General features: G+C 37.1%; 8 protein-coding genes, 3 non-coding genes and 1 pseudogene across 32 annotated transcripts; 5 read left to right on the forward strand and 7 right to left on the reverse strand.

Moving 5' to 3' along the window:
* Positions 1-1,202: 1,202 nt before the first annotated feature.
* On the forward strand, positions 1,203-7,412 carry LOC147564681 (protein argonaute MEL1-like). The gene is made up of 22 exons (XM_086649096.1): positions 1,203-2,184; positions 2,276-2,484; positions 2,850-2,999; positions 3,142-3,275; positions 3,372-3,481; positions 3,595-3,698; positions 3,829-3,967; positions 4,071-4,187; positions 4,290-4,400; positions 4,484-4,555; positions 4,803-4,922; positions 5,003-5,159; positions 5,257-5,378; positions 5,490-5,624; positions 5,713-5,855; positions 5,950-6,012; positions 6,094-6,157; positions 6,241-6,376; positions 6,503-6,576; positions 6,660-6,754; positions 6,840-6,871; positions 6,991-7,412. The coding sequence occupies exons 1-22, from the start codon at positions 1,639-1,641 to the stop codon at positions 7,167-7,169; spliced, it is 3,012 nt and encodes a 1,003-aa protein (XP_086505222.1). The 5' UTR covers positions 1,203-1,638; the 3' UTR covers positions 7,170-7,412.
* A 624-nt stretch (positions 7,413-8,036) lies between these two features.
* On the reverse strand, positions 8,037-13,077 carry LOC147564682 (splicing factor Cactin-like). 2 transcript variants are annotated; one of them, XR_015227911.1, is made up of 13 exons: positions 12,617-13,061; positions 12,424-12,515; positions 11,957-12,128; positions 11,758-11,820; positions 11,459-11,599; positions 10,849-10,944; positions 10,066-10,350; positions 9,804-9,942; positions 9,579-9,721; positions 8,906-9,082; positions 8,551-8,817; positions 8,239-8,460; positions 8,037-8,187 (listed from the first exon to the last, which is right to left on the reverse strand). XR_015227911.1 is itself a non-coding variant. In XM_086649105.1 (12 exons), exons 1-12 carry the CDS (start codon positions 12,719-12,721, stop codon positions 8,341-8,343), a joined length of 1,800 nt encoding a protein of 599 aa, XP_086505231.1. In that variant the 5' UTR covers positions 12,722-13,077; the 3' UTR covers positions 8,037-8,340. The 2 variants fall into 2 exon arrangements, 1 of the variants encoding a protein (XP_086505231.1); XM_086649105.1 differs by having other exon boundaries at positions 8,037-8,460; positions 12,617-13,077.
* A 15,726-nt stretch (positions 13,078-28,803) lies between these two features.
* TRNAL-CAA (transfer RNA leucine (anticodon CAA)) lies at positions 28,804-28,887 on the forward strand. The gene has a single exon. It is a non-coding gene; the product is annotated as a tRNA-Leu (tRNA).
* A 4,291-nt stretch (positions 28,888-33,178) lies between these two features.
* Positions 33,179-40,228, forward strand: LOC147564684 (uncharacterized). The gene is made up of 16 exons (XM_086648810.1): positions 33,179-34,860; positions 34,939-35,044; positions 36,297-36,389; positions 36,493-36,574; positions 36,666-36,725; positions 36,856-36,908; positions 37,004-37,170; positions 37,567-37,780; positions 37,916-37,973; positions 38,094-38,150; positions 38,271-38,516; positions 39,006-39,070; positions 39,188-39,244; positions 39,329-39,422; positions 39,584-39,724; positions 39,827-40,228. Exons 1-16 carry the CDS (start codon positions 33,519-33,521, stop codon positions 39,938-39,940), a joined length of 2,949 nt encoding a protein of 982 aa, XP_086504936.1. The 5' UTR covers positions 33,179-33,518; the 3' UTR covers positions 39,941-40,228.
* Positions 40,229-40,661: 433 nt separating this feature from the next.
* Positions 40,662-40,743, reverse strand: TRNAS-AGA (transfer RNA serine (anticodon AGA)). The gene has a single exon. It is a non-coding gene; the product is annotated as a tRNA-Ser (tRNA).
* Positions 40,744-41,716: 973 nt separating this feature from the next.
* Positions 41,717-42,911, reverse strand: LOC147564686 (putative transcription factor At1g11510). The gene has a single exon (XM_086648821.1). It carries the CDS (start codon positions 42,704-42,706, stop codon positions 41,948-41,950), a length of 759 nt encoding a protein of 252 aa, XP_086504947.1. The 5' UTR covers positions 42,707-42,911; the 3' UTR covers positions 41,717-41,947.
* A 12,981-nt stretch (positions 42,912-55,892) lies between these two features.
* Positions 55,893-57,690, forward strand: LOC147564687 (uncharacterized). Its single transcript, XM_086648831.1, has 3 exons — positions 55,893-56,360; positions 56,754-57,188; positions 57,393-57,690. The coding sequence occupies exons 1-3, from the start codon at positions 56,184-56,186 to the stop codon at positions 57,468-57,470; spliced, it is 690 nt and encodes a 229-aa protein (XP_086504957.1). The 5' UTR covers positions 55,893-56,183; the 3' UTR covers positions 57,471-57,690.
* Positions 57,691-61,560: 3,870 nt separating this feature from the next.
* CSD2 (copper/zinc superoxide dismutase 2) lies at positions 61,561-64,746 on the reverse strand. Its single transcript, XM_086648952.1, has 8 exons — positions 64,488-64,746; positions 64,336-64,397; positions 64,196-64,235; positions 63,976-64,071; positions 63,854-63,885; positions 63,447-63,522; positions 63,245-63,298; positions 61,561-61,831 (listed from the first exon to the last, which is right to left on the reverse strand). Exons 1-8 carry the CDS (start codon positions 64,735-64,737, stop codon positions 61,806-61,808), a joined length of 636 nt encoding a protein of 211 aa, XP_086505078.1. The 5' UTR covers positions 64,738-64,746; the 3' UTR covers positions 61,561-61,805.
* A 474-nt stretch (positions 64,747-65,220) lies between these two features.
* LOC147564689 (protein SOSEKI 3-like) lies at positions 65,221-68,828 on the reverse strand. Of its 14 annotated transcripts, none has more exons than XM_086648859.1 (7): positions 68,239-68,828; positions 67,721-67,917; positions 67,572-67,641; positions 67,359-67,474; positions 66,396-67,260; positions 65,684-65,953; positions 65,221-65,542 (listed from the first exon to the last, which is right to left on the reverse strand). In XM_086648859.1, exons 2-7 carry the CDS (start codon positions 67,908-67,910, stop codon positions 65,473-65,475), a joined length of 1,581 nt encoding a protein of 526 aa, XP_086504985.1. In that variant the 5' UTR covers positions 67,911-67,917; positions 68,239-68,828; the 3' UTR covers positions 65,221-65,472. The 14 variants fall into 14 exon arrangements, with proteins under 14 accessions (XP_086504985.1, XP_086505024.1, XP_086504969.1 ...); XM_086648898.1 differs by having other exon boundaries at positions 65,664-65,953; XM_086648843.1 differs by having other exon boundaries at positions 67,721-67,997.
* Positions 68,829-85,576: 16,748 nt separating this feature from the next.
* LOC147564690 (diacylglycerol kinase 7-like) lies at positions 85,577-95,139 on the reverse strand. Of its 8 annotated transcripts, none has more exons than XR_015227923.1 (6): positions 91,686-95,139; positions 90,402-90,465; positions 89,324-90,329; positions 88,264-88,424; positions 87,677-87,977; positions 85,577-86,325 (listed from the first exon to the last, which is right to left on the reverse strand). XR_015227923.1 is itself a non-coding variant. In XM_086649141.1 (5 exons), exons 1-4 carry the CDS (start codon positions 89,405-89,407, stop codon positions 87,710-87,712), a joined length of 399 nt encoding a protein of 132 aa, XP_086505267.1. In that variant the 5' UTR covers positions 89,408-95,139; the 3' UTR covers positions 85,577-86,325; positions 87,677-87,709. The 8 variants fall into 8 exon arrangements, 1 of the variants encoding a protein (XP_086505267.1); XR_015227925.1 differs by having other exon boundaries at positions 89,324-90,190; positions 90,264-90,329; positions 90,402-95,139; XR_015227919.1 differs by having other exon boundaries at positions 89,324-90,465.
* A 2,784-nt stretch (positions 95,140-97,923) lies between these two features.
* Positions 97,924-97,996, forward strand: TRNAK-UUU (transfer RNA lysine (anticodon UUU)). Its single transcript has one exon. It is a non-coding gene; the product is annotated as a tRNA-Lys (tRNA).
* Positions 97,997-98,239: 243 nt separating this feature from the next.
* Positions 98,240-100,270, reverse strand: LOC147564692 (protein NUCLEAR FUSION DEFECTIVE 4-like; annotated as a pseudogene).
* Between the last annotated feature and the right edge of the window lie 1,398 nt (positions 100,271-101,668).

A 101,668-nucleotide genomic window follows, 5' to 3' on the forward strand; every position in this document is an offset into this window, starting at 1 on the left:
AAGATGATGATGAAATTCATTACAAAGAAAGATTAAACTTGTTATTTTAACCTCATAAGCAACGGTAGATCTTAACAAAGGTACGAACCTGAATATTTGATTATGGAAATCGAAATAAACAATGGAGTTTTCAACTGGTCTAATGAAGATGAAGCAGATTTCGAGACTCAATAATTGATGTTGAAAAGAGGATTCGGTTTTAGTGAGAGAATATTAATGGTTTCCGTTTTGGAGAAGAATGAAGATAATGGTTGCTTTTAATAGAATCGTGATTGGAAAGATAAGGTGTTAGATAAAAATGGAAACGAATATTTGAAAATTTTGAAGGAAAATCAATTTTTATAGATAAAGAAGGTTAGTTTAGGTATTATGATTTAATATGTATTATAGGGTTTGTGTTTTCTCTCGAGATGAATACAAATTGACTAGATATCTATTTACATTAAGATTTTGGTTTACAAACCCATTGTAAGATTAGAGAGGACTAAATGGGCGTTTAAGGGTAGGTTTTTGGATCATTAGCCCAAAAATTATACTTCATTTAAGATTCTAATTATTGTTACTAAAACGCACTCCTTTAGTAAGACATAAATGATCAAATTATTAAAATTTACAATCTTTTTTATTATTAAATGCTTGAAAGTTCCTCTAAAATTTCCCAATATATTTTGATCATCAATTAAGAATTTTGTATTCAGTGGGACATTCAAATGACGATATTAGTACCCCCTCCGTCCCATTTTGTTTATAGTTTGGGGAATCCAACTTATTAAGGAATGGTATTTATTGTTGAAAAATATAAGAACTTTTCCACAACTATCTTAATTTAATACAGAGTATTTCATTAAATATAATATTGGTAGAAGTGTTGAACCAATTAGAACCTTTTAATGATGTTCAAATTAAAAAGTAGTTTTGGAAGTTTCATCATGCTAAATAATTAAATGATTGTTATTAAAGGAACGTTAACAAACCTTTTGAGATATCTATAAAAGGAATAACACCTAAACAAAATGAGACAGCGAGAGAGTATATAATTATCAAATAATAAGTATTTCAGACCTTAAACCTTTCAAAAACAACATTTAATCACATATTAATGTCGGGTATCGAGTGTCCATTGAGTCCGTGTCAAATATACCGTCAGGTTCAGTCGGTAATATCCATCGGGTATAAAATCATTACCTGAGTATGAAAATGAAGATCCAAAACTGACATCAGTAATTCCAGTTCCACTTGGGTTTTGGGTCAATGGGTCGAGAGCCATTCCCCCATAAATGTTATCTCCTCCTAGGGGTAATCTTCCTTCACCTACTACACCCGTTTGGAAACCGCAATCATCACCCGCCACCTTCGAAAACCCAACTGACCTGTCTTCATTAAATTTCATCCCCCACGTCGTCCGTATCAATTAGGCACGGTTCCCCTCCTCCTCCTATCTAATCCAGTAAGGGCTACTATCGTCTTTTAATCCTAAAACTGTTCCCGCTCCTTTTCTCTTCCGTACTCACACCACTATAAAAATCTCCTCATCCTCTTCTCATTCGCTTATCTTCTCTTCTGTCTTTTTCTCTCTCTCTCTACTATCTCCCTTCTTTTTTGTTTCTCTCTCTCTCTCTAAGTCTTCTCATTCCAATAATGTCTCATCGTGGTGGTCGCGGTGGTGGTCCCGGTGGTGGTCCCGGTGGCAGGGGAAGAGGTAGAGTTTCAGCAGACACTGATCCTTCACCTCGAGGAGGAAGAGGTACTCGCGGTCGCGGCGGCCGTTCTGGTGGTGGTGGTGGTGGTAGTGGCCGTGGAAACATTTCGACTATTGCTCCACCTCCGGCTGCTTCAGGTCACGCGATCGGAGTCCCTACTGCTCAACCTCCGGCTTCTTCAGGTCACGTGATCGGAGTCCCTACTGCTCAACCTCCTCTTTCTTCTCCCTCCGTACATGAGATCGGAGCTTCTTCTTCATCTACTGCAACCGATTTAGGCAAAAAGATGGAACAGTCTCTCACATTACAACAACCGGCTATTTCCTCTCAGATATCTTCTGGATCGGCTCTTCCTCCACCAGTTTCTTCAAAATCTCAGAACTTTCCGAGGCGTCCTGGACCTGGTACTGTCGGAAAAGTTTGCGTAGTGAGAGCAAATCACTTTCTTGTTAGCGTTGCTGATAAAAATATTCATCACTACGATGTGAGTAGTTTAATCTTCATTCTCCCCCTTCCTTAGTTTTGTTTTTTGAATTTGTTTCAAATATATTCATCTTCTTCACTTGATTATTTAGGTTTTAATCAAGCCTGAGGTGACATCAAGAGGAGTAAACAGGGTGATTATGAGTCAACTAATAGAGCTGTATAGTAAGTCACATTTGGGGAATCGACAACCTGTTTATGATGGAAGGAAAAGCTTAATCACTGCCGGCCCTTTGCCATTTATCTCAAAAGAGTTTGTTATTGATTTAAATGAAAAGGAAGATCAGAGCAAATCAAAAAGGTTTTGTTTCTCATCTACTCATTTACCCATTTCACTTTATTTTTTCTCTATTATTTGATATTGATTTTTTGTATTTCATCAAAAAAAATGATCTTTTGTAGTGGTTGTTTTGACTCATGTTAACTAGAACACAATCAAACAGGTGAAATTTGAGTGGGGTCAAGTCAGACCTCTGAGTCAGATCTGACTCAGAGTTCTGAACTGACTGGAACCATATGATTGTTGATCTTTCAGACACTATGATGCATGACTTATGCATGACACTATGATGCATGACACTATCAAAATCATAAATATCTTTACAGATGATTCAGACAAGGGAGAAACAGATACGGCCTTATTAATAATTTGTTTCTGGAGTGTAGGAGGGAACGAAAATTTCATGTGGTGATTAAGCTCGTTTCGCAACCCGATCTTCATCAACTGCGTCAGTTTTTAAGTGGAAGGCAAAATGATGCACCATATGAAACTATTCAAGCTCTTGATATTGTTTTGAGAGAATCACCAACAAGAATGTAAGTTATATGTATATATGTCGCGCTTAAGGATTATATATATATTGGTGAGAATGACTGTTATGAATGTAAAGAACATTCAAGTGATATTGTATAATATGGTGCATGAATTAAATACTAATTGGCTTACTAATGGCTTCAGGTATACTGTGGTGGGCCGATCGTTTTTCTCACCTAATCTTGGTCCGACAGGCAGGATAGGTGATGGGTTAGAATGTTGGACCGGATACTATCAGAGTATTCGAGCAACTCAGATGGGATTGTCCTTGAATATAGGTTTTTGCTCGACATGATTTAAACTTAAATATTTACATGGTATTTTAGATTAGAATTTTTATTCTTATATCGTATTATCATGCTTAACTTTTGCAGATGTGTCCGTTACGTCGTTCTACGAACCGCTGATTGTAACTGAATATGTCTGTAGTTTTTTGAATATTAGAGATTTGTCCAGGCCTCTATCTGACACTGACCGTGTGAAGGTTATCCATTATTTTTCTGTTTTGATTCTTGTAATTGTTTTCGCATATGTTGTTTTTGTCTAGAATTGGTGTATCTTTGCTTTTCTCATTTGCTTATTTTTCTATCATATCAGATAAAGAGGGCTTTGAAAGGAGTTAAGGTTCAGTTGACACACAGGGAGAATATAGTGCGCAAAAGAATTTCTGGAATAACTTCTCAGCCTGTTAGCCAATTGATGTGAGTTTATAGAATCAAGATGTGCATAATCAGAATAATTACTCGGAATTGGAAGACGTTATAATTTCCTAGACAAATTACCTTCTCCATAACAATTATGACAACGTTATTGTTTTATATGCATAAATAGGTTTCCTATTGATGACACGGGGGCGACTGAGTCCGTGTTGCGTTACTTTAACCAGAAGTATGGGGTTGTGCTGAAATATCCTCATTTGCCATGCCTTCAATCCGGCAGTGATTCAAAACCTGTGTATTTACCAATGGAGGTAATCTCTTCTCTATTGATCCTAATATCAATTGCTCTTATTTTTTTAGCTTAACAGTAGTTGCTTTTACCTTGTTCTGGATTTTGAACCGTTTTAAGTGCAGGTCTGCCGAATAGTTGAAGGACAAAGATATTCACAGAAATTGAGTGAAAAGCAAGTTACTGGACTCTTAAAAGCTGCTTGCAAACGCCCCCCTGACAGGGAAGCAAGTATTAGAGAGGTGTTGTACTATTGTTCGTCTATTATGTTACATAAGTTGCTGCCTCTGTATGGTAATTGAAAGTCTGTGATTGAAAGTCTGTATAATCTAATGTGGCTGCAGATGGTTGCATACAATAATTACAAACAAGATAATTTTGCAGCTGAATTTGGGATCAGTATAACTGACCGGCTTACAACTATACCCAATGCTCGTGTTTTGCCCGCGCCTATGGTAAGTACCTCTATTGGATCGAAGTGTTTGTACTTCTAATTATGGACTTCTGTTATTGTAATTCTTCTTGTTTCTTACTTCAGCTGAAGTACCATGATTCTGGTCGGGAGGTAAAAGTTCAACCTCGAGTTGGACAATGGAACATGATTAATGCAGTAAGTTAACTCCCCAAGGCTCGTTATAGATGTTTGTGGTGTAAATCCTCCTTGTCGGATTTATTATAGTTTGTGGTGTGGTTCAATTTCATTTTGCTTCGATTGAAAAACATAATGACAATAAAGAATTGCGTGGTGGTTAACTAGGAAACTTAAGATCGTTATACTAGTACATTGGTTTGCTTTCGGTTAGTTTGGTAGTCTATGTGCATAACATCAAAATGATGGCTTTCATTTATGTGTGCAGAAAATGGTGAACGGTGGGAAGGTTGAAACTTGGGCATGCATAAACTTTTCCAACTTAAAGCAGGACGGCGCCATACGTTTTTTCGAAGAACTCGTTGGCATGTGTTGTAGTAAAGGAATGGTAAAGTTGCTGTTTACACTTTCTCTTTTTTGCTTACTCCCTTGTTTAGGTTTTAACTTGAAAATAGTCTATGTTATCAGGTTTTCAGTCCAAACCCTATAATTCCAATTCGCTCGGTCCGGCCAAACCAAATTGAATCTTCTCTTCGAGCTCTTCACAAGGAAGCTGCAGTGAATTCAAAACGGAAGCAACTTCAGCTTCTCATTATTATTTTACCTGATTACTCTGGATCGTATGGTGAGTTGAAATCTTAAAATGTAGATATAGCTTTAATTCTTTTGTAGCTAATTAGCTTAAATTCTTGTGATATTTCACTCAGATTTTCCTTCTACAGGAATAATTAAGCGGGTCTGCGAGACTGAGCTTGGCATCGTTTCACAGTGCTGTCAACCCAAGCAGGCTTACAAGCTTAATAAGCAGTATCTAGAAAATGTCTCTCTGAAAATCAATGTTAAGGTTTGTCTACTAACTTTTGGTATAATATCAATGTATCTATATACATAAAGATATGTTTTGTTTGGGAGTTGGTGCTGAATGGTGCCTTGTATGGTGATCGGAAACAAACAGGTCGGTGGAAGAAACACTGTTTTAGAAGATGCTTTGTTGAGAAAAATTCCTCTCGTCTCTGATCGACCTACTATTATATTTGGGGCTGATGTAACACACCCTCATCGTGGGGAAGAGTCTCCTTCCATCGCAGCGGTTTGTTATACTTCTACTCTATTATATCATGTTAAATATTAACAATTCATAACCGTATATCATGTATAAAATTGAAATCACGTAACAGGTTGTTGCATCAATGGACTGGCCTGAAGTTACGAGATACCGTTGCCTAGTTTCTGCGCAACCATCAAGGAGAGAAATGATCGATGATCTTTATAAAGTTGAGAACGATCCTCAAAGGGGTCCAGTCCATGGGGGCATGATCCGGTAATCAGAAATCTATATAGTAAATTAATACCATAATCTTGTTTAATTTTTGTTTTCATTGACTTATGGTATGATTATTTGATATGTGATTCAGTGAGCACCTTATAGCATTTAGAAAATCAACAGGGTACAAGCCTCACAGGATCATATTCTACAGGTGAACTACATTCTCTGAACTTTAAGTTTGACGAGTTTCGTAATTGTTATTATCTTGATGCTTATATCTAAAATATTGCAGAGACGGCGTGAGTGAAGGTCAATTTTCTGAGGTTTTACTATATGAAATCGATGCAATCCGAAAGGTAAAAATCAATTTAAAGTTGCTAAAAGTAACTTTTTAAACAGGTTTTCACGAGCTTACCTCACCACTATTTTTTTTACTCAGGCATGTGCTTCTTTGGAGGAAGGATATCTACCTCCCATTACCTTTGTTGTTGTGCAAAAGAGACACCATACTCGTCTCTTCCCTAATAACCACAATGACAGAAACTCTACTGATAGAAGCGGAAACATTTTACCAGGTTATACATTAAACCTCCTACTTTTATACTTTTTTTACCCGAATTCCCGTTCTTGTTTTCCTCCGATGTGTTGTGGGTGTTTTATGTTTTCTCTGTAGTTAATTTTATTTCTCGGTTTGTTCGTAGGGACGGTAGTGGATACAATGATATGCCATCCAACTGAGTTTGACTTCTATCTATGCAGCCATGCTGGCATTCAGGTAATTCACATTATGAACCCTAAACCCGCTCTAAAACATATAATTTTTTACGTTCTTATTTTGTTTTTTAACTTGCAATGTAGGGTACTAGTAGGCCAACTCACTATCATGTTCTTTGGGATGAAAACAAGTTCTCTTCAGATGCCTTGCAAACTCTTACGAACAATCTAACCTATACGTAAGCAATCGATTCTGTTCTTGTTTTTTGTTTGTGACTTTTGTTAGATTTTGATTGATAACAAATGCTTTGATTTTGAAATCAGATATGCAAGATGCACGAGATCTGTCTCAATAGGTAAATCCTTATACTTTGCTACTCTAGTTCAAAACCTTCTTTTGAGTGCCAAAATTTAGGTTGTAAGCTACTTATTGGCGTGTTCAAGTTGGTAATTGGGATAATTTCTACATTTGCAGTTCCTCCAGCATATTATGCACATTTAGGTGCATTCAGAGCTCGACATTATATCGAGGGTGATATATCGGACAGTGGATCATCTGTAGGAGGTAGTAAGAGCAAGGGGGAGAGAAGTTCAGTTGTACGACCTCTACCCAAGATCCTGGACTCGGTTAAAGATGTTATGTTTTACTGTTGATGTTATGTTTTACTGTGGTATGTTTTTGTTAAATGGAGTTGGGGATTTTGGCCTAGTTAGGTGGTACTTTTTGTGGCTTAAAAAGCTTGAGCCTATTTTGATGTTCGTTCTTTATTGATGTTCGTATAAGAGTAGTGTTTTAGGCTTTGGGCTCGAACTATATGTGATGTTGCTTCTGTAATTACTATGTCAGGATGACATGTTTTTTGTAAATCTGGTTTGAAGTAACTTTATTTTTGGTAAGTCTTTCTATATCTGGCTGCTTTTTCATCTTCTTATTGTTGAAAGTGAGAAGTTCAGTTGTAGGATCAGCAATAGGGAAATCGTAAGGGTTCCCTTGGCTGGGCTTTTGCCCAAATTATATTCGAAACTTTTGCTATGTGTGGCTGCTGGAATTTATCTGCAATCCATCTAAATCTTGCCGGAAATTTGTGGTTTTCTATACGGAATGACTAGTGACTGTCTAACTCAGAAGCGAATGGACTGAACTGTCTCGAATAAGCCATTGCCCATCAGGTTGACTAGGACATCTCAAATCACCCATTGGGTATATTAGAACATTCCTAATCAGCCATTTGGTCGATTAGAACATTGCAAGTGCCACAAAACCTGCAGTATGGGATCGCACTAATTAACCAATACCTTGAAGGAGATCTAATTTAGAGAACTCCTTTTGAGGAAACGTCTTGGGCATTATTTGAATTTTTCAACTCATGGACCACTATGAGGGACAAGTTCTTCAAGTAATTTTTTTCTCAAGAAGTGAGATTTAGGGTGAGCAAAACAACTGGAGATAGAGATCGAATATTTCCTTGGCCGTAGCTTAACCACCACAAAGCCTGATTAAAGTATTTGCTTACTTCGAGATTCACGCACAGAAACTGAGTATTTGCTTACTTTAAGATTCACATCACGACCAAAAAATAAGTTGGCGCAAAAACAGGGTTGAGTTATAATTAGAAAATAACAGTAGTATATTAAAAACACAATAATCAAAATACAGCACTAAAATGATTATCTAATAGAATTTCATCCCATGTTCCTCTGATTTCTGCATCCTATTCTCCACGTACAAATTTAACAGCAGTGAATCCCTCAGTTTTAACAGTAGTGAACCACTGGTAATTTTCTGACCTCTAGGACCCAAATCAGGTCGACAAGGCACCTTGAACTATCTACGGTAACGGTACCGCTTGAAGTTGAAGTAAACGTGCAAGATTCCTCGTTCAAAGGTACATTTGAAACCCTTCTTGTGCGAGTATTCCCACTCTTTGTTCACAATCTTAAATGCCTGCATTTCCAGCACAAGAAAAGATTTTAGTATTTCAAGATCCATTGTTTTAAAACTCATTCGGATGGGTAAGAAAAATGACAGACTTACGATGTCCTCGTAAGGAGGTCCAGCGTGGAACCGTATAAGACATGTCTCGCCACTGCTGCCATCTTTTTCTATGGTGTAAGTAGGAGCCTTGATTTTGTCTACGAGATCTGGATAAAAGATGTTAAATTTGTAACCTTGAACGACTTTAGGGGGTGGATTGTCATGGTCGTAGTGGGTCTGGTTATACTTGTTCCACTCGTACCCAGTATGAACACGATTGAAGTATTTAGGTTTTCTTGGACGATATTTGTCGTGCCACCAGTAAACCTGTAACCACCATAAAGTATTTAGAAAGACAGAAGATTTATTAACAAGAACGCAAATAATGAGAAGTGAACGCAGAGTTATAAAGCACCTGTGAATCTAGGTTTACTTCAGCACCAGAGCCAAATACTGCATCTCCGTCTTCCATAGCCCCCATGGATTTCATGGCCTTAAACTCCAAATTATCTTCCGGAGGAGCCGGTTTTGATGCCATTGCTTCCTTCAGACGCCTTTGATGTTCTTCTTTGACAGCGATACGCTTAAGTTCCTGTTTGGTAAGAGTACAGCGATTAGTCTGACAACAGTTTAGCAATGGTAAGTGCTACAAGACGAGATTGGAGGTCATTCTCCGACTAGCTCAGGAACCAGGATTCAGGAATTCGCAAAGGGAAACAACCCTCATTTGTTTCCATTCTTCCCAGGTCCAAACTCGCCAGACCGAATATGAGGAGAAACAAAAGCTACTTTTCACCCGTAATCTGTACTTCTAGATGGATTACCAGACACTTTAGCCACATGATTTAGAAATAATTCTAGACCTTAGAGAATTTGGACATAGATTCATAGCAGTTCATTTAATAATCTTTACGAGTCTTTTATCATAATAAAAGATGGGTCACCTAATGGAGAAATGGGAAACAATAAGCATATGTTGATTTTAAATATGTCCTTCTAGGTAGTAATTAAAATACACATGCTAAGACCAAAGTTTCATTGTGATTGGTTGCTATGAGGAACAACACCACAGCAACAAGATAGCTTACCAGTTCAGCCCTGTCGTCTTCAGGGTCGATTGCTTCTTCATTGTCATCACCATGTAGCAATTCTGGAGAAAATGAACCAGGCTCGTCTTCTAGCTCCTCAACTTCCTCTTGTTTAACAGGTTCAGGAGAGTAAGGTTGGAGATCTAATTTGAGGATATAAATGTTAGCAAAAGGAAGCAAATATCCAACATGATAGCATAAAAGTGAACGCGAGATCACCCATACCTTCCACACCATAGTTGCTTTCCTCCAGTAGAGGCTCCAAGTCATGGTCTGCTTCTGATTTCTCTTCACTCTCGGCCCGGTTTTCCAAACGCTGAAGATGCTTACGTAAGAGGCTGGCATGAATTTCCTTCAAGCAGGCCTGTGATTAGACAATTCACCATAGGGTTCCGGCCGGTAGAAGCAAATTAGCAACAAAAAACTAACTTTTGACAAATTTATGAAGGGACTTGTACAGGATAGTTTTAAGAATTGCATTTGTTACCTTAGCCTTGAATATGTGCAGTCGTTTTAAGACAGCTTCCCAGTACTCAACGACCTTCGCTGTGCCAGAACGCATCTCTGACTCAATCTGCGTTTGTAGTACTTCTAACTGACTGTAAGTTTTCCCGTGCAGGAGATTCTTCACATCTGCTTCAATGCTCGAGTGCAAGCCCCTGTCATCTGCAAGCAACTCAGGAGGTGGTTGCTCCCCGCGTACCCTTGCTCGATCTAGAGCATCCTTCTTTCGAGATTCTGCTAGCTCCCAATCACAAACTACCATTAATGCCTACAAGAACAAGGATTGCTGTATCAGTACCATAATCTTGGGGATACGCTATGGGAGACAAGATTTCTTGATTTAGACACTAAAAACTATATAACTAGAATGGTAAGAAAAGAACCAACTAATGCAAAACTCTTACTTCGCTCTTTTTAAAGCTAAGTGGTCTGTTATGTGCTTCTTACATAAAGGAAATTGTAATTATGTCACGCAGAAGATTACTATAAATTGCGATAAGACTTGAAAAATCTAGGTACCGTGATATTCGTTTTTACCAAGCCTGGTCTAAAAATGCTTCAATTCTCCCCCCATTTGCATATTGTCTTCACATTGTCAAAGTTATCGCACAACAACAAACCTTGGTTTCTAGTTGTGGACATTCCTCAAACAACACATTAAATAAGAAACTCCAGAACTAATTTAGGCATTTACACTATTATTTCTCCACTAAACCAATGATTCAACTGAAATAGGAGGCAGATGAGGTAAGAGAAAGGGTAATACCTCCCAAAACTCTATATGCGTTGGTGTTGCCCGGTCCAGATCAAGATGCATCTTTATGTCCTCGCGGAGCTCTTCCATTTCTTTCACGGTCAAACCCTGTCATATGAATCCCAAATGTCAATGGATATTTTGATTTTCTTTCCTACACGAGGAAGAAGAAATCAACGGATACTGTTAAACCCCTTACAAGTTAAGGATGGTAATGACAAAAATTTACAGCCAACTTCAAACTTACAGAGAACAAAAAAAATCAAGACCTACGGTATAATTTAGTTGAACAGTTACAAGGTACATGAAATGCAAGCGAAAGCAATTAAATTTGTATTACACAAATAATTAGGTATACCCGTAAAATGAGAGTGTAAGTGATCTTATTTTAGGCCGAAGATTTTGCTCCATATCCTCTACAACAAGAGTTCAAAACGACAAAGAAAATAAAGCTAAAGAATTCCATGGTCTCCCTAACCATTAAAAGACAAAATTTTATGCCTAAAACAAAGTATCATGGTCGACGTGAAATCAAGTATAAACAAAAAAACGCATGCTGGTTACCATAAGCATTTATTGTAGCACGCGACGAATAAAATTTGTGAAATGTGACAATACATACCTTGAAAACCATGTATGGTTCATCAATTTCAATATCGAAGTCTTCCGAACCATTAAGTTGCTTGGAGAGAACATCGATGGGCTTAATACGCCCTTCACGAAGTCTAATCTCTGATCTAATCTTGCTTTGATCGAAGTGAAACTGCAGATGGAGAATTTTAGCAAAGTAAACATATAATTTTGCAAATTTACGACAGGGTGATGAATGACCTCTTTGGTGATCCTTTTTTGAAAACTGAATCAGAGAGGGCATCCAAAACCTAGTAGAAATAAAAGCTTAAAAACAAAGCTCTCAAATACCTCTTCTTCCTTCTTCTCCCAGTCCTGGAATTCAGCTTTTGCCCGTTCTCTAGCCAACAATGCCTAGGGAGAAAAAAAAATATACGGTAAAACTTGCACAAAGCCAAATCCTTGTTCAACCATATAGAAACTTAAGTGCAACCTGCAATATTTCTTTAACCAACAAAAAACACAACAATCTGATGTAAATTGTACGAACCATTTCCTCTTCGTGTTGTGCTTTTTCAATAGCCCTTTCCTCCCTTCTCTTTTTAACTTTTTCAATCTCAGCCATCCTTTCTTTCTGTCGTTTCTTCTCAGATTTGATGGACAGTGAGTCAAGTGGCACACCATTAGAAACGTCACGCTCGATCTTCTTTCGCCACACAAACCTGTGATGACAAGTCATAATTGTTATTGAAGTCAGTAAGAATTTCAAGTTTGACTCGAGTTGGCTTCCATATTCGAGTTTCAATGTTTAAGTACATAGTTGAACTAACTTCCTAATATTGGCAAAAATTTCTAACGAATTTGCGATAAGGGTGTGTGTGGATTATTTGTTCTAATGTAATAAGCATTGCATTAGAACCAAATTAGGTCAAAGACTAAATGGAATTAAGAATTTCCTAGGTCAATTTTGAACCTACAGAAAACAATACAGAATTAGAGAAAAAAAAAAAGACCTACTTTTCATTGAGGTTAGAATCACCAAAAGGATTCGACTCGTTGGCATAACCAGAAACAGTATCTGATTTTAGTTTCTTCGCAACTTTCAGTGCCTGACATAAATCAAATCGAATTCATAAATAAACAAGAATAATTTCATGATTCTAAACATAAACAAAATTAGGGAATCGAGTTTAGGGTTTAGAAAAAATACTTTTTTTTGAGCTTTCTTGGCTAAGTATTCATTAACTTCTTCATCTGTGATTGTCCTGGAATGTTTTCGCTTTCGTCGTCTATCATCATCATCACTTCGCCCCATCAGTAAAGCCGGACCTCCTTTCTCTCTCTCTAGATTTCACTTTCTCTAATAAGATACGAGCAAAACGAAGAAGAAGATGCAAAAATGAAGAAGGGAGAAGATGAAACCCCTAACCCTAAGCTATGTAATATGAGAAGATTTCGACTTCAAAATCATAAATCTGAACCGACAGATAGATAGGTTGTGTTCGTTTTTTATTTTTTTTCACATCTCAAATTTGGGTCAGAATGGCCACCGGGGGCATCAAAAAAGATTAAGGTCCAAACTTCTCACAAAATAGGATTTTAGTCACTTTTTTTTTTTGGGAAGAAAGATTGTTGATACATAATGTGTTATGTATAACGCAAATAAAAAAATGAAGTAAAGTATGAAACTTTAACAATAAATAACACTATTTATGAAACAAAACAAGAATCAATAAACAGAAAAACACTGTAACTTTGACATACTTTAACTATACTAAATGTGTTTTGTTGTAGAAATATACGTAATTAATACTAAATAATGTGTATATTGCGAAACACATAGTAAGTTTGAAATCAATCGAAAAAATAGGAGGAAAAAAAAGAAAGAAAATTTTGGAGATTGATTTTCAAAAGTGGGGTTTTCTTATATAAAAGGTTATAATGGGTTTTATTTTTATTTTTATTTTTTTTTTGACGGAAAAGCTAGTTTCATTAATAACATCCAGAGGATGAACATAGTACAAGCTTACATATCCATAAAAGGATCAAACCGAAGATACAGACAAAGTTAAGGGTTTAAAATAGAATTCGCCAATTCATGTGGGGCGGAGTTAGCTTCCCTAAAACAGTGATTTATTGCCACTTCTCTATCTTCAATGTAACCACGTAATCTATCCAAGTCGTTGATTAATCGCCACGGTGAAGCATCACGACCGTCCAAAATTAGGTTAACCAGGACTAATGAATCTGTTTCCATTTCGAAACTGTGCAGCCCCAATCTCTCAGCTAACAGAAACCCTAGTTCGATTCCTCTTAGTTCACTGTGAAGAGATGATACTGGTGGGAACCTTTGTGCTTCTGTATCTATCGTCTCCCCTCTCTAATTTTTCGCAACTGCTGCTGCTGCCGCTCTATCCCTCCTGTAGGCTCCATCAACATTGATCTTGATTTGTCCATATGGAGGAGGTTTCCAAGCTCTATCCTGTAAAATATTCGAAAAGGAAGAAAACACAGATAATGAAGGAAATCTTTTGAGATCTAAAGAAATGTTATGCCAAGTGCGATTCAAATTGAAATCTAGGTTTTGGAAGTGTTTTTCGTTCCTAGCTTTCCACCAATGCCACAACAGATAAGTGTACTTGTACCATAGATCATTCGAATTCTTTCCTTTATTTAGAATTTCTTTGAGATTTTGAGTAGGATTATCTTTTAGATCTGTAAAGTCAGTATCCTGCAAAGAGAGAATGAATGATTTAAAAGTCTTGCATGTCCCAAATAGATGATTAATCGATTCGATTTCATCATCAGGACACATCTTGCAAGTATGGTTCGTCTGTTGGATTCTGTTCTTTATGTTTGATAAAGTTGCAATCCCATTATGTAACACCCTCCATATAAACATCTGGACTTTGGGATCCATCTCTTTCTTGTTCCAAAATTTCGACCAAGGGAAATCACCAATTTCAGGTGGTAATATTGGTCTGATTTTTATGGTTGAGTAGAATGATTTTGTTGTGAATCTTCCTTGTTCCGTATTCTTCCAAATGAGTTTGTCCCTTTCACATGTTGGTGATATTGTGATGTTTGTTATAGCCGTGATTGATTCTGTAGTGAAATATTGCTGTAGCAAATTTGTTTTCCAAGTCTTGGAATTTGAATCAATTAAATCTGCAACCCATTTTATGTTTTGTGGTAGACTCTGAATCAATGTTGGAATATGGTCTATCATTTCAGGAATCCATCTATCTTCCATAATTGTAGTGTCAGTACCATCCCCAATCATCCAAATGGTATTATTTTGTAAAGTTGTTCGAACTTGAAGCAATGATTTCCAAAAAGGTGATGAAGGTGAGTTCTTGTTTACATTCCAGTAGTCTTCATTCTGTAAGTACTTGGCACTTAATAATTTGACCCATATAGCCTGTTTGTTAGTGAGGAATCTCCAAGCCATTTTTGCTATGAGGGATTCATTGACCTCCTTTAAAGATCTAATGCCTAGGCCTCCATGCTTCTTTGAACTTGTTATTATATCCCAATTGATAAAATGTATTTTCCTGTCTTGTGACCCATGACCCCACCAGAAAGACCTTTCTTCCCTCTCTAATTGACAGAGTACACCCTGTGGTAATAGTTGATAGCTGAATGGATACACACATAATGGGCTTAATACTGATTTTATTAGAACTGTCCTTCCTGCCTGTGAAACAAGTTTTTGTTTCCAACCTGCTAGTGTTTTCTTAAATTTGTCCTGCAGCCAATCAAAACTCTTTATTCTATTACCTGACTTTAGAATTAGTGCTCCAAGGTACTTTGCTTGGTCTGTCATGATGGGAGCTTTCAATGTATTAACAAATTGTTGTTTGAGATCAGGAGTAACTCCAGAGCTAAAGTAGATGGATGATTTTTCATAATTCACTGCCTGTCCTGAAAAGCTGGAATATAATTTCATAAAGTCTATGATAGAAGTTAGATTTGCAGATGTAGCCTTACCAAAAATTATCAAATCATCTGCAAACAGAAGGTGTGAGATTGAGGGACTAGATGGATTAATTTTGTATCCTGTAAACAAACATTTTGATTCATAGTAATAAATAAGAAGAGAGAGGGGCTGAGAGGTGAGGATAAAAAGGTATGGGGATAAGGGGCATCCTTGACGAAGGCCCCTTGTGCCCCTAAAATTACCATATAACCGACCATTTAGCTGAATGCTAAATTTGGGTGTTGTGATACACTGCAAGATTAGATTGAGAAATGGACCCGATAGGCCCATAGCTTTAAGCACCAATTCCAAAAACTCCCAACTTACTCGATCATATGCTTTGGCCATGTCCATTTTTAAACAAAAACCACCATTTTTGGCTCGAGAACCATTCATGGAGTGTAGGACCTCCTGTGTGATTACTATGTTATCTAAAATCTGCCTATTGGGGACAAATGCATTCTGTGTCCACATGATATTATCTTCTAGGGAAGGTTTCAACCTGTTTGCAATTATCTTCATGATGAATTTGTAAATGGAAGTGCAAAGTGAAATAGGTCTGAACTCTGATGCGCAACTCGGAATCTTGACCTTAGGAATTAATGCTAATGTGGTATGATTAAGTGTTGGATCTATCATACCCGTGAGGAAAATGTTCTGAATATACCCGATAAGATCGTTGCCTATTATGTCCCAGTTGACTTGGAAATATTCGCAGGGAAGTCCGTCCGGACCAGGACTCTTGTTAGTCTCCATTTTCATGACCACATCTTTAATTTCCTCTGCTGTTGGGATTCCTGAGATGGCGCTTAAGTGATCAGTCGGTATTACTTTATATGCACTAAGAATTTCCATTGGCGGTTGAATGACCTGTTCGGCTGTGAACAAATTCTGAAAGAAATTAATTAATTCATTAGCTATTTCATTCTCATTAGAAGTAATATTACCGGACTGTGTTGTTATCTGATTGATCTTGTTCTTTTGTTTTCTGATAGACATAGCTGTATGGAATGCTCTTGTATTTCTGTCTCCGTTGGCAGCCCATTTGAGTCTTGATCGTTGTTCACATTTTGTCCTTTCTACCTCTTCTAGATGAATAATTTCTTCTTGAATTTGACTTTCTACTTCTAATGTTAAAGTAGACAGTTGTAGTGCCTGAATGTCTAAGAGTCGTTTTCTGAGTGCCTTTAGTCTATCTTTTATTATCCCAAACGATCTTTTACTCCAGATTAAAAGTGATGATTTCACCGATTTTGCCTTATCATAAAATGTTCCTGTTGCCGATTCCCAATTCGATGAAAAAGTGTCCCTGTATTCTCGGTGATGTGTCCAAAATTTCTCAAACTTTTCAATTGTGGGGACTGTTTGACCTTGCACTTTCAATTTTAGAAGGATTGGGGCATGGTCACTTGCGTATCTTGGAAGGTGAAAAACTCCTGAGTTCGGAAAATTTAGTAACCAGTCTGATGATACCATGGCTCTATCGAGTCTCTCTTGGGTCAGATGATGACGATCTCTATTATTAGACCACGTGAATGCAGGTCCGTTGAATCCCAAATCAATTAGTCCACTCTGTCGGATGAACGATTGAAAATGGTTCATGAAATAATTTGTTTGAGTGCCCCCTCTTTTTTCCGATGATTGACCAATGGCATTCATGTCTCCGATACAGCAATAAGGATTTGTAACTGATGAAAGAATTAGCAAGAAATTAGTCCAAAAAGAAATCCTATTTTGCATATGAGGAGGGCCATAAATAGCGAATAAATCTCAATCCGTATTTAAATTATAATCATGTATAGTGGCATGTATTAGATTGACATCAGTGGAATTAATACTAATGTTTATATTATCGGTCCAAGCTAAATAAAGGCCACCACTTCTGCCTTGAGATAGAACTTGGCGATAATTATTGTAACCCAAATTAAGTAAAAAAGGAAAATTACAAGAATAAGAAAGTTTAGTTTCAGAAAGAAATATAATATCCGGCCTAGTGGCCTTCAGGAACTGATAAAGAGCATTCCTTGTCGGGGTGTTCCCTATTCCCCGGCAATTCCACGCAAAAATGCTCATTCCTCCATCGGCTTTAAGGTAGCCGTGACCTGTTCTGCATTGTTTCTATTTGCATTCTGTCTAGCCAATCGTTTATATGGCCTGGTTCCCTCCGTCTTATCACTTGAGTTATTCTCACTTAATACCTGCACTTCATAGAGAATATTATTATTCAAAGCATTAGAAGAAGAGGCCTGATTTATGGGTCTGGATCTTTTAGTAGTATTGATATGATCTAGTATGTCTCCAAAACATTCATTTAGAGACACCCGTCGCTCTTTATCTGTTTCATCTATGTTTCCTAAAGGACTCGATCCTAATATTCCTTTTGAATATGTGTTGCTAGTGATACCAAAAGATTCCATTTCTTTGTTATTTCCAACTTTGGACATATTCACTTTGAATTTATCAGAATATTTTGGAATCATGCTAGATTGAAGTTTGGATCTCTGACTCTCTGATAAATTCATCTTTAGGATGTCTCCCATAAGAAGAATTATAGGGCAAAAAGTGAATGTGTGTCCTATTCGGCCACAAGAATGACAAAACCGAGGCAATCTTTCGAAACGTAATTCAACTGATATTAGTTGGTGATTTGATATAGTGAGATTGATTCTGTTTGGCAAAGGCTCGGCTATAGTGATTTCCACTCTGACTCTCCCGAATACTGTCCATTTGGAAACATCTTCCGGAGTTGTTGGTTGATATCGTCCTATAGTAGAAGCGAGTCTGTTGAAGTTCGTACTATTAAGATGTTTCATCGGAATTCCGTGCATTTGAACCCAAAACCACACTTTGTCGAAAGTGTGATTAATTGGTGCCACCTGAGGATTGCATTCCTGTAATACAATTAGTTCATCCATAATCACCCAAGGGGAACGAGCAATAGCCAATTCCAATTCTGTTCCTGTAGCAAACCGAATTAAGAACTGGTTTTCTTTGATTTCTGTAAGCGTGAACTTATTTGGCCCGTAAAGGACTCTAGAGAGTCTGATCATGGCCTGGTTGGTGTCAATTCTCTTATCGCTACAAAATTTGAGAACCCCATGCTTTATGATCGTCTGTTCCAGACTTAAGGATTCAAATCCCTCGACTGTTTGAACCGATGGTTCGTCTGTTGTTAATTCTTCAAGTTGTTGCAATAGGTCAGAATTGGTCGCATCCATGATGAAATCGAAGTAGAAAGATAATGAAAGGAGATAAAATAATGAAAAGAGACTAAATCTCAACCAAAATATAATGGGTTTTATGATTAAATGGAAATGATAGAGATCTGTTTTTTCTATAGAGATGGGTTTATTTCGAATAAATATCCATTATAATTATTATTTTGGCTTAAAATTCTATATTAATATTAGGGTAGACTAAATGTGTGGTTACGTGTAGATTTTTTGACTAGGAAGCCAAAAATTAACACTATTGGTCCCTTAAGATATAATAAACGCGACAACCGCCGAAGTTAAACTACAAATGAAATAAACATAAAACCCAACAATATAATAAAGAGGCCCAAAGGCCAACAAACTTTTTTTTTGATAATGATAAGCGGGAGAAGCCCGAACCGCATACAAATAAATAAATATAAAACAACAAAGAAATCAAGTTACATCACATCATTAGCCCCACCCTTTCCTCATTCTCACTGTTCCTCTAGTATCCGCATTAACAATATTGACTAGTTCCACCGGAAGTTGATTAATATTCAAATGAGTTACCCCCTGTCCGAGCTTCATCTTCGACAAGAAATCAGCAGCCTGATTGGCTTCTCTATAGACATGAAAAATCTGAAAACTCCGAAATTGGCTTCGAAGCCTCTGAACTCTCTTCCACAAACGTCTCGCCCTCCATGGTAGTTTCTGATGTGATTTTGCAAGAAGTAACTTGATATTCATCGAATCAAGACCAAGTTCAACTTCCTGCAATCCGGCGCTCAGTGCTAGCTCCAATCCCAACTCAACACCCTGTAGCTCATGTAAGAAGATAGTCTGTCCATCAACCTGACCTGTAGCTGCTCTCACAACCGTCCCCTCCGGATCTCGAATAATGGCTCCATACCCCGCGTCCACCTCGTTCAGTGCACCATCTGTGTTAATCATATATCTTCCTGCTAGGGATGTCAACGGGACGGGTTTGGGACGGTTCATCCCCTTCCCAACTCCGTCCCGTTAGTAAACGTGTTTTACCATTACCGTCCCAATAATTAATCGGGGTGGATATTCAATTACCATAACCGTCCCAATTAAAAATTGTTAAACCATTACCGTCCCGCCCCGCCCCGTTTAATATAAAACGAGTTGGGTCGGGTCGGGTTCAAAGTATTTTATTTCACAAAAGTTATTTTAGTTTGAAGTAACATAACAATTGTTAACAAAATTTTGTAATACTTTGAGTTTTTGCATAAACACTACAACTACTTAAATAATATAAAACATAAAATAATTAAATTGATAATATAAGATTAAAGTTTTAGAAACATAACCTTAAATAAAACATATATTTAATATATAACATACTAATCGGTTCGGGGCGGAGTTTACTATCAAATACCAAACCCGCCCCGAACCCGATTAGTTTTTCTTAACTTCATACCAAACCCGAACCGTTTAATTAGCGGGGCGGTAAAACCCGTCCCATTAGGGGCGGGTTTGGGAAAAAAACCGTCGGTTCGGACCAAATTGCCACCCCTACTTCCTGCCGTCGGCCGAGTCCATTTACATGGAGTGTAAACCGGCTTTTGGAGAGAAATGGGAAGATTCCAACGATCGATGGTTCTCTGATTCTCCTCCGCATCTTCAAACCGTTTGGTAACGGTATTCAACTTGATCCTCACTTCATCACAAATAGTATGTATAATGAGCCCCAGTGACATGACATAACTTCTAAATACCATGTTATTCCTCTCCTTCCAAATATGATAGACATAGGCATTTAGAAGCAAACGGCCCACTCTGGCAGCAAGAGAAAGCCCACCAAAGTGATTAATACACCACTATAGCTCCCCTTCCCAATCAGCAGCACATACTCTCTGAAATCCCATCTTAAGTAATAGTGATTCCCATATAATCTTTGTGACCGAACAACCAAAGAGTAAGTGGAAATCCGTTTCTTCATCACCCCCACAGAATACACATGTAGTATCTATAACCATACCCCAACTGGCCAAGAGCGATCTAGTTTTGAGGCGTCTTCGAAAAGCAAGCCACGTAATGAAGCAATGTTTGGGTATACCTCCCGGTGACCATATTAAGGAAGTCCAACTCAATCGAGTTCCTCTAGGTCGAATTGCTTCATACGTCTCTTTGAGAGTAAACTCTCCATTCTGGCTTGGCATCCAGACCACCTCATCTCTGAGGGTACTATCTACCACCACATCTCTTGCCTCGACCGCGATATTCCCTAAAATAGCTGTAGTACGAGTTGGGAAAACCCAACCTGACGGCCCAATAAACTAAGAGACCCGTGCATCTAAATGTAAGTGAGAATTATATATGTTCCCCTCTTTAAATGCATCATAGAGAAACCCGCGAGGATGCCACAAATCAGTCCAGAATTTGGTATCACGACCGTCCCCTAGAGAAGTACCAATAAGTCGCCGAGCCGTTGGCCTGCTGCCTAGAATCTTACGCCAACACCATGAACTAGTACTCGGAGCTGAAAGAGTCCAGAAGTGTTGATCTTTGATGAGATTACTTCTCACCCAATCAGCCCATAGGGTTGGCTTTTCACTAACCAAATCCCATATATGACGAAGATTTGACGCCTCGAAAAGCTTCTCGATATTGCGAAATCCAAGCCCTCCTTCGTCAGTTGGGTAACATAAGTTTTCCCAGCCAAATAGGAGCTTTCTTACGTCCCATATCAGCACCAGACCAAATGAACTTACTAAAGATGGAGTTGATGTCGTTCAAGACTCTTTTGGGAATAACAAACACCGCTGCCCAGTATAATAACATGTTGTTCAAAACCACCTTTATAAGCAGGACACGCCCTGCAAACGATAAAAAGCGACTCTTCCAAGATTGGATTCGTCCCTTGATTTTATCAATCAGCGGAATACAGTCACTATAGGAAAGACGATAAGATATAAGAGGCAATCCCAGGTATCGAATAGGCAGAGAACCAATACCAAATTCCAAGATGGTTGTAATATCACTTTGACCTTGAGCCGAAAGACCAGCGAAGAAAATAGTACTCTGAAGCACGTTTGCCTGCAATCCCGTCGCCCGATGAAAACCAGTTAACACACCTTTTAGAGATTGAGCCGATCTCGTGTCTCCTCGAAAGAAGACCATGAGGTCGTCTGCAAAACAAAGGTGAGTGACCTTCGGTACTAGACACTGAGGGTGTAGCAAAAACCGACCTACCCTTTCCTCTCGATCAATAAGAACCGCAAATACCTCCATCATTAAAACAAACAGATATGGAGATATCGGGCAACCTTGCCGTAAACCCCGTTTTCCATCAAAATAACCATGGGCTTCACTATTGACCAAAATAGAGAACTTAGACGTAGTAACACAAGCCCGTATCCATTCTATAAATATCCTTGGAAAATGGAACTTACCAAGGACTGAGAATAGTGAAGACCAACGGACTGTGTCATACGCCTTCTTAAGGTCAATCTTAACCGTACACCGAGCTTGACCAGTAGGTCGATGGTAATTCCGGACAATCTCATAGGCTAGCATGATATTGTCCTGGATAGTACGGCCCGAAATGAAAGCTGACTGGTTCGGACTAATCATCGAATAAATGACTCCTTTCAGACTTATAGTGAGTATCTTGGTAATGCATTTATACAACACATTACAACAAGATATCGGTCTGAAATCTGAAACTGAAGAAGCATTATCGATTTTAGGAATAAGGGTTACAAAAGTAGAGTTTACCTCTTTGAGTAGTTTTCCAGAGCTGAAGAAGTTCTGAATAGCCTCCACAAAGTCATCTCCCACGATCGACCAACACGCCTTAAAGATGTGAGAAGAAAACCCATCCGGCCCCGGCGAACGATCGACCAACACGCCTTAAAGAAGTGAGAAGAAGTTCTGAGTTTACCTTTAATAATGCAGGTTTAATAACTATGATTTCCACTTTCTGAAACTTTCAGGTATTTAGAGTTTATGTCAACACTTTAAGTGTTTGCAGTTTATGTCAACATTTTCAACCACTTGGGCGACCAAGTGTCGACTCCAGAATTATTGATCTGTGCTCTTAATAGGCTTTCTCAAATTCGAAAATTCGTGTGATTTTTTTTAATTTACCCCTGTCACTAATTAGTAATTGGGTTTACCTGCCTCACTAATTAATAATTGAGTTTACTAATGAGCTGGAATAGGAGAAGATGCAAAAAAGTGTAAAGAAATTGGTCATAACTCATAACTACATAAGAGAATCAACCAACACTTTCAATACCACCCTCAGTCGGACCACCAATGCCACCCTCCATATCCATAGTATCACAAATGCCACCAACTTAGGTCATGTTTTTTTGGACATGTTACTTTCTGGATAGGTCGTATAGGGGTAAATCATCACCTCTATAGCCAATTGAGAACCTGAGACACAAATAATTTATGAAAAAAAGACCACACATGAAACTAAAAACCAAATAAAGACCTAAACATGAAACTAGAAAATAAAGACGACTAAACAAAAATATATGGTGTTATTCTGTGTTGGTGGAGTTGCTCTAAGAGTTTGAATACAATATCTCCTCTTGAGTGGGTAAGAGCATGTTAAGTAAGAAATATTGTTTCGTTTTACGGCTATCCATTTACGTTGAAAAGATAAAATTAGTTGAAAACAAGAATTAGGAAGAAAGAAAATCCAAGAAGAATAATACCATTAGTCAAGTTATCATGAGATGATTGATTAGCTAATCGATAGAGCCAAAAAATAAATACTTAACCCAAACAACATTGTAAGAGGCAGTTTCTAAAATTGAAGAGGCGGTTTTGTGGATGCATATGGTCGGTGGATGCATCCAATTTGAGTTTCTAATTTATTGGCACCAAATTTAGAAACCAAAGTTTCTAAATTTCCAAGTTAAAGGTCGGCTTATAGTATTATAAAAGGGGGGTCTTGAGTCTTTGTAATACACACCAACACAAGCAACAACAACTCTTCTTTAGAGAGCTAGAGAGAGAGCAAGAGTGAGAGAAATTTTTCATAGTTTTTTGAGCGGTGTTAAATTTCTCGGTCGTCGAAGATTTAGTATAGAAGGTTATTACTATACGGTACCATCTTGGGACGAACTTGCGGATTGTGTTAGTCGTCTTCATCTATCCTTCAATAAAGATTTCTTGTTCGCCCGAGGACGTAGGCTTTAAAGCCGAACCTCGTTAAATTCTGTTCGCATATTTAGATTTTGGCTTAGCTTTTCGATTAATCTTCATAATCGGATCAATTTCTAGGATAGGTTCGATAGCTTCCGCGACTTTCAGTTCTAACAATTGGTACCAGAGCCTTGTTGAGATTGAACGAAGAGAAGATGGGATCGAGAAGTGGTACGGTCAAAGCAGGGAAATATGAGATAGAGAAGTTCAATGGGAAAAACGATTTTTCTTATTGGCGGATGCAGATGAAGAATCTGTTAATCTCGCAGAAATTACACAAGACGTTGACAGGAAAGAAATCAGGAGATATGTCAGATGAGGATTGGGAAGAGTTAGACCTCGAAGCACGGGCTACCATTATGTTGTGTCTTGAGAGGGACGTGGCGTTCCTAGTAGACGAAGAAACAACGGCGGCGGGTGTATGGTTAAAACTAGAAAGCAGTTTCATGACGAAAACTTTAACGAATCGGGTCTACTTAAAATCCAAATTATTCACATGTAGAATGGAAGAGGGTTCTTCTATTCAGGAATATGTGAATAGGTTTGACAGGATTATCTCAGATTTGAAGGATATTGATGTTAAGGTTGAGGATGAGGACCAAGCCCTCATATTGTTACTTTCATTACCTAAATCCTATGAGAACCTTGTTCAAACTTTGATGCTTGTTGGTGATAGTCTAACCATGGAAGAGACGAGAAATTCGCTATTAGCGGATGACCTTCGTAAGGTTGCTACTAGCAGTATGGCGTCGGGTGGAGTAGACAAAGAACAAGCACAAGGGTTGTTTGTAACGAGGGGGAGGAGTAATGAAAGGGGAAAGGGAAAGGGCGGGAAATCTAGATCCAAATCTAGAGGCTCTTTCAAGAAAACGTGCTTTAGTTGTGGTGAGCTTGGCCACTTTAAAGCGACTTGTCCAAAGAGAAAGTTGAAGCAAAAGAACGAATGCTACAAGGAGAAACAAGAGATGCAAGAGGCGGGATATGTGTCAGAAGAGGCGGACGAATGTTTCTCGGTGACAGAGGTGTCTGAGAAGATCTTCGATAAGTGGATGCTTGATTCAGGGGCGTCACACCATATGTGCCCAAATAGGGAGATGTTTACTACCTATAGGAGTATAGATGGTGGTACAGTTATACTGGGTGATGATAGTATATGTAAAACTGTGGGACTCGGAACAATACGGATCAAGATGCACGATGGAGTGGTGAGAACATTGACGGACGTAAGACACATACCCGATTTGCGGAAAAATCTAATTTCCCTTGGTGTGTTGGAGCGGAACGGCTGTAAGATAATTATAGAGAATGGCTCCATAAGAGTCGTTAAGGGTTCTTTGGTGGTAATGAGAGGTACTCGTTACGGTAATTTATACAAACTTTTGGGGACAACAATTACGGGAGATGTAGCAGTAGGAATCAGTGGAAGGGATCCAACGGCTAGTACGAGGCTTTGGCATATGCGCCTTGGGCATATGTCAGAAAAGGGTCTATCTTTGATGTGCGGGAAAGACTTGTTGAAGGACATGAAGAAGCCTTGCATGGAGTTTTGTGAGCATTGTGTGTTCGGGAAGGCACACAGGGTGACGTTCTCTACAAGCAAGCACAGGAGCAAAGAGGTGTTAGACTACGTACACACCGATGTCTGGGGACCGGCAAAGTTACCTTCCAAGGGTGGTTCCAGGTATTTTGTTACATTCGTTGATGATCATTCGAGATTTGTCTGGCTTTATTTTCTGAAGCATAAGAATGAGGTATTCAACACATTCCTGGTGTGGAAAGCAATGGTTGAGAACAAAACTGGTCGAAAGCTGAAGACGTTAAGGTCGGATAATGGGACCGAGTACACGGATGGGGCATTCAAGGAGTTTTGTAATCAGGAAGGCATTGTGAGGCACTGGACAGTAGTAAACACACCTCAGCAGAATGGAGTCGCAGAGAGATTGAACCGTACACTACTTGAGAAGGCTAGATGTATGCGCTCCAATTCGGGACTAGGCGTAGAATGGTGGGCAGAATCTGTTGCTACAGCTTGTTATATTGTGAACAGGTCTCCACATTCTTCTTTAGATGGCGGCATACCTTACGAGGTGTGGTCAGGTGAACATGCAGATTACGGGAGACTAAAGGTTTTCGGTTGTACGGCCTATTACCATGTTAAAGGTAACAAACTTGACAATAGAGCAAAGAAGGCAATTTTCTTAGGATATGCTACAGGAGTCAAGGGTTATCGGTTATGGTGTACGGAAGACAAGAAGTTTGTAATCAGTAGAGATGTGGTGTTTGATGAGTCATCTATTGTAGCTATGGCGAAAGCTACGGTGCCTAGTTGTGGTGATGTTGGGTCTACTAAAGCTCAAGTAGTGGAAGTAGAAGCCGAAGACCAACGGGTTTCTAGGAATCATGATCAGGTGGAGCATCAGGATAATACTCAGGATGAGAAAATTGATGAACCCGATCATGAGGAGGTTCAAGGGGAAGGTACACAAGTTTTACAACAACAACAGCAGGATGTTTCGGTACACACTAGGCCGAAACGGTTATATAAGCCGGTACAGAGGTTAGGGTCAGACAAAACTCTTAGGCATTATGGGCAGGCAAATCTTGTTGAATATGCACTCTCGGTGGAAGACGACGAGCCGGTCACCTTCAAACAAGCTATTACCGCGGAGGAAAGAGAGAGTTGGTTGGTTGCTATGCAAGAAGAGATGGAGTCTCTTCACAAGAACCAGACATGGGAGGTTGTCCCATTGCCCGAAGGTAAGTCTGTTATTGGTTGTAAATGGGTGTACAAGAAGAAAGAGGATTCTTCCAAAATCAAGGGTACAAGGTATAAGGCAAGACTAGTGGCCAAGGGTTATGCACAGAAAGAAGGGGTCGACTACAATGAGATTTTCTCACCGGTCGTGAAACATACTTCTATTCGGGTGCTATTGAGTATTGTTGCTCACAGGGATCTTGAGCTGGAACAACTCGATGTTAAAACCGCCTTCTTGCACGGAGATTTGGAAGAAGAAATTTATATGGCTCAACCAGAGGGATACAAGGTTGAGGGCAAAGAAAATCAAGTATGTCGTTTGAGTAAATCTCTTTACGGATTGAAACAATCCCCTCGCCAATGGTACAAACGATTTGATTTTTTCATGCTAAAGCATGGTTTTCGCAGAAGTGACTATGATTGTTGTGTATACATCAAGAAGCTTCGCGAAGGTGACTTTATTTATCTCCTTTTGTATGTGGATGACATGCTTATTGCTTCTCGAAGCATGGTGGAGATAAATAAGTTGAAATCTCAACTCAGTCAAGAGTTTGAGATGAAAGACATGGGCGCTGCAAAGAAGATACTGGGAATGGAGATTAAGAGAGAGCGGTCAAGTAAGAAACTGTACTTGAATCAGAAAGGTTACATCGAACGAGTAGTTTCTCGGTTCGGGATGCAGAATGCGAAGGCGGTGTCAACACCTTTGGCACCACACTTCAGGCTCTCGGGAAAACAATCTCCCACTACTACGGTGGAGAAGGATCATATGGATCGTGTACCGTATGCTAGTGCAGTTGGCAGTTTGATGTACGCTATGGTGTGTACTCGTCCGGATATTTCACAGGCGGTCAGTGTGGTTAGTAGGTTTATGGCAAACCCGGGAAAGACACATTGGGAAGCTGTGAAGTGGGTCTTGAGGTACTTGAAGGGTACTGTTGATACGGGTTTGTGCTTTGGTGGAGACACATGTCAGGTAAGCGGTTATGTTGACTCGGATTATGCTGGCGATCTAGATAGAAGACGATCTACTACTGGTTATGTATTTAAGGTACATGGTGCTCCAGTTAGTTGGCGATCGATGTTACAATCTACAGTTGCGTTATCTACTACGGAGGCCGAGTATATGGCTATGGCCGAGGGTGTGAAGGAAGCATTGTGGTTGTGGGGTCTTCTGGATGATCTAGGGATTAAGCAGGAGTGCGTAGAGGTATGGTGTGATAGTCAAAGTGCGATTCATTTGGCGAAGAATCAGGTTCATCATGCTCGTACTAAGCATATCGATGTCAGGTATCACTTTGTACGAGATGTCATAGAGGAAGGTGATGTTTCTCTCATGAAGGTACACACAGATGAGAATCCCGCGGACATGTTGACTAAAGTGGTGACGTGTAGCAAGTTTCAGCATTGTCTGGAATTGCTACAAATCGACTCGTGTTAAGTTGCCCGAAAGGGCGTAATGGCGACAAGGTAATCTTTATGTGAAGGGTTGGTAGAACTACGATAGGCTTGATCCTGTAAAAGGGTACGTAGGCAACCATGGTCATATGGTGCAGTCGGATGAAGTTACAAGAAGCAGATATATCTTACAAGGAGTATTCTGGTGTTCGTCCAAAATTTGAAGTATATCAAATTGTGTACGAGGTGGAGAATTGTAAGAGGCAGTTTCTAAAATTGAAGAGGCGGTTTTGTGGATGCATATGGTCGGTGGATGCATCCAATTTGAGTTTCTAATTGATTGGCACCAAATTTAGAAACCAAAGTTTCTAAATTTCCAAGTTAAAGGTCGGCTTATAGTATTATAAAAGGGGGGTCTTGAGTCTTTGTAATACACACCAACACAAGCAACAACAACTCTTCTTTAGAGAGCTAGAGAGAGAGCAAGAGTGAGAGAAATTTTTCATAGTTTTTTGAGCGGTGTTAAATTTCTCGGTCGTCGAAGATTTAGTATAGAAGGTTATTACTATACGGTACCATCTTGGGACGAACTTGCGGATTGTGTTAGTCGTCTTCATCTATCCTTCAATAAAGATTTCTTGTTCGCCCGAGGACGTAGGCTTTAAAGCCGAACCTCGTTAAATTCTGTTCGCATATTTAGATTTTGGCTTAGCTTTTCGATTAATCTTCATAATCGGATCAATTTCTAGGATAGGTTCGATAGCTTCCGCGACTTTCAGTTCTAACAAACATAAATACTTAACCCAAACAACACCATAATGACGAGAGCTTGTGTTACATCTGATATTAGACTTGAAACGTGATCATATCTCAAGAAAGTCAGGATGGCCGAGTGGTCTAAGGCGCCAGACTCAAGTTCTGGTCTTCGAGAGAGGGCGTGGGTTCAAATCCCACTTCTGACACTTCCATTTTTTACCCTATTATTCTGCTTATGAAGCACTTCACAAAAAAAAAGTTGTGTTCTCAGTCCAGAAAGTACACCTTTCATGCAGGTTTAGTCCAACTTTATGTGGAAATGATCTTTTAGTCCGGGTCCTGTTTGGTCTAAAAGTACACCATAATTTGTTTTTAGTCCACAAGGTATATTACATAGTATATTTTTTTTCTTATTACTCGTTCTTATAAACAATTTTATTTTTCAAAGTGTTCTCATCTTATTCTTAGTAGTTTTATTCATTTTTTAACCTACTGGTTTTGTCATTTGTCAGAGTTTTCTACTTACATTTTCCGAACATTGATTTCTTTAAACATACCTACGTTGACAACATTTTCACAATGCAAAAACATTTTAAATTATTTTAATACAAAAGTAAATGTAGGAAATTAACGTCTTTTCACTATTTTCACTGTTGTCAATTTTACAACATTAGTTTCACTTACAACATAATACAAAATGTTGTCAAAATAACCCAATTTTTGTCAATATTGTGCAAAATATATTGTCAGATAAAAATGCGAGAATGACGTGAAAATGAGGATACACATCGGAAATTACACAAAAAGTTTAAGTAATATTAAGATCTATTTGCATCATGGCCTTGGTTGGAAGCATAAATGGGTTGAGGGATCGCGGTGTAGATTGGAGAGAGTAGGTCTGACCGAGTGAAAGCATATGCTATACTATACGACGACCATGGCCATTTTCGTTGTTATCGATTATACAACATTAGTTTCACTTGCAACATAATACAAAATGTTGTTAAAATAACCCAATTTTGTCAATATTGTGCAAAATATTAAGATGTATTTGCATCCAGGATATTACTTTTTTTTTTTGATGAAGATCTAGGATATTACTTGTTTCAAGCTTTCCAAACCTATGTTTTGATTCAAACTTCTTCACTAAAAATTAGATAGATTTTTCAATTTTTTACCTCGCTCTTTTCCGTTCATCAAATTAATTGGGCCTCCCTAGTATTTCTCTAGTGTGATAGTTCTTCATCGACATCTTCTATTTCTTTTCATATTCTTTGTCTTCGGCTTCTCTCTTATTCTTTATCTTATGTTTGCCTCTCTTCTTGATCATCTACTTTTTCTTTCTCCTGGTTCAAATTTCTGGTGGATAAAAAATCAAAAAAAGGGGGCAAGGGGCGCCGATAGAATCTGACGTTGACTAAGATTGGCTATAGTGCAGATTAGGGGTGAGCAACGATCGGTTTTTTCCAGTTTTGGCTCGAACAAAAGTTGAATCAATAAGTGACGGTTTGACTAAATCGTCGGTCGAAGTCGAGCCGATCATTCGACCAACAGACATGGTTCAACTCAGTTTGGTTCGACTCGGTTGAGTTCGGTTGATCGGTTTAACCGAGCACAACTTAAAGAAAATGGTAAAAACTAATGTTACTCATTTCATTGCATATATCGAAAATAAAAATTAAGAATCCATCGTACTTTTCCACCATTACATATACCGAAAATAAAAATTAAAAATCCATCTTACTTTGCCACCATAACACAAAAAAGAAAGAAGTGCAAATGCAAAATCTAAAATTTGAAGTTAAAAATAGGTTGTGGTACATAGATAATCAGTGAAGACTTACCTCTAAAACCTTTCAATCAAGTTGAATAAGTTGTGGTTGATGAAGCCGACAACACCAACTAGGAAGGAGGACGGACAATAGACTTGGAAGGCTTGATAAGGATTTTCTAAAATTTTTTCTTTTTAGTTTAACACTTTCTAACTATACAATTATTGTAACTTTACACAATTATTGTTTCCTTTTTCTTAGGAGGACGGACAGTAGAGTTGGAAGACTTAATTAGGATTTTTCTAATTTTTTTCCCTTTTTAGTTTAACAATTTCTAAATTTACAATTGTTATTGACTTTACAAAATATAATTTCTTTTTTCCTTAAAATTTTGGTGGTTCGATTTGGGCGGTTTCTAGAAACCTAAACCGAGGTCAAACTAAACCGATTTGGATTGTTCAGTTTTTCGACTAAACCGAGTCGAACGGTGATCGGTTCGGCTCAACAACCGATCGATGCGGTTCGACTTGGTTTGGTTTGGGCGATTGGTTCGGTTTTTGCTCACCCCTATTGAAGATATTCTGGGGACTTTAGGCGCCTATAGCTTCCATCAGGTGACCACTTAGCTGGTTTTACCTTTGTTTGAGGCTCACCTATTGATGGGAGAGAAACTCTAGGAAATGTTATATACACTTACCATTCTACTTGTCACACTTCTATCTGATTTGACTCGAATAAAAAATACCTTAGATATGAGTGCATATAACAAAAAAGGTGAGTGCATTTAGCATTTCTTGAAACTCTATAGCGCCCACATCACGGGTAGAGGCGCCTATTTTTCACATAAAGCACCCACAAATTCTGTGTGTGAAGTTGCACTTAGTAGTAGTTGGGCGCCTATAGAAATTTCCATAAGAATGTAGAAGTAGCCCTTAAGTTTCTAATTAAGGGTGTTCTTTGTTTTCTCTTTAGTGTCTAAATCTGAGTTGGTTGTCGTTGAATCAGAACTAGCTGAATTGTTTTACAAGTTAGAACTTTTTTTTTTTCGGTCTAAATAATTCCCTCAATGTTTATTTTGACACTTGTACTCTAATAACAAGTAAATTGAATCTTTTAGTCCTCTTTATTTTCTCGTTCTTTTGCTCTTTATTTCTTCAAAACGAAAGTAGAATCCTTCACCTTCTTCTTGGTTGTCAACCTCGAGAGCCGATCTCCAACTTTCAGTTTGTAACTGCGAAGTTGTTTTCACATAGTAGCCAAAATGAACAGAAAATATTTGCAGAAAATTGAAGATGAAGAAAGGTAATTTATAAAAAAAATACCAACATGGACCTAATTCAAAACTTTCGATGGTTTAGCTTCGAAAGGTATGTTCTAAAAAATACAAAACTTTGATTTATACTAGGAACCTGATTGGAGTGGGTTATACAACAAGGAGACTCCTTATCCCACCACCGGCTGGCAATAATTGATCCAGCTTCGGTCGACCAACCTTTATTAAATGGAGACAAATAATGGTTGTTATTGTAAGTAGTAATATCCAACATCATAATCTCTTTCATTATTTCATTGCTTCATATCTGTTCGATCCATATATAAATCTATTTATCTTTCGTTCTTTCTTTCACACCCTCCCTCTCTTTCTTACTATGTCGACAAAGAAATTTGAAAGAGAGATATGAACAACGTAATATTTTTATAGAGAACTCTAAAACTAGCTGTTTCCCAACAGCTGATCAACCACATCCTGAATAGCAAACACCAGGTGCACTGGCAGTCGAGAAAGCACATATATGAAATCATAAATCTCAAAAGCTCGTCCGTTGGCATCAAATTCTCCTTCACGCCTAGACAAACCAACAAACAGGCTGATACGATTGCCAAATGGAGTAGAAAGAACAACCGTAGACGTATTTGGACTGATGTTTTAGAATTCCAGAGCATTGTTTAGCTCTTTCTGTTCCTCTCAAAAAAAAAAAAAAAAAAAAAAATTGATCAAGGGTTATGCTACGAGTGAAGGTTTTCTAAGGGAGCCAAGCCTGCCCACCAAATATTAACGGTCCGAGCAGATACTATCCATGCCGAGATTCGGATTGAACGTTTTCGTATCAGACTCGAGCGTTCCAGGTCGACTTTCAGGCTTCTCGTAGAACTGCCGCCCCTATGTGTGATGTAGGATCTCAGTTCTGCATATTTCTTTCCTTTATGATCTACGTGTACAACTTTTTTTTTTTTTTGAGAAATACCTGTACATTTTTCTTATATATTAAAAGAGGGTATATTTGTCTAACCGAACAAGTTTACCACCAAAGATTTTAAAACTTCAAAAATCCAAACGGCTATATTTGATAAATTTACGTGCCCATCCAAATTTGTGAACTCCCGCGAGTATTTTTAATCCTATTATATAGCACGACCCACAATAAAATGATGAGCCAGACCTTTCACCAATTAACACGTCATTATATTTTTCATTCTTTACGTTCATTGGTTCGATTTCGGATTTAGAGATTTGCGCCTTAAAATAAGATTCATCCCTCACTAAGCACTATCCAAATTACCAAAAATAACCTTAATAAGATGTAATATTACTAAAATAGCCTAAGGTCTCTCAATTACGGAATGGCCTTCAGAGAGTTGTTTGTGTGAAAATGGTTCGAGGGTAGTTACGAGAATTCGTAATTTATTGAAGTTTCTAAAAATTTGAGTAGATACTTATATTTACTGTATTTACGATATTGCCCTTGGCGCATCGTTTTACCTTCCCCTCTTTCATATTTGTAGAAAAACTCGGTTTTCTTTTTCGTTCTGTTTAATTTTCTTGAAAACTCCGATCAGTTTCAGACGACCTTTTGAACCTTTCATCGTAGTTGATATGTGAACGGAGACGGAAAATATACAAGATTCTAGGTTTTGCTGGTTTGAATCGTAACTTAACTCGTAAGATTTAGGGTTTGTTTTTTGATTCTTCGTATTTTTTGAGTGATTTTGGGGGGAGGAATTAGGGTTTTCGGTTTTCTAGTTGATCTGGCGGTCGATTTGATCTGCCGGTTGATTTTCTTGTAATGGCAAAAGGTACTGAATTTGATGAGTTTGCGTTGTTATCGGTGCCACAAGTTGGTTTGAAACGCGAAATTGTTTGTGGGTTGGAGGCTCGATCTGTGGTTTCTGGTTCAACTAATCGAACTAGAGCCAGAAAGGTTTTCAATAGTAGTAGCCCTAAAGGGGATGAAGAGTTTGGGGTTTTGAGTAATAAGAGATTGAAGCAAGAGAAAATTACTGTAGAAGAGGAAAGTATTAATGATGTAGAAAGACTTTCTATGGAGGTGGAAACCCTAAAAGATGTGGTGAAGGACAAAGTTCAAGTCAATGAGAAAACCCTAGATGAGTCTGTTGAGACTTTAAAAGAAGATGAAACTAAGATTGATCAGTTGAACTCTCGAGGAGAAGAGGAGGGTAAGAGTAATAGAGCAAATGTGGGAACCTCCATAGTCAATGGTGATAAAAGTGATGTCAAGAATGCTGTATCGGAGAAACCTCCAAGAAGATTTACTCGTTCGGCTTTTAAAGGCAAGGAAGATCAATTGAAAATTTGTGGCAATAGGGAGTTAGATACTACTTTCCAAGATGATAGACCTAAGAGACGTTTTACCCGTTCAGCTTTGGAGCCTAACGGAGAGTTGACGATAATAGATGCCAATAAGGAAGTAAACAATGCTTTAACGGAGAACCACACAAAGCTAGTTACAACTGTTTTAGATGTGGAGGAGGTGGTAATGGATGATAGTAGGCAGATGGAAAATGGTTTAATGGAGAAGGTGAATGCTGCAAGTGAGACACCCATGAAAGGGGTTGCTTGTTCCAAAACGGAACAAGCGGAAGAGTTAATATTGAACGTTGTAAGTGATGAACAGAATGTTTTGTGCGAGATTGCGGAAACTGCGAAAGAGTTGGCAGTGACAAGTGGAAATTCCAAAGGACAGAATGTTATACCAGTGAAAATGACAAATCATTTTTGTTCTAATTTGGAAACTAAGACAGAGTCTTTAGTGAACATCAAAAACTTGGATAAACAGATTGTGTCGTTGGAGAAACCTACGACACAGTCCATTCTATCCCTTTCAAAACCTAAGGTGGAGCCTGTAGTTATCAATGAAAACGGTCATCACATTTCTTTGGAGAAACCCATGAGGCGGTTTACCCGTTCACTTTTGGAAAGGAAGGTGGAACCAATAGTTATGGAATGCAATAGTGAACAACAGAATGCCATGCAAGGGGAGGAACCACCAAGGCGTTTCACGCGTTCAGCTTTGATTCCTAAGGAAGAAGGAATGGAGACTCTGGAAGCAACTCAAGATGCAAGTTCTTCACATATGAAGAATTTCGCCATCTGTCTGAACTGTAAAAGTGAGTTTTTACCTGTGACTATTGATTCCTTTATGTTTTTTGTTTGTTTGATCTTATGCGGACTTCAATTGTGTCCAGAGCCTCTTCCTCCGAACACCAAGAGGTCAGTGCCAGTGTGCAACTCGTGTCTGGAAACAAAGAAATCCTATGCAAGCCCATCTAGTAAAACTGGTACCGAGAGGAGGTATGTTATTTGATTCTAGCGAAGGTTGAATATACAATAGTTTTTTGATGTTTGATGAGTTGGACTTTTAGATCACTATGCCAAGAGAAACACATTCTTACAAGTATGTTAATTATGGAATACAATAGTTATTGTGCCACTGACATGCGCATTAATTCCTGCGCGACAACGAGAAGTTTCTATTAATTGATTGCTAGTATAGTAACTGAAGAGTCTCTTGATTCGATAGATGTAATAAGTAATCTATATTAATCGGACTTGTATATCTATTTTATTTGGAATCACTTGTTACTTTCATGCTGGCTTCTAAATTGGGCCTAGATCCTAAAATCTTATGTTTGAGCTACTCTTTGTAGAGTGACTCCACGGTTATTAACTTAGTTGCTAACTTAGGCATCAAGTTTTCATGTTTTAAAAATAAGGACGGGACCTTTCAAGGAATCTTTTGTGTAAACATTTCCATGTACATTAGTTAATTATGATAAGCATCTGCCAAAAATTCCCATGCGTTAAAAACATAAGCAAGGACAAAATATTTCAGTATGAGTTGAATAGCTTAAAAGAAAAAGCATAAATGCAGAAGTGTCTCTTCTACTCTGTGGTTGGAAGATCTATAAAAACAATACGAGTATCGACATGAAAAGTAATAATGGGTTTTTTTTTGCCTTTTTGGAGATGAAATTTGGAAAGATGAAGCTTAAAAAGCGTAACTGTTTTATTATCCGAGACAAAAATTAGAATGTTTTCAGAAGCTGATCGGAAGTCCCTAAATATGTGCGGTGAGGTTAGCTTGTTATTTAGTAATTTGAAGTTTGTTCTTACAATCCAAAGTATTAACTGAGTCTAAAAAGGAGTTCATCGTTTGCGCTCTAAGGCTCGCGTCAATTCTATTTGTCACTTCATGTATTTGGTGTTACTGCTTCCGTACCGCCTTCCCGCTTTCTTGTTTCTTTTCCTTATTATCATGTCGGTTATTGCTTATTTTGCTATGTGTTCATAATGTTTTGTCATCATAAAGTTATTGAAAGCAATAAAAAATACACAAGGAACCTTTAAGGTGTTAAGTATTGATTAGGTTTGAGTGATAAATGAGGCTCCTTGTTACTCTTCCTTGAGGCAACGTTTTGCATTACTAAAGCAAACCACCTCAAGGTTGAAAATCGTTCTTTGGAAACATTGTTGTTTGTCAACTTCTACATGCCCCAGACATGATAAATCATATCATTCAATATTTCAATGTGTGTGTCTTCAGGTCAAAGCGAGGTTTAACTCCTAAGTCCTCGGACAGTGCTTTAAAGTGTGTCTCAGCACAAACTAAGAGCTCTCGAGGGAAGATAACTAGAAAGTTGGTATCCCGCTGCTTGTCGACTTAGGTCCATTTTTCTGAAATTTGTGGTCTCAGTTATTCTCTTTAGCAACTGCTAAGTTTTGGGATGCTTTTACTGCAGGGATTTGACATTGCATAGGTTGGTCTTTGAGGAAGATGGCTTACCTGATGGAACAGAATTGGCATATTTTCACAATGGACAGGTAGCATGTGCAAGTGGTTTTCCTGGTTTTCATTGCAATCCCGTTGCTATATTTTTTCAATAATTTGAAAGTTTGCTTTTTTACTGGACAGAAACTGCTGGAAGGGTACAAAAAGGGTTTTGGAATATTCTGTCGTTGTTGCAACTCTGAGGTGTGCTTTGATTATTTCAAAACACACTTGTATTTTAGAATTGAACGCAAAGAACAAACATAGAGTGTCATTTATAATATTCTACCAAATATTCTGATTTTTTATATGTTTTATTGCTTACAATGAGCAGATCAGTGCTTCATCGTTCGAAGCTCATGCAGGTTTCGCTTCGCGTCGTAAACCGTGAGTTCTTATGTGAATTATTTGGTAGATAACATGTTTCTCTTGATCTTTAACTGTCTGACCTGTCACTTTTGTCTGTGTGTGTATCGTACCAGGTACCTTAGCATATACACATCAAACGGGGTATCACTACACGAGTTGTCGTTATCTTTATCTAAAAATCGAAAATTTTCCGCCAGTTACAATGATGACCTATGTGGCATTTGCGCAGACCCTGGGGATCTTCTACTTTGTGATGGATGCCCTAGGGCTTTTCACATAGGTGCGATTTTGTACTTTTAATCACCCCAACTCTTTATGTGCATCAAGTCATATATTGATTCAGATTTGGTTAAGAAACTCTGGAGTGGAAACAATCTACTACTTCCCCGTGCCCAGGAGCGCGCTGGTTATATGTATATGATGTGTTTGTAGTGATTCGAGGAGTGCTCTTGACATTGCATTTTCTTACTTACCGGATCATCATTTTTCATCTTGTCCTTGTTCCTAATGATATGTTTTTACATTATTGTTATTTATATTATAGTTATTTAGTGATATCAGCTGATACTTGGTTTATTCAGTTGTTATCTCGTCTCCAACTTGACTTTCTGGATGTGATTTTCTAAGATGAAATAACTTTCGGTTATTTTGATTCATATGAACCTCATTATCACAGATTGTGTGGGGGAATCAAGCATCCCAGAGGGAGATTGGTATTGTCCTTATTGCCAGAGTATGTTTCAGAGAGAGGGATTTTGTGCATCTAATGCTAATGCAGTAGCAGCTGGGAGAGTTGACGGTGTTGATCCTATAGAACAAATATCAAAACGATGCATAAGGATTGTTGAAGTAATAGAAGCTGAAGTTAGTGGTGGGTGCACATTATGCAAGTAAGTCCTGTACCGTAATATCCTGCTATCTATAGAGCGAATCTACTCTAATCCCTTGGCTCTTACATCTTATCTCTTTTTTTGCTGTCTCTATCTAGTATCGCTTACCTTTTTCTTTTTATGATGAAAATGCAGGTCTCAGAACTTCAGCAAATCAGGGTTTGGTCCTCTTACCGTTATAATTTGTGATCAGGTATTTGTTCTTTTTCTTCAAGTCATATTCAGAGTTTTGGATACAAGGTTTTTTCGCATGGATGTAGAGTTCAAAATGCTTTTGCTGAACTTTCGCTTAATTGATGTTTTCTTGCATCAGTGTGAAAAGGAGTACCATGTCGGATGTTTGAAGGATCACAAAATAGCAGATCTAGAGGTGTGTAAAAAGCGACTTAAAGATTTTTACCATTCATAATTCATTCCCATAATCAAACTTCTAGTTGTCTAGCGGTGCTATTGTTTTTGATTAAAATGATGATACTATATATTAATACAGGAATTACCGCAAGGAAAGTGGTTTTGCTGCACGGATTGCCGTAGGATTAATACTGCTTTGCAAAAGTTAATTATTCGTGGATCAGAGAAACTCCCTGTCTCTCTCTTAAGCGTTGTTAAGAAGAAGCGTAAAGAGAAATGTTTGAATAGTGAGACCAATCTTGATGTGAGATGGGTGGTTCTTAGTGGCCAAACAGCTTCTCCTGAGAGTAGATCACTTCTTTCAAAGGCTGTAGCCATCTTTCATGTAAGTAACTACGAGTTATGTAAAGCTGTATCAGGATTCTTGGGTGATTGTGGTTCAGCCACTGTATATTAGAATTCCACATGGGTTCTTTGAACTGCATTGTTGCTGCTTCTCTGTTCTGTTGACCCGCGGTATTGTTTTTTAATGACAAACTTCAGTTGCGGGAGAAACAACCCCGTGAGCCAACAACTCAATAACACGTTGATTACTATCTTCCTCCAATAACAACTAGCTTCACAAAGTATGGACCATAGGCATCACGCGATCCATCTTATTCACATTAAAAATAATATTCTCAAAGCCCTTGTTTAAGGTTGAGCATTTTTTGATATCTCGTCAAAAAACATTGTTGGAATTCTTTCAAGCATAGCCTTTCTTATTTCCATTTCCATTCTATATGGATTTTTCTCGAGTAGAAGTCCTTAATTTTGTTAGTAGGTAAATGCTTTATTAAGTTGATGCTCATATTTCATTTTACATCTTTATCAGAGCTGTTTTGACCCAATAGTTGACTCAAGGACAGGCCGTGACCTTATCCCAGCCATGATTTATGGGTGAGCAAGGATCTTTACTCTCATATCTTGTTCAGCTAATCTGTTGGTTGCTTTCTTTATATGCCTATTGATATGAGCTGAGCTAACTTTCTTATGCTTCTATTATGTGCCCTAAAGACGGAACATCAAGGATCAAGACTTCGGAGGGATGTATTGTGCAGTATTAACTGTAAAGTAAGGATTACACCTACTGAGTGTTATTCTACTAATACTTCACTCGAAGTTGTCTAATCCTTGAGTGTCTTATTATTTTTGCAGCTCATCTGTAGTATCAGCAGGAATTCTTAGAATATTTGGTGTTGATGTGGCAGAGCTTCCTTTAGTTGCTACGAGCAATGATTACCAAGGGCAGGCAAGTTTTTTGTTCTTTTTTCGAACCCAATTGTGCCACTGATTTCCTCCCCACCCCCTGTTTAGTCTTAATTCACATTTTTAATATAGCCGAGTGAAAAATGAACACTTTTCTGTTAAAAGGTTTTGATGACAGAGAGTGTTTTTTTTTTCTTTTGACAGGGCTACTTCCAGTCATTATTCTCTTGCATAGAGAGGTTACTGGGATTCTTGAATGTAAAAACACTCGTACTCCCAGCTGCCGGGGAAGCCGAAGTGATATGGACGGATAAATTTGGTTTTGAGAAGATGAGCGATGATCAGGTGCGTTATCGACTAGACCCTCATTTATTCCTAATATCGGCTTGTCCATCACTATGGTGCTGAGACTAAGTTCAACCTGGATTTTCAATCATGTATCGACAGGTAAGTGAATATAGAAAACAACATTACCAAATGACCACATTTCAAGGGACTTCCATGCTACAGAAGGCGGTTCCGAAGTGTCGAAGCACTTGTAAAGCATCAACTAAAAAATAATCTTCAATTTCTCTATCATATACATTTTTTGTTACAACGGAGAAGGCGATTCTGCAGCAGCTTGCACTTGAAATGTACAGGGAAGGATCTGTTTTTTTGGTGCTGTATAGGAAACAACAAATTCATACTTCAGCTGATTTTTTTTTTTCGTAGTTTTATAAGTAAACAGGCTCCGTTTAGGTAGATAAGATATGAATTTAATGATAGATTATTGGAAAGAAAATACATGCAATGTAATCATCCTTTATGAGTATGGTAAAAATCAGTGATAGAATCGTATTTTTGAAAGTTTTATTTGCCTTATTGTTTCATTGTCTTCTTCATTTATTTAGTTCTTGTCTTGTTGGTTTCACTGTCTAGTTACCTTTCCTAGTTTATATTGCCCTAAATGTTCAAAGAACAAGATATGGGAGTTCTTTGAAGAATTGTTGAATGGAAAAGTCAATAAATCTCATCACGTTTCGACCTCAAAGTACAAGTGAGCAAGAGCTATAAAAGTTGACTGTTTTCTTGTGAAAGTAACTTAAATAACACACCTTTCGAGCGAGGGGCTTGTACAGGCAGTCTGGTGCGTCCATGTTGGACATGGTGCACGGGAACTGTAACCTAGGACAAGGGGGAAGGGGGAGCTTCCAAGCAATATATACTGAAATCCAAAGGCACGATATGAGCCTGCTTGCTGCCTGCCACGGTCACAAAACAAAAAAGAAGAGCAATAAAGCGTGGACGGCAGGATTCGAACCTGCGCGGGCAGAGCCCACATGATTTCTAGTCATGCCCGATAACCACTCCGGCACGTCCACCTGTTGATGTTAAATATCAAAATAGAAATTAGACTACAAATGACCATGGAAACTAATCACCATCTACCATATTGCACATTTATTAAATCAATCAATTTCGCACCATTGCGATTAGCTAGTCTAATCTAACATGTGGATTTCTTCTTTTTCTTTGTTGGAATATCTAACGTGTAGATCTTTTTTTTGTTGAAGAAACATGTAGATTGATATGGTCTAATTAGTAATCAAATTGCATATTCCTTGAATTTATCAAGCAGAAAAATGTAATTAGCTAATCTAGTCTAACTAATAGACTGATGAAGAATTTAACCTAGTAGTAATTCCCATTCTATGTGATAGTAATCTTCAAAGCTCTCCTTTCAACAGAAAAAATAAGTAGTTCAAAAAAAAAAAAGAATATGTTTTGAAGTATGAGACGATCATTTTAGAAAGTTCTTATTTTATTTTAGTTTGGAGTTTTGGAGAAATAAAGATATTTTTTCAATCTTAAAAAGTAAAAGAAATTTGGAGTATAAAATCTTGAGTGAAACATTTTCTTTTTTGTAATTTCTCTCTTCTTCATCTTCTCTCCATCCTCTTTCCCTCTCTCCCTCTCTCTCTCTCTCTCTCTGATTCTCTCTCTCTCTCTCTCTCTCTCTTCGGCGAGTGACTTTCCGCCGACGACTTGGACCCCGCTCTTTGAAAATTTTCAAATATTTTTCTTCTTTCTCCAAAAGACTTTAATTTTATTCATGATTTATTCATGAAAGAGTATGGTTCAAACCTTCAACTGTGTTATGGTACCATCCAACCAAAGTGAATTACCCAAAAAGATCGATGGTTATTTAGAAAGAGAAAATGTGAAGGAGATTAGGGTTAACTTGGGTCTGGCCTCAAGATTTAAAACTAAATCTAGTGTTAGGGTTTCACTTAGAAGTTTTTTTTTTTGCATAAACTTTCACTTTGAAGTTAGTAAAATACTCTCATCTAAATATGAGAAATCACAGAAAAATAATTCCTTAACAAGAAGAGGAGACTCAAATGTTCTGAGTTCAAACCAGACATTCATACAGCAGAAGAAAAAGGAGAACCCAAATGGAGAAAATTAAAGTTTCCTAAACAGAGAACTAAGATTCTTACAAATTAACTACAACCCTTTCAATCAATCTTTTTATAGAACAAAACCCATTTTGCAATTTACCTAACTCAATTAGATCAAAACCATTTAATTTGGGGATTGAGAAACAACAGATTGAAGAATCAACTTGGTTTCTTCTTGGATCAATTCAGCTCGCTGAGCTAAAATCTTTGCTTCATCAATTTGCTGTAATCTCCAACTATCATTAAATCTCTCCAATCTTGACTTACCCAAACACTTCAAACCCTCTTTGAGAACCAAATTCCCAGGAAATTTAGTCATCTCTTCCATTAAAAACGAGTAATCCTTCTCCAGATCTACAACTTCTTCATCTTTATAGGTGACATTTTCTTCAACAATAGGAACTTCTTTGGGCTCCAATTTCTTCTTCTCAGTTCGTGGTGGGGTTTTCTGAGAACCCATGGAGGAGGAGGAATTCTTCTCACCCCCCCAGATCTTATGAGAAATTTCGAAAATTTCTCTTTCATGGGGGTTTTTAATCCATAACTTATCAACAACTTGTTTGGTATATTTGAGGCGTAATTTACGAAGCTTATCGATTAATTGGGTTTGATTAATTTCACCACTGAGTGATTTACCGACGCGTTGGAAGAGAAGAGGAGCAGCTGTGGCTGGATTTGAAGAGTCTTTGGTGATATCAAGGAATGATTTAAGGAGATGGATTTCATCTTCTTCTGAGAATACTCGTTGGAAAGGAGGTTTGGATGGGGAAGATTTCTTTTCCGGCGAAGTGGGTAGATCTTCTTCATGGTACTTTTCTTTAGAGGAGGAAGATGATGAGGGCTTCTTGCGTTTAGATGATGGGACTTGGGAATCGGTTGACATGATGAGAGAGAAAGTGGGTAAGAAAGAAAGAGAGAGAGAGCGAGGAAGAAGAAGAAGAGCCGTCTGCTAGGGCTAGGAGGAAGAGAGATTCAACTCACAGGAATCTAGAGAGAGGAAGGGGCTGGGACATGATGGGTAGGAATCATGCCGGCCTCGAGTGCTCGTGAATACGCGGATTTAGCCCATTCAGAGCTCAGGATCCGGAGTTAAGACTCCCCGACTAACTTGCCACCCTATCTATGTGTTACTGGTTAGGGTTGTGAAAAGAAATAATCCAAGAACCCGAAACCGGTCGTGGACATGCGTGTCTGTTAGAGCCCACTAGTACTTGAAATCCGAAGGCGGGTTCAACCCACCATCTCCATGAAATAAACTGTTGGGCCCAGGTTTTGACGTGCTACTCGGCATCGACCATCGCGCCTGAGTCCAATCCATTGGTATTTGCTCGACATACCCCGCTAATAATGTCATCAATTAACCCGATAATACTTAATTATATTGTGTGTAGGTTTGTGTAACAAAGTTGAATGTTTCTTCGTGTCCAAATCTGACAAAGTTGTTTATCCTTCATGACCTGATGTTAATGTACAAAGTAAAAAACCCGAAATAGTCATCCATAAGTCGAGTGAGTTTAGAGAGAGAGAGAGAGAGAACATGGGCGTGGCCGAGATTTAGGGGGCCCGGTGCGAAACGATAACCAGGAGCCCTAATATTATCGAAACTGGAAAATTTTAAATAAATAATAAATAATTTTTTCAAGATTTAAATATAAAAATGACATCAGATAAATATATTAATTGTCTAAAAAATATTTACGTGCCCATTATTTAGATCTAATTTAGTAAAAGAATATGTAAACGACAACAAATTAGTCTATCAACAGAAGATAAAATCATGGAGTGCATGTAAATTATATAAAACAGGTACCTTAATTTTCCGGCCCAGAGATAGCTCGGTGTAAAAAATGACCTACACTTGTAGATTGTTAGTTCCAACTAAAGACCTCACAAGTGGGGAAAGAGATTTTATCATGGGGATAATTCTGGAAAGGGAACTTTTAAAAGCGTCCCAATAACTGTTTAAGGCGTCTCCCTCAAGGCAAAATTGAAAAAAAATTTGAAGAAAAGAGGCGCCTTTGACACTTATAGGGGCACCTTCAAAAGTTTTCTATTGGAAAAGGGTTCAGGTTGACCTAATTTTTTTTTGTTAAGGGTGGCCTAATTTGATAATTATAAATATATTTTAAACTTGAGATACACATACACAAAATATTATAACAATTTTTAGTTTATTGTAAAAGTGATTGACATTAGTTTTGGATGCTATTATATGCAACTTTAATTTTAGACAATTATTGGACAAAAATAATCAAATAAAACTAATTAAAATAGTGTCTTTTTTTTGTTGAACTAATTAAAATAGTGTTTTAAATTGTTAAACAACACCATAAACAAAATCAAGTATAACCGAATCTCTCCTCCATACTATACACAACTCTATTTTACTAAAGAAACTATTGGACAAAAATAACTAAATAAAACTAGTTAAATATTTGAGTTAATTCCTATATGGCCCCCTACTTTGTGACCAGCTTCCTTTATGGCCCTTTTTTTTCGTAAATTCAAATATGGCCCCCTATTTTCAAGTAAATGCGATTACTACCCTTCTTAATTCTAAATTTAAAACATTAAAAAAAAATTATTTCCACCTCACCCCTCTCTCTCTCTCCACCTCATCTCTCTCTCTCCACCTCATCTCTCTCTCTCCAACTCACCTCTCTCTTCTCCGGCGAGGTTGCCGGCAGACGACCTTCAAACCTAAAAAAAAGTTTCTCTCTCTTTTTTTTGCAGGAATCAGCAGGGATTAAGAAGGGTAGTAATGACATTTACTTGAAAATAGGGGGCCATATTTGAATTTACGAAAAAAGGGGGTCATAGAGGAAGCTGGTCACAAAGTAGGGGGCCATATGGGAATTAACTCTAAATATTTTCCTAAATTGTTAAACCAACCCCACAATAAAAAAGAGTTTTTCTCTAAAAATCTAGGGGTTCAAATTTTTATTACCATAACTAATTGTTCATAAATAAATTTAATCTAACATTAAGCTAAATATTAATTAAATTTTGACCAATGTTAAAAAAATATTATATTCCAATTTAATCGAACATTAAGCTAACCGAATTTCTCATCCATACTATAAACAACTCTATTTTACTCAAAAAAACTATTAGACAAAAATAACTAAACAAGACAAGTTAAATATTTTCTTAAATTGGTAAATCAACACCACAAGAAAAAAAATCAAGCTTTTTTCTAAAAATCTAGGGGTTCAAATTTTTAGGCCAGCGCTTTGGGGAAAGCTAAATAGTTTCCGGGGTGTGAAATTTTAAAGGGAATATGTAAAATTTTAGAAATTTTCCGGGAAAATAAATTTTAAGGGGAAATAAAAAAAAACACTCCACCTCACCTCACTCTCTCTCTCACCACCTCACCTCTCTCTCACCACCTCACATCTCTCTCACCACCTCACCTCTCTCTCACCACCTCACCTCTCTCTCTCTTCTCCGACAAGGTCGCCGGCCGGAAAATTTTCCGGCCGGCGACCATTAAAAAAAAATAAAAAAATTTCACTCTTTTTCCCTCCTCTCTCTCTCTAAAATATATATATATTTTTTTCTTTTTCTTCCTTCTCTCTCTCTAGAACAAATCTAGAGAGAGAGAAGATCTGGTTGAAGGTCCCGAACCTTCAACCAGATCTTCTCTCTCTCTAGATTTGTTCTAGAGAGAGAGAGAAGAAAAAAAAAATTTAGAGAGAGAGAGAGGAGGGAAATAGAGTGAATTTTTTTTTTTAATGGTCGCCGGCAGGAAAATTTTCCGGCCGGCGACCTGTCGGAGAAGAGAGAGAGTGGTGGGGAGAGAGAAGATGAGGTGGAGAAAGAGAAGTGAGGTGGAGAGAGAGGGAGCTGAGGTGGAGAAACTATTTTGCTTTCCCCTTAAATAAAATTGTCAAACAAAATTGACCAATTTTTGACCAAGTCTTCACACCCCGGAAACTATTTTGCTTTCCCCAAAGCGCTGGCCAATTTTTATTACCATAACTAATTGTTCATAAATAAAATTTAATCGAACATTAAATTAAACATTAATTAAATTTTGACAAATATTCAGAAAATATTATATTCAAATTAGAGCATCCCAAACTGTAATTCAAGGTAGAAGCGAAAGCCTCATTCAAATGCACAAGGTTGACAATCCCGATTCCAACTAACATATAATTGTGGAAGTAGAGCATTTTCTTTCAAAATTACCTTGACAAAGTGATTTCCCTTCTCAAATATTGTAAGTGGAACAATTTTGAATAATTTAACAAAAGAAAAAGTTGTGCCTAGTAAATAACTTTGTAGAATTAAAACATAGTTGTATTTAACAATTTAAGATTCAATAAAATATTTGCTACATAAAATCAATAAATCAACTTTTGGTATAGTTTAGCAATTTATTGGAAAACAAAACGGTTGTGTCTAGCAAATAGTTACGTGTAGCAATAATACACATATAGTTATTCTCAACTTATTATAATCATCTTCTATTGTTAACAAAAAATGATTTGTGTTTTCAGCCGTAAAAATTTACTGTTGAAACTTGAAACCTAACATAAAATAAAAGTCTTTTGTGTATTTTGTTATAAAATACAATTGTCATTTAATATAAGAAAAAATAAAAAAACAACGGGCATATTGATCATGGGCCAAAAAAATAAATGTATGGGCCCTTATTTGATAAGGGCGGCCTAGATTCAAAGCAATCAAAGCAGTCGCTTTGACTCCGACATAGTTAAGGGCCTTATATATCGAATTACTTATGTTACTTTCGGAATAATAATTATTTTTTAAACAAATCTATGAATTCAAATCCACATTTAAACACCATTAGAAGGGTTGTCCCTAGTCTTTGGGAGGGCTAAAGCGAAGTTAGAAAAAGGTACTCTTTCTACACAAATAAAAATTACAGAAAATTATCCCGAAGACTCACTATTAAGTTTTTTTAATGTTAAAAAGACAAGTTACATTGTGTTTTGTTGAAACCATTTTTTTTTGTTTGGTTGAAACTCAGATATCTATATTTTATAAAAAAAATACTTAGGGAGATGAAGATAAGAAAAAAAAGTTAATTATATATTTCCACCAAAACAAAAAATTTATAAGGATTTTGATCAAATATCGTATAATTATTCGTAATGACAATACTATCAGAAAACTTCATATAAGAAAAATGACAATTCGACTAATAACTAATCTACACATTTGAAAGAAACATGTACCGATACAAGCAAAAATGTAATTAAAGAACTTGATGTAACAATGTAATAAACATTACATTATAATTTTTACAGTCTCAAAGTAAAAGTATGTTGAAACAAAAAATTATAAGAGAAAAAAAATAAATCTATAACAAACAAGAAAGAGTAACTTATTGAGAAAAATTAGGGAGAACACATATCATAGGGAATGTTTGCATGTGAGAGAGAAAGAGAAGAAAATTTCAGATTTTAGTGAGAGAATGATTTCAACCTGATTAGGTTTTTTTTTGGTGGTCAATACGTGGACAACTGTTTTTTTATATGGACAAATATTTTCGGGCCCGGTGCGAGTCAATTATACTTGACTTAGTTGACTTTGATTTAATAAGGGGACAACTCCATAAAGTCTAAAATACTAACAGTTACTAACTTGTGGACCATTAACAAAATAATAGTTCAAAATTGAAAACCTAAGTTGTCTTCTTCTTCATCATCATCTTCTTCTTCCTTCTTCTTAGTCTTATTCTTATTTTTGTACTGCTACTAAAAGTAAACTATAGTTTCTACCACTTCCTTGTGTTTTTAACAAACCCTAGATGAATGAAGAAGATAAAACTCATCAATCTCTACTTCCCTTATTTTTTTAGTAAACTATAGTTTCTACCACTTCTCTTTGTTTTTTAGTGAACTATAGTTTCTACTACTTCCCTTTGTTTTTTATCAAACCCTAGATGGGTTTTAATCAAACCCTACATTGATGAGGTAAACTCTAACTTTTTTAATTTTATTTTGTATTTTCGTTTGGGTAATCTGAAAGAATACAAAAGCGATTTCAAGGCAAAAAATCGAAGTGAAGAAGAAATTTCCAGAATTTCGTGGAAAATCTACGAAAATATACTAGATTTTCGTGGCAAGTTTCCTTCTGTCTTGCCAAATTTTCGTAGGAAATCTACGAAATTGGCAAGTCAGATTTTTTTTTTTTTACAAAAACTCAGAAATTAAGATCTCTCGTGTTTTGTCGATTTTCCACGAAGCATGAGCAACTCTACTTGTTTTATAAAAAAATCTAGGATTTTGAAAATTTTGATTTCTAGGTTTTAAAAGTTTAACGGGTTTTAGAGTTTTTAGATCTGATTTTTCTGGTTAGGAATATCGTTTAACAATTCCCTTCCCTCTGTTAGATGTCATAATCTTCTCTTCTCCAAAAAACTTCTCTCTCTAGAATTTTGGGTTGATGATGAAGATGAAGTAGTAGAAGAAGACCAAAACTTACTTAGGGTTTATGGGAAAAGAGGGAGGTGTTAAAATAATACATCTAATTCTAAGAGGACTTGAATGAAAATAATAGAGAGTTGTCCCCTTAGAAACTGGTGTCCATATAAAAATATTAATTACTTTGGTTGTCCACATAAGATAGTTGTCCATATAAGAAAAACGGTTGTCCACGTATTGGCCACCTTTTTTTTTTGATGAAATTCAACCTCATTAGGTTACAACTTGAAGATGGTAAGTTTGACTTTTTAATTAGGGTTAATTCTGTTTTGGCCACCGATTTGTGACCAACTGGCCATTTTGGCCCCCAATTGTGTCCGGCAGTTCGTTTTGGCCCCAAGGGCCAAATTTTTTACCAAATTATCCTCGGGGGCCAAAATAGAAATATTTCTGAAAAAAATAATAAACATACAAAAGCCACATCACCTATCTCTTTCTCCTCCACTTCACCTTATCTCTCCTCCACTTCACCTTATCTCTCCTCCATCACACCACCTCCTCTCCACCTCACCTTTCTTCTCCGGCAGATGGTGATCGGCCGGAATAAAAATTCCGGCCGGTCACCTTCAACATAAAAAAAAAAAAAAATTTGTATCTCCTTCTTCTTTCTCTCTCCTCTTCTTCTTCTTTCTCTCTCTTCTTCTTCCTCTTTCTTCTCTTCTTCTTCTTTCTTCTCTTCTTCTTTCTCTCTCTACCTACTGCCCGGCGAAGGGGGGGATCCCCTTCGCCGGACAGTAGTAGAGAGAGAGGAAGAGAGAGAGAGAGAAGAAGAAGAGGAAGAGAGAGAATGAAGAAGAAGAGAAGAAAGAGAAAGAAGAAGAAGAGAGAGAAAGAAGAAGAGAGAGAAAGGGTTTTTTTTTTTTTGGTAAAGTTGGCCTGCCGAAATAAAAAATTCCGGCCAGCAAGTTTTCGCCGGAGAAGATGGGTGAGGTGGACAGAGGTGATGTTGTAATTGTTTGATGAGGTGGACAAGGAAAAAATAAATAAATAAATTACAGAAATGTCATGGGGTTAGAATTGGTAGATTGAAAAAAATTTGGGGCCAATTAAAAAATTTTTGGGGCCAAAACGAACTGCCGGACACAATTGGAGGCCAAAACGGCCAGTTGGTCACAAATCGGGGGCCAAAACGGAATTAACCCTTTTAATTACCTAATGAAGGACTACGTGTTTGTGTGAAATTTATATCAAGGTTAGGAAACTTCATGCTTTGGCATCAATTATAAGCAACTATGGGTCCTGATGTCATCTACAACCCATTAATAAAGGTGCTTATAGGATTCTATAAGATTTTGGGCCCTTCTCTAATTCGGGGCCCAAAGTAGCTGCTTTGGTTGATTTGTGCTCGGGCCGTCCCTGACCAGTAGGATTTTATATATTTTTTCTAACGATCACTATAAAGTACCCCAAATTTTGATTTCTTTTGGGGCCTCCATATGTTTTGGCCGGCCCTGTTCCTTGGTGTCTTTTTTTTTTCTTTTGCCTTGGATACGACCTGTTTGAGTGTTTGGTGATGAGTGAGATATGGGTGGGTGGAAATGTTAAGTGTATGTGAAATTTCTCCAAGGGAAGTGTTTGGTGATCAACCCATTCAACTTTACTTGTTAGTTTCCTTCTTCAAGGTAACACTTAAAAAAATAAAAAGATGTTGAAAGTTGAAAGCGCGTGTGGATCATGGAAGCATTGTTTTGTAGCAACAAAAAGTCCCACTAACCACAAAGGGCATGAATGACGCATCAAGTGTGTGAATGCTATGAAGACTGGTTGATGAATTTCATTAGAAAAGGATTGACTGGTAGATGAGTTGGTAAGTACTAGGTCATAAGTCATATATAACATGAGGAAGACTAGTAGCTGTATGATAGCACCAGCCACCATACTAGAAGGTCATCCATGCCAATTGTCAACACCTTCCCATTTATCCATTTATTTAAAACATAAAGTTTGGTCAATTTAATTCCCATAATGTCGCCCATTTGATCTCAAATCAACACTTTCTTTATTTGGCAGGGAAATGTTAATTTCAAATTTTCTTTTCGTCCACTACGGTTTCATTAGTTTTTTGTGTATAATTTCAAAAATCTAGAAGTCACAAGTTCAATTAATGGTAGAGGAGGAATTTATCATTTATTGATTTTGTTAACGAGTATAAATAAAGTAAAAGTAAAAAATGAACTTTAATGCTCCTAAGATAACACGTGGGTCTGCGTATGTACTCTTTGATGATGGTAGTTATAGAGCTTACTATATTCATATATTTATTCATGATGTATGGATCAATGTCATTATGAACGTAATGACTCTTGGAGTCTATGTAAAAAAAAGTCGTTTTAGTGTTACACTTTATGTTCTTTTATTCTCTCTCTTTTTGAAGCTATTGGTGTTTAAATAGAGCATGTTTGCCCCTCTGTCTTCCTTTACGTAAAATTCAACGAGTCTTTGTGGAAATGTTAATGTGGGATGCAAACGATTTATTGGTGAAATACGATGATCAAATAGGTAATTTGGTGACAAATGTTAAATGGGAATGAATTCTTTAGCTTAATCGGGAATTTGATCAAATCTCCCCCAAAAGAATTTCTCTTTGCTAAAAATGATCCATTAATGTTTTCTAGTATACAACTCCCCGTGATATTTTTGTAAATTATCTAACATAGTAAAATGACAAAAATAACTTTGAGAGTCAATCTCCCCCTCTCTTTCCACCGCATACGATTTTCCTCTCCCCTCTCTAAAATGAATGAACTGAAATCTTCAAAATCTTTGATTGTTCGTTTTCACCTCAAATTTAGGTGAGATTTGGATCTTCAACTCTTCAAATTCTCTTTTAGTTTGTTGTTCATCACTTGAGATTTTTAAAATGGTTCCGAACTCTAAAATAAACGTGTTCATCCATTAATGTTGAAGGTACAACTAACAGGAAGATTTCAATAGTTCACAAACCCTTTGCAATGCTCTACAGTAGTTTTGCGATGATTTGCGAATCTTTGCAATTCTTTGTAGTAGGTTTTAGTGGTGGCCAACGGGCCGTGCCGTGCCGGCACGGCCCGTTTGGCAGTCGTGGCGTGTCAGACACGCCAGGCACGGTTTGAGCCGTTCGGTTCCCGTTGCATTTCTGGCCGTTCCGTGGCTCCCGTAGTCGTTTCCGTGGCGTTCCCGTAGTCGCTCCTGTGGCTCCGACCCATCATAAATATTTTTTTACTTGTCAAAAAAAAAGTAATAAAAGAAATATTACATTTTTTTTCAAGTAAAAAATTGTGATGTACAAAAACTTTAGAGTCTATGTCATATCTTTGTTTATTTTATTGGAAAAGAGTTGTATAAAGACTCTCCACATTTACTTTATATTTTGTGGTTTAGGTGTGGGACTATCTTTACCACTTTATTTGTTTATTTTTTTGAAAAAAGTTTTAGTTTGTTTCAACAAAAAAAATCTAAGTAAAAAAAGATAAAGTAAAACCTCTTTTGTAAATTCAAGTATTACCTTTTTTTTAAGTATTACTTCTTTTTTAATTCAAGTATTACATTTTTTTAATATTTTTTCTTTTTGTAATATAAAGTAGTTGTCATGAAAATCTAACAATTTGTAAACACGTTAGAATGTTAGATGAATGAAGTAGAACTATAAACAAATTAAAAGTGTTTTAAGGATGTTAGTACACCCCTAGGTAATGCTTAAAAATTCAAATAACTAAATTGGGCCGTGGCTAGCGTGTAGTTGTTGCCGTTTTCGTTCCATGTCGTTCCGTGTCCACGGGTCGTGTCGTGTACGATCCGTTCCGTGTCGTTCCCGCGTGTCTAATAGGTCGTGTTTAACGGGTCTGAGACTCTAAAATCCCAGCCCCGACACGGCACGCCAAACCCGTGACGGGTCGGCACGACACGGAACGGACCGTTCCGTGCCATTTCGTGTCCTCAAATAAACGGGCCGTGCCGGTCCGTTTCCGTGTCGGCACGGCCTGTTGGCCACCACTAGTAGGTTTCACGATGGTTTACGATAGCTTTACAATACTCTGCCGCAGTAGCAGTTGCAATCTTTTGCGACATAGTTATAATGATTTGTAATACTTCGTAAACAAGGTTATTATGGCTTGCAAACCTAAAATATAAGATTCTTCACGGTTATTTCTGTTAAGACGTTGATCTTGCCACTTTAAGAAACAAAAACATAAGATTCTTTTATGCTTAATACCAATGTTTTGATTTAAACTGCTTCTAAGTTGTTTGGAAACGTTCGCAAAACTCGCAAAATGTTGTGAAACTCTTAAGAATTCTTTTTAACAGAAAACTTGTTTTACAAAAAAATAAGTTGAAAATCCTAAAAAGTCAATTTCAAACAATAATATAAATTTATTTAACAGAAATAAGAAACAAGCTGAAAACCCTATCAAATTATTCGTTTAACAAAAACATGAATTTTGGAAATTCTCTCTACATAATCCTTTAACAAAAAACAACCTGAAAATTGTAAAAAGTTGATATTAAGTAGCATTTAAGAAGATTCAACCATCCTAAACTTCAAATCGCTTGATGATCGGACCAAAATATCACCGAAAATTCAAGTCGGAAATATCACTGAAACAAGCTGCCATCGAGTTTTCCAAACTCTCAAATTTGTTTTCTTACGATTAAGAGGAATTTCGTTGTTAAAGCATTATCGTCATTGACAAACAATAAAAAAATTGGACTTGAAGAGTATTCGAAAAGTTTTGTGGTGCTTAAAAACATAAAAACTTAATTTGCTTTTTAACTAAATTTTTCAGATTTCTTTTTCTTTGGATGCTACTACAACTATGGTTTTACTACAGACAACTATTGGACAAAAATAACTATATAAAACTAATTAAAATAATGTCCTATAAATTGCTAAGCAACACCAAAAATAAAAATCGAGTATAACCGAGTTTTCATTTCATGCTATACACAACTTCATTTTACTCAAAAATTTACTGGACAAAAATAACTGAAAATAATTTATTTGACATTTTAAATTGCTAAACCAACACTAAAAGCAAAAAATCAAACATAACCGAATTTCTCCTCTAAATAATTTTGGGTTCAATTTTCTCTTTTGGACAAAATTGCTACAATTAATTGTTCATAAAAAAATTAGTTGAACGTTAAGATAAAAGGTAACCATATATTAACCAAAATCGAAACAAATTACATTTCAATCGGAGCGTCCAATGTTGTAATTAGAGGTAGAACCCAATAGCCCCTTTCGAACGCACACGATTGACAATATCGATTGCAACATATAGCCCCTTTCGAACGCACACGATTGCCTTTACAAGGTGATTTCGCCTCTCAGATTCAACAAGTACACTAATTTTTAGTTGTACTGGGACACACTCTCTTAAAAGTATATAAATTATATTATATTTATCTGAGAATAGGCATAGAACACAGTCGAAAGTAGTAGCAAATAAACAACCCATATAAGATAATGTGAACCAATGACCCTTGCCCCATTATTCTTCGTAATGATTCAGTCTTCCTACAATATATCTATATTGATCATCACCACCCAAATGCTCGTGGAACAAATATTTATCTTCCCTTTAGTTATTATTTTTCGGGTTTAATTTGGAGTAATGTTTTTTAAAGATTATCAAAATATTATATGCTAGAAAATACCAATAAAATAAATTTTAATGTTATTTGGAATTTAATAATAATAAAAAAAGGTTATGTCAAGTAAATAATTTTATAGAATTAAAAGATAATTGTCTTTAGCAATTTAAGAGATTCAAGACAATATTTGCCAAACAAAACCAACATAACACGTTTTAGCTTTATTTAGCAATTTAATAGGAAAAAAGAGGTTATGTCTAGTAAACAGTTCTGTGAAGTAATTATGCAGCTTCGTTTAGCATTTGTCTTTTCTTTTTAAGTTTTGATTAATTACCATATAATTCTTTTTTGAAGAAGAAAGAGCGTTTAGGTTTTTTACTTAACTTGATATAGATGATTTACATGACAAACAAATTCACAGCAATCCAAGACGTTTTTGTTTTTTATTTTCTATTGAAAATGACATATTTGGTTCACTATCATACATGACTTTGCGTTAACGAAATCTGTAACATATACGGATAAAAACATTTCTATCACATGAAACAAAAAATCTTGTAAGATTCTAGCCATCTTGTGATATTTTCATTTTAAAATATACTTCCAAAAATTCTTCAAATTAACATATCCGAGAATTTGAATTAAGTTCTTCTAGAAAAAGTTTATCTTTTAATCTTTATTAGTAAATAATACCTTCTAGAGAAGATGTAATTCAAGGTCTTGGATTTTGACCCATTGTAGATAAGTCCAATCTTTGTTTTAAGTAGCTTTTTGACTATCTATTTTCATGTAAAAGTTAGTTGCATATTAAGATTTAAGAATTAAAAAAGAAAATAATGAATCTTAAGTCATGTTTTGTTTGAACTTCAAAGCTAGTCTTTCTTGTATTTCAAGTTTGAACATCTAGAAGGGTGGTGGATTAACCATTTATGAAATAGATAGAGATAAGAAAATTTATGTACTAGAAGTTTAAACTGTATTTTGTTTGTTATATATATATATATTGCTAGTCTTAATTAATTTACATTATTAGAAAAATATAAGTTTTATTGACGAAAATAATTATAATAATTTTTACTTTTATTCATATAGTTTAAACTAGTTATAATTAATAAATAGAATTATTTTGTAGAGTTAAACATATATAAGAAATTGACACTTTAGGAATATTTCAACATGTCCAACCAATCGTAAATCAATAAATTAGATAAAGTTGTCGGTAAATGTAGTATTTCCAACTAAAATAAGGCCATATTTTTTATGACATTTTTTTTAATGTAATTAGTTATTTAATTAACCTTATAAAAAACTAAAATAATTCCAAAACCTAAAACTACCCATATGAGATAAGATTAAGAGTTGGCCACTTGGGTATAGGCCTATAGGGGGAGTACTTTCTATTTATTGTCCAAGCCAAAGATGACAAAACATTAGGCTTCAAATTGGGGCTTGTCTTGAAAGGGACATTTCTAAAAAAAAAATTCTCACTCCCACGTGATATCCACCGTCGATCAGTAATTTTATATTAGGAATGGATGATATGATTTACAAGAGATGGTATATTTATTGGGATTTGGAGTACAAATTCAAAAAATATGAGAATTTGTTTACCATTTTTCTAGTAAAAAAGAGAAGAATGGAGCAGACTTCTCGTGATATTTTTTTTTCAAATTTGCTTATGAAGTTATAAATAAAATAGACACATGAATTAATTAAATAAAGTCCGATTTTGTTCTCGTTAGGGCACGCATGTGATCAACTCGTCAATCTGGCCCCTTTATTTATTTACCAGCTCTTTACTAACTAACATTTATATTAACAAAAAGCAGTTAATTTCAATTAAAAAATAATCTACTTTTCATGTATTCTCTCCTTCGATCTTTTTCTCTCACACTAGAGAAAAGAAGTGTTGACAATAAGGTCAAAACCACTAAGTTGGTCACATTTAGGGTTAAATCAAAATTGACCTATTTAAAAGGAGAATTCATCTATAAATTTGTAATATTTACAATATATGGGAGTAGACTTTTGTAAAATAATGAGAAGTCATCTTCTAGAGAAGCAAAAAAATCCAAGAAAGCAAGTGAAGGTTACCCTCGAGAACCTCGTGGGTTGTTGCCACCTCATCACCATCTCTTAACGTACATCATCACCACCCCTTTCTTCTTCCTTATATTTTCATCCTCATCTACTTACTTGTTCCTTATAACTACCATTCTTCCTTCTCTTCCCTCCCTCATAATTTCTATATCTAGCTACCTAGCTAGGTTTATATAAATGTATATGTTCTTGCACACATTCTTTATTCTCCCCTTCAAATCAAATCAATAGATGAAAGACAAGAAGATTAGTGACCTTTCAAGCTCAACAACAACAATGACAAATACTAATAAAAGAAGGATGATTAGGAAGAGTGGAGTTGAAGATATTGTCATTAGTCGCCTTAGAGATTACCTTCTCTATTCCAGGCTTAGGTCTTTGATTCCACCTCATCAACCCTTTTCTCCGGTATTTATTATCCTACTACTACTATTTCTTCGATTGTCTTTCTTTAGATTGTTATACACTAGCTAGTTTACCAACATACATAGACTAATTATCTATAATCAATACCAAAACTTTAGTCTTATGGGTCGATCTAGTTCGACCAGCTGCAGGTAGTACTCTATATAGTCTAGTCAAGATTAGATACGTAAAAACGGTATAGGAGTTCACAATACCCAAACCTCGTTTCTAGTCATTCGTTTTTTTTTATCGTAATTGAATTTTGCTACAAGAGCAGTGGAATTACTATTATACTGTATGCATAGATTTGATATTGACAACCCAAAGTATGTGCATATTCAAACTGCATTGGAATTTAATAGCATTAATGGGTGTTCATTTTGAATCAATATATAGGTAAAAGGAGACGAAGATGAAGCTCAAGAAGCAATAGAGGTGGAGATGGAACTCAATGAGATTCCACAAAGGGATTCCGACGAAGAAAATGATAATGCACTACCATCGTCATCATCATCTATTAGAAATGGAAAAACTATGAGGAAGAGAAAAGAAGAATATTATTATAAAGATGAAGACGATAGTATTTGCCATACTATTTTGGTATTCGAGAGTGAAGATGAAAATGAAGAAGATATGACATCATCATCAACAAAACAATTCGTACCCACTATCCAAATAAAGAAGATGGATAGTACAATAATCATCAATACAACAGTACTTAAAGATGTTGCCTTAACATCAAATCTCTTCAAGGTTCTTGAAGCGGAGAAGCTTGATATTGAGTTTGAGAATCATTATAGAACCGAAAATGAAGTCTCTCACACCATCCAGGTACTACTTACAAATACTCTTCTATCTTTTTATTTAAACAATAAAATTCGAACTTTGATCTGCTCACTAGAGGTTAAACCCTCTCCAGTTGGATGGTAACATATGTAGTCTGACACTAAAGCACTTCACATGTCCCTCTTTCGGTATATGTATCATTGTGTATCTACATCAAATAATTTGAATTGCGATGGGGTTTTCTTACAGATGAAGGTGAGACGGGATTACAACATAGGCGAATTGGAAATGAAGCTTCAAAAGTGGGGAGCCGGAGAACTTCTTTGACATTCAAACATGATTTCCAGTACAAGGATCTGGCCATATAGGTCATGAACGGATAGGATCTTATGTCATTTCAAAGTGACTGATTGATTGATTAATTAATTAATTTGTTTATCAACTATAGTTGATTGTTTTAAATATAGGGAAAGGAAAGTATAATTAGTTTAGATATAATGTTTACGTTGAAGTTATTTGATTAATGAATTATCAAGTTGTCGTCCAACGTGAATCATGCATGAATTGACAAAACCTATCCACCCACCTTTGTGCAAATTAACTATTTGGGTTAGTCTGAGACCACCAGAGGGAAAGAAATATAAATGGTTTTTTATCCATAATCTAGTACAGTCAACTGCCTGGCTGCTCAAGATTGGATCGTAGTTGTCTTAATATAGCCATATAGGTCTGGCCTCGAGCCCCATACCTTGGAAGAATCTTTTGGGTTTTCCTATGTTCGTATTAATAGGTTGATTGTTTCACTCTTGTATCTTCCAAAAGGGAAAGAGATCTCTAAGAGTTGTTTTATGGATCCAAAATATAGTACTTGAGTTTTCCCAATAACAAAAATGTGTATCATGCCCGTATCTAACTGGGGTTCGCGGAGGTGGAGGAATTTGATGGGGGAAAAAAGAGATTCTAGTTGTAAGATATCTAAGGAAACCATTGGAATTGAGATCTCATTGAAAGAGAGATATTTAATATCTGGAGTTTTTTTTATCCTATACAGATGTTCGATCCGCAAGGACCATGATTGGGAATTGTTTGATCGTCTTTGTCCCAGGAAGAAACGAAACATAATGTCGGCTAGGTCGTTCTAAACGAACCACTGACCTCATGTTAGTAGGCAAAAGCCTATTTAGAGGCCCTACACGTTGGCCCCGGTGGTGGTGTAGTCTGCAAAGATGGACCAGGTATGACTCAAAAGGCCCAAAAAAACAAAATACCCCCCAAAAGGTGTGGATACAGGCCAACCTGGCCTAGGGTTGGGGATTGGTCCGGGCGGGCAGTCCGCCGACAGAGTTGGTCTCTGTCTGGACGGTACGGACGAAACTCCACTTTGACTGCTAAGAGTGGCGGACTAAACAAAATTTTCCCCTCAAAATGTCTGTCCCTGTCCAGTTAATCTAACAGGAGTAAGGTGTGTCGCGTGCGGTAGCGTCGAGATGCTAACTCAGGGTGGAGGCAAGGATGCTGAGGTACCGAAGTAAAGAGTTGTGTCGCGGTACTTATACTGTGGTGCACATGGCAAGATTGGTCAAGAAAGCAAAGGCGAAAGGTGACAATCGAGATGCCAACTCGTGGTGAAGGCAAGGATGTGAGGTACTAGAGTCGAGGAGCGACAGAGGTAGGAACAGAGAGGCGAACCAGTGGGGGAGCGAACATTTGAGGCCAGAGGGCAACACGAGTATGGATGAATGGTGGAGAAGAGTCATTTTCCTAACGCATCAGAGGATGAAGAAGGTTGAGTTAATCCAGAGGGATGCCTGCGTGACGAGACTGCGTAGTTGAGTCTACCAGACGAACGGAGATGCTATGCTGAGGAGACGTAGGTGTTGTGGTAGCATTGAAGTTAAGACAGAAGACTGAAGGTGTACTCCGAAGTTTCTCGACGAGGGCATTCGACAAAACTAGTGGGGGAGCCTGTCACAACCATATTCTTGGAGAAGCTTATGGCGTGACGTTTGCTAGGATGACGCGTGCAAGCATATAGGTCGGAGGGCCAAAGACGATGTCAAAAGGGTCAGAAGCTTCCTTATGCGATGCACAGAAGGTGTCCGGTGCATTCAAGTTTGGACAGGGACGTGAGCTTCATTTATACGAACAAGTAGGGGTGGGAATCAGACAAGTTCGGTTGGGCTCGGATTCTTTGTGCACGGGTTCGGACGGATCAGGTTCTATGGTGTTGTGTCTGATCGGTCTAGCGGGCGGATCGGGCCGGACATATATGCATTATTTTGTGCCCGTGGCCCGATTTTCTCCCGAGAACCCGATCGGGCTCTAACGGCCTCGGGAAGACGGGCTACGAGTTTTTTCAATAAAAAATAATATAAAAAAATAATTAAAAAATTGTCTATGAACTAAAAAGGGAAAAAGAAAAAACCTAATTCTTCTTATACTCATTCAAGAAAAGAAAATGTAATTTCGTTTTTACAGTGTTTAATAGCTCTAAAATACTTCGCCTAAAAGAAATAAAGAATCCCTTTCTTCATTCCTGTGTTCTTGAATTTTTCATTTTTTTCTTTCATAGAGATATTGATCTATGTTTATGGGTCTTGATTGATGTTGAATTAACCAAGTCCTATAGTTGGGTTGAGAATAATACTCCATAAGATTGGTATTATGGAATCTGAACCAAGATTTTGAAAATTGAAGTGATTAAAAGTATAAGAAGAATTACGGGTTACGGATTAAAAATATCAAAAAAACGAAAAACACAATGTATAAAAATTCTTTGATTTATTTTAAATCATCTAATATATAAAAATTCTTTGATTTGTGTGTAAAGAATAATGGAGGAGGTTACTCGGGTGAGGGGTGGAGGTGGCGCGGTGGAGGATGGAGGCGGAGTGGTGGATTAGGGTTGCTGTTGGAGCTTGGAAGTCGGCCATTAGGGTTTGTAAAAGATGAAATAAGGGTTTGGGACTCTTTTTATAAAATGAGATATTTTGATCCAACGGCTGATGATGTCTGTTCAATATCAGCCGTTGGATCATATAATCTGAAATTGTCTAACGGGCGAGTAGCGTGATATTTCAGGCGGGCGGCTCGGGTGATACTTTGGGCAGGCGGGTACCGGTTGCCTATCGGGCGGGCCTAATGGGTCGGACCTCGGGTAAGACACCTTACCCGAGTCCTGCCCGTGCCCGACCAAAATTTCGAGTCGGATCCGCCTGAACTGGGTTCTTCTTGGTTGCCGGGTCTCACCGGTCCGGGCGGTTAGGGTCGGGTTTTGGATTTCCAGACCGTTTTCCCGACCCTACGAACAAGTATGGTGAAATGATTAATGTTTCCTTGTGGAAATAGGCAAAACACGAACTTTGCTACTACATAGGAGGGTGTGGTCTCCCTTCCTCATATGTATCCCAACATATACCAAAACCTCGTGGATGGGACGTTGACCCGTCTTAGCAAGTGTGTACGAAAGTGAACATCTCTGCGGCGCAACTCACAAAGCCGACCTAGCATATGTCAGAGGATATAGTGCATGGGTTCTGTTGTCATAGGAGATGACTTGGGACAATAGGTTATCGCGGGTTCCTTTGTGAGAGAGGCTACATGTCCTACGTGTGGAGCCGTGTTTCGTGTTATCTTCTACCATTGAGAAGATTGAGCTACTCAGGGGGTCAAACCTTGATGTGCTGCTATGTTGGGCATACGGGAGCTACCATATGGCATGATGAATACTCCTATGCCCGATGATCGGATGGAAGCCGAGATGTATATGTGGTGAATGCTTGAGACTAGATGACAAGATCCATATATGTAGCTTGATGTGCTTGACATTATTGTTGGTATCCTTATGATAGGCGAGATTAGGACTCAAGGAAGCGTTATGCGGGATGGGATGGGCTATGCTCGTACGTTGGGACACTATGGTGTCATACCACACTATTGGCGAGTCCAAGATGACTAGAAGGTCGCGAGTGCTCCGAGATGCTCGGGAAGACTGACTATGTACTAGGGGGAGTGCATAGCACATCATGGTTCATTAGGATTTAATATTTCGCACTTCGGCCGTGTGTTTTGAGGTGTATTTTAAGGATATTATGCCGGGTCGACCTAACGCTTGTTGACTGCAGACAACTCTGGCAAGCTGGTGTCCTGCACAGAGTATTCATATGCTGGGCTAGCAGAGCTATCAAGCTGGACCATCTCAACTATGTAGGTCGGCTGCCCTAACCCAACTGACACCACTACCATAATCAACTCAGAGGACACAGATAGTGTTGGTATTTCTGTTATTTATTTGTATTCTTCTCCTTTCTCTTCTCTTTGGTGATCTAGGTTTAGACCATGAAAATTTCTGTCAATACAATGACGTCAAAGGTGAAAGATTATCCAGAACCAGGGAATCGAAGTAAATACAACTCCATCGTTAAAACAAATGCATTCAAAAGCTCAAGTTGTCTAACAAGTTTCAACATTCACCAGAAGCATTATTCCACTTATTCATTACATCCCACATACTACAATGAGGGCTAACTCATAGCTTCTTCCTCGGCCACCAGGAGGAAAGAGTATCCTGAAAAATCATACAACTCTCTAATGGCGATTAAGAGAAACACACGAGAACAAATATTCACCGACCCAGACTGGTAACAGAAGAAAGGGTGCGCTCTATGCTGGAGTTAAACCAACCACACCTGCACAGTCGCAATCATGAAAAACAGGAATTAACCATCATGAACACAAAACAGGCAGAATATCGACTTACGAACTTCTAACATAGCAAACACCAACTTCGTGTTGTCACTTGTTAGATCGATCAAATTCCAGAAAAATCTTTTTTAAGGATCTGTTACATCATTTAGTATGATAACATCATAGTATTATACAACATTGATACATCATAAGGCTGTCATAGGCATATGACCACCATGAAACACGATATGATATGCCGAGCATTGTTCTATAGGCCAATCAATTAGAAGTTGAACTGAAGGCCTATGTGTGAAGTCCAAATAGTCGAACTAACAAGCTCTTAGATTTCAAAATAGATGCTAGGCATGAAATGTTGAACATCGCTCTGAAGGCCAATCAATTACAAGTTGAACCGAAGGCCTATGTGCAAATTCCAAATATTCGAACTAACAAGCTCTTGGATTTCAAGATAGATGCTCGGCATGAAATGTCGAGCATTGCTCTAAAGGCCAATTAGAAGTCGAACCGAAGGCCTATGTGTGCATTCCAAATCGTCCAACTAACGAGCTCTTGGATTTCAACATAGATGCACAACCATTGAGCCAAAGGCCCACGTGTAAGTTCCAAATAGTCATGCACACACATAAACATCCAAGGCTCATGAATAAACCATAATAGCAAGAATGATGATGTCGACCATAATAACAATTTGGTTTTTTGACCTTACCAACACTAATTGGTAAGAGAGTTTACCCCCCTCAATAATTGGTAAATAAGATTACCCCCATAGATTTACTTCTTTTTTTGTCAAAAACACTAATGTCGTGTTTGGCGTGCGTGAAGGAAATACGGTTACGAGGAACAACGATCCTTTAATGTGATTTACCTCACTCTATTATTTGATTTAGTCAGGATTAAGATTAATAACAATTTATTTCGTTATTAGACTCTGTAGATTATTTAATTTATGATTATATTCTCACATGCCAAACATGAGTTTTGACAAAAATAGTAAACCCAAGGAGGTAAGCCCAGTTACCAATTAGTGTTGAGGTGGCAAGGTCAAAAAAACCCTAACAACTTCAGGTTGAGCTTCTCCATAAAGGTCTCACGAATTTGATAAAGTGAAACCCAGCATGTTAGTACTTTTCCGTAAACCAGTTGAGATTTGATGTACTCATTCAATGTATTTAAAAGTTCTCTAATCACCTAAATGCACCTTTACACAATGAACTCAGTTCTGATTCGATAGGGCAGCGAAGTTTAATAAGTGAATAACATAAAATCTAATCTATCATAACAAAATGATTTTTTGAAAACGCAATTGGAATTAATAGATAAGCTGAATCTAAGAGACTTAACAGATAAGTTGAATCTAAGAGAAAGAACACGAAAAATCAATAATTGATGCATACCACATGCCAATCTTCCACCAGCATTGCCTGTCGTAAGGCTGAGTTCATGTCCTCCTAGAGTTGCAAAATAAAGGAAAATTTAAACCATAATCGTAAAGAAACAAAAAAAAGGAACAAAGCAGAAAATACAGTCACGGTGATGGAAAAAGCTCAAAACAAAAATGCATCTATCTATCAGAGGTGAAGTAGTTTTAAGATTTACCCTTTCCTAGATCATCCTCGAGCTCGTGAACCACAAAAGCTCTTCCAACTACTGCATTAGGTCCAGTCAGAGGTATCTGCATATCACAGAGCAAGAGACAAAGTTGAAACCTCAGAAAGTAAGGAAATAAATCAAGGACTAATATAATGTATTTGATGATTCTGATGACAATATAAATCAGGGAACAAGAAATGTTTCATCTATGATAAGAAGGAGAACAATGGATTTATTACATGATTCATTATGCCTGATGAAAAAAATTGAATGAACCCAATAAAGGATATTCAACAAAAAGTGGAACCAATATGTAGATGACTTTTACTCGATAAAAGTTGATGCAAAATCGGAACCTTATCCATAAACACAAATGATATACCCAAACTACGATTTTGAATTTTGATCAGTACCTGACTATCTACTAAGGTTGTCTCCGCCACACCTTCATAACCAAAAGTTTAGACAAATTTCAGTAAACAATGAAGGGAAAATGACAAGAACTACTAGAATTAAGAACGAAAGGAAAAATTACCATCGGCGTTGGCAATTATGTTTCCCAGGTCACCCGCATGACGGATTTCATCTCCAGGAGCACCATGAGTCAAACCCTTAGGATTGAAATGTGGTCCTAACAATATGAAATATAAACATAACAAAGCCAACTTACTTTTCTAAAATACCACATTTGAGAAATGAAAAACACACTTCTTGATTGATAATCAAAAGGAACAAGAAAACAATCAAACCCTAACCTGTTGATATGCACCCATTAGTAGTATCACCAAATTCATGCTGATAAAATACACATAATAACATTTAATTAGTCAATTGGATAGAATCTCAATTAGAGGGTTCTAGTTCATAAACTAAAAACAAAACAATTAGAACTCACAAGATGGAATCCATGAAGTCCAGGGGTAAGTCCAGATATTTTGACATTCACAGTCGTTGGACCTATAAAACCAGTAAAGATTAAATCTTTATTAATCAAGAAAACAAAACAGAACAAAACCCTAGATAGAGAAAGAGTAAAAAAAATCAAACCATCATCTTCTTGGGTCAAAGTGACAACCCCTTCAACTTGAGAAGTTCCTTTGAGTACTGCAACAGCTTTCTTCAATGCAGATGTGATAGTGAGAGATCTTGAAGAAGTAGAAAGCTTTGAGGATTTTGAAAAATTGAGAGAGAATCCAACAAATGAGGATTTGAAGGAATTAGGGTTAGGTTTAGAGAAGGATGAAGAGATGAGTGGTTGAGAAGATGATGATGCAGCTGTGAGTGTTTGGGCGGCCATTGCTTGCTGCTTTCTCTCTCTGTCTCTATCTGATTGCCTTTATCAGGATTAGGTGAGTAACCTGAATTGCTAGTTGTGCTTGCTTGGCCACAGCCAACAGATAACAATGGATTGCTCGTGATTAGTTCACCCTTGTTACAAGTGGGTAAACAAATATTTGGATTTTGGTCCTTTCGAGCAACGATCGAGTCTGTTGCCAACAACTAGTACCCCAGTTGGTCGTTACATCTACTCCGCAATCCAGAAGTCCTAGGTCCGATCATATGGAAGTGCAAATCCAGAAATATTGAACTCGGATATAAATAAAGTAGATTATGTGGACTTTATTCATTTAATCTCGTCGGACTTTAAGCTAGTAGTAATTCGCAGTTATCGTGTTTATCACATCGCATCGATGTATCAATGTCTTTGTAATGACCATTGTAGTCATTATTAAAAAGAACGATTGAGTCTATTCGAAATAACACAAAACCAATTGATAAATTTAGAGCGACTGAAAAACGATTTTGTTTTCTAGCAATCACAAGTACAAGAAAGAATAATCCTATATAATCTTATATTTATTTTACATTAAGCATAATGCTAGATATATATAATATGCTAACAACATACGAGCGGCGTGACAACATGCCATTTAGGGGTGCCATGTCGTTATATAGAATATCGGCATGTCTTATGGTCATTAAGCACCCTCCTAATAACAATCGTACTATATAAGGTCGTTCAAATAGAACATTAAGAGCTGCCATCGCTGTCATCATATAAGACATTTGACTGGATTATAACCCGAGCTCCTGAAGCCAACCTGTAGGAGAAACACATACTGTGAGTATAGCCCCGCATTGAAAAAGGTCACTCATAATTTTTCAACCAATATACTGAGTTAGACTTAATTGTTCGAAAATGAGAAGAGCTTGAAACCTAACTTTCTTCAATGTTTATCAACCTGTCTTTCGCTCTGAATTCATCTAGTCTGCTTGCTAAAGAAGGTACTTCGATATTTTTACTGCTATCGTTTGAGAGGCTTATAGATGTTAGATTGGAACAATTGGTTTCTGTTGATGAAGACCTCCTTTGTTTATCTGAAACAGGAGATCCCATTATGTCAACCTTGGGCTGCTTTATCAGTGAAGCTTTGATTGATCGAAAGATGGATTTAGAATGGGTGGAATCATTTTCCTCTCTGTTCTTTGCCGAATCCGATTGGTTACAATTCCTGCATTAAGATTTGTTTTCTGAATTCTCATCTGGACATAATATAATCGACAATGGCCAGGCCAATCTCCTCGATAGCAATCTCGTATCTATCTCATACAAAATACCGATGGGCTTAAGTTTCTCTGTTATGGGTTAATGGCAGTATTGATGTTTTCTAATTTTTAATACGAAAACAAAAAGGCATTTCCATACTATTCAAAATTGAGACATTTCTAGTGGATTGGATGATTAGTCGACAATGTACAAAATACAATGCAGTAAAAGATATTCACCGACGAGATCTCTAAACATAACTTAGTATATCGAAGAGTTCCATATTCATAGTCGAGTTGATTAATTAACAGTTACTGGGGAGTAAGATACTAATGAGGTTTATAACAACCTATTATGAGAATTTCAGCCCACAAAACTTGAATTGAAAGATGCAAGTTGGAAATTACCTGTCGGCATGGTAGGAGGAAGAACGCTTCAGACCTTTAAATTGTTCCACTTCTTTGTCCAAGTTAACTTCTAGCAAGCTCCCACTAAAGTACTCTTTTTCTTTGAACCTCTGACTTATTAGCCTCGGATTCTCCGAAAGTGAATCAAACTCTCCTATCATCATTGAGCTAGAGAAAAATGGTGCGTGAGAAAACCTTGGTCTATAATTTGGGACAAAGCCAAAGCTATGATCTTTCACTGAAACAAACCCACAAGAGATCAGTTGTATTAATAAATCCGAAGCCTTAAGTTTTGTGTTTGAAGATCCACGATTTTTCCCCCTTTCAAGTGTTCCAAAGCTATTCATTTTCTTAGCATCAGCTCTAATCAGAGACTCCAAAGTTGTTGTCTTTCTACCAGAAGTAGAAGAGTAACTGGAATAGGAGGGAGGTGGGGAAATCTCTTCTCTACATATCTCAGAATCCCGAATTTCATTTTGGCGAATCCCATTACACTCATTTTCTAATGACCCATCATCAGTTGAAACTCCTCTTGTACAAGTTTCTCGGGGTTTAGATACTAAATGTTCTTCTGTTTGAGTTGCAGCATCAACCACTCGTTCACCCTTGAAAATCTTGTACTCAGTTAAGCTCATAGAGTCGCCAAATGAGTGACTTCTTCCAGATCTAGAATCAGGTGATGTGCTAGAAGAACTCGGGAATTGAATCCGACGAGAGAATTCCCCTTCTCGAGTTGATTTATTAGTCTTGTTCCCACCTATACTCGAAACTGAGGTAGAAGCTTCTTGACTTCTCGAAGAATTTGGCCGTTTTTGTAATTGCTTACTATTATGCAACCTAGTACTAGTGCCACGAGTTAAACAATCTGAAAGAGATAAAAATCCTGATTTTATTCTGACATTCCTAAAGCTATGGATACTAAAAATAACGAAAACTGTTAGGAATTTAACTTCAAGTACCTACCTGAATGAGATTCTTCGAGGAGTTCGGAACCCTTAAGAACATATTCATTGCCATGAGCAGGAAGTATGAGGTCTTCTTCACAAAGATCATGCCAAACATATCCACTCTTGTAACTTCTGCACCAACAAATTAAACACAATACATGAAAAAAAAACCCTAAAAAAGATTAAAAACAGAGTTCGATTCGATTAAAAATGAGTACAATTTGATCACCTCTTACAAGACCATGAATATAAAGCAGCCATTCCTTTACCTCTAAGAACATTTAACCTATCAATCACATCTGAGAACAAAAAAAAAACCCTAAATTCAGATAGGAACAATAAATCTAAATCACATAAGCACTTTTGTTTTCATTTTACCTCTCAAGTATAGACCTTTAGGTGATAAGAGAGGAACTTCAATGAAATGTGGATGTTCAAGATGGAGATTCCGGCAAAGATAATAAACCACCGGAACTGTTCGATTTTGGTGGCGCTTAGGCGACGGCTCTATCCAGATTTTTGCTCTTTCCGGACTAGTTTCTCTGTATTTCTTCATTCTCGCTTCCATTTCCACCCTAATTACTTCAAATCGTGAAGAGATTTAAACCTAGCCATCTCCATAGACATAATAGTCAGAGATGAAGCAATATGAAACCTAAAATGAAAACAAAAACTTCAAAATTTCATAATCACAATCGTGGATTATTCGGTTTTGGAAACAAATTAAAATCAAGAACAAGAAGAAATTTCGGAAATTCAAATCCTACTTGTTTGAAACTCTTACAAACACCTAATATAGATTAGATCATGAAAGAATGGAACTCAAAATTCAGTTCTATAAGCTCAAAATTCGATGATTGAAGTGAAAACTATAATCGAAAACAGAAGAAATCTACCTGAAAAAGTGAGATCAAACGGCGACTACTTCATTGTCAGAGAAGAAGAAGAAGAAGAAGAAGAAGAACATTCTCACCCTGCCATTAGAGAGAGAGATTGTTGAGGTTCAGAGCTAGTGAGAGAAAGTGAAGAGAAACCGACACAAATTCTTCTGATTCGATTATTCTTTCGTTTTTGTATTATAAAATCTAGAGAGAGAGAGAGAGCGCGTGAGTATTAAATAAATACCGTTGGATGGTCGTTGTCTAGGAATGTTACTGTAAGATAAAATGAAGGGTGTAGATTGAAATGAAGGACAAGAGAATTTGACTCTAACTTTTATGCGAGGGAGACATAATAAATTCTGTCGTTTAATTTCCTTTTCTGGGTCCTCCCCACCTTTTGTCTTCTTTATGTTCTGCCCCATGAATCCAACAAAAATTACCATATTTGATTTTGCCTTGTTGTCTTTACTCTAGTAGTCACTAAGGAATAATTCTATTAGTGAGAGGAGTGGGGTGGTTCTAAGAGCACCACCAATTCTCAAGTCTTCCTATGTATGTAGAAATATATTTTATTTAGGCCGTGATTTTAGGAATAAAAAAAAAAATCTTCGGAAAATAAAGATTTTAGTCGATAAATATTGATTCAGGGGCATATTTCTTTTTAGTCTAAAAATTGACTTGATCAAACATTACCTTCATCTTTTCTCTCCCTCTCTCTCTAGACCTCTTTGATTGCTCTCTCTCTTCCACTGTCTCGCATCACCTCTCTCTTGTCTTCTTATTCTTTCCCTCTTATTTTTTCACTCTTCTTCTCTTAGTCTCTCTCTCTCTCGATTCCTCATTGTCTATCTCTTACTATCTCTCTTTATTGCTCTCACTATCTATATGTCTCTCGATCTCTCATTGTTTCTCTCTCAATCTGTCACTGTTTCTCTCCCTCTCTCACACATACACCACTTCGGCAAAGGGAACAACTCCCTTTGTCAGAGTCTGACATAAAGAAGGGTTTTGGTGAAACCCTCCTCGAGGATTTCATGGACATTACCATTTCGTGGCCACAAAATATTTCGTTGCCACAAACTCTGTGATTTCCTAGAAAGATCTATACAGACCGAGAGAGAGATATATATATATATATATATATATATATATATAGAGAGAGAGGGGGGAAAGACTACGAAAAAGGGAGATAAAGATTGCAGGAGAGATATAGATAATGAGAGAGAGATATGTCTGTCACGAGAGAAATAAGAGAGTGATCTACAATGAAAGAGAGAGAGAGAGAGAGAGAGAGAGAGAGAGAGAGAGAGAGAGAGAGAGAGAGAGAGAGAGATCTAGAGTGAGAATGACAGAGAAAGAAATAACAGAAGCAACAAGAGAGTGAGAGGGTAACAGTGAGTTAGAGATGAGAATAGAAGAAAGATAAGAGACAACAATGATGGTCGGAATGGTGGTGGCGGGAGGTTGTTGTGATGAAGGTGATAAAGAGGATGATGATTAGGGGGCAATGTTTGATCAAGTGAACTAAAATAAAATATGTTCCTGAGAATATACAAAAAAACATGAATTCCATAGAGAATTTATTCCCCAAAGCCGCGGCCTTTAGTTACTACCTTTAAATTTTGAAGTCTTTATACTATTTGTATTTTAGATTTACTGACAACTCTTCTTTCAGTTTTTCAAAGTATGTACAGAAACTCTCCAGTGCAATGGGGAAAAATTAAACTACGAGCATCCCCAGTGCTACACACAAACTCTAAATCTAGAAGTGTCACATAGGATTTTTTTTAGAGTTTCTCTGAATAACCAAACAGACAAGGACCATTTAGAGATCCATTTTTTCACACTTGACACATTGGCTTTTTAGAATTTTTCTTGGCTATTGCATTGGAGATGCTCTAATTAGACTAATTAGCCAGATTTCTTTACATACTTGTCCTATACACGGCAAAGGCTATAAAGAAAAATTAAACGAATTAGCCAAATCTTTCTTCTTCATAATAGTGGAACAAAGGAAAGAAATATGCATTGTCGGACAGTGTCACGAGCAAGTCTGCCACGAAAATTAAACGACAATTTTCGAACAGTATAAATTTTTTTGAAACTCACGCTATTAGCTATGCAGCCTGACTTGTAGGCGTTTTAAAAACTTGTAGAGTATTACTTATAAGAATTTCTTACTCATTTGAAATGACAAATTCTCCAACTCTTTACTTTTTCGATTAATGAGAGGAGACTTCTGTTGAGCCAAGTCAAGAAGTAATAGAACAGCCAAAAAAGAAATGGTTCAACATGAATCCAAATCATCAAGGAGACTAATCCAAAAGAATTTTGCCACCCAATCCTAGAACTAGGAGGTCGATACGAATCTCCTGGAGTCAGCCCTGGTTAAAGCTTAGGTTTAGACCTTAAAACAGTAAAAGAGGTGCGAAAGTCGGGGCTACACCTTCCCAAGTGGCATGGGAATGTGGAAGTGTGGAGAAATCAACTAAATCAGCACGGTCTTCCCGAACTTTAACCAGAGTCCGGACAAAGCTTAACAACCTAGAAACTAATGCACGCTAAAAGCCCACATTCTGTATACGATTTTGGAATATTGTCATCCTAGCGTGGCTCTAACTAAATCGGTGTCTTACACCACATCATCTCGGTCGTTTATCATAGTCGGCCAATAAACCAATATAAACATATCAGGTTTGCCTCTAGTTAAGGATTTCAACCTCTAACTCAAACTTTTCAATTCAATTCTTTAATGTGCAAAAACACCTTACTAACATGAGCGTCATAGAGGTTACCAGATTTTTTGCAGATTTCGTTCCTGAAACCATGAGGAAAAGTTCATTATCAGCTCGTTCATTCTTTATTATCTGGGAAATATCTTAAAAACTATTATTAGACATCATCAATCTCTACTTATGTTTATGTCATATTATTTGTATTTTTCGTGCTTTGACCTATACGTTTGCATTAAATGCATATGATTTTACTTGTCACCACAACCGTTGCCTTCACCCGAGTTAGCATCTCGACGCTACTGCGTCTTGCCATGTGCTCGCAATGTTACCATCGCGAAGCAACTCGTCTTCAATGTTACTCACCTCTGGATCAGACCCTTTGTACCCATGTACTCCACGTTCTGACTCCTTGGTTTGCTTGTTCATTGAGACCCTCGTTTCGACCACTGTCCCCAAACATCAAGTGCACTCTAGTACCTAAGCATCTACTACTTGTACCCTTGAGTGTATACCACTTGAACTCTTCGCCATGTCGCCCTTTCTCTTGACGACCCTTGCCTCATTTGTGCCTCTGCACCTGCACCTCCGTGCATATCTCAAACCCGCGCCTCCGCCCGTCCGGCATCATCCGTGCCATCCCTTCCTCGGGAAATTATCGTGTTGCCTTCGATGTCCACTGAAACAAGCACGGTAGCTTATCTCCGCGAGAACTACATGGCACCAAACCATCCACTACTGGCATACTCTTGGGAACGTCCTCTTGACTGCATCCAGACACACACTTGTCATTTAATCTTTGGCGATGCTCCTTAACCCGAGCATCTTGGTAGGCTCGTGTCCCTCTTGAACACATCCGAACGTACCACCGCATAAGTTCCAACACATCTTATGCAGCACCATACGGCTTACAACTCAACTTCAAACTCTACGTTGTCATATATTTCTGACGATATGAACTAGGTTCCAACTATCCCCAGAATTGGACGATGCTTAATGTCACCACTGTAGGGATTTACACCCTTCTACTAGTGTTTATAGCGGAAATATGACATCTAATGTCTACACTAGTATTCCCAGGATCACATGCAAAACTAGTAATTAATCTAATGGAGATAGTAGATTACCTTAATCGCTTTTCCCTCGAACTAGTTGAATTGATTGAAGAAGACCAAGAGCTTCAAGTGTAGCTCCTCTACTTGGGACACAAGCAATCAATTTGATCTCCCACCTTGTTGTATAGCTAGCACACCAATGGTGGTTGGAAAAGAAGAACTCCTTTCTTCTTGACTAGATAGATAGTTAATGGGAATTAGCTCACTTTCTCCTCTCTACTTGATGTGGTAGAGTAAGAAAGCTTAGAGAGAAATTTCACACCTTATTCTCTGCCCTAAGAGTGTTTATATAGAACCCTAATAAGAATCCACCTCCTTTTAGGTTTCCTAAAACACCCTTTAGAATAAGATTTAGGGAAATAGTCGAAAATAGCAACTATTGGTATTTTCTCAATTCCCTAAGGAGGAGGTGCCCAAACACCACGAAAATTGGCATATATAATGTTTATTATATCAGCAACTAACCCTCCAAAATTCAGCCCAATCCGAGTCCTAGAAGTACCCGAACCGGTCTAGGCCCAAAAACCCTGTTTTTGGCCTTTTTGTACTATCTTTGCCTAATTCCTTTTTAGGCCTATGAGATATGTTTATGGGACACTCCCATGATTATATCTCACTCCCACTAGTCATATCCTAGATCAATTTGTCACTCTTATGTGTAAACCGTTGTAGGATCCGATCGAAGTTAGCCGCGAATTACTTCGTAATTCGACGATCGTAGTTGGTCTCTAGCTACAACTCTACGATCCCTAAATCAATCGGACTTGATGATCTTCCACATCAATTGTCCTATCCGACAAATTGTTCGCATTGTCACCTTGGTCGAAGGACATCTCCTTCAACTCCCACTTGGACTTAGAACAAGTGCAATGCCTCGATTCCCGTGTCAATTTAGTATCCCATCTGATACGTCACGTCATTCAGACTTTCTTGATATCCGAGTACAACTGTAAAAGACAAACGATTAACTTTAATCCGTTTGAGCGCGGCCACGCATTTTCAGTTGCTACTCATCAAGTGGCCTTGAGACACTTTGTACCTAATGTGATTAGGGTGACACAATCCATTCTTGCGCTCCCACTTAACTTCATGTCTATCCTGTCCTTCCCAGTATCCGTCTTTATAACCTCCTTTTACGGCGCGGCGTTTAACGGAACCAAAGTCGGGCATTCCTTACATAAGATGAGTGGAGCACTCATGTTTTGAGGAATCTCTCCAATTGTCTTTATGAGAAGTATTGACGTTCATCACGAGTGATGTACTTCTCATTTGAGGGTTATCCAGTGTATAAACCTTTTACACACCCACGTAGTCGAATAGAATATACTATTCATATAGCCCATGAAACTGCGCTATCCCATCGACTCCCGTGCTAGTCTTCGTGAGTCATTGTTGTCCATGCAATGACCTGGACCAGAGATTTTTTATAATAATTATTCCAAGTTCACTTAATAGGGTTTCATTCATCAGATCACGTATCTGACAAACCTATTCGGAACGTTTTATTATCGATGGACTGTCGTTTAAACACTAAACCAAGTTTAGACGACTGGTGAAATAATTCTTATTATTTCTGATAACGAGAGTTGTAAATCTGAGCCTCTTCCGTAAAACTCCTTTTACCCACTCAGTTTTACTTGTCGAGGTTTAAAATTATACCTCATGCCTTAGACTGTGTATGAATCTCATACTATGTCTAAGGTGACAGTTTAGTTTGACCACCGTGGTAGTCGGTTTTAAACTTTGCTTATTATCAATTAATTTGAAGATTACTATCTTCAACCTTGATAATATCTAGTAATCTTTACTAGGGTTAAGGCCTTTAATTCTTTGTGTAGTATTTGCAACAGTTCCTGGCTTAAAACACTTTTAGCCTACTTTCCTTCCATGTCTGGAAGTTTGCTACGATGACATGTTCAACTTTGTACCACTTCATCCTTTAGCCTTCTAGGATGTACTAAGTAGTGTTTCGGTTTTCCAATCCGAATTCGGATGTTTAAATGCTAATCATGTCCAACATGATTGACTTTATGTTTTCGAACATAAATGTCTCTCTCATGCGTGCTAGCTCATCGGTGTCTTTTATACTCCGAGTTTTGCAACGCCCTCTGTCATGAGTTTTTGGGTCGAAATTCTTTTAGACTTTCCGAGTCTTAGATTTTCTGTTTCGGATCTCAAGCATCTCAGCGTACTGAGTCTTTCTAATCCTATCATCCTTTTGATCTATGCTTATAGATCTTCAGATGCCCAAAATGGCATTTTATCCTTTTGTGTGTGGTCCTTTATTGAGTCAGTTCGTTACTGTTATACAACACCTTATGTCGTACTCAATCTTTTGTATGTACTCTGCATACGGACCCGGAAGGTTTGTTTACTCCCACTTACCTTCTTGAAACTCGTGATTCAAGATTTTCTTCATTCTCCAGGAATCAAATTTCTCTGATTGCCTTTTGAATCGAAGATTCTAACTCTTGCGTGCTTTTAATCCGTCGATAGATTTCTGAAGCATGCTTGTGGACATAACTTGATTGGAAGAATCTTTATTCTTCTTGTCTCGTTTCAGGAAACACGAATGTTTCCATCCTTCTCAGTTTTCTATTTTGGAAAACCAATTTAGGTCTTTTGTTGACTTAAATTATCAAGCTTCATGTCTTGACGAGATATGGATTCCACGATGATTTTGGCTTCTAGCCAAAATCTAGAGTCAGTTTCCGTTTCTGCGCAGATCTTTTATCTCTTCAGAAATAACCTTTATTTTCTATGTCTTTGAGATTTGACCTTTTAGGGCTTTTGAACAACAATTTGGAATTTTCTCAACTACTTTGAGATATTCCTTTAGAGACACTTTCACTTGTTTTGAGAGTTCTCCGGCGAATGACATTCGCTTTTGTGCGGTGGGTTTATTAGATCATGTCTTTAACCTTTCCTTTTCCGAGGAGCCGCAGTTTGTTGCTCTTGGTCGAATTTAATCGTCTTGTACAAGTTTCATGATTGTTCTTCATGACCCTCCATGATTTTTCTCATGATCGAATTAAATCGACTTGTACTTTTCTCCCACTTATTCTTTTAATAATTAGTGTTTTCTCCCAGACTACTAGGTGTGCTAATTATTAGAAGAATACTATCATGAGCAACAAACACTTTGTTCTCTTGATTAGTTATGGAAGAAGCCCAAATTTCTTTTAAAAGAAATTGCGTCAGATATTAGCTAGTTTTGTAATGCTTTTACAAGCTTAGCTGTTAGACGGAATTTTGGTAGTTTTGTGAGAAGCTATGTCTAGACTAAATGGATTTTGGAGGATAGAGTTTGATTCGTGTTCTTCATCTTAATCCTTTTGGACACTCCAAATATGGATAGGTTAGAAGTACGTTTGAAGATCAATCTCTGTTTTTGACTCAAGGCTTTCTTTCTTGTCAGTTTGATTCATGTTTTGGTTATAGTGGACTTGTTGTCCTCATCCCTTTCGATTGGGATGAACCTATCTTATAGGTTTTTGACCAAGTTTAGAATCTTTTGGTATAGTTTGTTAAACTTAGCACTTATTAACATCTCAATTTAGAAATAAAATTCTTTATTGATTCTCCATAATACTTAGTACAGAGATGATGTTAAAAAACTAGAAAAACGATTAATCTAGAATAGTGCCTAAAGTAGACTTCGATCCCTTTCAGCATCCTTAGCAGTCGAGGCTTCTGCTCCCTCTTGGATCTTGTCTTCCTTAGCCAAATACTCAGTTCCCAGCTGCGCCTGTACATTCACAATGAAAGGGCAATTTTAGGTATTACATACCATAATTTGGGAATTTTACAGTATTTGATAAGTTAACTGTTTATACCTGAATTGGAAGCTACTGTTCCATTCTTTTTGTCCTCCAAGAACTTAGGGCAGTTTCTTTTCCAGTGGCCCTTGCCATCACAGTAGAAACATTTGGTGTCAGGAGGAGGACCTTTGTCTTTAGGTTTGGCAATTCGTTTGCTTTTACCTTTTGACGCGGTTTTCTTCTTCTGTTTTCCACCTTTCTTAAACCCTTTGTCCTTTTGTACCATAAGAACGTCCTTCTTAGTCTCCACTATAGCGACGTCCTTTTCGGCTGTTAGAAGCATAGAATGAAGTTCCTCCAACGTTTTATCCCATCCATTCATGTTGTAGTTCATCTTAAACTGATTAAAACCACTATGGAGGGAGTGAAGGATAGTGTCGGTAGCCGTTTGTTGGCTATAAGGGAAACCTAGTTTAGCCAGCTTGCCTATGAGCCTGATCATTTGGCGAACATGAGGCCCAACTGGTTTTCCCTTTTCAAGGCGCATGTCCATAATTGCTTTAGAGGTTTCAAACCTCTCCAATCTCGACTGTTTCTGGAACATTTCCCGAAGTTGTCGCATCATGGAGTAAGCATCCATGTCTATGAACTGCTCTTGCAGAGTCGGTTTCATGGTTGCTAGCATTAAGCAAGTTACGGGCTCTGCCTTTTTCCGCACACTCCTTTCTTCATCTATCTCTTCTTTAGTCGAATTATCATCCAATAAAGGAATTGGAGTTTCTAGTACATGTTGCTTTCCTTCCATCCTGAGAACTATGCCTAGGTTCCTTTCCCAGTCAAGGAAGTTGTGCTCATTCAGCTTCTCCTTGTCGAGAAGTGAGCGGAAGTTGAAAATATCTTTTGTCATCTTTGAACTACATAAAAGAAATGGCAAAGTTTTAAAACTCGTTATCGTTTTTGAAAAACATTAGTTTTCCCACATTATTCAATAAAAATCGTCTTCGATTGAATAAGTGATTCCAAGACCCCAGTTCTTCGAAGTAAAGCGGACGAAGGCCCTACCCTTTGACTCCGTCGTTCCGGGTGAGTGAACTACTTCACTGATCATACCTTATGACTCTTGGTTGATAGATTTCATTAATGAATGACTGATCTATCCTTTTGCCTCGAGTATCCAAGACTCTCTTGCTGATCTCGTTGAGTAGAACCATTTAGACGTGTAGGCCTCTTCTATAGGCCTACCCGCATTGTCCCAAGGTAGAGGAGGTACTCTGCGAAGGCCGACCCACCTTCCTCGAACAAGGGCGCAACGAGTGTCTTAATCTGGATAGGCGATTACTCAAGATTACTTTTGGGGACTTTTACGCTAGTCTGGCGTTTGTTTATAGTGAACTATTTAGCCTAACTAACATCCACGACATAAAGCGTAAATAAGTAAGTAAATGCGCGCGAGAAAGTAAATCAAGCAGACATGGATCCTAGTATGGCCCCTAACCTAGAAGATCTAATCTCCTTTGGTTTTCTTCTTGTTTCGCCTTTTGGTTCGTCTTGGATCGCCATCTTTGAACCTCCATTGATTTCTCCCACTCGCCTTTGGATTTCATCCTCGAGTTTCTTCAATGGACTCATAGACCCTAAACTCTAATTACAAGACTCTAACGATTCGCAGATCGTATAAACTTGAAATTAAAATTAATTACAAAGCATGCACCCATCCGTGCTTAAAACAAGAATAAGGAAATAAATCTATGGCCATACTAGTTTCCCGCATTCACATCACATGCAATCATATAATATATCAAGGCTAAGAATTATATATGCATGATTATCTTGGGAGATACTTTTGTTGACATCACATGTCACATTGCGGACCTTAAGTCTAAATTCGAAGAATTCAACTAATGGTGCTTTCCGGTTTTATGTTTTATGATTAAAATCATCTTTTAGAAAAACTCCGTTTTGGGCTCGAGAAAGCCCGGGTCAATTTCGAAAAAAATATTGGTTCGATTCTTAATGATTTCATAAATCAATTTAAAGAGAAATCCGTTTTGGGCTCTTGGATGGCCCGGATTGATTTTGGAATTATTTGGTTGGAATCGGAAAAAAAATTTGGCAAAAACTCCCACTCGAATGATGGTCCCTTTTCGTGGTCCGAAAAGCCTCGAAAAAGCCCGGGACAAGTCCTAGACAAGTCCCGGCCCAAGCCCAAAAAAGGGCTCGGACAAGGTCCGGACATAGCACGGCCCATAGGGCCGGCATGTCCTGGCCGAGGCCTATCAAGGCCTGGTCTCGTCCTGGTCGGAGCCAGGACGCTAGTCCATGTACCAGACGCGTTCTAGACGTGTCTGGTACTGGACCGGACCAGCACTAGGTGTCTCGGACTAGTCCGAGACACCCAGAACCTCCCAGACGCGTCTCCAAGACGCGTCTGGTCGAGTGCTCTGGACGCGTCCAGGAAGCTCCTTCGCAGCTGCTGGTCGCGTCTTAGACGCGACCTGGACGCGTCTTCAAGACGCGTCCTTAGTAGCTGCTCTGGACGCGTCTTCAAGACGCGTCCAGAAGCTTCTGTCGCAGCTGCTGGTCGCGTCTTCAAGACGCGTCTCAGCAGCTGCTCTGGACGCGTCCAGAGGACGCATCCAGGAGCTTCTGGTCCGGCCAGGAAGCTTCTGGTCCGGCCAGGAAGCTTCTGGTCCGGCCAGGAAGCTTCTGGTCCGGCCAGGAAGCTTCTGGTCCGGCCAGGAAGCTTCCTGGCCGGACACTAGGGTTTTCAAAACCCTAGTTTCCAAAAAGAAAATTTTTTTTTTCTTATGCAACTTTAAGTTGCTATTTTCCAATTTTAAAACTTTTCTTAAATTTTTGAAATTCCTTTTAGAACACTTCTAAAATTTTTCAAAACTTTTAGAAACTTTTTAAATTTTTCCAAATTTGTTTTGAGAGTTTCCCAAACTCAAAACTACTCTTTTTAGAACACTTCTAAAATTCCAAATCTTTGTTTTTCAAAAGTTTCCAAAATTTAAAAAACAACTCTTAATCAAACCAATTTTGGATCAAAATCTAGGTTTTTGAAATTTTTCAAAGAACAATTTTGAAATCAATTTGAAAAATCTTTGAATCCAATTCATAATTAATCAAATTTTATGTTTAAAACCTTTTTAAATATAACTATCAACATAATCAAGCATGGATTAGTTTGAAATTCAATGAAATTGAGTCTTTTAAAACACTTTTAATCATCAATTTGATTCTCAATTTGAAAATTTATTGAATCCCATCAAATTATGAGTTTAAAATACTTTTAAAAACATCTTTTAAAATACTTTTATAAACTCAATTTTCAAACTATTAAGCATATTAATTAGTTCGATTCTTAGCAAAAACTAGTTAATGGCAAGAGGCTCTGACGCCACTGTAGGGATTTACACCCTTCTACTAGTGTTTATAGCGGAAATATGACATCTAATGTCTACACTAGTATTCCCAGGATCACATGCAAAACTAGTAATTAATCTAATGGAGATAGTAGATTACCTTAATCGCTTTTCCCTCGAACTAGTTGAATTGATTGAAGAAGACCAAGAGCTTCAAGTGTAGCTCCTCTACTTGGGACACAAGCAATCAATTTGATCTCCCACCTTGTTGTATAGCTAGCACACCAATGGTGGTTGGAAAAGAAGAACTCCTTTCTTCTTGACTAGATAGATAGTTAATGGGAATTAGCTCACTTTCTCCTCTCTACTTGATGTGGTAGAGTAAGAAAGCTTAGAGAGAAATTTCACACCTTATTCTCTGCCCTAAGAGTGTTTATATAGAACCCTAATAAGAATCCACCTCCTTTTAGGTTTCCTAAAACACCCTTTAGAATAAGATTTAGGGAAATAGTCGAAAATAGCAACTATTGGTATTTTCTCAATTCCCTAAGGAGGAGGTGCCCAAACACCACGAAAATTGGCATATATAATGTTTATTATATCAGCAACTAACCCTCCAAAATTCAGCCCAATCCGAGTCCTAGAAGTACCCGAACCGGTCTAGGCCCAAAAACCCTGTTTTTGGCCTTTTTGTACTATCTTTGCCTAATTCCTTTTTAGGCCTATGAGATATGTTTATGGGACACTCCCATGATTATATCTCACTCCCACTAGTCATATCCTAGATCAATTTGTCACTCTTATGTGTAACCCGTTGTAGGATCCGATCGAAGTTAGCCGCGAATTACTTCGTAATTCGGCGATCGTAGTTGGTCTCTAGCTACAACTCTACGATCCCTAAATCAATCGGACTTGATGATCTTCCACATCAATTGTCCTATCCGACAAATTGTTCGCATTGTCACCTTGGTCGAAGGACATCTCCTTCAACTCCTTCAACCACGACACACCATCTGAAATCCCATAACGTGAGCTGATCTCTTCTCAGTCACCACGTACTCATTGCACACTGTAGGCTTGAATTCGATTCCAACTTACCTCCAATGCATAACTCAAACATGGGCCGATCCACTTCAGATACAACGACCCTGATATTACTTGACGGCTTGAACTCGGTTCCAACTACCATCAGTTCTGTACTTGGTCTCGTGAATCTGTCTCCATAGACTTCACACCAATATTACCATAAGCTTCAATGTTGGTTTCAGCTTATAGCACTCATGCGACATACCAAACACAACCGTGCTAGCATATCCATGTCTCATCTCAAGGAGTCCATTCTCTTTGGAACTCAAATGCGCTTACAATACACCGTGTGGAACTGTATCGTGCACCATACCATTGATCTAGCACCAACTTGCCCAACGATGTACTCTGTCCATCTATCTTATTCTCGACCCCTGTCTTCTGTAAGTAGCTTGAACTCACAACATCACAAGTCATTCGATGTTACCTTCGGCTTAAGCATAAGAGAGTATCCTTCAACACCTTGTTGCCATACCCTGCTCCACCACTCAAGTACCACCTGGATCAACATAGCTCCCACTCTTGGATGCAAATCCAACAGCTTACTCAGACAAGCTTACCACAAGCTTTCAGCCTGACTTTACTTGCCATCTTGGTATATTTCCTACCAAGCATGTTGTCCACTCAAAGGACTCTAACATATGATGTACCCAATGCGCACTAAATCGTACTGAGCATTACTGCACTAAGCTCGCACACGACTCACCGTGTCATTCTCGGTTCATCCCATTTCTGCACTTGTCCTTATCTCTAAAGGACTCAAGCATATACGGTACCTTCTTGCGCACCAAGTCACACTGAACTCTTGCCACTGAGCTTGCACATGACTTCTTATGACAATACGGTTCCATCTCATATCTCGCATATATCCTTCTTCTCAAAGGAACATAGACCCGAATATAGCTACCACCGTAGCATCTGTGCACACGGCATATTCCTTCCATCGGAACTCTCGTCGCCTTATGCACCATGCATCTCTTGACAAAGGCCCCATCTTGCACAATAGCTTCAGAGACCATATCATCTTGAATGCATCTCGCTCTGAAAGCCTTCTCTCGGAATCATGTTCTCAACGTAGCTCTTCATACACACTCCAGTATACCACATACCATAGTGGGAGAATCACTAAGCTCTTCGTTACACTCTTCGAGCATAGATACCAACTATCATGGGATCGGAAAACCATCCCTTTGAACCTGCCATCCAGGCTCCAGAAGTATGCTTCCAAACATACCACATGTTCTTATGCATATCTTCTTGCTTGTCCTCTCAAGCTCCCAAAATACATCCATTTGCCACTATCACTAGGCTCTTGGAACATATCTTGTAAGCTATCAAGCTCTAAGTCCATCCATCACTCGGACCAGAGCAACATACTTGTTTGCCTATCACATAGGCTATGATACCAATTGTTAAATGGTTATCAGAACACAATCCATTAACTTGCTCTTCAAGCTCTGATACCAATTGTCAAATGGGTATCAGAGTGTAATATATCTCTAGCCTGCACATCTTCAGGCTCTGATACCAATTGTCACGACCTTTTTGTCCCGTTAGGTCGACCCGACATATTATGCACAAAAGACAAGGGCCGATAGTGCGGAATATCAAATCCTAACATGTCGTGCGGCGCTATACACACCCTCCTAATACATAGCCAGCCTTCCCGAACATATTCGGAGCATCCCGACTATCAAGTCATCTTGGTTCCCAACCTATATCGTGGCATGACACCAACGTGTCCCAACATACGAGCATAGCTCGTGCCGTCCCGTATAACGCTTCTTTGAGTCATAGACTCTCGCCCACTATAAAGGATACCAACATATGTACGGAGCACACCAAGCCGCATATGCGGATCTTGCCGTCTAGTCTCAAGCATCCAACACCTATCATCTCGGCTACCATCCGGACATTGGACATAGGAGCATCCATCTCTAATAAGCTACCTCATGCCCAACATAGCACATCAAGGCTTGTCCCCTTGAATAGCTCAATCCTCCTTTTGGAATATGCTAGCACGACACACGTCTCGCCATGACATGATAACATGTAACACGGCTTTCAGAAGAACCCGCAATAACCTATCTCCAGGTACTGTCCCAAGCCATTTCCTATGACAAGGGAACCCGTGCAATATGCTTCTCTCGCATACGCTAGGCCGGCCTCATGGTTGCGCCATAAGGATGCTCACTTTCGTGCATACCATGCTAAGATGGGCGAGCTCCCATCCACGAGGTCTTGGCATATGTTGGATGCATATGAGGAAGGGAGACCACCCCCTCCTATAGTAGCAAAGTTATTGTTTAGCCTATTTCCACAAGGAAACATCAATCTTTCAACCAAGCAAACTCGCTCTTGGCAAGGCTTGAATGCACCTCCGTGCATGGCTCAAGAAGCTTCTGGCCCCAACGACCTCGTCTATGGCCCTCCGGTCTATGTGCTCGTACGTGCTATCCTAGCACTCGTCACGCCATATGCATGCTCAAGAATATGGACGTGACACTAGGGCCACAAGTTACACCCTTCTAACAATGTAATTCTCAAAAAAATACCTAATCTAAATTACAAAATTCAACAAAATAGTCCTCCACTTCTTTATGTAATGGTAAGACACTCATTCTGAAACCCAGAGGTCTCAGAGTCGTTTCCTAGTTGAAATAGAATTCCATAATTTATGAACTTGGATTAAGCTAAGTAAAGATTGGAATATATGGGCTTTTTAGGCCCCATAAGATGTCTTGTTATCAATTGATGTCATGTAAAGAATGTAATATAATGATCTTGATCTTTGGAATCCACTCCATAAAAAGAATTGAAAAGAGCAATAACTATTAAATCCGAAATAGAGATTTTATAGGCAATGCTCAAAGTTGTTAGAGTCAATCATGATAAAAGCGAATTCTAATTTGGTTAAAAACAATGTGTTAAGAGACGATGCATGTTTGACCAAACTACATTTATGATTTCAAATGTTCTCCTTTAGGATTTCAAATGTCACCTCTAACTCATTGAGATTTCAAATGTTCTCCATTTTCAACAAAAAAAAAAAAGAAGACATTAAATATCACCTCTAACACGTTAGGATTAAATATCACTGTCACCTCTAACACGTTAGGATTCAACCATTTTCTGGAAGACGGTTTACGTTCATCCGTAAACTAGAGTCCACCAAAAGTATCCACGAAAATCTAAGTCTACCAAAATGTACTTTTTATCTAAAGCCAAAGGCCTGAAGATTCGAAGACTTTTAAATAGCTAGTTTGAATGTTCGAACGTTCAGGACTCTCCAACGTCTGGATTTTTGAATGTGGTAAACATTCACAAACTCCCAAATGCCTCAAATTGAAAGCCTCCGACATATTTGTGTACACTACAATAATGAATATACATGATAGTACACCAAGATAAAAATTTATTACATACTAATGTTACAAACACAATAAATACTATTCAAAATGTACTAATAGTAGGAACAGAAGTCAACGATTGGTTGCCAAAGTGTTGACATAAACTCCAAAAATCTCGAAACCTCGGGATCCATTCTAACAAGCGAAATCTATTATTATTGAACTTGTGTTAAAAAAAATGGAAACACGATGGAACATACAAATGTAATTAATTATTAGGAAAGACCATTATTCGTGGATCGTGGTCAAAATAATAACTAGAAAAATCAATAATTTTAGTTGAGTAATCAAACAGTACTAAAGAACTACAAAAATGGTATGCCAGATATCAAATATAAATAATATAAAGAAAACAAAACCACCCAAACATTACATCAATAAGTGTAAAAGCTAAGCATACTAAAATGGTAACTTGATTTCCATACCACTTCAACAGTCAAAATAGATACAAAAGACAAGGAAGATTATTTAGAAACGAGGATAAAACCGAAGTGGACACGAAAAGTTCTATAAACTAATAGAGCTCACTTAAATATCGTGTTTATAGCACTCAAACCAATCGCAGCAATTTCAACACATCCTAATTCTAATCTTCGATAAACTACTCAACCGGTTACAAAAATACAGAATGTGTAATGGTACAATGTACACAAAATACTATTTCATACAGTTACCCCGATAATAAAAAAGAAAACAATTCACCCACAAAAGACTAATTGTAAAATACAAAACAGACCAACTCCATACATACAACTCAAGTCTACAATCAAAGCACTAAACACTCCGCACAATAAAACAATCCGAAGTACTAATACTAATACCACACACAAAGCAGTATAAATATAATATGCAGAACAATTCAGAATACAAATTCAGTACATACTACTATTCAAACAATCGCCGCTATAAATATATCTATATTACCCAGTACAATGACCAAAAGTTTCGATTTGAATTCACTGAAACACACCTAAACACACAAATATCATTCATACAAAAGACCCTTTGTCTTGTTCAAAACAATAGCTAGAAAAATATTGATTCAAATCAATAAGCAAACAGTATATCACTACAAAAACGAAAGGGCAAACATAGCCTAGACAATAGAAAGGAAGCACACCAAAGACCTTGGATTTCACCAACCTATATAAAAACAGAACATACCAAAATAGTAACTTAACTTGTAAACAACTCAAAACAATCACATAAACACGACAGACAGAAAAGGATTATCTCGCAAGCTCATATAATAACACAAATGGAAAAAATACAGCAAATTACTAATGCCCTACATGTTCTTACTAACAGAAACTATGCACTAACTTATACCCAGCATACAAAATACACCAAAAGACTTGGACACATAGTTTTTCTGCACACACAGAAGCCTACAAGCATAAAATGGAGTTCACTAACTAAATATTGTATAGTTTTCATCAAAAAAAAAAAACTAAATATTGTATATATATATATATGTAAAAAACACACCAAATAACTCCATACATATTACTAATACCATATGCAAAACAAAATATTAATTCGGTATATGGAACTGTTCTAAATACCAATTCAGTGCATAATACTATTCAAACAGTCGCCAATATAACTTAATGTATAAAAAGTCCGTGAAACTAACTAGATCCAATTACTCAGTAGAATCACCAAACTAAACTTCTAGTCTGGATTCACCACATTGCACCAAAATATGAAAAATATTGAGTTCGATATACCAGGGGCAACCATACTAAATTTGCGCGTAAATACCAAAACTTTCTTAACAATGCAATATATATATATATATATATATATATATATATATATATATATATATATATATACTAAAACTTTGTTAACAGAACATCAAACAAATAAATTCTCTATACCAAGCAAACATTGAGAGATTGGGAGAGAGTAGTGATATTACCTGCTTAGTGGTTGGTGAATGATATCTTAAGCTTAGGTAACAACGTTTGACTGAAGGTAAACCCAATATTCACAAGATATTATTATATGTATTATACCTCCTTGAAGTTAAGGAATTCAGAGGATGTACTCGATAGTCCTAAACTTTTTTTTCGATGAGATACAATAGTCCTAAACTACCAACATAATCATGACATGAAACTAAAAAGACATCAGAAATAAAACAAGTTCTTTTACTTGTTTAGCATAATAATAAAAATTCTAAGAACGAATTTGCCAATACTTGTTCTGTCGTAAAACTAAAATGAGAGTGTTTTCCACGACGATGAGTACAATCGGAATGTAATAGGACGAGCCTTCAGAAAGCTGGTTCTCATATTCTACTCTAGATGATAATTCACGTTTATCATTTTAATTCATACGAATAGAACACCAACTTGCAACTTATCTATAAAGTAGACCACAGGTTTGTGCTTGGATAAAAGTAGAAACTTGGGTTTAGGTTCGCATTACGGAAGTTAAATTTCACAATAGAAGTGTAAGAATATCGTACAACAGTAAAAGTGAAAGAATAGTGTACCTCAATATATTCCTTTCTGACTGTTCCAATGCATGTGCTCCTCTACAAACTTCACTATCTTTCATTACGGATTCTAGCCTTCCGTCTTGGTCCATGAGTCGATGGGTGTATGGGTTTTACACTTTTACTGTAACAAAAGGATCTTTAAACCATATATATCTGTTGATTTCCTATAGATCGATAGCCACAACCTTGTTATAAGTGGATCTATGGATGCAAAAGACTATTAGTCTTGCTCAAAATAATAGGTACAAAACCCAAGACAGTATATGCTGGCCAAAAAACACAACCACCCAAGAAATACACCCAAAGATATAATTACGAAGCACACCCAAATAATAATTTGATTTATATACAACTCAAACAATCAAATAAATACAAAAGACACCTAAAGATTATTATTATGAACTCATCTAATAACACAAATACACCAGAACACTCCGACACATTACACATAACTCTTGTGCACATACAGAAGCATACAAACATAAATGGAGATCACTAACCAACGCCTATTTCAGTTAGACTCCTAACGGAATCTGCTAGGATAAACAGTATACATTCAGAACCATCAATTATGCTATATATACAACAAGGGATTGGTTTAATGAACTCCAACGTTCTAGCTCTAGGTATCACTGTATCCGCATGATAGGAAAATAAAAGAGAAACATGGTAATGACACACAACTGCGGTGGAGCTTTTAGATAACAAACTAACAGGGTAAAAACTCAACAAATAGCCTAATTTTATGTTTTCTTGGTTAAAAATAATTATGGAATTTCAGAATAATGACCCAATAACAAGAAACAACTTAAAATGGCAACCCGAGTATAACTAGAATAGTCTGTGTGTCTCAAACAGCGGGGTAATTTTACTGTTTCTCCAGATTGCATACTTACCACGACATGCCAACTGGAACAAGATGAAATTAAGACACTAAGACAAAGACCTTTCAAAAAATAATTAGAACAAGACAGAGACCTTTCAACCAGCTACGTTAGTAAAACTCAGCATCCTCGTTTGTGAAACAAATTTATCCCCTGACGTAGCTGAATATATGCCTTAAACTAATTCCCTGCGAGATATTATTAAATTCTCTTTCATAAATCCTGACTACTCCCCACTCCTGGGGGTTGACCAGCTAGTGTCTGATTCTGACATCTATATTATCTTTGTGGACTGTTTTTAAAATTTAAACACCTATATATTATAATCAAGACATTCCAAACAATAGCCGTTAACCGCATCGTGAAAAAACAACTATGACGCTTCTACCACCCTCAAGAAGTCCAGGTACACGAAGCTAATAACATTCCAAGATGGTCCAATATCATTGCCATCCAAGCTCAATTGAGAAATATCAACACTTAGCAGAACATTTTACAGTCCTCAAACAAGATATCCTACTCATACCTAAATTTTGAGGACTTGTGATAATTTAATATAACTTTTTCAGGTGTAATAAATTTGATTACCTGTCAAGGCGGCTAATTGGACCCCTAATAGCTTTATGCAGGGATCTCTTGATGGCTGACTTCAATGCGTAAGGAAATGAACCACCCTATTAAGTGATTCAAGTACATTTCTCAATAACTATTCAGCTAACGAAGTTTGAACTAAAAAATCCATCTGAATGAGATTCTACCAAAACTCCTAGAAAGATCATTGCCTGTACTGAGTGGTGTAATGCCTGTAGGAGGAATTTGCTCATGGTGCTGCCCATAAAGCTCGGTAAGAACGCCTAGTACCCAACCAACTGCCATCTCCACCTGCAACCTGTAAATGAAGTCTTTAAAACATAATCTGATTATAATATTGCGCTGTTCCCCCGTAACAAGTTTGAAGACTTTAGACTACCAAGCAAAAACGTTTTACGTTGTCTCCTCATAAAGGGAAGAGGTGTTAAATCAGTAAAGTAAGAGTAAATATCATCGTAGAGAAGTAACAACATGTATTTTGTTAGTTTACTAAAACAACTATAAATCACAGAATAACAGAAAACCAAATGGCCGAAGGTTGTAATAGGTTGGCTTGGGAAAAGAAAAGGTACTTCGCAAGTTACCACTGAGCAAAAAACGAATCATATGCCTCACTGTGAAAAAGTACTATCTCGCCTGGAGGCATGCCTTCCCCATAATGGTCACCAAGACTAGCCAAGTTCTCCAGGCAACCCAATCCATACTTAACAAATTCTGGAGGCTTGACAACTGAAAGATCAAAAACCTACAGTACATATAATTGTTAAAAAAAAAATTATACCTATCAAAGTCAAACTATGCCTGTAATGAGATTGAATTGAAGTAAAAAAGAAACAGAGAAATAAAAAGAATTCTGGTGCTTAAAGGAAGAACGATATAGAAATGCGTCTACGTCCAAGTTCAGCGAAAGAAAATCATGTTTGTTCAGTAGTAAGTCATATATCAGTAAGAACAAAAATAAAAGAAAACTAATTCTTCAACACCAATTAGTTCTCATTAACATAAACAACAATTATATGAAAATCTTGTAAAGCAACCAATGGAGAATTGTCCTTTTTTCATACTGGTTAAGACCTTCCTGAAGAAACTAGAAATAAATCTTAATAGAGAGAAGTAGATGCAACATATTACCTAGGTAGTATATAATGGCCAAAAAACACAACCACCCAAGAAAAACACCAATAGATATAAGTAAGAAGCACACCCAAATAATAATTTAATTTATATACAACTCAAACAATCAAATAAATACAAAAGACACCTAAAGATTATTATTATGAACTCATGTAATAACTCAAATACACCAGAACACTCAGACACATTACACATAATAATTGTGCACATACAGAAGCATACAAACATAAATGGAGATCACTAACTTAATATCATATACATACTACGCATTCAATTGCATAATTGCAACACATCTAAATACTAATTTTGGATAAATTATTCAACCAATAACAAAAATAAGAACAGCTAAATGCACAACGTACACAAAACACCAACATGTTTCATCGGTAGATACTACTAATCAGTCCGATAATAAAAAATTAATTTAGACCGACAAAATACGAATTCTAAAATACGAACACACCAAAGAACTATATACATAATACACAAGCCTACATTCAAAACACTAACCACTTGCACGATGAAGCAGTCCGACAAAGAATTCCATTCCCAACTGGTTGAGTGGTTGTTTTGATCCTTTGGCACTAATACCATACACAAAGCGATCCAAAATATAACTTCCACGTACGGAGCAGTTCAGAATACCAACTGAGAGCATCCTACTATTCAAACAATTGTCAAAATATATTTATGTATAGAAAAAGTCAGAAATATTAACTCGGTACATATTACTCAATACAATCACCAAATTTCCAATTTTGGTTCACTACAATACACCAAAATATGAAAAATATTATTTGGATATATTACACAGACAATCATACTAGATTTGCACAAGCAAACATCGAGAGATTGAGAGAGAGTAATTATTACCTGCTTAGTGCCTTGGTGAACGGAATTGTAATCTTAAGCTTAGGTATGTTACCTCGTTAGTTTCTCTTCACAGTTCAAACTCTTCTACTGCAATTTTCAACTGAAGGTAACAAATTTAAGAAAAAAATTAAATGGGCGATGTACTTAAATAAAAAGAGATTAATACCCACAACTCCCTCTCGGTTATTTTATGAGTCACTCTCTTCCATTGGTCCAACAAAAGGGGCATCGATTTGGGGGAGCGCCATTGATATCCAGCAGAACAGATGAAGAAATTCCGAAATTTCCAAGCTTTTGACAATGAATGAATAGGTGGGCCGATCAATTCTCCATGAAGCTTGCACCTAGCACACCTGTTTGTCAACTGCATTCCGTGCCTTTGAAGATTACCACTGTTGGGAGCTTACCCAGAACTGCCGCCCACATAACAAAACTCACCCTAGGAGGAATTCTTGGAGATCATAAACTTCTGAAGTCGAACAAATCATTGGCTTCCGAGACTTACTATTTGGAACGTAGATTATTTTAGAAAAGCATCAAGTTACAAGAGCATAATCAAGTACGAATTAAGGCATACCAAAGGTTCTCTCTATCGAGAAGGTAAGGTTTGAAGTATCTCGGAGACTCCCACCACTTGAACCTTCTAAATTGGAAGCAATGTCAGTATACAAACAACTAGTCAAAGAAGTGAAAATTAAGTGTATATATGACTAACTGAATAGCTCAAAGCAAAGATACCACAACCATCATGTCAAATGTGCTAGGATTTAATCTTGCACCTGCAAAACTTCCCCACAACAAAAGTTACCATTACCATCATCGTGTAATTCAGCGTTTACAAACTCTCATACCTACCTTAACTTTGTCTAAATTATAACATAACTACTGGAGAAGATAAACTCGCCAACCGACCTGTTTTCATCGGGTCGGTATACCCATTGTTAACAAAATAAACTTTGGGGCTTATAGCATAACGAACCATTTTTTAAGGTTGGTGTCTAATACTTCTGGATCGTGATGAGACTGTTTCATCAGATTCAGTGTCACATCAACATCACTCAGCTATATGCAATCCATAGGTGTCACACGAAAAGTAATCTAAAACTTAACAGAAGTAACTACTGAAAAGAATTGCCCCATGACTGTTTATATGCATGTCTGAATCTTTGGGCCTTGTCTAAAACCTGAAGCTTATGATCACATTTTTTTTCTTACTTGCAGGAATCTTTGGAAAAGAATACGAGAGCCTATTCAACTAAGTAATCTCGTTTAGCACCCGGAACCAACTGTTCGTTCAAATGGATCCGAACCCGAAGACAGGAGTTAAATGGTAAGCTCAACACAGTTTAATGTAGTTTTCATAGTTTATAAATGGTTCCTAAACTGCCTTCAAGAAGCAAGAGTTAAGTGGTTACATTTTCATGTACCTTCCAATACTTAAGAGCTTCATGAGCCTTCAAGCCACTAGGTATTTCCTATTTAACAATTTTGTCGTGTCTGAATTGTAAGCCCAACCGAGGCCCCCGAATACTATGTTGTTAGTGGTCATATTGTTCGTTTTTTGTGCATATTTGAGAGAGGTAGTAACTCGACACAAGAGCTTTTGGATCAATACTTGGGCCAAGTAAGGAATGAGATTCAGCAGCAATATCTACCCTCTCCTTACTATTTGAACTATTACGATCTAATTGAAATTGTATCTTCTATCATAAAACAAGTTATTGTGTTTTTGCCACTTCTTGAAACTCTAGATGGTAGGAGTTATGTTTCTACAAACTCCTCGTCTCGTCATAATACTTGAAACCAGTCGACCGCTACAGAACAACAATGCCAAAATTTTCCTTTATATGCAAATCAATAATGGCCATCTCGAACAAGCTATAATAGTTTAGACAAACTAGAAAACTTGTGATTGTGTTTCTTTGTTCTTATTTGCAGGACAATATGAGAGGCTTATAACCAAGCATAAATAACTTTTAAAGGAAGATTAAACAATTACCTTGTGATTGAAGAATAGTGTTGTCTGAATTCTTTGCTAAACAGAAAACCAAAGAAATAAATGCCTGTAATATTCCTCCTCAGCGGAAAGGAAACGAGGCTATGAGCTTGATCAGACAACAGTGACTCCCAACCTTAGTTATTACACAAGCATCTTCAAACATCACATGTATTGACTCACAGTTCAAAGATGGCGCATTAACCCATATTAGCTTGATAAATTAAAAAACGGCATCACTGCATATTCATATGCTCCAACACAAATATATTAGGAACCACAAAAGTATACCAACTGCCAAGTGCCACCATCACTTGTATTACAATTTCTAGTCTGATCCAACTCCGTCTCGAATGGACCCCAGTATTTTGGTATCTGACCATTATGTATGGAGATACTCACAAAAAAAAATCATAACTTAATACTAGAAATAAAAATAAGCATCTCTGGACATCACTTATATAACCAAAAACGTGAACCAATCGCCTCATTATTTGCAATAAACTAATGCCAACCTTAACCTCGAGTGAAACCCACAATTTTTAGTAGCAACATGTGATGTCAAAAGAAACTTACTAAAAACAAAAAGAAAGAAAAAGAAATAACAGAAGTTCAAAATATAGGTAAGCCTCCACATACAACACAAAAAATCAATGTCACAACTAATTAAAGTATTTCCTTGAGGCTTGACAACCTAGAATAGTTACCATTGTCATCATTAGTCCCACATTACTTGGTAACCCGCTGTCATATCATTTACACATTACTTGATCTCGAAAAAATCCCGTGTACCATATTGTATGATGTGTATCGTATTCTCAAATAAAGCCACTTTTTGTAAATAAACCAACACCAACTTAATCTTGGATAAAAATGCAGATTTGTTGGTGGTAAAATGTGATGTCAAAAGACACCAAAATCACAAAATTTTAACCATTTACAAGGAAAAGAAGAAGATAAGTTTGACATGTAAGTCCCTATGACCGTAAATGATGTATGGGACTTAAAGAAGAAATATAAATAAGCATCTCCATGCGCCATAAGTATAAAACTATAATCACAAAAAGTAAACCAACAACCAGCCATTACTTGTACACTAATTTATAGTCAACATTCCAACTCCGTCTCTAATGAACACACATTATTTGGTGACTTGGTGTTATACCTTGGCGTATGGAGATACTTAAAAAAGTTACAAAACTCTTAAATTACTATATCAAATCACGTAAGCATCTTCAAACATCACAAATATTACCAACTATGAAAACCAACGACCGACCTCAATCTCGAGAAATTGTCAGTAAAACTTGTGATGTCCAAAGAAACTTACTAAAATCACAAAAGTAAGAAAAGAAAGAAAAATTAGGCAAGTCTCCACATACACCACAAAATCAGTGTCATATTTCTCACTGTCGTCATTTATCCCTACGTGTATTTCAAACCACCAGTACTATAAATTATATTCTCGTAAGTATATCATGGTTATATACACTGTCAACCATTACTTGTATTCTAATTTATAGTCAACATCCCAACATCGTCTCAAATGAACCCACATAATTTGGTATTATACCTTGATGTATGGAGATACTTACAAAAGTTTCAAAACTATTATATATTATTATTAGTAATAAAAAATAAAATAAGCATCTTCGAACATCACAAATATTACCAATTGCCAATCATTATTTGCAAAAACCAATGCTAACCTCAATCTCGACTCTCGAGTGATTATTAGTAATTAGATGTGATGTCAAAAGAAACTTACAAAATCACAGAAGTAAAAAAGAAAAAAAGAAACAAAATAAGTTTTAAAGTAAGTCTCAGCATACAACATAAGCACTCAGTGTCATATCCCCCACTGTTTTTCTCATATCAGCTACCACAAGCAATGCAAAAGCATATTATCTCAAAAACATCCCACGTACCACTGTTGTATACATTGTACAATGTCATATGCAGAGACTTCCAATAAAAACTTTCGAAAGATCGTTAAAAAATATGATAAAAGAGAAAAAAAAATAAGGATCTTCGAACATCACAAATATTACCAACTGCCAATCATTATTTTCAAAAACCAATGCCAACCTCAATCTCGACTCTCGAGTAATTGTTAGTAATTAGATGTGATGTCAAAAGAAACTTACAAAAATTGCAAAAGAAAGAAAGAAAAAAAAAAGAATCAAAAGGAGTTTTAAGGTAAGTCTCCGCATACAACATAAGAACTCAGTGTCATATTCCCCACTGCATCTCTTATATCAGCTACTACCAACAATACAAAAGCATATTATCTCAAAAACACCCACATACCATTGTATACACTGAACAACGTCATATGCAGAGACTTCCAACAAAAACTTTTGAAAGATCGTCAAAAAATATGATAAAAGAGCGAAAATAAAATAAACATCTTCATACATCGTATAATGAATAGTCACAAAAGTAAACCAACTGCCAGCAAGAATTTGTAATTTAATCGATAGCGGACTTTATCCCCAAAATATAAATATTACCTCGATGTATGAAGATATTTAGTTTTTGAAAAATATATGAAGATATTTATGAAAACTTACAAATTAGTAAATACTAGTACAGTACTAAAAACTAAAACAAGTAAATGTAGAAAAATGTTTATGCAAATAGCAGTAACCGTCAAGCCGGAGTCCATCCTCTTGGTGGGTATAAAGATATAGCAATCGTATTCTTGAATAAAGCATATTTTATCGCATGCCCCCACAATTGATCCCCCACAATTGATCAGAACTTGTACAAGTTTTCATATTAAGAACCATAAGGACTAGGACTTTGTACATCATAGGAGAAGTCAGACCAGCAATATTATCAACTGTTGTTTCAAATATAGCCAACCTTAATTTTCGTTTTGAAACAAATCTAGGGTTTAGGCCTTTAGGGTTACAACCAACTTAGTAAAGTAAGCAACCAAACAGCCTAATAGACTCCATGTCTACGAGAAAAGGAAAGGGGAAATTACCAGCAATATCCAACAATAACCCATCTGACTGTCAAAGTCGATTCCCTCTCACTGATGTACAATTTAGGGTTCCCCTAATGTCGAGTCTTTTCTTTGATCCGTAGACTTTAGGGTTTTTGATGTTAGAATTGCCAAGAGAGAAATAAAAGATCTCGATAGCAAAGAAAAGCATTGATTTAGGGTTTTCAAGAGATATTGCAAACAAAAGCATTGAGTAAAGAGTAAAAGGACCTTGGTTTTCCGATGTTCAGATTCTCGTTCTTGATCGCGATGCTACAATACCGTCGTCTTTTTTATCAAGCTTCTCGATCTTCATCTTTATTTCCGATCCAGCGTTCCCTCTTGTTTCGTGGTTAGAGACAGAGGCAAAGAAGATCGAGTTCTCCCAGACATCTCCGATGATCTCCATGGCGGAGTCTCTCTGTTTCTTGATGGAGAAAAATGAATCTCTCTCTCTCCTATTTGTTTCCCGTCAATTGATAAAACCTCGTTCCGTTTTTTTTTTTGTTGAGTGTGCCTCGTTCCGTTAGTCTAACGTCTATAAAACTTAGGGTCTGTTTGACATTTGGAAAATTGATTTCGTACGGAATTCGCTTTCCAAAGTTGAATTTCAAAATTAAATTGAAAAGGGTTTTCAAAGCAATTTGATTTTATTTCATCAAAAAAAAAAACAATTTGATTTTGGAGAAGATTTTATGTTTGAAAGAGTTCAAAAGTAATAGAATCATTTTTTTCAAATATTTTGGAAACGGGATTTAAAATTCGGAAAGAAAAAAAAATCGTTCTTTTGAGAACTGGTCTTGGACAAGTCTGAGAAGCGTCTCGACCTAGGGTTGAGACATGCCATGGGCCAAAGGGCGAGATAGTCTTAAGCCTTAGCCTGGGCATGTCTTTGGCCATCCCAGAGGGTCTCAGACCAAAGGCCGACAAGACTCGGGTCTTGACCCGAGTTGTAGTTTTTTTTTTCGTTCTCCAAACTTTAACTCCCGTTTCACATACATATATGTTTGATCTTGACCAGTGCCGACATACGGCCAAAACATAATTTTGTGGTAAGTTGATTCTAAAAATCATAAAAAGGAAATTGAAACGCGTTTTTCATCACATTTTCACGTAAACAGACATAAGGCTCGTTTGACATAGAAATGTCAAAAGTATGTCTCAAAAAACTACAATTCCACAAATTTGGGAATGTAGTAAATCACGATTCATGCTCTTAGAGACAGATCCAAAGTTACGTATTTACTTTGATACTGTAAATGTCATATTATGTGGATGTTTGTGAATGTGGAAACTAGTATGGTCATAAATGTTTTTCCATTTTTTGAACACAGATGGATGTCTTTAAAAAAAAATTCTTGTTTTAAACACAAATGGGTATTGCGTTGTAATTTTAATTACAAGTTTAAAATTTGTGCACCGTTGAGTCTTGTACTTATAGTTTAGGGTCAAGTGTATATTGAAGAACATAAGGACGGAGATCCTAGTTCAAGTGGAAAAATAAAATAGAGGTTCAAAGAAGGAGATCCAAACGTAGAAAGGCGAATAAAAAAAAGAAGATTAAATGTTTTTGTGTTAGGGATCATACTAGGATACTATGTGTTTAGTTTATTTCTTGAGTGAATTTATTTATTTACGTCTTATGTCGTGAATGGTTATGTATGAGTTCGAAATAATGCATTTTTTTACAAAAATGCAAAAGTCCTTACAAGAATTTTGAGTGAAATTCATGCCTAGACTAAGACACTTGCGAAGGCTTCGATCATTGATGGTGGGTCTGTCTCCACAGGATGTCATCTTTTATCTTGGGACAGTACGAGTAGACCTGTGCCAGAGGTCCCCAAGTCTAAATGCTTCTACTCAACGAGATTATCAAAAGAGTTCAACCCGATAAACCCATTAAATAAATGCGTGGAGCTTGAGTTTGAAGTGGTACCTTACCTCCCACCTGATCCGTGTCTATTACTATTTGCTTGACGATGTCGTTTGTTCATTAAAAGAACTATACTACACATTTTTATGCAATTAATGAAAAGAATTATATTCCCAATCAAATGTGAGATTGGAATTTCTTCAATTTTAACTTTGAAAAAGTAAAAAAAAGATCTTATGGAACCAATTTTGAAGATATTCTGACTCGGGATAGGCAAAATGGCCTAAAATATATATGGTCACGGACTCAATGTCTTACCACGAAAAGATACACAACTTCTTTTATGTGATTAGCGAAGTGAGCATTGGTTTTTTTTTATAAATTCTAGACATCCAGAATTGTTTTTTTTATATAAATTCTAGACATATAGAATTCATTTTTTTTTTCATTTGCATAAGTCAGCAGGTTTAAAGGAAAATCTGAAACCATCCAGAATTCATATTTGTCTTGTGCCTTACTGCCTTATTCAACTTCGAAGTGCCTAATTTGGGTGACATAAGGGTGCACCACTTGGTCCTTGAGTTTTTCCTGAGATTGGACATCCTGAATTTGAAAACCCCAAAAGGGTAGTAGTCATGCACAGGTTTGAAACACCATTTTGTTTTAAATTACTCGCCTAAGTCCACCCAATAAGGGAGTAAGCTCATGGTCACCCAACTTCGAAAGATTCAGACCCTTGCAAACATTATGACCGTAATGGGGTCAAATCATAAGCAAATATTTACGCTAATGATGCCAAATCTGTGACGAAGAAGAAGGAAATACAAACCCTAACAAATTTTTTGCTTTTGGAGGAAAGAATAAAAATATTACATATAGGAGAAGTTTTAAACTGGCCTCCCATTCTTGTTTAAAGAATCTGATGCACTCTCTTTGACTTGGTAAATGTGGTTGGCTTATTTTTGTCAGAAGCACCTCAAATTCGGTGAACTCGGGTTGAACTTTGTTACCAAATTTGGTTCACCTCCATCAAATTCAATTCTAATGCGCGAAGTTGAATTCAATAGATCTTAAAACAAATTTTATAACAAAAATTCTTATCTAGTCCACCGAATTTGAGATGTACCTAGTAGAAAATGCTTGGTTCATTTGCAATCGCTGGCTTAGGTCGATTTTGTAACCAAGTTGGCTCAAAAGTCCACCCATTTTATGACAAAAAAAAAAAGTGGAAGTGACTCTTTTAGGAAGAGGACTTTTTAGCAACTTTTTAGACAATGAGGGTGCTAATAATAGAGGTGCCAATAACACTAGCGAAAGGAAAGGTGTCTATAGGAATAAACATAATATAAACAACAAGATGGCAGAAAGCAACAGAAGCCGTCTTAGCTCAGCTGGTAGAGCGCACGGCTTTTAACCGTGTGGTCGTGGGTTCGATTCCCACAGACGGCGTTTTTAGTTTTGAGATAGATAACCACCATTTCTAGACTTGAGGGAGATGCAACTTGCATTCGTATGTAAGATGGGGTCACCAAGTGCCAAAAAGAATGAATAAAGCGATTTCATTCAGAGATTTAAAATTAGATCACGAGACTCAATAGCAACAGCATATTCTTTTTTTTTTTTGATGAATGAAGCAACAGCATATTCTGACTTCCATTATCCAACCTGTAATAATTCAGACAAGACTTCAAATTATTAAAATGAACAACTTTATGATTGGAGAAATATTTGCCTGACTTTTAACATTTCACACTCTTCAATTCAATATTACAACCGTGAAAACCCACACACACAACAAAGAAAAAAAAATACATTAAAAAATAGACGTCTAAACCCCACGAGTCTAACTGCTAATAATCACCGATTAGCCGACCTACTTTTAGTATCACCAATAGACAAAGTATCCATCTCAGCTTCTTCTGAATTAGCCATACTTTGATCTCTAAACTTCTTATAAATATCACCTTGATAGAATTCCTTAGTCCTCATAACCAAAATAAGTGAACTCAAACAACCAATTAGGGCAACACTTGCCATTATAATGAAGGATAATCTATAACATTGATTACCAATACAAGTTAAATCTTTAACTAAATCCCTACTTATTCCTTTCATCTTCAATTGCTTTATTGCTTCTTTATCATAAAGAATACCAGCAACTCTAACATTAAAAATATAAGATCCAAGAGGACTAGCTAATACACCACAATTGAACAATGTTGAGTAATATTTTAGACCAAATAGTTCTGAAATTATTGTGTAAATTAGTGTTAATTGAGCACCATAAGAGAAACCGATGATAACCGAAGCGATATAAAGAGAACCCGGAATTGGAAACGCGATTAATATATGACCCATTGAAGATAAAAGAAGGACTATTGTCATCACTAATGTTCTTGGAAATCCCCATCTTGAGAGAAGAAATTCAGAAATGAATCCTGCACTAACTCTTCCAAAATAGTTCCAAATACTTACAAGTGATACAAATGTACTAACTGTGAGAGATGAATACCCTAAAGATTCACCAATTTGACCTAAATTATCGATCACAGTTAGACTAGTACCAAGTCCACTAAAAGTAGCAATGAAAATCATTAACATATCAATGCTTAATAATGCTTGAGGAATTGTATAATCTTCTCCTCTTTTGGGCGGTGTAAAAATACCCGTAAAGCAAGAAACATTAGGTTGAGATTTCATTTCTTCATCTTCTTTTACAACTTGGGTCATGGATGATCGAGAAGTTATCACTTGATCTAAAACTTGGGTAGTCGTCGAAGAATTATGGGTATTTTTCTTATTGATTCCAAAGATGAAGCTCTTCTTTAATGGCAACAACTAAAGGAAGAAAGATCAAGATACAAATAATAGTTGCAGTAATAACATAACCAACATGAGAGAAGGTTTTTTGCTTTTGAATTATGGTTATAACCATTATAAACAGAGCTAAAACTATTGATATGACCAAATACTTCAAGAAGATAGTTCGTTCGTTCGGTTGTTTAATGATTTTCATGGGTCTAATCGTATAAACGAAGAAGATTGAAATAACAGCAGGAAGCCAACCAATAAGAAGAATCAAAGATTTAGAATCATTACCATAAATAGCTAAATAAAGTTGAGTCATTATAGCTCCACTTAATCCTGTAAATCCTTTTAAAAGACCAACCATAATTCCTCTGCTTTCAGGGAAATTTTTAACACAGGGGACTAATGAACCAGTATTAGCAAAATTTTGAGAATTAGCACCAATGGCAATATACATACACATTTGCCAGAGTTTGGGTTTTCGAATACGGCCTGAAACTGATAGCCAAATCATGAAGTATCCGAGGAAATTCATGATGGCTCCGGCGAGAAGAACGAACCAAGATGGAGTTACTTCAGCAAGAAGACCAGAGAGAATTCCAACACTAGCACCAGAGTCTTTGAAGAAACTAAGTAAGTTTAGAGTTTCTTGATCATACCCAAGTGATATTTTGATGTCTTTTGAGTAGATTCCAAATAGGTAAGTTGCACCTGCTCCAGACATGATAAGGAATGAGGCAAATAACATGAACCATCTACCTCTGATTAGTTGGACCGTGAAGCGAATGATCTCCGGTGAACCACCACCGGAACCTGTCATTGTCTCTGTCTCTCTCTATCTTTGTTGTCTCTAAGATGAAGATTCAAAGCAAAACAGAAAGGTGAAAGATGTTGGGGAGAGAAGGATATTAAAAAAAAAACAGATATGTTTGATTTCAGATAAGGTTGTGAAGTGTGTGTTATATAGACAAGTTTCTTAAGGGCACATGGTAAGGCATTAAGTATTTTTAACTGTGAGATATCACATTCCATAACTAGTAAAGTAGTTAAACCTTTACCGGTTAAAAGTGGAAAATGTTTATGATTTAATATGTATTATTGGTATAAAAAGAAGATTGATTATTGGTTAACTGATAGTAAAATATTACTGATATTGATGAAATTGAAATTTACTAAAACAAAGATTGAAATATTTGACATTTATTCTCAACATCGAATTGACTTTATTACTATTCTGATGTTCATAATTGATCTTCGTGATGGTCGATCTTTTTGATCTCCCTCGTCTATAAGTCATATTATTGAGGTTGGTAAGCCAAAAAGGGTAATCATTTTGGGCACTTAAATTTAGTAAATTTTGTGATAGAGAAGGCACCATACTAGCAATCCATCAATTATCTCTCCATCAATATGATCATAAAAGATAGGAAAATGAATGAGATATAAGTGGTGAATCTTTCCCTTGTCATGTTCAAAGGTTTCACACCAAATAGGCTTGGTGCTAGTAGTCTAGTGGTGCTTTTCAAATTACTTTTATGTTGTTTTTTAACAAAAATGATACACCTCCCGGCTCATTTCCCGGCCGAAACCCGGCCGGGTGAGTTGGCTTGCCAACCGGGAGGTGTGTTATGACGTGGAAGTCAATTTTCTTAAGTTATTGGGGGAATTTAAGAGGAGTCCTTAATATTAGGTATAATTACAGTTGAGGACGCTTATTAAAGTAAAAGAAATCTGATTTCTTTCCAGCAAGAGGCTCCCGACTTTTTACCCATCTTCACGAACAAAAATTTTCCCCCAAACCGAGCTAGGGTTTCGTGGTTTCACCAAAACAAATCGACTCTTAGTTACAACCGAAAATCACCATCTCATAGGGTTTCTTGGCATCTCTCTCTCTGTCAACCTCTCATCCTCTCTCTCTCTATACAAGTAAATTCTTCAATCTCTCTAGGTTTATCTTGAGTTTTTTTTCAGTTTTGTTGGAGTTATGAAAGAGAATTATAAATCTGGTTCTTTCTTTTTAATACAATAAGTATATATTTGGGTTTATCATCTTGATTCTTCTTTACTCTTACATATATATGTTGGTTTGAGGGAAAATGAGGTTGATATTTTAGTCTAGTTTAATTTATGGACATTTCTCAATAGAGTTCTTGGGATGCATATCATTGCCTGTTTTAGGTGATGAAATTGATACTTATGTTCTTTATTCCTATATATTGTTGTTGTTTTTTTAATTTACTGCAAATTTTTCTTTCAGTATTGAAGAAATACAAGCTTCATTCCTTAAATTATGGTTAAGGAAATTCGTCTCTA

The sequence above is a fragment of the Eschscholzia californica genome, unplaced genomic scaffold (assembly GCF_041429995.1).
Source record: "Eschscholzia californica isolate CP2 unplaced genomic scaffold, dmEscCali1.0.p SCAF_1, whole genome shotgun sequence".
Lineage (NCBI taxonomy): Eukaryota > Viridiplantae > Streptophyta > Magnoliopsida > Ranunculales > Papaveraceae > Eschscholzia > Eschscholzia californica.

Coding starts and splice junctions, on each gene's coding strand:
- LOC147564681 (XM_086649096.1), top strand. CDS start 1,639: ATGTCTCATCGTGGTGGTCGCGGTGGTGGTCCCGGTGGTGGTCCCGGT. Junction 3,968..4,070: donor CTGTGTATTTACCAATGGAG/GTAATCTCTTCT, acceptor TTTTAAGTGCAG/GTCTGCCGAATAGTTGAAGG. Junction 6,577..6,659: donor GCAGCCATGCTGGCATTCAG/GTAATTCACATT, acceptor CTTGCAATGTAG/GGTACTAGTAGGCCAACTCA.
- LOC147564682 (XM_086649105.1), bottom strand. CDS start 12,721: ATGGGGCGAAGTGATGATGATGATAGACGACGAAAGCGAAAACATTCC. Junction 9,722..9,803: donor AAGCAACTATGGTGTGGAAG/GTATGGGTGATC, acceptor TCCTCAAATTAG/ATCTCCAACCTTACTCTCCT. Junction 9,083..9,578: donor AAGACGACAGGGCTGAACTG/GTAAGCTATCTT, acceptor CTTACCAAACAG/GAACTTAAGCGTATCGCTGT.
- LOC147564684 (XM_086648810.1), top strand. CDS start 33,519: ATGGCAAAAGGTACTGAATTTGATGAGTTTGCGTTGTTATCGGTGCCA. Junction 37,974..38,093: donor CCGTTATAATTTGTGATCAG/GTATTTGTTCTT, acceptor TTCTTGCATCAG/TGTGAAAAGGAGTACCATGT. Junction 38,517..39,005: donor AGGCTGTAGCCATCTTTCAT/GTAAGTAACTAC, acceptor CATCTTTATCAG/AGCTGTTTTGACCCAATAGT.
- LOC147564686 (XM_086648821.1), bottom strand. CDS start 42,706: ATGTCAACCGATTCCCAAGTCCCATCATCTAAACGCAAGAAGCCCTCA.
- LOC147564687 (XM_086648831.1), top strand. CDS start 56,184: ATGAAAGACAAGAAGATTAGTGACCTTTCAAGCTCAACAACAACAATG. Junction 56,361..56,753: donor CTCATCAACCCTTTTCTCCG/GTATTTATTATC, acceptor ATCAATATATAG/GTAAAAGGAGACGAAGATGA. Junction 57,189..57,392: donor AAGTCTCTCACACCATCCAG/GTACTACTTACA, acceptor GTTTTCTTACAG/ATGAAGGTGAGACGGGATTA.
- CSD2 (XM_086648952.1), bottom strand. CDS start 64,737: ATGGCCGCCCAAACACTCACAGCTGCATCATCATCTTCTCAACCACTC. Junction 64,398..64,487: donor TTTGACCCAAGAAGATGATG/GTTTGATTTTTT, acceptor CTGGTTTTATAG/GTCCAACGACTGTGAATGTC. Junction 64,072..64,195: donor TAATGGGTGCATATCAACAG/GTTAGGGTTTGA, acceptor TCATATTGTTAG/GACCACATTTCAATCCTAAG.
- LOC147564689 (XM_086648859.1), bottom strand. CDS start 67,910: ATGGAAGCGAGAATGAAGAAATACAGAGAAACTAGTCCGGAAAGAGCA. Junction 67,642..67,720: donor TAAAGGTCTATACTTGAGAG/GTAAAATGAAAA, acceptor TTTTGTTCTCAG/ATGTGATTGATAGGTTAAAT. Junction 67,475..67,571: donor TATTCATGGTCTTGTAAGAG/GTGATCAAATTG, acceptor TTGTTGGTGCAG/AAGTTACAAGAGTGGATATG.
- LOC147564690 (XM_086649141.1), bottom strand. CDS start 89,407: ATGGTATTAGTGCCAAAGGATCAAAACAACCACTCAACCAGTTGGGAA. Junction 87,978..88,263: donor GATTCGTTTTTTGCTCAGTG/GTAACTTGCGAA, acceptor CTTCATTTACAG/GTTGCAGGTGGAGATGGCAG. Junction 87,763..87,876: donor TACAGGCATTACACCACTCA/GTACAGGCAATG, acceptor ATCACTTAATAG/GGTGGTTCATTTCCTTACGC.